The following is a 144,179-nucleotide window of genomic DNA, read 5'->3' as shown; positions in this document are numbered from 1 at the left end:
ATATGCGCGCTTCGAGCGCTTACCGGTACACGTACCGGTAAGCGCACCCGGCGCGCCACGGAAGTGCGCGTGCGGAAAGCTGATTGGCTCTCGGGTGTCTGTCAACATTTGAAACAGTCCGGAGAGACCACCATTTTGTGTCTCGGTAGAACCGAGACACAAGAGGTGAAAAATAAAAGGGGAAAACGTTGAAAGGGGGCAGGGTAGAGACCCCCTGACCCCCTAGGTTTTCCCAGGGGGGCCTAGAAGGACCACGAAGGGCAAAAATATATATATACATTTTTTTTTGAAAATTTCGCGGAGTAAGCTCAGGGTGCGCGTACATGGACGTTTACAGGTACGCGTACCCTGGGCGTACAACAGGGAAAAACTGTGAAAAAGGAGGTCTCAAAACGTGTTTTTCAACATGCAATTTTCCATAGGACATCTAGCCCTTCTCAGGGGGTCCCAGAAGAACCCCAAGGGCCAGAATAAACCCTGCGATTTTTCGAAAAAAAAAAATACATTTGCCCTGGGGGTGATTCTGGGACCCCCTGAGAAGGGCTAGGGGGTCGGGCGATCTCTACCCTGCCCCATTTTTGCATTTCCACTCTTGTTTTGGGCTCTCTTGTGCCTCAGTTCTCCTGAGAAACAAAATGGTGGCCAACACTTCTTGGTTTGGACAGTTGGGAATGTTGACAGAGGACTGCCAGCCAATCAGGAGTGCGCGCAGACCTTTCCGAGCATGGGCTGCATTGATTGGCTGTGAACACTCCAAACCAGGAAGTTTGGGCAGTCATCTTGTGCTCGGTAGACCGAGGCACAAAAGAAGCAGAAAAACAAATGTGTAGAATTCAAAAAGTGGGCAGGGTAGAAACACCCTCACCCGCTACGGCTGCTCAGGTGGTCCCACAAGGATATTAACATATTTAAACGTTATCCACTAATAGAATTAGCATTTAGAAAACCTTTGAAATTTATTTAAAAAAAACATAGGTTTCACGCCTGATATAGTTAGGAATTAGCATTTTAAAAACCTTGCAAATTCACTGACAAAACCATAGGTTTCAGGCCTTATATAGTTAGAAATTAGCATTTAAAAAACCTTGCAAATTCACTGAAAAAACCATAGGTTTCAAGCCTTATATAGTTAGGAATTAGCATATATAAAACATTTGAAATTCACTGAAAAAACCATAGGTTTCAGGCCTTATATAGTTAGGAATTAGCATTTAAAAAAAACATTGAAATTGCTCCTATATAGTTAGTTGTACTAACTATATTTCGCGCACCCGCAATCCACTGCTGATGATGTCACATAGTACATCATTCATGACATGGTCAGTGACATCACTGATGACATCTCAAATGACATCAATGATAACATCTCTGATGACATCATCCAGTGAATGTGGTTTGCGTCGATATTTAAATATGCATTATATATATAGCAATTTGCATTGAAGTATGAGTGGATATATAAAAATAAATATTTGGATGGAGGACTTTAACAAATTATAGTGTCTCACTAAATATAGTGGATAGTGACTAAACTGTGTGCCTCGCTCCGATAGGTTATTGTAGGCAGGAGTTTTACTTCGACCAGTGGGGCAAGTGAGGGGCCGCTCAGTTTTGAGTTAAGGTTTCTCAATTAAGTTGTAAGGGCTGTTCCCTTCTTTTTGATTGAGTCACTTTGGGCAGCCAAATGCCCCCTTTATCAATGATCACCCCTCAAAAAATCAATAGGGGAATGGATCACTTGTAACCACTATACCAGGGTTGGTTAGTTACTGATTCCTTCTTAAAAAACCGAGGGAAGAGCAAGCACAAGCAGAGAACATCCCATAGCTGCAGCAAGCCGGGACATACTTGCCGACCCCCGAAGATGCCATAACGAGTGTCTTTGAAGGTACTATTGACCTAATCCTTACAGTGGGCTAATATTAACCCAGCTGACAAGTGCAATACAAATTGGATTTGCACAGATATACTTTCTCTGGTCCTGAAGAAAGACCCCTAGACCCGGCTGGGCAAATGGGGCTGAAACATGTCGACCATATAAATGGACTTTTTAGTGTGTCAGACTTAGTAACACGGTCTAAAGGCACACACTCACCATTTTAATTTCTTTAAACTCCCACCCACCAATAAATATTTGCACTCAAGTGAGGATGTTTGAAGAATTTTAATTTCACTTTACCACAAACACTTTTTAACATTTTTGTCTCTGGACACTACTGCAAATACTAGTGGTTAGCCTCCGGGTGGAGATCAGCATACCTAATAAACCCTATGACTATGCTGTCATGCTATGTATAGGCGGAGAACCAAGATACACCGCCCTTTCCACTTCCAGCAACGTACGTGTATGAGGGTTTTTTAAGAAGGAACCACCAACTATCAAACCCTGGTATAGCGGTTACAAGTGATCCATTCCCCTATTGATTTTTTGCATTACATTTGGAAGTTGAATGGATCATTGTTTCCCTTCTCTCTCCCTCCCCTCTACATGATTTAAATCACTATCAATACTCGCCTGGATGGTGAAATCCGAGTTGTAATAAAAGAAAGATGTAGAAACAAAGATAAAATCAATAAATTCATCTCTCCACACTCCCTATAAGGTAGGGTTGATATCATTCCTGTCAGAGGGCAGCTTACACATGGCGGATATTAATTCAAGTTCATTCACAATGGCATTGAGAATGTCTCCCTGGTTGGTATGTTCAAGATGAATGTCTATCAAATGTGAGCAACCAATATCATTAAGGCCCTCAGACCTCGGATCCCCACAAAATTGTACATTAAAATCTCCAGCAATCATAATATTAATACAACGTGGATTAGGAGTACTCAATTTTTTTTTTAAAGCACACAACAGGGAGATATTAAAAACATTCGGGAGGAAAGATATGGCATTGTAAAAATTTAAAAGTAGCAATTTACAAGACAAGCCAGAAAGTAACGAATCCTGCAAGGAGGAATTGCTTGTGGGCAGCATAGCAAGACTACATTGGACAGCTAAGGAGACATAAACAACCAAGCCCCCTTTAGGTCGACCTGCCCTAGAGGGGATGACAGACACAAAAGAAGATTTGTATCCCTCTATAAATAAACAATTCTCGATAGCCCATGTTTGCTGAAGGCATATTACATCAAACCTTTTTATAAAGGATATGCATCCAGGGTCAGTAAACTTACTCACCAACTTAGCACTGTTCCATTAAATAAAGTTACATTCCTTGCAACCAAAAGAGCCGGACCTAGAAAACCAAAAGAGTTCTGTGTTGTAGGAATTATTGATTCCAATAAAACTGTGTCCGGTAGTCAGTCACAGTTCTCCAATGATCACAAAGGTGCAAAGCTATTAAAAAGAGGTATATTAGGTGCAACCTCCTGCCAGCTGACCTGAGCAGAGTCAGAAGACGCCTATGGTTCCTGTCACCAAACTGTAGTGCATTATTTTGGGGGTCTGTAAAAGTTTTCCAGGGGAATTAGGGCTCTAGGAATAGATTGGTTGGCAGCTGACCATACAGGACCGGCCCCAGAGTCAGAGAACCAAGAGGGGTGGCCCGGTCTCCTCCAGTCTTTGACTGGCATGGACTGGCCCGCCCTTATCCCAGGCTTCACCCCGCAATGCGGTGGATGGCAAGTTCTTTTCAGTGCACCACATGGGCGGCTGACCAACAGGCCACTCCTCCTCGTAAAGCAGTTGGATTCTGGACACCTAGTCCCCACCATCACTCTGCAGCACCAATCTCCAATGTCAGCCAAGCCTCCCATGCCGTGGTGGATGGCAAGTGTTTTCAGCACACAGCACAGGGGGGCTGAACAACAGGCCCCTGCTCCTCCAGAAGTGGTTGAATTCTGGGACACTGAGTCCCGACTGTCACTCTGCAGTTCCAATCTTCAATCGCAGCCAAGTGTCCCACCCATGCATGTCAAAAAAAATCTTGAGGTGTTGCTTTGAGTGATCCTGCAGAACTCGAAAGTGTTGAATGAGCATGTCTGTCTCCTAGGAGATTCTGAATTGAGGAGCAGCTTCTAGCCCAGTTACTGTAACATAAGTTCCCATCTAGCCTATCCAGAGTTAATTCCTAATGGTCACCTGGAAGCCTACTGGCGTCCTGCAAAGAGGTGTGAATGGCTCTAAAGAAAGGGAACAAAGGGCCTGGTTTGGCGGAGGTGTGATCTCCTCCTGGCATGAAGGCCTGGGAATGTGCCCATCTACTGCACAATCTTTAAAGGGGCATCCCCTTTCACAGGGACATGTAAACGCACCTATTCATGCCCTTGCCATTCTCCAAGAAGCCAGAGTGGCATCAATCCCAACTGGGGGAAAAACATGTTCCAGGACTGGTTTACAGAGTGAGTTCCTAATTTTCATAAGACATGCCTGAAGGGGTGCCCAGAGCTCTGACCAGCAGAAGGAAGATTCTGCTGCCATGTTGAATTTTGGAAGCAGGGCTCTGATGGATTGTTTAAATCCAAACCCCAGGAAATGATAACAAAGTGGGTAGGGTTACCCTTTTAAACATTTTCTCTATTGGCCACTGAGTTTCTTCTACCTATAGGCTAGTACCAGGCATAAACATGGCATTCCTGGGTACTTTCTGCAAAACACCTTTGGACCAGTGGAAGACAGAAGAAGGACTGCGTTAGACCTGTCAGCCTTAGGACGGTCTTCCCCTAAACTTTTTGCCTTTCCTCAACCATTTTGCCAAACATATTCCTGTTTGACTTAGGACTCTATGTACTTTACCACTGCTAACGAGTGCAAAGTAAATGTGCATACTTCCCTGAAACAAGGTTAAATTGGCTTACACACCACATTTAATTTACTTGTAAGTCCCTTGTAGAGTGGAATGCCATATACCCAGGGCCTGTAATTCAAATGCTACCAGTGGACCTGCAGCACTATTGTTCCACTCACCTAAGTAGCACCTTAAAACATGGCGCAGTCCTGCCACTGCATCCTGAATGCAGTTTTATACTTTCATGTTGACTTTGCATTAAAACCCACTTCCAAAGCCTTAAACTCCCCTTTTTTTACTTACAAGAAAACCCTACCTTAGGTCCTAGGTACCCCTTAGGGCAGTGTGCTGTTTGTATTAAAGGTTGGACATGTACCTTTAAGTGCTACATGTCCTGGTAGTGAAAACTCCTCAATTTGTTTTTCCCTACTGTGAGGGTTACCCCTTCCATGGGATAACATTGGAGATTCCTTATTACCTTTAATACGCTATAAATCTGATTGGAAGCAGGTAGCTATATCATGTTGGTGGCTTTTGTAACTGTAATGAAAAACCCTATTTAATGGTAAAGTCAGGTTTTATTACCATTTTAGAAAGTTGGCATTTTCTACCCTGAGCTTTTTTGTGCCTGGAACCTGTCTTGGGTCACATGACTGGGTGTAACTGACAGAATTTCACCAGGATAGTCACACAATGTAGGGCTTAGATGTGCCTTCATTGGCCATCTACTGGCAGCGTAAGGGGATAAAGCTGAGCAGCTCCACTTGCAACTGAATATGGAATGCTGCGCCCTTACACAAAGATTCTAATGCTTACACATTGTCCCTGCAGTGAGCTTGGAGCCAGCGCAGGGGAGTCATGAAATTCCATGCACTTCAAAGCCATTGTCAACAAGTTTTTCCCACCTTCAGAAGGAGTGTACTAGGGTATAAAAGGCGACCTCAGACACCAACTCAAGATTACACTTCTGGACCTATGGATACTCTGCCAGGAAGAAGGCCTGCTGTGCTGCTGAACGGATTGCCACACTACTGGACTGTTGACCTGCTGTTGCATTCCTAAACTGCTGTCTTTCTGCCCTGATGCCCTCATGCCTGGAGAAGAAGGACTAGACCTCAACCCAGGACCACCAGACTGACTCAAAAGAGTACTGGCCTCCTGATCAGATCCTCAGGGACACAAAAGAAATCCCTTCAACTTGGACCCACACCCAAACTCAGCCTGAGTGAGTCATGACGCTCCACGTGGTGCCCCTCCAGCCTTGGACCCTTGGAAGTGGTTCTGGAGATGGCCAGATAGCCAAAATCGAAAAGTGGTAACTAAGAAAATATTGGAGCGCAAAATGCTCTGAGAACCAGGGACCAACCTACTCACCTATCCGCTGAGTTGCATCGCTGGTCGGATTGACTTTGAAGTTTCTCCCTCTCTGTTTTTCTCCACAACAGCAAATGCTTTTCAACAATACTTCACCAAAGGGGTATCTGGCATTGAGGAACAGTCTTCAGATACAGCCCTCTGCCTTGTCCCGCTGGAGATTTTAAACTTCTAGGTTAATTAATGCCCTCATCTACTACTGACTGCTGCTAAGCTCCGGGACGCCTCTGTTTGAGGTAGCTGTTTGCGCTATATTAAGTAACTCTATTATTGTTATTTCAAGTCCAAGTAGAAATCCTCACTATGGCTTTGACCCAAGTCTATCTGACAATGACGCTCCCTCCTTGGACACCTCTTGCAGATTTGCCCCACTGAACTTTACCCTCTCAGAATATTTTTCTCAAACATTTTTTCAAGGCCGAAGATAAGGGCTGACCATGCCCAAACCACTTCTTGTATACCAAATGGGCTCCATCACGGTTGGACATATTTTTTTACTTTGACCCGCTCTCGCTTGGCTAGATTTTTGCATTTGGTGTTTAAATCTTTTAGGAACTAGTTTTTGCTAACAACTTAAAAAATTCATAACCCCAGTTCTACTGATTGGATTTTTCTCATTTTGTTTTTATGCAGTTTATTAAAATGTGATCTATTTTTATAAATTGATGTAGGAATTTTCTTGTCTTGTGATTTCATGTTATTACTGTTTGTGTGCTGCCTAAATTCTTGACTAAAAACAGAGAGGGGGCAAATCTTCATACCGGGAAAGGGATGCAAGTGCCCTTGAACATAGAACAAATGGACCAACTAACTGGATCCTGGGGGATCCGAGTGATCAGATCAAAGTGCCCTCACACACCTGGTGGGGTGTCATCCTTCATCATGGGTGCTAATCGTCAGGCCGGCACTGCAATGCCCGACGGACACCTCAAGGGGTCTCTTTAGCGGAGATCTTATTATCGCCGTATGATAAATGTATGTGAGGGGGTGAAAAGTGTTTTGAGAAAGTGGTTAAAAGAGTCTAAGGGAACCAGAAATTTTAAAAAGATGATCGTCACTTGACGCATTAAAAACAAAGGGGCTATCTAGGGTGATAATGAACTCTAACAGCTATGGTGCATGTAAAGTAAGGTTGACATGTTTCATGCCTTGGATGCCAGGAGGATAAATGGCATTTCATCAGGACCAAGCTAACACCTACTCTATGGAGTAAAAGAGCAGGGCTCAGAAAATTAATATAGGGTACCCACTCAAAAGTATTAATACTCCATCTGCTGTAGTGCAGAAAGAGGAGCTTCCACATTAAGCAAGAAATAAGAAGATAGGCCATCAGGGAATTGTTGCCAATCATGAACTCAAGGTTGACAGTGTGTCACATAATGCCCGAAGACCACTATTATGTTGCCCAACTGGTGCAGCTCCAAGCAGTGAGGACAATTGTTACCCCAATAAAGTCTGTTCTATTTTATTTTTACAAATCCAAAAAAAAAACCTTTGTGATTGATTAAGTTTCGGAAATATGAGTGTGTGTCCATCCACTGCTGTATTGTGAGTGACTGGATACCTCAAGTGCCTATAAAAGGATTAAGTACTGAACCTCAAAGTATAGTTGCCCGAGACCTAACCTCCTCTACCGACCTGTCTGTAATGAGTGAGATGGTCTAAATGCTTTTTATGAACGGAGGTAAGTGAGTCATAGGGCGCCAGGTGTGGTCAAATGGTATTTAACATGCCCTAGTGCAGCTGCAAACATTCAAGATGGTTGAGCAGGCTGATCCGGACTTCATCATACGAACATAGGCTAAATACTTTACAAATTGCCTCTAAGTGAAGCCTGACTCCTTGTTCTGCCAAGCTTCCCAGGGTTAAGCACAGAATAATTTAGTAACCTTCTGTGCTTCCCCCTGCAAGGGACTGTGGCTGTTGCTTGAACAGGGCTCACACCCCAGTCAACTAACAACCCAATTTCTCACAGACCGCACCTCCCTTTGAACCTGGTGAGAGAAACCCCAGGGGGTGGACATGCTCCTCACTTGTATCCAGGGCAAAAGAGTGGACTCCAATGGCTAATTGGCTAGCTTCCTTTTCAGCTCCGGGAACACAAAAGCTTCAAAAAGCCTAAATCTCTACTGAGCCCAGATGACCAGGTCCAACTGGATTATCCCTGGAACATGAATGTGGCTTCTGGGAGACTGAGTGGTAGAGCTGCAGCTGCTGAAGTCGAACTGCCAGTCGGACTCAAATTGCTGGTTTGCCCTGATGAAATGATCCTGAGTTCCAGACATGTTTCTAAGTACAAACATAGAGGCGTTCACTGGGACCGTTGCCGATGACTGATCTTCAGATTTTGCCTTCATAGAGGTTTCCCGCCTTCTACATCAGGAGCCTTGAGCTGCTCTAGGTGCTCGAACCGGTCAACTGGCACCTGTGTCTCCAGATTAAGGTTCTCTTGCATTGGAGGAGGTGCAGCCCAGTGGTTAAGCCGGCCACTTAAACCCCTGGGACCTGTGTTCAAATCACAGCCTTTATTGCCTACAAATTCGGTGAGTCTAAACAAATTCATTTATCTCTTCGTGTCTAAAAATTAAATATGTGGTGTGCAATTGTTAATATGCGGAATGTAATTTGATTACAAAAATTAGGCTCCCGAATTGGTATTCAAGATCTTGTCTCACCTTTCAAGAAATTCCCATAATATACCATACTGCGTTGCTTACCAGGTAGGTTCCCATTAAATATACAAATGCACTAACTGGCAGAGTACACAAAGACTTTAATTGGCAATTAATTGTTCTGATTGTTTTAACAAATGTTTTCCTTAGGAAGCTCTGAAGAAGAAGTGGACAGATAAACATTGCAAAACCACTAAAGGAAAGCATTTTGGACTCATGAAGCAGCTTAATTGCTTGTATGAGAAATTATCAGCAGCTGTTGCTGTCTGTATTTTTGATACCTGGTCTTTCACAGCACAGTGCTGCTGGACACATCTCCAATAATCAGTCTCAGATGAGTGATGTAATTTTATATTGATAATTGCATGGAATGGTTGTGATATCTCTGAACCTAATTATTGAGTATTTCCCCGGTCTGGGCATTATAGCTATTTTCCTAATATGCGGTGACCCCAAAACTTAAATAGGTGTGATACAAATCCGAAAAAGTTTGTTAAAGACCTATCTCTACATTGTAGTTATCTGTTGATAGTTTAACATAAAAAATACATATGCATAGTGCTAAGAAATCTACGCTTTACTATGAGAAATAATGAATATAAATCAAAGAGTACCATTCGAAAAAGATTATGCTTGGCCTTTTATGGCTGGAACATTTATTACTTTCGTAATCGGTATTTCACAAGGGAGCAAGGAGAAACAGAAAACAGCTCTACTAAGATTTCAAATGTATCCGCCTGAATGCCTACAAAAACATCATAATGTTTTGAGCAATGTTTACATCTAACGCACTCTGGTGACCTTCCTTGGCCTTGACAAACAGAATCGTTGGTTGTTTTTCTGTTCGTTTTGTTTAGGAAGCGCTCACCATGTCTAGCGCACTTACTAAGTTGTTTTCTTTGGACTTTAGGAAAATCATGGCGTCTCAGGGAGTGGTGAATGGTTAGAAAAATATTTGCTGCAGAAGTGTAGGTCACAGGCTATATTAGCTCGTCTATTATCAACTTGTTCTTGATTTTCTATGGCAAAACATAGCTCCTTGCTAGGGTAGTTGTATGGGTTTCCGTGTAAATGCGTGCTGGAGAAAACTATTGTACCACTGCAGAATAAAGGCAGTGGATTACTGAATATTCATCTAGATATACATCCACTATGGAATATCGTTCATGAAGGGAGATAGGAATAGAGTGCTGGAAGGAAGAGGGCCACACACACACACCACAAACAGCCCACACACACAGCCACACACACACACACACAACACACACACACTCATACTCTTACCTCCTTTGTTGAGACTACCCACAAACTATAACATGAAGAAAACACAGGACATCCCTAACTTCCAAAAGTACCAAAACAGCCAAGACATTGTGAATGGTGTGCTATCATATAACACATTTTATATTATAACTTAAAACACGCTTAACAGCATGGCAAAGTACAGCTACAGTTCCACATATCGCTTCTAGTGGTCTGATTACAAGTTAGCCAGGTTTAGGTGCAGGTATGTTGGGAGGTCAGAAATATAGGGGCATATTATCAAGGGATTTATCTCCGCTTTTTTGGCTTTAAAAGCCAAGAAAGCGGAGATAAAATGATCTCCCTATTACCTAGCGGTCGCTAACACCAGTTAGCGACAGCTAGTAGGAGATAGCGACCATCTTGGGCCCCGCTTTGCATGTCAGAGATATTTATCACTAATGACATGCAAAGTGGGCATGCCAAGATGTTAGCGACTGGAAACAGTCGCTAACATCGCTATCTCCTATTACCAACTTTTGGAGATATTTGCGCTAAGCGCGAATATCTCCAAAAGCTAACACCTGCCCTGAGCAGTTCTTAGCCATGTTATCCAATGGGAGGTGGATAACATGGCTAAGAGCATTAGCTCGGTAATGCATGAATATCGCTGACTTTACAGAGATATTCATGCATTTCAGCCAATTTTTAACGCTTAGGTGATAAACCTTGATAATAGCAAGGCTCCTAAGAGATAAAAATCGCCGCAACACGGCGATAAAATTATTGCCGCTATGCCAACATAGCGATAATTATCGCTAGTTGTTGGTAATATGCCCCATACTTTCTAGCTAGTATCTCCACGCTTAAACCAAGCTATTACGTGTTATGCTACTAGAAGAGGATAACATGTAGACCCTGTTTGTCGGGCCACAGTCTACGTGCAGATCACTATTCTTTGTGTGGAATAACAGGTCCTTTTCCACTTTCATGTACCCAGTGGCGGCCGTCATAAACAAAGGGTGGTGGGTTAGGTGGAGGGAGCGTGGGAGGGGTTGCTTGGAGGGGGTGTTAGAAATACTATGGGGGATATGTACAATGAAGTGGCAGAGCATGTAGGTAGCCTACTGGGCTTAACGACACGCTCCGCCACATTCACAAAAATGTGGTGCAGCCTTGCATTTCCCCCTGCAATGGCGCTAAGTTGAACAACTTAGCCCTAACGCAAGCACCTTTGCACAAGAGTGCAAGGGTGTCTGTGTGCAGGGGAGGATTGGTTATGTGTAGGAAGGTGTCCCTTCCTGCACATAAACAATCCTAAAATGCCATTTTGTAACTTTCATGTGTGTTGCTTCAAGCAGCACACATGAAAGTTACAAAATGGCTTTTTTTAAAAAGGTTTCTTTATGTACAGGAAGGAACACCTTCCTGTACATAAACAAACCATGGCATTTAGCTTTTTCCATGTGTGCTGCACATGGCTGCACACATGGAAAAAGCAAAACGAGGAGAAAAAAATGCATGTCTCCTCTTTTCGCTAACTTAAGACCAGGATTTTCCTGGTCTTAATTTTGGCGCTGCCTCCAATGCACGCCACCCTTGTACATAGGGGGCAGCGTCACATACAATCGATGTTGCTGTGGAATTCCCACTGTAACACCCACTGCATGCCCCTTTCACGCTAAACAAGGCGTGAAAGAGTGCCTTATGTACAAAGCAGCGTTAAGCCAAGTGGCTTAACGCTGCATTGTACTTAAGGCAAGACCCCTATTGCCGCGGGAACGTCACAAAGAGTGACGTTCTCATGGCAATGGGGGCGTGTACATATGCCCCTATATTAAAAAAACCCAGCTTTGCATTACTTAGCGCCAAGGGGGAGTTACATTGGTGGTACAAGGGCATTCTCATGCAATCACCATGCCTTTTAACGCTAAACCCTATCTATGAACAATTGTTGATAGGGTTTAGCGCCAAAGGATAACACCACTTCAAAGGAGACGCTAACAGGAGGAATGTTTTCATTTCTCCTTTCTTTTCTGACTTTGCATGCTTGCTGCACTGTACAGCATACATACCAATGGGAAAAGCTTTAAAACTTGTCTAGGCATGGTATTTTGTACAGGAAGGGCCGCTGCCAGGGTGACTGACTCCGGAATCTGGGGATCACGGCTCGATCCCCGGGGCCGGCGGCAGATTAGCCCAGCACCATGTGACTCTGGGCAATAGCTTGCTTAATCTTCCCGACGGCCCCCAGCGCCTAGAGACCCTAACGGGTGATGGTTCGCGCTTTACAAATGTGGATTATTATTATTATTATTATTATTACACACACCCTAGCGCTATGGCGCTAAGTTGCATGCATAGTGATAGGCAGCTGAAATTATCATGAGCGCTAGGGAGAGGGTAGGAGAAAGTCATATCTCTGAAGATATGTCGCTCTACTGTTCCCTCCCTGTCACTCAACGTAACATAGCCTCTCTGGGTGCTGTGGTGCAATGTCTGTGTCTATTCCCTGTAAGTTGGTGAATTCTACTCCCGGCTGACTGTTGTACTTACGGGGGCAAATTGCACTTCCTGGTCGAAAACCATGCTTTGTGAATTGGTCCAAAAGTTTACAGCTGTATTTAATATGAACTGCGCCCTGAAGAGATGTGATTAGTCAACTCCTAGAATAAAAGCGAGCGATATTAATTTCAGGGGTGTTCATAACTGACCCTAGGTTTATCGTTCTCTCTCCTTACAAGTATTTGAAGGTATTTTTGTAGAAAATCAGCCCTATACAGAATACAAAATACAAACCAGTCGTGGTGTCGCAATGAGAAAGCGAACATTAAATACCAGGACACAATGTATACACGGATGTGAATGGCCACAAGAAAGACATACTAAAATGTAAAAACACACTAGAAAATAGGGTTTGCACTTAACGCTCAGATTTTAGACCATATTTTCGATGCAAAATGTATGAATCTGTTCTTTAGTTCCCACATTTTATTTAAAGGGGCACGGGGTGTTTGTATAAATATTTACAGCATCTTTCATTGTATATAAGTTTATATCGTAACAAGGAAGACGAATTAAGTCCTGCCTCTCGTGGTCGGGGCTGCGTTCTCTCTCGAACACATGAACAGCGAGGATGCAACTGCAAAGCTTTCAAGCTAACTCAGACAGGCAGCTCTGCTATAAACAATATTGGTTAAAAAGCAGGAGACCAATTAGAGCGCAGTTTTCCCATATTTTCAAGCTTACAATTAATTTAAAACAAATCCAATTAAGCCTTGCAGACACCACGACTATCTCGCTGCTAATAGTGTCATTTTATAAATGTCTCTTTTATTCTCACAATTGCTGATGCATTTTTAATTTGTGAGTATGATGCCAGCTTCCTCATTTACCACTGCCACACCAGGGAAATGCAATTGTTGTCTGGAAACATATGATAAATATGTCTGTTTTTCCCGTGCCATCGCTATTGTTTTGGAAAACCCACTTTACAAAGTTTGAAATCTAAAAAAAATACATACATGCCTTTTGAGGGAGCTACATTTTATCAGACAAAAATGTGTTTGGTCATCCAAACAATGCACGCATTTTAAAAATGGAAAGCTCATGTTACATTAGAATATTGGAATGGTGGGAGCTCAATTTAAGACAATAAATTGGCTCAGTGCTAAGAATGGCTGGTATAGACCTTCTGCTCCAATATTCCAATGTTTGTCTTTCTGTTACCCCTTATTAATTTAGATCAGTCTACCCTCTCAGGAAGAAATGCTCTAATAGCCGTATAGCCCTTCTGTGGTGGGCTATAAAGGTTGTTAAATGCCTTCTTCCTATTTATATGCCCTCGCTTGCCAATCTGGTCTATTGTTGAGGTTCAGGGCCATTAACAACTTATAAAGTCCTCAGTAGTGGACAATTGGTCTTGAATCGTTTTCATAACACCGAATCCAAATGCCTATGCACAATTTTTTGAATTCTGGCTATAATAATTGTAATATTATAGATGTTATCATTATTTCTGTCAGGATAGAATGTAAGCAATAGTAGGGTCTAACAACCTTTGTCTAACAACGAGCATCTCTACGTACCTTCCTTACAGATATATCATGGTGTGAAATAATCCACAAAGAGAGTCACTCAAAAATGAGACTTCATTTCGATTGATAGATACAAGTTCAGCAATCAAGAGTCAACTCATATCCACATACTCAGCGTTTATCAACACCCCTCTCTGGCGCAAAATCGCAGCATTGCCCCACATGAACATGACTGAATAACCACCCAAATACATTTTACCCACATGCACAGGGCAAGTAGCTGAAAATAAAATTACAGGCAGCTAATTAAATATTTGAATTTACTAACAAAAAATATTTAATATTTAAAGGTCTAAATTAGCCTTTGAGAAAAACCAGCAGCCTCAAAGAGAGCTCATCCACTGTAGGTATATCTCGACAGACAGGTACCAAAGATCATTCTGTGTACTAGTCAGACCGATCACAGGACAAGCATACCACCAACAAATCTTTGCAAATAAAAGGTCAGTTATCACACATCAGGTAAACAAATTCTGCACAATCTGCATTGACATTCAAAGGAAGTCCAAAATGTCCTATCCCCGGTTACCAAGCCAAAGCCTTCCCAACCGACCGAGCACTAGCACCATGAATCTTGCCACCTTGCTCACATATATTTCTGATTCTAAGATGAAGAACTCCTTATTCTGTGTTTGCATCATACCCATTATACTAGCACTATGCTTAAAATATAAACACAACATATGGCACAACGAATTATTAAATTCAATTAGAAAATGTCCATCTCTAAACCCTTCCTACTTGAAACATCCTAAATAGGAAATTGGATGTAACAAACACCTTCTTGTTAAAGAAGTAACGTTTTAATATCACCATTCAAATGCTGTTCTCTTACCTCACCTGACCTATCCCTCTTCACTGTTGCACCAATCGACCTCTTTCCACCCCACTTCTGGCCTGCTTCTTTTAATGTTGATTGACTCTTGTACCTTCTTCCCTTTTTGCCTTCCACTAATTTTTCTTCTACTTAGTCCTTTATCTAAGATGGGTCTCATTTCTTGTCTTTCTTATAAAGAAATTCTTTCACTTCTATCATGATTTTACCTTGCAAGTTCAAGATACATTTTCTTGTAAATAATATTTAAAAAACAGGTTTCTAATGTTCCATGACCTCTATCTCCAACACTCTTCAAACATAAGACATGTTGACATCTATCTTGGTAAATCTTGTGGAAAAAAATAATGAATAATATAAAGTTAGTTCTATCCAACACACACTTCTAAAAGACACAAACTCAACACAAATCTACTCAAAGGAAATACATGTTCTACAGCCTTTCCAATGTACCACATCTTTCTTTCAATCCCCCCACAAATCCGAACACAAGACAAAAGTTTGCACCTCAACTTTAAGATATTCTTCGCAATTTCACTTCCTTGACCTGTGAGAGTCAAAGCATTGAAATTGTCATAAGGATTTTAAGACAAGCCTCCATTCTGAGCAGGCTAGGAGTCCCTTTTATGCCTGATCATCAGAATATTTACCTTTGACTTAGATACCACGTGTCTTTATCTTTCTTGTAATCTGTGGAGTGAATTCATCTAGACAATGACATCGATAAGACACCTAATGATATCTCTGGCTATGACCAGTATCTTGTTATCTATATTTCAAGGTCAGATAATGACAGCAACATAACAAATGGAGTCTGAATTGCCATAGTTCTACCACATTTGTTCATACTAATGTGTTTAAGACAAAAATATTGATGCACACAGGTTATGTCAGAACTTCCTCAGAAGTTCCAGATTCAAGATCAACAATATGAAATGGTCTTCAAGTGGCCATTGGGTTAGAAAGGTCCTTCATCCTAGATTATCACACAAGAAACTGCTGGAGATCCTGACAGAGACCACCAGTGCTGCACTGCTCCAGCATACATTCCTAAACTGAGAACTGATACCAAGACTAGTCCAAGAGGAGAAGAGAAGAGCTGCACCCAGCTGATATTTGTTTTCCTTTAGAAGGAGCACAATCTCCTGGTAGACTGGTCTGCAATATGACTTTTGCATTTGCCAGAAGAGATATTGCCAGCTTGTGGGAAGTGGTGTACCTTCAAAGCAGTGGAGGGCTGGACTGAACTGGTGCATGCAAGGCAAGAGCATAGTGTTTAGAGGCTAGGGCTGCCCATAGAAGTTCGAAAAGGTGTGAGGAGTCTGCAAAGAGTTTAAAGACAATGGGGTAAAACCAGGATAGGGATGGTTCACATCCATCGACTCCGTTCGATTTGGGCACATGGTTTTCATGTCAAAATGCTGTCATGATGTTGAGTTGGAGATGGCGCTGATAATAAAAAACAATACATATGTCTGCACAAAAACCTCTCCAGGCCTTTTGATAATCACAGCTTCTTGCTGCAAACAGTCACTATGTTGAATCTATCGACACACTAGATGCAAGTTAAGCTACTCCATGCTTTAATAGTATAGCGCATAGTAGAAGAGTGTTAGGTTGCCAAAAGACATAACAGCTGTTAGAACATTCATATTATTATCGTAGTTAGCAGTGCTGTCTTAATATTATACTGTGTGGTTATTTTACATGTTCTAAGCAACAGGACAACACTGTTGAAAGAAAAACATATTTAAAAATAAGATGTAATTTCTCTTAGTGGAGAACTTGTGTATGATATTGGGTTTGAACAACAATGCGTTCCTGACCCCTTTTTTAACGGACTGTTAGTAACCCAGAAAGCAGGGACACCACATCAACTATGTAATCAGTGGGGTGTGTGGGGCTACAAACATCTGTACTATCACATTCAAGCTAGGTGCACTGAACTAAGTTCAGGAATCCGTGGGTAGGAAAGTCAAACCCTTAGTTTATCCAACAATTTTGTCATATAACATAGTAGACCATACACTCCTACTCTGCCACTTATCAGTGGAAGGAGTATACAATGCTGCACTCCCTTAGTTTGCCTGCTTCCTATCTGATCATGCCTGTGACTCAAGCTAGGCCACTCTCTGTTTAACTCAGGCTGAAAGGTAGGAACATTAAGCAAGGATACAAACCTGATCGTATGTATCGACACTGCCATCTGACAATTAGAGACAATCCCCTAGCCTGCTTGTGAATAACATTCAAATCTATCTGTGGAGTCCACCTACCTGCGTCAATATTAGGGATAGATATAAGCTCTCACAAAATATATGACTCCAAAACTGACTACTTATCAAAACTCTAAACACAGCACAAATTTCTGACATAATCCTTTTTTACATCAAGGACAATTTGTAACTCAGACTTACAAATAATGGGGGTTGACCAGATCAGATGGGAATTGCACCAATGCCTCCATCATCTGGAATGTGTCCTTCCACTTATTCCTTCTTAAGATCAGATGGTAACATTCAGAACAGTCATATCTTTCCTACCTAACTAATGAAACAGCACTTTCATTTTACACAATAAAGCATTGTAGTTGCCTCAAACCCTGCAGATAGGCTTTTAGATCTAAAACTTTCTTGGAGCTCCAATTTTCCAAACAATCAGAATATTCCATTGCCTCTCTAGCAACAACTGTGTGATCTTCACCTTCTGCCCCTCACTCATAATTACATTCATGGAAAAGCCCTAAAATATTAAATTAAAATAGGCATCATACTTATGCAGATTCGTCCTTGATTCACCCAAGCAAAGACTTCTCCACATCCATTGAACAAGCTGCAGATGAAAAGCAGATGCACAATTAACATTTCAAGTGCTTGGCTGTGCTGAAATCCCCTAAGATAAGAACACTAATAAACCACTTCATAAAATCATAAAATACTCTTGACTTCTCATTGTTGGTACCTGTTGCTGCACTGAAAATCAAAGGCAATATAAGTATCCTTTGCTGATTGTTTATAAGATGCCATTGTTATTGGTGACAAATTTGTGGATCTTGTAATATTTCATACCTGATTTTTGTAGACACAGTATATAGCGCCTACTATAACACAGAAGTATTTGCTCAATTTGATTGTCAGGAACTTGCTTCTCGCCAGGCGGAGAAGGAAGATCAGCAGACTGTTTTGCTGCACTCCCACTGCCATGTTACCTGTTGAATAACAGCAGGAGTGAGGCAAGTCATTATATATCCCCTATGCAAGCAAGAGCATTCAAGTGAGCGTGTATGTGTGTACATACGTAGGTGTGTGCGCGTGTGCTTGTGTGTGTTTATGTGAGAGTGCATGTGTGTGTGAGCATGGCTCTATTTGACTGCATCTGTTGGTACATATGCATGTTTGACTTCTTATTTGAATTTGTCTTGTTTTGAGTGCATTTAGCGCCATGTATTTTCCTTAATGTGTTGGTGGGGGTCATGTGTAACCACCATGGGGAACAATCTAGTTCTGGTAGTGTTATCAAAGAGTGACTGAGTCAGGTAAATATTATCTGAGTGAGGACCATGGTGTTATGAACAGTCCCAACTTGGGAGTTTAGGTATTCTATAGTGAACATTATCACATTCAGCATTTCCTTTGGCCATCTGAATAACACAGTCCAGTGGCCATGGAGTCAGGGGATGTGTCTACAGTGTTACTGCTAACCTTTATTGGCTTTTCGTGCACACCCATGTGAATATATATTGATATAATAATAATATCAATGGTATAGGTTGGTAAACAAAATATTTTGAGGCTGCCCGTGGTATCTGACGATCAAACCAGCAACACAAATAATGTTCATTATACCCAGGCATCTCTTTTAAAAGGTGGACCTTCATATTGTATGTAAGTCCCCTTAATATCTGTGTGTTGCCCCAAGAAGGTAGTGGTTACCTCTGGTGCTAAGTAGCCACACTATGCTCCTTGAAAAAATGCTTGGTGCAGGGTGCAATTGTCTCATCAGTTCCAGACCATCTACCTGGCAGAAGAGGTAGGTATTCTAGCATTCCTGGTTCATTCTGAATTGTAATATAGGGCACATTGGTAGATATGAGGAGACACAGTATACAGGGACTTGATCTTCTCCCAAACCATCTTGAAAAGAACAGTTAGAGACATGTTTTGGAAACCGATCTGACTAATTGGTCTGAGTGATATGAGCACTGTATCTTTGACATGCTTAATGATATGCTACTCTGCATGTCCTTGCACTGATCAAACAGCTTCCTTTGTTGGTTAGTACCCACTTTACACCAGTTTTTCTGGCAAAATTTGAAGCTTTCTTCTTAAGCAGTGGAGGCGGTGGGCAGTACAGATTTGTGCTTGTGTGCACATTCATTTAATCCACAGGCACCAGATATTCAAAACACAGCAGCACATATGCTCCTCAATACTCTGCTGAGAACTCAGGTTTCCTGTCATCTTTACTCAGTGCACTAGTTGCCAGTGAGGAAATGTAGCCTTTTCAAAGCTCTAGTACTCACCTACAGGGCTCTACACTTAGTAGGTCTAAGATATCGTGCCTCTATACTTCTTTTCTATCTCCCTCCTAGGAAGTTTCACTGCACTAACAGGGTGTTAGCCAAGGTACCGAGGATACACTGTGCCGGAATAGGGCCATTACTTTCTTATATCTAGGTCGTGGCGCCTGGAACAAACTCTCCCTTTGAACTCCGTCTCGTTGAATCTGAGCACATTTTCAAAAAGGAGTTGAAGCATGGCTCTTTTCTTAAAGCTGAGCACTTTATCTGTGAGCATAGCACTGGGACACTCTTCAGAGTAGCTGTGCACTCTACAAATTCTGATTCACCATCATCATCTACATTCTAGTTTTGGTGGAAAGACCACTGTAGAAATCATTGTATAAGAAGGCAACTTAAAGGAAGAAAGAAAAAGAGTTATTCGTCATTGGATGTCGAGGAAATGATGAAGATGACATTGCTGGTTAAAAATCATTCCTTGATATATTGATTATTTTCAGAATAAAAATCACCTTGCTTTCACAGATGCCCAACATATTCGGGCTACACTTGATGGTGTCATTTTGGTTTCAATAGTGTATGTCCAGTCAAACATTAACATGCTTTTGTAAGGAGAGATCCCTTTCAATATGCAGGGAACCCCAACAGTTCTTCTGCACTCCTAGCATCAGGTGGACAGAAGTCACATCTATTATCAACTCATGGGTTATGATAGGCCTTTCTGGTGCAAAGTGAGAATTCATGATATCAGCTGGGCATTATTCTAGCTCAATGAGAACCCTTGATATCTGGTGACAATAATTGCTAGGTGGAAGCCACTGCTGGCATCAGATGGCCACGCTTGGCATATGCAGGTTCCCCCTGACATCTTTCTCAATCTTTTGCTTCTGTTTGACATCCCTTGTTTAAAATCAGATTATGTGGTGTAACAAGAGCATCTGTTACATTGTGTTGGCTATCCCTATAACCTGAAGGCCAGTACATTCATTGCATAGAGTTTTTTTTTAGCAGGTTGGTGCCACTGCTTATGGTAAGAAGCAAATTCGGGGGGGAGGGGGCATCCTTAGCACAGGTGTTGCATAGTTTCACATTACCGTTATTGTGCAAAACTTCCAAAGTGATGGTATTATGTCACGCTGTGCAATTACACCATCATTTGTGGCACAATTATAGCACAGGACGAACACAAACGACCAGAAACAGGCATCATTTACTCATTTACTAACATTGATTGCATTTTTCAATCTAATGTAAAGCGCTAACTGATAGATGTGCATTTTGCATAATTATATGAAAGCAAAATATATCAAATGTTTTACCCCCCTACTGTTCACTCCTTATAACTGGTGGCAACCTCAAGTAAGTGGTATGTGTCCTTGGCTTCTGTGGAATATTTCTGCAATCTGCCTGTGACACCTCATATCTAAAGGAGATGTGAGGCATCTGTCAGAAACCCCTGGCATCTTATGTCTCCTCTCACCTCCCGGTGAATGCTTCTGCCATTTTATACTCACACAAATTTCCAGTCATCATTCATGTTTTAACAGCGTAACAATTGATTATTCTATAGATGACATATTTACCGATGTAGACACGGAAACGTTAATGTACACCTTGTAAACATAGAGAAAAATGACACGGAAAAATATAGAAAAAGATAAGTAGTAAAAGATTTTAATGTTAACTAATAAACAAATCTGGGGAACTGGGTTGGAGTCTCTGAAATGACGCTCAACATCCAGTGATTCTGGGCAAATCACCTAATATCCCTGTGCCTAACAAAAATGAATGTGTCCTTGTGTAAAGTAACTGGTGCTCATATAAAGGGCTCTGATACCTGAAACCTTCAGGTCAAGTTTGAGCTATATAAAACTTTGGAAAAAAATAACTATATAAGGTGTAAATATAAGGTGTAATAACATGTTTCTTATAAAATAAATAATTATAATATCTTTAACCATATGGATGTTGAAATGTAGTGGTAATAGGCCATAGTTAAACCTAGTCACTTTCATGTTATAAATTATAAGAAACAAGGAAAAAGGCACTGAAACTAATATTTCATTCGCAGTAATATACATTCCTAATTAGAATCAAAGGCAATGAAATATGTCAAGCAATTCATATAAGAAATTGCCTGTGTATTATAACTTATAATACACAGGCAATTTCTTATATGAATTGCTTGACATATTTCATTGCCTTTGATTCTAATTAGGAATGTATATTACTGCGAATGAAATATTAGTTTCAGTGCCTTTTTCCTTGTTTCTTGCTAAACTGCATTATTTCATAGACTAAGACAATGGACATTCTTTTCACATTTTTCCGAATGTTGCTTTATATGATGTCCATATGCAACATTTAGTACAGCTGAGGACATTCTTCTAGTTTTCACTAAATAGTGAATTGGTAGGAATCTGTATTCTATACAGACCTCATTGTCTGCAGCGATGAAACATTTTCTTCGTCAGCTAACATGTTAGGATGGAAGGAGGAATTAATTCCCATGACATGCATGGGAAACCATGCTGAAGTATCAAAATGTTGTACCTTAAGACTAAAGGAACAATCACACGTGATCTGACCATTATGGTGTGATGACCGACCATATGGAGTGAGTCAACAAAAAGAAGGGGGGAACCGGGAGCTCGTTATGGTCCAGTGTCCGTGCTCCTCAAATGTTAGCTAGATCATAAGGGACACTGTTCCTGGTGTAGGATGCGGTATGTCACCCAACCAGAAAGAGGAGATAAAGTCTAGGATAGGGGAGAGGTAGACAAAAGGGGGTGAAAAAAGAGAGAGAGGCAGAGATTCATCCCCAATATCAAGGATCCAATCCCAAAGGTGAGGGCCAGGTCTTGCCTGTTAGTTGCCCTCACACACCCCAAAGGATGTCATGCTTCATCATCTGGCTTTTTTTGCTCCTCGTCGGGCCGGCGCTGCAATGTCCAACGGGCCCCTCAAGGGTCTCTTTTACAGAGATCTTTTAACGAGAAAAGCCGTTTGGTGAGTGTGGGTGTGTGGGGTGATCCAGAGAGAAGTGATGGTGAGGTGCGTGCCGAGGTGGATACAAAAACCTTAGGGTTTCCACTAGGGGGTTATTTATTTGTGTGGTACCCCTGGTAGGTTAAAAAAACCAAAGGGTTAGTGAGTCACAATAAGGCATAATGTGCCTGTGTAACTAAACACAAGGTCGGCATGTTTCACCCTGTGTATGTCCTAGTGATCTGTAGCGTTTCTTCAGGACCTAAAAAGGAAAGTGAAAGTGCATGTCAGAAAGAGGGTGGTTCTGTGGTGGTAACCCCGTTGCTGTGTGAGGTAGCTTGGGGTGAACACTAGGAAAGTATACCCAGAGGGATCCACAACTATCCCAACCAAAAGGTTGTAGTTTACTCACAGCTATGATGGGTGCCTCGTCCAGTGCACCTACCTTCGCCAGCGGTTTCCTGATTGTAAGGGTATGGGGGTCTCTGTATGTGCTAAAATAGGAGGCTAGGATCGGCGGCGGAAGCAGGAGACACCTCCTTTTAGTTGGGATAGGTGTGCTGCCTGCTGCACACCTCAAACCTCGACTATTACAACCCGGCATTTCCGGGGCCAGCGTGTATTTTAATATTGCCTGGATTGTCTTTTTACTCCTATCTTTAGCCTCTATGATATGGGCTTTACTAGCGACGTGTAGCCTTGGAATACTTCTCCTGTGTAGTAAGAGGGTAAGCAGCACCACGCCCCCATCTACGAGTGGGGCTTTTCTAACTTTTGACATGTTCTGTCTAGCGTCTAGCAAGTTTTCCACCTGGGCAGTAAGGGGTGTACACTGTAACAGGCGGTGCAGCCGCCATTCGGGCGTTGACTGCTACACACTGTGGCATCAACAGTGGCCAATCTGCTGTGGCTGGAGGCCCGCAAGGCGCCCTGCGCCCTTGACCACTCTGCGCCCCTTACCATGAGGGGGATTATGGCTAATTAGCAACATTCACAGGTGCACAGATGGGGGATCAGGGGTACTGCTGTCATTTCTTCACCACACCATAATATAACAGTTTGTGACCTGATCTCCTGGCCTCTGGGCTCTTGGTATGTGCTGTTTTCTGACTGCAACGCTGTTACCACTGCAACGCTGTATTAACTGTCTGGTCACGCTGTCAGGTCTGCTATCCAGTGATCTTATCAGTAGCATCACTGGGCCAACCTGATGTATGAGTTTCCCTTTTTCTTCCCTTTGTTTTATCCCTTTGTAGGTACCCCTTGGACATATCTCCTAACAGAGATTGTGGACCCCTCTAGGTATACCTTCCTAGGGTTCACCCCAAGCTACCTCACACTGCAACTGGGTTACCACCACGGAACCCCCCTCTTTCTGACGTGCACTTTCACTTTCCTTTTTAGGTTCTGAAGAAACGCTACAGATCACTAGGACATACATAGCGTGAAACATGTTGATCTTGTGATTAGTTACACTGGCACATTATGCCTTATTGTGACTCACTAACCCTTTAGTTTTTTTAACCTACCAGGGGTACCACGCATATATATAACCCACAAGTGGAAACCCCCAGGTAATTTTATCCACCTTCGCATGCACCTCACCATCACTTCTCTCTGGACCCCCCGCACACCCACACTCACCAAATGGCTTTTCTCTTTAAAAGATCTCCGTAAAAGAGACCCTTCGGGAGCCCATCGGCCATTGCGGTGCTGGCCGGATGAGGAGCAAAAAAAGCCCGATGATGAAGCATGACATCCTTCTGGGTGTGTGAGGGCAACTAAGAGGCAAGGCCTGGCCCTCCCCTTCAGAATTGGATCATTGATACTGGGGATGAACCTCTGCCTCTCTCTCTTTTTTCACCCCCTTTTCTCTACCTCTCCCCTACCCTAGACTTTATCTCCTCTTTCAGGTGGGGTGACATACCGCACCCTACACCAGGACCAGTGTCCCTTATGATCTAGCTGACCATATGAAGTGTCATAATGATTATAAAAAGAGAGACCCCAAAGAAGGGGCAGCAACATTTGGTTGCAAAATCTAGAAGCACATTTTTTTATGGTGACACATGCTTGATTCTCCCTAAGCCTGGATACCAATACTTTAAAGAATAATTCATTTGCTTTTGCATTAATTTGGGGATGTTGCTTCCTTGGGCAAATTGATTTCAATTCTTCTTTGCTGAACAAACCTGATTTTGGTGAGCAACCAGATTTGCCTGTCCCCTTTAGCTCGTGCTTATGGACTTGCCCCTACAGGACTTTAAACTTGATCCTTTGACCCTTTGCTTTAAATACTTTTGAATTCTGTTAGGGAAACAAACCCTCCTTCTGCCTTTGATGGTGGTCGGAACTTATAACTTCAATTTGATGTTAATCTTAAATCCATCATCTGTCTTTGATAGTGGGAGGAATGTGTAATTACTGTTTGCCGTGAGTATATTCTGTAAATAAACCACCCTCTGCCTTTTAATGGTGATAGGAATCCGTATCCATTTGTACCATCTTCTTCTGGATTACTACTTTTGGCTAAATGTGTGGTTTCATAATACATGTTGTAAGATTCTTGACTGAAATGCTTAAAATGATATTCATGTATTGATTGTGGATCATCAATACAATAACCAAACTATCCTAATTTGCTTCAGTATGTCATTTTGTTCTGATGTTCTTTATTTATAACTGTACAATTTAAGTATTAATTTTCGATGCATAATAGAGAGAGTCATAGATTATTTTCAGGGCGTTGGCTGCCTATTAGGTCATCTTTGGGTGGCCAATGTGGAACAGATTACCCTAATTCTCACCCCTCCTAACGACAGAAAAATATATATCAGAGGACCATCGCCTCTTTGGTAATGTGCGGTAATGAGGAATTCACTATTCGTAGAGCACCATGTATGGTTAGAGTAGTGTGTAAAACAAGAAAGCGCTTTTGCTGAAGTAGTGGCACCACTTGAAAAAAGTGTTAATCTCTGACATCTTTAGCCACATGTGGAAAATGGTCTCAATGCCTTAATACTGAAGGTTGTCATAGTCATCTGTTTGGTAGCCTTAACATTGTACACATACCCCTGGTATCTTGAAGCCACTTCAGAAATGTGGTGACTACTAAGCATGGGCGGATTTTGCGGATCCACGATTCACGGATTTGCGTATTCACGGATCGTGGATCCGCAAAATCTGCGGATTTTGCGGATCGGCGGATTTGGGGCGGGGCTTCCATGCCAGGACCATCGTGCCAGAATGAACCCTGCCCTTCATATTTATTCAAGAAGACGCCACCGTTTTGTGCCATACCTCTACTCAACTGGAGTACTTTCTACTGGATAATCAGTAAGTGCTACCTCGTTGGGTAAATGTATAGTGCTTTTACTACACTACAGCTACCTAAAGTGCCAGAGAGTTGTCTACAGCGACCAGGTGTGTGTTACTATGCAATCGCGCCGAAGGGCGCAGGGGTCCCTTGAGTGAGCTATCATAGTGGGTAAATGGCGGGAAGACGGTACACACCACGAGTGTGTGGGTGGGGCCAAACGGACGGGGCTTCCATGCGAGTGCACTTGCCTCTTGTGTGTATAAAAGGTCAGAGACCAATCACAGCAGCAGATGAAGATACAGAAGCTCCTGGCCACAGGAACAGCACGAGGATTGCGCTCGTGAAAGTGAAGGATGCAAAGGCCTCTATCCAGCATCACAGCTGATTTTCGATTGTATATTTGGGAAGAAGGCACATCTGCCCAGCCTTGACAACGCTCACGATTGTTTTTTGGGCCGATGAATGAGTCACTGAATTTAAGCTTCAACTAGGGCACATGATTAATTGATATCTGTAAGTGCTTGCGGTTGAGGTTTAATTTTTGTGCCAGGACCGTCGTGCCAGAATGAACCCTGCCCTTCATATTTATTCAAGAAGACGCCACCGTTTTGTGCCTGTTGTAACTATTTTACGATGGCGCCGGCAAGCTGCCAGCGCCATCCTAAAATAGTTACTAAATTAGCTTCAACAGGAAGCTCTAATAGATAAGATAAAGCAGGCGCTTGAGCCATCATAAATTAGTTACAACAGGCCAGCAAGGCTTGAACTTTTGCCCCCGGAATCCGCCGCTCGCGGATTTGCGAATTCGCGGTAAATTCGCGGGAGTTCGCGGATCGCGAATTTACCGAAAATTCGCAAAATCCGCGAGCGTAACGGATTTTGCGCTCATGCTTAGTGACTACATCTAACACTTGATGGGCATAGCTTTCCCTCACAACTCCTGACATCTAGTGGTTACCACAGGCATCTAGAAGCTACTTCGCAGTCTGGAGGTCTTTCTTTAATTGGGTATCCATCCTCAGAACAAATTGGATATTCCTAAGCCATGAAGATTGCTCCAGTCAAAAAGTGACAGCCTGTCGCACCTGAAGTCTTTTAGGTGCATGGTGGGCCTCTCAGGTTTCTGGTAGGTATGATGGTATAATGGTATGGAGGTAGTGTAGAGGCAAATAAATACATGACCTGCACTGTAATAAATACTCAAATATTGGGTATGTAAAAGTCATGCAGAATTATCCAGCACTGGACACCCACTTAGATTGCTATTTTCTTCAATATATTCCCAGTTAGTGAGGTGTAGTGCATCAGTAATCAATCGATTCCTTTTGAGACTGCCCTCGCTTGGATCATCTACTAGTGTGCCCTCCCTCCTTGGGTTGCCTTCTTTAATACACTTCACTCTCAAAGATCATTTTGAAAAACAATTGCAGTACATGCCCTTTTTTTTCTTTGGTGATCCAGTCTAGGACATGATGCAATCAAAATCAATGTATGCCCATTTGTATTTGAGGCAGGCTATAAATACAGTTATTTTAGATTAATTTAGATTGTCCTGTTTTATTGTGCCTGCCTGGCACACTCATGCTATTTTCAGCCTTGATGCTTTGAAAATTACTGATGCCCTGACGATGACCTCCTGATCTTTTTATGAAGTTTAAACCCTGTTGATACATGGAGTTATTTAGATGCTAATTTATTATATAGAATTTAGAAAATTATATCAGTAATTTGTCTCTTCATGTTTGCATTATCCAATTACCCTTTAATTATAAATACATTTTGTTCACCTCACTAAATATCACTATGTGATCGCTTGAGTACCGAATACATGGGCATTATAGGTTTATTTTTTTTCATATTATCTTTACAATTTTGAAAGCAGTTGATTGCAGAACCTGTTGGTTTACATGTTTCACATTTCTTTAATTTTGATAGCCAACAATAGTACTGTAAGTTACTGTTGAATACATATACTAAATGCCCAGGCTTCGGTTTGGTTGAATGGGCAGCTCCTGTTTTGGATACATCATATTTCTAAAAAAAAACATATGCACTTAGTCCATAACATGCAGTTTTAATTGGCAAATGCCATGATCACAAATATATACTTCTTCACAACAATCTCTTCCCTTGCAACAGGAAAAACTGACCACTGCTGCAAGGATTTTAACAATTCCATCACATGAAATTGGATGACTTTCTCATTGCTTCACTTCTCATGCCTTGTCCCTCCTCTCCTATGTCTATGGTTTACTTCCCTGGTATGCTTGTGACCTATGGCTATGCTGAATAAATAACATGGGGAGACCACTAAAGGTCAGACAGTTTAAGAACTACATAGATGAAATAGCAAGAGAAGAGTGAAATAGATAGAAAGGGGTAAAGAGAGAGGCAATGTAAAGACATGTAAGGGAGACAGAAAGAAGGGTACAGTGGGGCAGCGGGTAGAGAAATTGAGTTAGAGACATAGGTGAAGTATTAAAATGAAATAAAAAGTAGCAAGATCTAGAGACAGACATAATGAAGTGTGGGGAGAGGAGTAGGTTACACTGTGGGATGAGATGTAGAGAAATGTAAGGTCCACAGAAAGAGGTAGCAGAGAAAGGTGGATGTAGAAATTCATATAATTGTATAGAGGTGTGAGGTAGAAAGAAGGTAGTGAGAAAGAGAAAGGGGAAAGATGAGTAGTATGAAATAGGAAGACAGTTCAGGCAACGATAGTAGTAAGGGAAATGAGTGGTTAAAAGTGAGATGAGGTGTACAAGAGAAAGGAGATGAAGGAGAGGAGTGAGGTAGAGAAATACAGATGAAACGATGCTATGATAGAAAGAGAATTTGAGCTAGAGGGTGAGTAATGAAGTACATCCTACAGACAAATAGGAGATGGAGAGATGTACAAAGGGACAAAGCTAAGGTAGACAGGGTGATTTCAAATAGAGAAATCATTAGAGTGACAAATGGGAGAGAGAGTAAGAGAGAGGAGAGGTAACAATCAACAGGAACAAAAATGCAGAGATAGAGAGAGAGCAAGAAAAGTCTAGGATATTGATGGAGGAATGACAGAGAGAAAGAGGTAGAAAGATTGAGGAAGTTGGAGATGTGAGTTTGTGAACAAATATTGAGGTAACTTGAGAGGTTAGGTTGTCATTGAGAGGTGCCATAGAGTGGGATGCGATAGAGACAGAAGCGAGGCAGAAAAAAAGTGAGGGACAAAAAGTGGGAAGAAAGGTGAGGTGTAGCGTGAAGGAGGTTAGATAAGGAGATGAGGTTGTAAGAGACGTAAAGGACATGGATGAAAAATAGCAACGGAGATGGAAACAGCAGTGAGGTAGGGTGAGGCGTAGAAAATTGTAGAGATATAGAGTTAGGCATAAAGAGTGATAAAGAGGTGACCTTGTGAGAGACAGGAAGTGAGTAATGGGCTAGTGAGAGGTGCATTGAAGGAGATATGAAGTGAACATAGGTGAGGTTGAGAAAGTAAAGCGAGAGATATGGGATTGGTACAAAGAGATGCAGAGATATAGAGAATAAGAAAGTTCAAGAGAGAGCAGTGAGGTAGTAGATATGAGGTGCTCTAAGGATTTCGGCTCATCCTTTCAGTGATATCGCCATCGGACATTGCAACAAGGTAGAGATCGGTTCAAACCCTGTTCTATTACACCATGCTGGGGGCTTTTCACCAACATTACCAGTTTCTTATTAGATGATCCCGCAAAATACCGGTACCCTCTACAACCCTCATGGAGCTCAGTCCTTTAATGTGTATTTTTCCTTCTGCCAAAGCATCAAGCTAATCCTTTCTGACAGCTACCCAAACGTTTGTGAGACCTCAGTGTTTTAACACTGGGATAAACAACATTTTGGAGACCATAGAGACCTAGCTTTTGTCCAATGCCCGGTGGAGCTACTTGATAGCTATGAAGGAGATGGGCTGTGGACTACCCCTTCGGCCGTCACCTACCCAGCCGGACATTGGGCAGACTTCACTTCGTCTCTCTGTTATAATCTCCCTCCTACCCCTTTACTCCACCCACTTTCCCCTTTACGCTTCATTTATCCCTTCTCTTTGCTCTCTTATTGTTTTTCTCATTGACACCTAGCGGCTTGACTGATGCCAGGTGGAGCTACCTGTTAGCCATAGAGGAGATGCGCTGTGGACTTCCCCTCGGCCATCACCTACCCAGCCTGACATTGGGCAAAGTCTGCTTCGTCTCTTCATCCATCCTTTCTCCCTCCTACACCTTTACCCCACCCCCTACCCTTCTAAGCTTAATTTATTCTGTCTTCCCACGCTCTTGAAATGTTTTCTCGTAACCAAAGTAACTTGTGACTGATGTAATTTTGTAATTTTTGGATCCTTATGCAAAGCGCTCTGATACCTCCGGGTCTAGCCAGCACTATATAAAATTCAAATAAATAAATAAAATACATGAGACAGAAATATAGGTAAGTCAGTGGATGAGAGGTAAAGGGTGGTACACAGCAATGACAGAGATGGGTAGAAAGAGAGATAAAGTGAAGGGCAGCAATATGTAGTCATTAGTGAGTTAAAGCAATGAGGTTTAAGAGATAGATGTAGAGAGGTGGGTAAAATAGAGAAAGGAGAGGTACAGAGAGAGGCAAGGGTTATGTTATAAATATTTCTAAAGCGCAACGGTTACCCAAGGGTGTCCTGGCGCTAGAGACTTGTCCTTTGATAAATGCATGTTATGGATAAATTTTCCTTGTCAAAAAGCCAGGTTTTTAGTCCCTTCCTAAGTGCCAATGGGTCGGTGGCATTTCTCAGATGGAAGGGGAGGTCATTCCATGCTTTTGTCATGCAGGCAACAAAGCTTCTCCCGCCCACATATCTTTTTTTGTGGGTGATACTGACACCAATTTAGCTCCAAGCAAGCGAAGAGTTCTTTTGGGTGTGTACCATTGAGACTGTCATTTCAAATGGCCAGGTCCTGTTCCTTGAAGGTCTTTGTAAACGGTGCAAAGGGATTTAAAATGCACCCACTTCCTCACAGGGAACCAGCGCAATCTTTTGATTTTTTTAAGACATTGAAGAAAACGTAGGCGTGCCAGTAAGCAATCTGGCGACCGCATTTTGCAACATTTGGAGTTTGTTCATGAAATGATCTTGAATGTTTAAATAAAGACTATTGAGATAATCCAGCATTGACAGGACAAGTGCTGTAACCACTGTTCGCCGACTATCAGGTGGTAAAATCTGCAGTATTTTCTTGATCGGTCTGAGAATGTATGCAGTGTTCAAGGCCACTGCATTTACTTTGTCACCAAAGTTAAGTTTATCATCCTCTATTACTCCTAAGTTTTTAACTATTTTGGTGGGCATAGGATGAGTGCCCATAGAGTCCGGCCACCAGTTAGACAAAAATTAGGATAGTTTCCAAATAGGATGACCTCTGTTTAGCCTGAATTGAGCTTTAGGCAATTTCCCGAGATCCACATCCCAACTTCTTCCATACAATCTTAGAAGCTTTTGTCTGTTCCCACTTCCTGTCCTGGTAGCAGAGACACCACAATTTGAGTGTCATCTGCATATGAGGTGAGACCAAAACCAAAGGAGCTAATGAGGGGGGCTAAAGATAAGACATACACATTAAAAAGTGTAGGGCTTAGAGATAACCCCTGTGTGACTCCACAGTGCAGAACGAAAGATTTGGAATAGCATTCGTTCAGAGACACAATTTATAATCTGTCTGTTAAGAAGGATTTCAAAAGCTCTCATGCTTTAGCCTGGATCCCGCATGCCTTCATATGATCCATCAACAGGTCATGATGGACCATCTCAAAGGCAGCTGACAGAACCAGCAAGACTAGGGCAGCCTTGCCACCCAGATCCGCAGCCTCCCTAATCTCTTCTGTGGCTTTTATGAGAGCGGACTCTGTACTATTTCCTTCTCTGAAGCCATATTGGATAGGATCCAAGGGAAGGGTTTCGCATAGAAAGGCACTAAGTTGTAGATTAATTGTTTTCACAATAAGTTTAGCTGGGAGAGTAGGACGTGTAATTGGGTGAAAATGATTAGGGTCCTTAGGGTCCAAGCTGGGCTACTTGAGCAGTGGCAGTAGCGAGGCAACCTTCCAGAGGGATGTATGATGTTACAACGCATATTTTTACAACGCCTACCTTTACATCGCAAGTTTTACAACGCATACCATTACAACGCATAATGCTTTTGGGCGCTGGATAGTGAATAGTTTAATTTACTATTCCAACTCCAGTCCCCGTGGATAGTAGGGAAGGTGTTGGATAGTACATTAAACCTATTCCCTATCCTAGAGCGCCCCCAGCACTATGCGTTGTAATGGTTTGCGTTGTAAAAGTTGGGTTGTAATGGTAGTTCATTGTAAAAGTTTTGTTGTAAAGGCTGTATACCTTCCAGAGTTTAGGGAACTTCCCTGTTTCAAACTAAGCATTGTAGATAGATGTAAGTGAAAGAGCAACCGGGCTTGGGACCCTTTTGGCCATGGTGACTGGATGGGGATCATAAGGAGAGCTTGATTTTGCAGCCATGAGGAGGCTATGAGTGTCGCTCATAGCTAATGGCGTGAACTTGTCAAAGGTATGGGGAGAACCCTCAACTGACTTATGTTCTGCTGCACTTGGGCTGTTGAAAGTCGACAAGATGATCTCCACTTTATTCAGAAAGAACTTAGTGATATCTTCAAATAGTTTCTGGCTCGACTGAATTTTAGCTAGGTACGGAGAGTTCAGGCTAGATACCCTTCTAAAAAGTTCTTTGGCTGAGTTTTTTGCTAAGTTAAATCGGTTTGCAAAGAACTTTTGTTTTATAGTGAAAAGAAGCTGCTTGTAAATCCAGAGGTTATTTTTGTATAACTTTTTCTCTGTTTCTTTGTAGTCTTTCCTCCAGCTCCGCTCAAGGCACTTGCATATAAGTTTTTGGTTCCTGAGTTCCTCCGTGAACCATGGGGTGGAGGGTTGTGATCTTTTAGGAAAGCTAGTTTTTACTAAGACTAGTTTGTTGCAGGCTAACTTCACCCAGTTTATTTATGTGGGGGAGCCTCCTCCACTCCAGGTGGCATTTGGCCCACTGTTATGGTGAGGAGGTCTTCTAAAACTGTGCCCTCAACTTTGTTCCAGGCTCTGATTTCTATCTGCCTCTTAGGGCATTCTCTACCCGCGTAATGGTCTGTAAGTGCCAGCTCGAATTATACAGCGACATGGTTTGTCCAAATGAGAGGCAGCAGACCAGTGAACAGGAGCCAAGGGTGGTTAGAAAAAATACCACATGGTAGGGCCTATTACGTGCTACCTGAGGTCGGCGCTATTCATCATGTCAATGAGTGTTGCTGTATCTAGTTCAGTTAGTGCCTCCAGATAGTACTTGAAATCTCCCATAATTGTATAGGTATCAGTGCAGAGACCTTCTTCCAGCAAGTTAACAATAGACGCTATGAAGGGCCTCCTGGATCCCGGCGGTCTATACAATAGGATACCTTTAAAGGTGTGATGATGGGATAGACTAAGGTTAAAAGACAGCGCCTCACAGGCTAAGTTGGGGGCTGAGAGAAAGACTGCCTTGATTGAATTAAGGTACATAACTGCCAATCCCTCCCCCCTCTTTCCTGTTAGGCCTATTTAAAGTAAGGCACAGGAACCCTGGTGGGGTGGCTTTCACTAAGTCAGGACCTGATGCTTCATCAGTCCATGTTTCTGTGATGAATGCCATCTTTATGCCCCTTTCCTCAATTAGCGTTGCACACTCAGTACTGTGCTTAACCAATGATCTTGCTTTAAGCATTATGCAGTTGAGAACTTTGTTTTCATGTTCAGCTATAACTATCCTTTAGCCATTAATAGGCTTGATGGTCCGGTATAGCATATTGGGCAGTGTCATATTGCAATTGGGACAGGCTACTAAAAGAGGTGAGGGCCTTGAATTGAAAGTGAGACACATACCGCCAGCACCCTTGCCAGCCGCGTTTAGTCCTAACAAGGATGTTCTGGAATACTTTCGGATGGTGGACTTACTTGATATAAAAAGGGAAGGGGTGCTGGCACTGAGCGCGGGCCGAGCGCAGATGGGCTCAGATGGGCTTGCCTTTGGCGCACCAGCGGCGTACTCGGGGCAGCATTTCTAATTATAGATCTGGTTAATAGTCTAGTCCACTGACCGCAATTCCCCAAAAATTATGGCCCCGCCTAAATGAATGCAGTCCACCAGTGTGTGTTCACCTTCTAGAAGCGATTTTAGGCAACACAGAATAAATTAGCAGATATAAGCATAAAAACACGAGGTAAGATAAAAACAGTATTTAAAAAAAAATTAGCTTCCAAGTGCCATTAAAAATACAAGGTGTGCAAAATAGAGCAAAGTGCCTAAATGTCTCCCGGCTCAAGCTTCAGGAGAAGTGACACTATGCGCTCGTGGCAGCTTTTCTAATTAAAAAATTCAGGGAATAGCCTAGTATGCTGACTGCAATACCCCCAAAATCGCGGCCCCGCCTAAATGAATGCAGTCCCCCAGCGTGTGTTTGCCTTCTAGAAGCCATTTTAGGCAACCCAGAATTAATTAGCAGCGATAAGCATAAAAACACGAGGTAAGATAAATACCGTATTTTAAAAGAAATTAGCTTCCAAGTTCCATTAAGTATACGAGGTGTGCAAAATAGAGCAAAGTGCCTAAATGTCTCCAAGCTCAAGCCTCAGGAGAAGGGTGGATAGAAAGATACAAAATAGGCAGGGAGATAATGGTAACTTAACCATAGGTATGCAGAGACGCAGGGAGAGAAAGAGGGCTTAAAAGGTTAGGTGACAGAGAAGACAGAGCAAGAGAGGGGGTATACAGACAGGTAGAGAATGCTGAGGTAGGGATAAGTAAAGAAACTCAGAATCAGAGGTACAGGTAGGCAGAGAGAGGTATAGAAATGTAGATAGAAATGGAAGGCAAGAGTTAGAAAGAGAGAGTGAGTGAGAGAGAGAGGGCAAGGGTGCCCAACTCTTTTGATTGCAATGATCATTTAAACATAAGAAGCCATTAAACTTGGGGCCATGGACACCTCCCCCCATTGCTTAAATGCTTTATTTAACAATGTGGTGGGAAAATGACTTTTTGAATGTCAAAGAGGGCAGTCATGCCAAAATATTTGCTTTAAAGTGAAGGATGTATGCTTTTGGGACATCTTCATCTGGAAGTATCTATTTTACAGCTAATTCTTAACGCACACACAGTAACTTAATGAATACACCACGAAAAAACTCCACGCAGGTTTAGTAAAATAGAGAATATTTATCAGAGCAAAATAGGACTACAACAGCAAAATTCCAATAAGTAGAAGTCAAGACATGAGTTTTTAAAAAATAACCCAAAAATAATACATATTAGTCACTTGTGGTCAAAATGTTACTTGAGCTCGCGAGGGACCAGTGCAAATCCAAAGTTCAGACCGACCGCGAAGGAGGGCAGGCCGGCTACAGGACCCATACAGGACCCACTGAGAAAGTACCTTGGATGGAGCAAAGTGTTGACGCTGGGGCTCGATGCGTCTATCTTTTCCATGTAATCTGGTCACTGTGTTGTCAACGATTTTCACAGAAGTAAAGGTAATACGTCATTGTCGACCCATGTAGAGCGTCGTCATCAAGCCGCACACACTATGAAACCGCTGTCCTCTAGCAGCTGCTGCATCAAAGGGTGATGCAGCGTCATTTCTCATGCAGTCAATGCATGTCATATGTTTAGGAAAACAGCTACAGAACCCACTTCTGAGGCCATGGGCTAGGCTGGAGCGCATTAGGCAAAGGTAGGACTCACAAAAGGCAGAGTCCATTAGCACCAACATAAATGTAGGAAGTGTTTTGCCTTCCTGAGACTTCAAAAAACAGCAGGCAAGCTAGCAAGCCCTAGCCGATCCCTTGAAGGAAAGGCAGAGTCCTTCCAGCAGAGGCAGGGAACAACTGGCAGCAGGGCAACAAGCAGAAAAGCAATCCTTCAAGAAAAGCAGTCCAGTTCAGGTCATTAAGCAGCACAACAGTCCTTCTGATAGAGGTTCAGTTCAAGATCTGGAGTATATTGATTTTAGGGAGTCAGAGACCCAGTACTTATATATACCCCGAAGTTCCTTTAATGTAGAGTGTGACTTCAAAGGAACTATCTGAAGTGCCCAAGGATCCGTTTCAACCACGTTCTGTCTGCCAGGCTAACCCTGAGGGGTTAATCAGTGCTTTAAGTGTGGATAGGACATTACCTATTGAAGTGTTAGTGTCAGTCCCTCCCATTTCACCCTGCCCAGGATGACCCATCAGAATAAATATGAATGCAAATGAGGTACGCAGAATGCAGATGAACTTCTCCTTCATGTGTTCATGGTTGTCTAGAAGGAATGCATGAAGTGTAGCTGTCACCCAATCCAGATGTCTACTGGAGACAGGCTGTCAGGCACAAAGAGCAGTAAGTGCAGAGACATGTTCACTTATACAATGTGACGTTTCTAAAACAATAAGGTTAAATCCAACTTCACCAGTCAGGAGAATTTTTCATTACCCTTCCAAACATATCAAACAGCTTAAAAGTATATAAGGAATTCTCAATGCTGGCCTATGAGAGGGGTGGGACTCATAGTAATGAACAATTGAATAGGCTATTTGTCACTACCAGGACAAGTAAAATATAAAGATAAATGTCTGACCATTTACTTGCATAGACCCTGCCCTTAGGGTTTCTTAGGGCCTACCTTAGGGGTGACTAAAATGAAATAAAAGGGGAGTTTTAAACTTGACAAGAGGTTTTAAATGCCAAGTCGAAGTATCAGAAAATTGCACCCACAGGCACTGCAGTAGCAGGACTGAGGCAGGTCTGAAAGGCTACTACTGTTTGTGTCACAATCAGTGCTGCTGCGCACTAGTAGCATTTGAAGTACAGGCCCTGGGTATTTGGTATACCACTTTACAAGGGACTTACCAATACAACAAATATGCCAATCAGGCATACACCAATGTCATCATGTTTAAGGGAAACAGACATGCACTTTAGCACTCGTTAGCAGTGGTAAAGAGCTTAGAGTCCTAGGGCCAATCAAATGAATCAGCACAAATCAATAGCATTTGTATAGTGCAGCACTGTCACTCCTAAGGGGTAGCTGGCCACTGTATGTGCAATGTCTCTGTCGAAGAGCCAGGTCTTGAGTTTCTTCCTGAAGTCCGCCACGGATGGTGCTATTTGAAGATGGATGGATAGTTTGTCCGAGGTCTTGGCGACACTGTAGGAGAAGGAGTGGCCCCCACTGCAACTACGATGTATACTGAGGGTGCACTGCTAATGAGGATGAGTGCAGGTCTCTTGCTGGTTGGTGGAAGGTCAGTCATTGGTTGATGTAGGCCAGTCCTTGATCTGGCAAAACTTTGTAGGCGTGCATGAGGACCTTGAACTGGCATTACTTCTGAATGGGGAGCCAGTGGATGTTTTCTGAGGTGAGGATAATGTGGGTCCGTTTGGGGAGGTCCAGGATGAGTCTGGCTGAAGCATTATGTATGGTATGGTGTATTTTTGGGAGCTGGGTGGTGATGCCTGTGGAGCAAGCATTGCTGTGTGCAAAAATAGGAGGTTAAAGGCAAAAAGTTAGGAGAAAGATCACCCTAAGGATGCCAGCTCTAACACTCAGTACAGTAAAATTATTATTTACTTCAGCCTAAATGTTACTTTATGTTATGTTATGTTATGTTATGTTATACTACATTTCTAAAGCACTCAGCTACTCAGAGTATCCCGGCGCTGCGACACTTTCAGTGTAGGAACATGCTTGCTGGTTGTTTTTTATGTGTGTTAAACACTTAGGTCATGGTTTGAGGCATAGATTATTTGAGCAATGCAAATGTTGCCCTGTACAGCACAAGAAGCTCGATTTGTGTAGCAAAACTGGTCGTATATAATCATGAATGCCCACTAGTTCTGAAGCTAATCCTATTTAAAGCTCTGGTCATCCAGAGATTGCCATAAAATAGAGTAGATGTAGGTTATTTTTTAACTGCAATCGTAGCAAAAAAAAACAGAAGAAAGACAATGTTATTGTTATCCTTAATAGTTGGCATTGTTTGTACATGGTGTGCTATGAGTGTGTAATTTACTATCAGGGTACTCAGCAATTTCGGGTTCCCACCACATCCCTACGGCACTGGAGCAGAAGATAAAGGTTAGTAAATATCATATCATCCTATGGGTGGTCGAGCAATGCTCAAATCTTAGAATCCCTCATACTTCCTCTTTTATAAAATGCAGACCTCAAGAGCCTCTTAGATCCGCGAAGAGCTGGAAGTTGTGCGCCCTTCCCCCACCTCGCCAACCTATGGGAATGGTAGTTGTTACTACTCAAACCCTTAAATATGGGTAGAAATAACTTGGCAAGGGATCCTACAGAATGTTATCAAACGATAAAAGGACGGTACAGATCTTTTAGATATGAGTGCATGTAAAAAGAGAGCCTTTATTATTTTGAAGGTAGGCAGAACTCAATCGGTATATTGCACCTACTTAGCATTCAGTAGTATGCAGCAGCTGCCAGCACCATAGGTGCATTAGATGGTAGGTAATACTTTATTGTGCAAGAAAAAAAACCGAACAAATAAAAAACGTCTTTCTGTGCAGATTGCAGGAAAAAACAGACCAACCTTAAAAGTGTGACTACATTACTTCCTCGGACGAGGACTAACAAAAAAGCGGTAGAGTGATTCCTCTAAATTTTCGTGTAGATGCCAATAAAGGGCTATTTCTAAATGTAATATTTTGAGACTAGTAAAGTGAATATATCCAAAAAAGAAAAAGAGAATAGTGTATAGTTGAGTTCTTAAAAGTAATCACGAGGCAGAGATACACGAGTATTTTTACATCTAAAATCCACTTTTTTCAGAGACAGTTCACATATGGTGAAGCTCTCCCTGGGCTACTGCCATATGCAAGGACACAATATTTTATGACTTATTGTTTGCAAGATTTATGGAGATGATCTATGAACAGTGATTTGTCACACTCTCATATCTTGAGCAAACACAGAGGGCCGGCTCCTGCATAATGTGAGGGTGGAAGGCTTCTAGCTCCTGACAGTCAATATTTCGGCAGCAAAGAAAGAAGTATGACGCCTCATAAGTGCCCCCTTCCTTTTACCTGGAATATTTGAAAACAATAGAGGTAGTCTACAATTAGGAAAGTTATATAAATTATCATTGCTTATGTTTCATCGTTTATTTTTACCAGCTGACGCACATATAGTTGAAACGTAAAGAAGCCTGTTAATGTCAGCAATATGCTTGTCTAATACTGAACGGGTCGTAAAAGTGTGAGCTATTTCCATTACCCGTTAAATACCAATAAACCATGGTGCAGTGTTTACAAGGTGTGGTAAATACTTCCCATTTCAAGTTTTCCTCTGGAAAAATGAGGAATTAAATTTGTAAATGGTGTTTTCCACAATTAATTATTCGTGCACTGTAATTTCCACGTTTTACTCACTTAAATTTGGATGGGTTTGTCCTGTTCAAATTTACAATGGAAAACTCCAGGGCTACAGTGTTTGCTGCTAATCTCTGAATTCTGCTCCCTGCGCAAATAGGAGCTTGAGCAGGTATCAGAATGTACCCCTAATCCTGTAGTCATGGACAAAGAGTACATGACTGGACGAGTTCAACCACTGCTATTTAGAAGTGATCCTGAGTGAATAAATTCTCTTGCCCTGAGTGTGTTTCAAGTCTCATTTTTCGTCAATTGCTCACAAATGTGCAAAATTATCAATTGACAAAAATTAGAAACATTCAACATTTAGAAATCTTTACATAGACCAACAGCAGAGGCAGAGTTGGGCTTGTAATATTATCACAGTTCAGTAAAGCAGGGTAGGAGCCTGTACCACTATTCCTGAAAAGGTTGGTAAAGGACATCTTTTCACCCTATCTTTCAGGTGGGAGCTCTTGATCCACTTGATCCACTCCCTTTTTTGGGCAGGGCGTTCCAATAGCCTTATAGTGCATACACTTAGGATAATAATGGCTAGCAATGATTACCCTTAGTTAAGCACACTCACCTACTTCTTGGCCCCATAGCTGCTGCCAGGGTAACTACCAGCCATATTGTCATCACGAACAATCAATAATGCTCATCCACATAGGGTGGGAAAACGCAGAAAAATTAAATTCAGTATGGATTGCTATATCACATACCAATTTCATAACTGTTGAAGAAGTGTCATCTGCACACAGCGACTGTTTGAATTGTAATGGAACGATTACCAAGAGAATACTCATACCTATTTAAGACCAATACAAATTTTTGTATACACATGATTCATAAATACCTAATAAAGTTTGTTTAACATAATTAAATAAATAAATAATGCTCATGCATGATTTCAGTTAGATTGCTATCAAATTATTTTGCTGGGTAAATACTGTCACCTGCATTTTGTGTATGGTAAGGCATAGTTTGCAAACAGTCACAGAAAGGGACATCAATACATTAAACAAGTTGATATGGCATTCTCAATGCAATTATTTTATTAACTCATCTAGGGCTCTGTTTGACCTGGCATCTTTTGGTGTGGCTGGCTTCCCCTGCCTTTCTGCTTCTGGCCTCCTGTTTTTAACTGTGTGCTGAACTTAGTTTTTGCTGGTTTTAGGGCTCTGGGCACTATACCACTGCTGTGATCAGTGCTAAAGTGCATGTGCTCTGTGTCTAAAATGTGCTGGTGTTTGGCTTCTCCGTGATTGGCATATTTGATTTACTAATGAACACCCAGTAGATGCACTGTGTGTTCCCATGGCCTGTAAATAAAATGCTACTAGTGGATCTGCAAAACTGATTGTGCCACTCACATAAGTAGCACTTCAAATATGTCTCAGGCCTGCCACTGCAGAGCCTGTGTGCGCAGTTTTTAACTGCCATGCCAACCTGGCAAGTGCACCTACTTGCCAAGTCCAAACCTTCCCTTTTACTAAATGTAAGCTACCCCTAATGTAGGTCCTAGGTTGTCCCCTGGACAAGGTGCAGTGTATTTAAAAGGTGGGGCATGGTTTTAAGTTGTACATGCCCTGGTAGAGAAAAACTGCTAAACTTGTTGTTCACTACAGCAAGGCCTGTCTCTCCAATAGATTATCATTGGAGCTGCATTGTAACAGTTTACAAGGGAATCTTCCAATTGGGAATACATAGAAAATTGGAGTTTAGTGTCTCTGGCCTCAAAATTTAAAAACACGTCTTTTACTGAAGTTTTATTTTTTTTAAATTACAAGTTTGAAAATGCCACTTTTTAGAAAGTTGCCATTTTCTTACTTAACCATTCTGTGCCTCTGCCTGTCCCTGAAATAGATGTCTGGGTTGGATGACAGTTGGGCTTTGTGAATTCACTCTAGACATGCACACCCAAAGGGATCTGAGGTGTGACCGGCATATCCGGTTGGCTCATTACCAGGCTGAAGGGTCTTCCTGAGCAAGATTGGTGGTAGGAGCTGACACTTGCACCTGGATAGGGTTGTGCTTTTCCACGCACAAGGAGCTGTCTACCCCTCTGTAGTGTGTCTGGAGCCAAAGCCAGGAAGGGCAGAGTCTTGTACACTACAAAGACCTTTCTTTGAAGTCTCCAGAATACAAAGGCTAAAATGGGTATAAGTACTGGACCTCTGACACCAACTTCTCAGAGCAATTCTGGACTCTGGGCATTTCCACATCCGCAATTCACTTTGGGGCATTTTTAAGGGAGGCTTGTGTCACGTTATCACCACGCAATGTGGTACAAGCATGACACAAATCTCTATGTCAGATGTATGAAGCCACACAAAGCTCTCTCCGTGGCTCTGAGTGGCCTCATAAATCTGGAGTAGTGCAATGCAGCGCAAATGCCTACCATGGTTTTTGCGGTGGGTGTTCCTACGCAATTCCCATGGATTTTGATGCATTCCGAGATTTAGAAGGACTTGTAAACCTGGGAATGACCCAACATTTTATGCCTGACCAGAGAGGCGTAACAGGCAGACATATCTTTATTTCTCCTTGTTTATTCATTTTTCTTTGTGACATGCATTCTGCAGCACACATAAAAGAGGAAAAACCCTCCCAGGACTGTTTTTGTGCAATCATGCCAAGAACACAGGAACGTTTGCACCATGGTGCAAGGATGCCTTCTTTGACGCTTAACAGGAATGCGCCGCATTGGATAAGTACAGTGCATTTGTGCCCTTTCCCTGTGATGTCGGCAGCACAGCAAGAGGAATTGCTGCACTGACCTCTGCCACAAAAGTCATAAATATCTCCCAATTTTTCTTTCAAACAAGTAAGTGCCTTTATGCACCTCAGCTCTGATAATACTGTTCCATGGGTAGGCTTGATTGTGGAGGAAAAAACACTGCCACAAATGCACCCCAGCTTATTTATATAAACCATGGATGATCACTTATGTTGTCAGTGTGTGTGTAATCATCAAATGTGCCCAATCAGATGTGTCCACGGGGGTGAATGTCCACAAACGCTGTTTATCAAAGTGGTGCCAGATTTTCATGGAATAGGCGAGCGTACTCCATTAGTCACATCTACAAAATGGCTGCTAAAGTAGCACAGAATACAACGCACTTTCAAACTGGTGAAAGGGCCCTTTACTGTGTGTACATTTATAAAGTGTTGGGCTCTCATGCAATGCTTTATGGTAAAGATAGTAAACGGAAGGTGACAACCATAACTGTTGGTACAATCTTGACTGCAAATATTCCAAGCCAATACTATCCAAACTCCAGAGCTTTACTGCTTATCTTAAACAGAAAGCTTGGCAGTGCTCCGACCTATCAAATGTCTATTCACCCTCTCAGTTAACAGGTTGGTAGCAATGCCTAACGTTTTCTTTCAGTGTCAACCCGATTTATTCTACACTGCATCAGTGCACCACTGAATTTGGTTTGTGGCAATATTTAAAACTCCAGAACATGCCACTCTGGTACACCCATAAGGGAACAACTGATGCACTAGCATTTTAGCAAGGAATCAAAACGGATGTTACCTGCTGTATTTACTTTCATGTATATTAGGAATGTATGCGAAAGAGACACCCAGAGCTATCTACTGGAAGGATGGAGCAGGAACCGTCGTGGATAGGTGAAAGAGGAACGCAATTGTTTGTGAGAGACAAGGAACCCATTTTAGAAAACAAGTAAACGTGCTGTTAAGCACACAGTTTCGACTCGCCATGAAACAGAAACAAAGGACTGGCACTTGGTACCTAGCAGAGGGCAAAGGTATTCGGAGATGGGGTACAAAAAAACCTGTTTTCAAGAATCACAGACTAAAAGTCAAGGACTGCAAATACAGACAAAGCGGTTTGTTATTGAGGCTGCTAGCACAAGAAACCAAAAATAAAAATAGCAATGACATGAGAGACAACAACATAAACGTAGGACCAAGAATTGAACATGGTTCACAAGGAATCCAGGTTTGGGCAAGAGCACAGTGAAAAAGTAAGACGAAGACACTGCAAGAAAATACCGCAAGAAGGACATGTGGAATAAAACATACTAGTAGTCAACGGAATAAGACATCGGAAATGTGCAGCATAATAGAGAATCAATTATAAAATAAAAACTAAAGCTAAAAATGCAGCTAAAGAGTTTATTGATCAATAGTCTAACAAAGAAATGATTTGGAAAAAATTAATCATTGTTTTTCTTTCTAAAATCTCTGGACGTAGTGCAGCTTTTTTGGGGTCACTAATGTGAGAGTAAGTCCAATAAAAGTAATCGCTCCTATATGTTATGGTTGACAGTGTCCCAATAAACAATGATTTAAAAGATTATCACTGCATTTACTCAGAATATAGAGTATTTATTGGATTGCTAGCTATAGATTTAAAATGTCGAATTTAAAAGGAAATAGGGCCATATGTATTAAGCAAAATTGCATACGCAAACGCCGAAATTCGCAGAATTTCGGCGTTTGCGAATCCAATTTTGCCAAATGTTATGTATTAAGGCAAAATAACGAATCGCGAAATTTGCAATTCCTCATTTTGCGATTGCATTTAAGGAATCGCAAATTTGCGATTCCTTAAATGCAATGTAAGAAGCACCAAAAAAGTGCAATTTGGCCTTGAGGAATCGCAAATTACCACCAACTTCAAGTTGGTGGTAATTTGCAATTTCTTTGAAAAATGCACTTTTTTGCATTTTTCAAAAGTGCAATGTGAAAGCACATACCTGCCCTTAGGGCATGTATGTGTGCCACATGTGCACCCATGCTTATTTCAGGTGTGCATCAGGGTGTCCTGTTAACACCCCTGCACCCTTGAAATTATTCTCAATTTGCGATTCTCAAATTGCGAATCGCAAGGTGAGAATAACTTCCCATTCATTCCTATGGGCCTCTTGGCCCATAGAAATTAATGGGAAAGTATTCCTTAATTGCGATTCGCAATTGGCGAATCGCAATTAAGGAATATTAAGAAATCGCTAAAAAATTGCATTTTTTTACATACATCCCTATTTGCAATTCTCAAATAGCGATTTCTAAAAAATCGCTATTTGAGAATCGCAAATCAGGATGTTGATACATATGGCCCCAAATTCTTAATCTGCTGACCCCACCCCCGCTCTCATTTTCGTATCTTGCATTCATGCACAAAATTCAATCACACAAGACTGCCTTTTTTATTTAGTCCCCTTCCAAAAGTGCTCTGAAGTGTGCTGCAATTCGCCTACGTCACACTTAAAATAAATATGAATAACTGAAAAAAACACATCCAGGAGTTAGGCACTTGCGGCTGGGGAGAGACGCGAACTCGTGGTTCTTTGGATAATGCAGAGTGTGAAGGGTACTATGAGTATCAAGCTTTCAGTTAATGTATTTTCTCTTGTGGTTTACCGGCATTAGCAGATCATGACATAAATCCTTAAACCTTTTTCTCTTCTCTGTATAACATATTGTCCTTAACTGCTGCACTTAAATGAGAAAAAAGACTTGAACTGATAGGGGAAGATGCAAAAAGATCCAAGAGCTGCAGCCTCATTACCCTGGATTCAATTAAAGCGGCACCTCGAGCAAAAGCTAAATTAATCTCTGAATCAACTTCCTTTAGACCAAAGCAAAACATTGACATGAACGTTCCTCCATCAGAGAGAACAGCAATCTTTCTGAAAAGATAATCAGTAATTGAAACGTCAATACCATCACAGATTGTAAACCTTTGCCAGACTCAGTCCATAACAATCATCATACACGTATTGTCTTCTGCTGTGCTGTGTAAAAGTAGCCCCATTGCCAAGGTGGAAAACCTTATCCCAATTTATTAAAATGCCATTGTGAGTCGCTTAAGTATTTTATCTCACAATGACAACAATGTAATTCTTTTTAAATTACAAAGAAAAGGAAAAATGTAACGCTTTGGTTGGTTACTTTCTGGTAATCTTCATTACTCCGAGTCATATTCTTCCTTATGACACCACTAGGTTTACCTGCCAAGGGATGGTTTTATTAGTTCTTGGAAATTTCAGGAAATGCAAATGTGTCGGCCCATCCTACATTAGTCACATTGGATGAACTTTCTGTGGCAGCCATGATGAGGGGAGCATGTGTGTAAAGAATTGTAATTATATCGGTGAATACTGTGCATGAGACATAGGGGCATATTCCCAGGCCCCCATCTCCACCACAACGTCACTTTCAGTGACGTTGTTGTATCAATAGGAGCTCAGCACTATTCACAAGGCAGGGTTAAGCCATGTGTATAGGGTTCCCTTCATGCTGTTTTTAGAGTGAAAGGGGCGTGCAGTGGGTGTTGCGGTGGGCATTCCACCGCAACACACATTGAGTTTGACGCTACCTCCTATTCACCAGGGCAACATAAATAGGAGGTAGCGCCAAACTTAAGACCAGGAAAACTCTGGTCTTAAGGTGGCAAAACAAGGAGAAATGCTTTATTTCTCTTGGTTTACGCTTTTTTCCATGTGTGCTGTCTTGTGCAGCTCACATGGACAAAGCAAAATGTCGTGATTTGTTTATGTACAAGAAGGTGTCCCTTCCTGTACAAAAATAAACCTTTTTTTAAGTACTGTTTTGTTACTTACATGTGTGCTGCATGAAGCAGCACACATGTAAGTTACAAACTGGCATTTTAGGTTTGTTTATGTGCAGGAAGGGACACCTTCCTGTACATAAACAAAACTCCCTGCTTGCAGACACCCTTGCACTCTGGTGCAAGGGTGCCTGCATTGGCCCTAAGTTATGAAACTTAGCACCTTCGCAGGGGGGAAACGTTAGGCTGCACCATATCCTTGAGAATAGAGAGCAGCCTCACATTTCTGAAGTGGCGGAGAGAGGCATTAAGCCAAGAAGGCTAACACCTCTCTTCGCCACTTCCTTGAGAATATGAAAAGGGGGGGCCCTCGGCCCCCCCGCACGCATGGCGGCGCGGCGACCGTCGCCCCCACTGTCTCCTTGGTCGCCATTCGGCGGTGGGGGCGTGCCCTGGGGGGCGCGGCCCACCGCCGATTGGCTGGCGGCCTCCTTGACCCGGATCCTGGGAAGTGGGTCCGGGTCAGGGGGGGCGGGCTATAGGAGGGGCCACCTGGCCCCTCGGGAATAAAGAGATAGGGAGCGCCCAGGAGACCCTCTTGTCCCTGGACGCTCCCCCGCCGAAACGGTGTGCCCCGCGCTCGGGGCTTCTTTGTTTTAGTAAAATTTTCCCCCCTTTCTTTTTCAGGTTACTCGAAGGGCCCGGGATCAGGAGCTGCGCGCCAACCGGTAGTGTGCACGTCGACCGCACAAGGTGTAGCAAGCTGTTTTCGGGAGCTAGCCGTGTGGAGCCAGCCGCTTCTGTGTTTTTTCCTTTACAGGTCAGGTTTGGCGGGTCGACGCTGGGACAACGGAAGAGCATCGGAGCTCACCACGGACAGAGCCGGAACGACGATGGGTCGACGGAAACTCCAGCTCCGACGGTCTTTTGTTCTCCTGGTCCCGAGTCGTCAGCTGGGCAATCAATTCCACAGAGCCAAGGACGGGGATATCGGGACATGCGCACAGAGAGCGTCGGGACACGGTGAGGGGGCCCCCTTCATAGGGGCAGAGCAGTTGTGGGCAGTGGGTGGGGGTGCCTGTGGGGTGTGCAAGATCCTGAGTCGGATCGGAGGCGGAGTGGCCGTGCCACGTGTGCTTTTTTCTGCCCCAGGTACGGAGCTGAGACTGTGGCTTGGTGGATGCGGCGCCATCCTGTGTCTGCCACAAGACGGGCCATTGAATGTGGGGACAGGTTGTCAATGTGCGAGTGATGTTGCCCGGGAGGGGGGCAGTACAGAGGCAGATGGGTCTTTCTTCCGTTCTTCTAACAGGGGACGCTCGATAACTACATCACCGCTTCAAAGAACTGGTAGCACGTATCACTTTGGCTATGAATGCACTAGCTTGATGGCAGGCCTATTACTTTGTTGAGACTTGTTCACTGCAGCTCATGTCTGGCCTGGGAACGTGGAGCACGCGCTGCATTAGTTTCACCCAGGAAGTCTAGTCTTGGGACCCAATGTAATTTTTGGGGAGAAATCAAATGCTCACAACTGCCTCAAAGGTGTTTTATTATGTCGGCAACCATAGGATCCCCCTTTAAAACGCCCTGACCCTCAACATAGGAGAATGATTCGGAACGGGCAAGTTTCGCGGAAGGCGTATTCTTTATGCCTTCATGGCACATCCGCTCTCGTCTGGGCCGGGGTAGTTCTAAGGGCGGTAGCCGGGTTTCAGGGGTCATGGCAGGGGGCTGGGATGTAACGTTTACATCTCATTTAGCCTTACCGATCATGCCTTCACAGCAAAAGTCCTTGGGAGCTGTTTGTTACGTACAGGTTGCACGGTAAAGGCACGTGTGGTAAATATGCAGTTGTTTTTTATAACCGTGTTGTTAAGGCATTTTTGAAGTAATCGCATGCATGGTTCCGTCTTCAGTTTCGATATTTTGTCTTTTATATTGTTTGCTATCGCTATTCTAGTTTCAATATTCTGGCTGCACACCACTGCTTCGCCATTCCTTTCCTTTCACTAGGATGTGTGCCACAGTTTCACCGGTTTGCCTGCATTACGTTCCGGTAAACCTGTAGCTGCACGGTATTGTGTACACTAGCGTGCCCCAGTTTCACCAGCATATATCTAGTATCTCTCCTCGGATTCACCAGGCTATACGAACAAGGATGCCTTCGAAATCGTATGGGCACTATAACAGTCTGCCACATGGCGATGCTGTGTGTGTGATTTAGAGATGAGCAGAACCACAGCTGTTTATTAATTCAATACACATTAAACACTATTAATCCTGACACCCAAGCCATTCGTATAATTTTAGGTCCTGGAATAATCTGAATATTCAGATTTATAGGAATGTTAGGGTTGGTAGTTGCATAGGTGTGGTTAAAACTGCAGTGGCTTCCTGGCAAGGGCTCTGGCAGATATTTGTACAAATTAAGCACCGAATGCTGGAAATGTGTTTATGTCCAGTCCCTTCCTATGATCCTTAAAGGATGTTTTTAGTTCATCTTCTGTTGTACCCTGCACTTTATTTCACACTTTTATCCTGTGAAAGTATCATGTTGCTGTATATTGCCCTTCCTGGTTGGGAAAATAACTCTGCTTGTTGTCTATATCTATAAAGATATGCACCATAATTTAAACTTTTATCAATTTACAGGAATTGAACGTACGAATAGTGCAGGTTTGCCTGACGGTGTAATGTAAATATGGTGCCCGGGTGAAGCGCTCCAACACCTTCTGGTTGATTCTGCGCGATATAATGATGCCAAAATTAAGTAATTAAATTAGGAAATAGATAAAGTATCGTCTCTGAGGTGTGGGTGACCGAGTGGGACTTGTTCGACAGGTGTCCTCATAGCTGCCAAAGTTTGTTGAACTTGCAACTTGACTGTCATTACAGTTTGTTAAATTGGAGACAACTGGTGTTAGCATCTACAATCTGTGGCTGTGGATTTCTCTCATGGTAATTTAGGCATAACTAATAGTTTTCAAATTTGATACTGCGGAGGCTGAACTTATCCTGACTTAAGCTAAATAGCAGTATAGGGATGGATAAGGAGGGAGCTTGAGTTCAAAGTAGGGTCAGTGCCTTTCTTGAGTTGCTTCAGATATATAACAGTTTTATAACTCTATTTCCTACGTACATTCTTTATGTGGGTTCCCTTAGCTTCTCATTCCATGCACGATTGGGAGATGGAAACCAATGTTAGTGACAGTGGGAAGTGGGAAATGCCTAGAAGTAGTCGTTGTGAGCGACTTAGCATCAGGAAGGCATGAAAACATAAAAGGTGTTTTCACTCCATATCACCATGATCTGACTGTGTCCTGTATTTGGGGTGAAGCTTGACTAGCAACACGTAATGCTATTGGCGTTTGTTTTGAGTGGGGACTGGCTAAATTAGAAATCTTCATGCCATTTTTTCACAGCTTTTTAAGGGCAAATGCCCAGTAATCCAGGCAGGTGCAATTTTCTGAACCATAGCATATACCGGACTTTTGACTCTTCTCAACTCTGCCCACCTTTCGACATGTGTCAGGGGTTAGGGCTTATTATCCGACGGAGAGTGTAGAGCAGGCTGTCCCAGTTCCATGGTACTCAGTGGGGCACAGACACAGAGCCTGAAAGTAAATGTTAGTAGTAACATGGGATCAGGTCTCTCCAATAGATCACTGCACCGCAGGGGGGACTAAAGCTATTTAGTTATAATACGACATCTCCACACCAGTGACACGTCAGATTGCAGCACTGCTTCACTTAGGAGCCAGATGGGGATGGGAGAGTCCAAGCAATATTCCAGAATTCACGTCCAGGGATCTCAACAGACCTCTACAGCAGTAGTGCACAGTGGAGGACGAGGTACTGACAAGAATGGTCAATGCCAATAAAGATGCAATGGGTCACGATGCAAAGGTTAATCTACATCTGAGGTGCTGTTCATTATCCTAGGGGGGGACATTGCACCAGTCCAAACGACTCTTCATTGAGGATAGGTTAAAGCCAACTTTATTGGACAGCCATCCTAGTGGTAGCTGTATTGCGGGCAGCCTCCAGGCTAAGTCTTGAAGGAATGTAGAGCAGCTGGCTTTACCAGTCTAAATTGGCATGGATGAGTAAAGGAGAAGGGAACAGGTGGATAACAATATATGTATTTGTTTTAAACACATTCCTTTAGTTCCTTTACGAGGCTATAGTCAAGAAAATACAGTCGGTAAACTTATTCTAACACACAAGTAAATGGGCACAATATACATCGAGCTTATGTTGAGATTAGAGGCGAGTAATTACAGTCTGTAGGCCTATATAAATACGTGGAGCTATAGGGGTGTCCCAAGGCCAGATATCAATAAAGTGTAGGGGAACGACGAATGGCATAGAGACAGGGCATAAAGCCAGTAGAAAGACTACCGGGGGGGTCCTGATAATGCTACACACCCTTATGTCACACCGATAAGGTGCCCAAGAGCCTAGTGGCAACATCACATGGATCTGGGGAGGCGTCTGGCCATGTCCGGTTGGCGAGGATGATGTTTACCAGAAGCCAAAGTGGCGAGCGAACAGGGCCCTTGGGCCAGCTTACAGGGGGAGCTATGGCTTTCATTGGAGCCACAGGCTTATTCTTAGCCAGGGTTATGTTAATAGGCACCACACGGTAGCAAGAAGTTTAAATGCGCTACGGGTGTCACAAATTGAGGCTGCTGACCACTCGCAACGGAGAGTAAGGTGGGGAGTGCTCCTGGGGTTCATCTCAGCTCAAGCCTGGTATCGGAGGGCATTGAATACAGACGGGTGGGTCAGCTTTCGTTAAGAAGCCAGAAACATTACCTAAATATACAATAGTATGGCACGGCATTTCACAATGTGGATTGTCCTAAGGTAACAATAGACGGGCCATTACATTCACGGGGGACCACAGGTCGACGCTTTCATGTAGGTCATATTACCAGACACCCTTAGGTAGCCCTAATGTAAATGTCAGCAAGTGGCATAAAGCCTAGCATCTGAGTACGTGGAATGCAGGCATGTGTGGATCAACGTGGGGTGTGAAGTCAGGAACATTACCTAAATATACAGTACGATTCTATGGCATTCCACACCGTGTATGGTCCTGAAGTAACAGTGGTTGGGCTATCGCATTCGTTAAGGACCACAGGTCTAAGCTTACATGAAGGGCTTTCCACCAGGCACCCGTAGGCAGCCATAACGTGGATGTTCGCAAGTGGCACAAGCTGTCACTTTACTCAATACGAATGAGTAGTCATCTGGCGCTAAGGTTATCAAAAAACTTACTTAGCAAGTAAGTGATGCTAATGTAAGACTAGCGCGTGTACAGCAGTTATCGCCAGAAACACTAATGGTTTGTGTTTATCTTTTCCACTTATGTATGGCCGGGTCCATGGGGGACATCTGGAGTGCTCCACATCACAACAGCTGCAACAGGTGGACAGCTCAGGGGATGCTGGCGTCAGTCACGGCCGGGTCCAGGGCGGATATTGGAGGGGTGCTCCACACCGCAACATCAGCAGCGGGTGGACGTCAAAAGGGAAGCATACGTCGAGAAAGAGGACACCAAGGGCCCAAGTGTTGCTGGCAGGTGTAAGTGCTACCCATTCCCTAAGGTGGAAGTGGGAATTGTCACCCAGGTTTTCTTGATCTTTTCCTGGTTCCGGCAGTTTCTCCAACCTGTGACGCAGGGGAGGAACTCTTCACCTGAAGGGGAGGTGCTACAATGTGCCAGCGCAAGCAACAGGCTGGACGCGGGACAGGGAAGAGTTGGTTTGGGGGACTGTGCCTTGGTCAGTTCAGTAACTTCTTTCAGGGACTCTTAGCTCAGCAGCCCGACCCCCCGTCAATGGTGATACTTCACCTAGGGGGGACTGACTTGGCCAAAATTGGGAGGTTAATACTCATTGATGGGTTCATCTCCACTGTGGGTGGGTCTTCAGGACTTGCCCGGGTGGCACAGTAGTAGGTTCTCAACCTATCCCGTGGGGGCAGGGGCGAGGGGCGGACGCGGTCAGGGCGTTGAATCACTCGATAGAGAGGATCAACACACAGTGAAAAAATAAAAATTAGTTCAAGCCCCCCCTCGGATGCAGACGATCCACTATGGGTGTATTTGAGGTGCATAATTCTACCTGGTGAGGGGAGTCCATTTGTCGGAGAAGGGAAGGGTCCTGTGATCTGATAATATCAGGGCCTAGTTGAAAGGTTTTGATAGAGTGAGAACTTGCTAGGATAGGTCAAGGCAGGGGGAGGCCAGATCGTCGGTTAACAATGCTGGCCTGTGGCGGTAAGGTCATTATCGGTGAGCACATATTTGAGGTCTGAGGGAGCGGGCATCATCCTATGGAGGTTCCCGCCCAGGGGGAGGGGCCTGCGGGCCACTCCCACAACTCCAGGGGCAAGGTAATAGATGCTGCAAAGCAAAGGAGCGCGGGTAGGAGTAGTTCACGCTTTCCTTAGGCTGGTAGCCACCCCGCGCGCGTGGACTCATGACGCCACCGGCGCAGAGTAAGGGCCCTCCTTTAGTGGGTAAATGGAGTTCAGGGCGTAGACCGGGCAATTCCCGGGGTAACACTGCGCATGCGCACATCCAGAGGGGAGGCGCAGCTTGTAGGACCTGACACCGGTAGTGACCCTGCCATATGGCCAGAAATGTACAAGAATTCTAGATAAGGATGTTTAGTCTAAGTTAGGAACAACATGTATTAGAGTTTTGTTAAAGTCAGGCTCTCAAACTTGTTGCTAAGAAGTATGTACCTAAATGTCCTGCTGAATTTTTGTATACATTGTTGATTATGCAATTAAAACCTTTTTTAATTTCATACTTTAATAAATACGGCCGGGCGACTAGCGCCCGCCTTCCAAAAAGTAAAGACGTCTCGTGTCCACGTTCCTGGGTATTGGGTGCCGGATTGGGGGGGAGGCGGCAGCTAGTCGCTGACCATGTGAAAAGGGGGGGCCCTCGGCCCCCCCGCACGCATGGCGGCGCGGCGACCGTCGCCCCCACTGTCTCCTTGGTCGCCATTCGGCGGTGGGGGCGTGCCCTGGGGGGCGCGGCCCACCGCCGATTGGCTGGCGGCCTCCTTGACCCGGATCCTGGGAAGTGGGTCTGGGACAGGGGGGGCGGGCTATAGGAGGGGCCACCTGGCCCCTCGGGAATAAAGAGATAGGGAGCGCCCAGGAGACCCTCTTGTCCCTGGACGCTCCCCCGCCGAAACGGTGTGCCCCGCGCTCGGGGCTTCTTTGTTTTCCCACCCACCATCCCTTGGAACAAAAAGTTTTGTAGCAGTTCTTATGTCTGGTTGAATGGTAAGTTTTGAAGGTACGGTCCACGGGTCTCACAGGGTAATAGAGATGGAATTGTTGGTATATTTTGTTGATGCATTTGTCTAGGAATTTTTCCGCTTTTAGCAAGTCATGTGTGAAGTGAATTGTATGTGATGCTAAGTGTCTTTAGGCCTTTTTTCCCTTTGTAGCTATACGCGGGTCTCACAGGGTAATGGAGATGGAATTGTTGGTATATTTTGTTGATGCTTTTGTCTAGGAATTTTTTCCCTTTTAGCAAGTCATGTGTGAAGTGAATTGTATGTGATGCTAAGTGTCTTTAGGCCTTTTTTCCCTTTGTAGCTATACGTTGATACTGTTATTTAGTAGCCAGTGTAGCTGTCCTTTAGAATTTTTCCCATAGGTCGTCGTATTTATTAGGTATGGGGCATGCGGTAAGGTCATTATCGGTGAGCACATATTTGAGGTCTGAGGGGGCGGGCATCATCCTATGGAGGTTCCCGCCCAGGGGGAGGGGCCTGCGGGCCACTCCCACAACTCCAGGGGCAAGGTAATAGATGCTGCAAAGCAAAGGAGCGCGGGTAGGAGTAGTTCACGCTTTCCTTAGGCTGGTAGCCACCCCGCGCGCGTGGACTCATGACGCCACCGGCGCAGAGTAAGGGCCCTCCTTTAGTGGGTAAATGGAGTTCAGGGCGTAGACCGGGCAATTCCCGGGGTAACACTGCGCATGCGCACATCCAGAGGGGAGGCGCAGCTTGTAGGACCTGACACCGGTAGTGACCCTGCCATATGGCCAGAAATGTACAAAAATTCTAGATAAGGATGTTTAGTCTAAGTTAGGAACAACATGTATTAGAGTTTTGTTAAAGTCAGGCTCTCAAACTTGTTGCTAAGAAGTATGTACCTAAATGTCCTGCTGAATTTTTGTATACATTGTTGATTATGCAATTAAAACCTTTTTTAATTTCATACTTTAATAAATACGGCCGGGCGACTAGCGCCCGCCTTCCAAAAAGTAAAGACGTCTCGTGTCCACGTTCCTGGGTATTGGGTGCCGGATTGGGGGGAGGCGGCAGCTAGTCGCTGACCATGTGGCCTATGGAGTGCTCAGTATGTTAGTACTGGGACGAGGAAGACGGACCAGGTAGGCATTGAATCCTTTATATGCTTAAATTTGGAAATGTGTTAACCAGTGCTTAATTTGTGCCGGTGCTTTACGGTGCTTAGCACCGGCACTTATTTACCAGGGCCGGGTCTACACTGCCACTGGCCACTCATATGAACATCAGGACGGAACTCAATGAACCTCATATCATACATGCGATTGTAAAATAATTGCCTCACTCACTGCAGTGTTATTCAAATTCTGCTACAGTCGCCCGAGTCTCCTTGTGAAAAGTGTTGCTGTGCGGAGAAAGCTGATAATAAATCTTTGTCCCTGCAGATTTGCTATCAGTTTCGTGTTCTGCGTAACTTTTTTTAAATTAAACTTTACGTCCGGCACACACGCACCGCACGCCGCATGCGTCATCGCCAGTAGAGCAGGACGTTGAGCCGGGCACTCTCCCTCGAACTCGAAGCAGCACCAGCAGCAGGCCCCTTCTTAAAGGCAGTGTCATCAGTAAACCAGTAAGTATCAAACCAGTGCTGCTTTTTTTTTTAGCGTGGTGACGGTCACCGTGGGGCAGTAAAACAGACTTGGCATGGACAGAGTCTGAGGCCCCAGCACTCATGCCACCTGCGCCGGGCGGGGCACTGTGTGCAGGAGCACAAGTCGACCTAGAGGCTGGAAGGGCAGCAGGGTCTTCGCCTTTAACCCCTTTCTGTCTGTGCTTTACTTGTACTTGTCTCAATTTAAATGAAATGCTGTTTTTCCGTGCATTTAATCTCTTTCGGAATCTGGCTATTTCCAAGCCTCGTGGCTCAGGTTGTTTGTCCATTTAGTGGCGATTCCTGTTGTGGGGTACGGACCAGTTGGGCCACTGCATCTGTTTGCTGCATGGCCTCTTTAGTTAGTTTGTAAATCATGTTTGGCTGTATCATGCGTTAGTTTAACTTCAACTTAATTTCCATTGCCATCCTAACATTGCTAGCCGTGCTTGTGCCCATTCAGCTTCAGGGATGTTTTCTCGAAACTGGGGCTCTTTCGACGTTTTTCTGATGAATGTCCCGAGGTCCTGGAGCCCCCACTCTGTGCAGAGTTAGCAGTTTGTGGTGACCTTCATATACTTTGATATCTGCGGTGCTGTAGACCCTGGAGGCGCACAAGAGTTTTTGATGTGCACTTTGCGTAGCAAGGGATGAATGAAGTCAGTAACTGGCTTCCAAGTTCCAACCCCAGTGAGTAAATGCCCCATAAGCATAGCAAGTGACTTGAGAGAAAAGTGCATCTAATGTTACACATATTGTTCATATACAGTACCCCCCTCAGCCAATCAATTCCTAATTTATAAACGTATATTAATTTATTTTTATATTCCTTACATATGTCTCAAGCTAGTGGCCTTCGTGGGATCGAATGAAAGGGGCGGTTTGTGTTTATACATATATAAATATGTACAGAATAGATCATCTCAAGGAGATTTTATGTTAAGTAGTTGATGTATCATGAATCTAACTGCAAGATGTAGTGTCGCTTTGTAGTAAACATTTTTATGTGTGCAGAAGCGTTCCAAACGCATGGTGCTGGAGGAGGTCTGGTTAAAATCTGACTACAAAGAGATAAGGTTCTACATTACACATATTTTTTACATAAGTATATATATATAGAGATAGATAGATAGAGAGATAATGTAAACTATGCATATTACATTTAGTCACATTATCTAGTTCCTCAGTCTACAACCCCACTTTGGAGGGCCTGCTCTCTGCCCAGTTGAGACTATTATTGGTAGTGTCCACCACAACTCACAGAAATTTTCAACTCAAAAGTTAGGTGTCAGACACACTTGCACAACAATACAGTAGCATGAGCACAGAAACTAAAAACACTTAGAGTTTGTTAGAAAGTCACACAAAATACACCCCGCATAAACAGCGCATGAGAAAAAAAAACACAACCATTTATCAAAAATAAACTGTATACATACTAAGTATAGGAACACAACAACATGCAGGTAAGCGGAAGGTTCCAAAACTTGGGTCGTGCCTGTCATTGGGAAAGCACCAATTTTCAGACAACAGTCTCATTGTTATGGGCAAGCAATAAAAAACTGGCATGCACATTCTAAGAAAACCCTAAGGCATTGGTGATAAATGCTCTATCCAAAACCAATGTTGTGTAATATGATATAAAACCCTAAAACTGATTTCTGCATTAGGGAATCATTCACAGTAAGCATGGGCGTAAAATCCGTTACGCTCGCGGATTTTTCGTATTTTCGGGGAATCCGCAATCCGCGAACTCTCGCGGATGCGGCGAGAATACGCAAATCCGCGCGAAGCGGATTTTTTGTTTGTGTTCGCACTGCTCGCGCTGCTCGCGGTCCGCGGCGCGGGCAGGAACAATCTCGCACTAGCGAAAGTACAAAAATTACTTAGTAAAGGAAGTGGCCCAGTCTCCAACTTCCTGTTCCTGTCCAGCAAGCTCCTCCCATAGGGGTGGGGTGAAGGAAGTGCCCCAGTCTCCAACTTCCTGTTCCTGTCCAGCAAGCTCCTCCATTTCCTGGCCACTTTTCGATCATTCTTGACTGGGAAGGATTACTTTTTGTGGTTGCTGCTGGATATTTGGATTTGAGGCTTTTTGGATTACTTTTGGATTCGAATTTTGATTTCACAAAGAAGTAAGTTGATGTTGTTTGTTTGTGGTGATTTTTGTGTGTGTTGTTTTTTTTCCGACTTTTTTGGGGGGAAAATCTGCAAGTTCGCGAGCTGAGGATGTTTTTGCTTGTGTTCGCACTGCTCGTGTCCCGCGCAGCAACAATCTCGCACTCGCGAAATTGTAAAAATTACAATTCTGCTGCACATGAATTGAAAACCACCAGGCTTATTTATGGGTGTATGGATGATACAACTGTTTTGTTGAAATTATTTTTGTTAACATGATTCTGGCCAGGGCATGGATGACATTGGATTGTGCTGATTTTTGTGTGTTTTAGGACTTTTTGGGGTGGTGTTGGGGGCTTGCTATGGGGGTGGGGGCCATTTTATTGTCTGGTCCCGTGTGGGTGGGGGTCTAGGGGCCATTTGTAAGTTGTGTGCTTTGTGCCATAGGCCTGCACCCACTGTGCTCTGATGTCATCCATTATGCCCAGGGGGGCCCAGAATCGGTCTGTTCGCGGATTTTGCGGGTTTTTGCCACGTTCGCGCCGTGAAGCAACAATCTCGCACTCGCGAAATTGTAAAAACTGCAATTTTGCACCGGAAAACCACCAGCAGGCAGCATAAGCCTTCTGAAAATGATGGATGGCATTGGATTGTGGTGATTTGATTTGTGTTGTGTGTTTTCACTTTTTGGAGTAGGGGTTGGGTGTTGGCTATGTTGGTGGTGGCCATTTTGAGGCATGGTCCTGGCCATGTGGATGGGGGGGTCAAGCGGCCATTTTGAAGGCAGGCAGTGAGCTTTGAGACATAGGCCTGCACCCATTGTGCCTTGCTTTCACCCATTGTGCCCAGGCGGAGTCAGGGGTACATGAAAGCACAACCCTCTGTGTGTGTGCTCTCTTGGATCAATGTTAAATTCCTGTTTCCCAAAAATTTAGCAAATCCTAATTTTGAAAATTCCATATTGTGTGGTGTGCACGTGTGTATTCATAAATGCCTACTTGCTAACTGTTTATTCAAGCGCTACATATGCAACATTTATATTTACTGATGTTCCTCTGTCTTCGTTTGCGTTTAGGTGCACAAAACTACGCATCATCGTTGAGCATCAGTGCCAGGAAGAAGTGCTGCTGCGGCCTGTTGTTCCGACATCTGAAGAAGATGGCTCCAAAAAGAGGTGCCCGTAGGTCCTCTTCCAAGAAAGATGTCTCTACTAAGGAGAAGAAGAAGCAAGTGGCACCACTTACCAAGGCGACTGGTTGCTCAACCAAGACATTTTTTGGGCAACAACAACAAAAAAAACAAAGGCCCACCATGAGTGCTGCACAGGTAGCCTGTTTAGTTGTTGAATCACCAACGACCAGTGATGTTGGATCATCGCAAGAAAGTAGCAGCACGCCATCAACACAGGTTTTAACTCATCTCACAAGTACTATTCAACAACCAAAGCCGCAACAACAACTGCATGGGCTACTAGTACAAGCAGAAGTACATGCGCAAGGAGCTGTCCAAGAAGGAGCTGTCCGAGAAGGAGCTGTCCGAGAAGGAGCTGTCCGAGAAGGAGCTGTCCGAGAAGGAGCTGTCCGAGAAGGAGCTGTCCGAGAAGGAGAAGGCCGAGAAGGAGAAGGCCGAGAAGGAGAGGTCCATGGAGACTTGCAAGTAGAGGTCAGTGAAGATGGCCATGGAGCGGTGCAAGTGCCCACAATGGTTGTTCTTCCAGAAGTAGGGGCACAGGAGGAAATTGACTTTGGAGCCGGGGTATCATGTCAGGAAGACGAAGCCACTCCTCCTGATGATTCATTTTCTCCCAGCTCCCCAGCAAGGAAAAGATCAAGGAGGGTGTGTAGAAGTTCCTCTTCAAGCCCCGCTCCATCAGATGATGATGTGGATCTAGATTGGCAACCATCTCTGACGTCTGAGAGGGAGGCACACCATGAGCTGCGAAAGGTATCACATGGTAAAAGGAAGGGCCCCGGAAAGCTCATACTTATGGATCCGAACGTCGGACTTGATGAAGTGGTGCATTCTGATGTTGTTGAAGAGGATGACAGCAATGACCTAGTCATCACACATGTCAGTCCAGCCACACCGGCCATGCAGCAGACAGACATTTACACCCTATCCCGACGTCATGCTGAGCGTGACCCTGGCGACGTGCCACTGGTAGCACCACCAACGCAGTCAAGTAGTACCACAAGTTCAACAAAACCTACAGCTCCCATATTTTCTCCCCAGAGGGGGACTCCATCCAGCTCGACTCCCTCAAGTAAGGTTGCTGCAATAATTGCACAACCCAGTAGATGTCTGCAAGGCTCATCCACCACTGCTTCATCTGGCATTGGCAGCAGTATCACCTCGTGCGGCAAAACCAGAAGTTTCCAGTCCCCAGTTTGGAACTTTTTTAGTGTCCATGAAAAATATGATAACATAGCCGTTTGTTGCATTTGTAAGACTAGCGTTAGCCGTGGTAAGACTGGTACCAACTATGGAACCGGAGGCCAGATAGGTCATCTTGAAAGAAAGCACGCTGTTGAATGTTTTCCGCACCTAGCAAACGTCAAGGGAAAGCGATCCCAAAGGGCAAGTGGCCAAAATATACCCATAGTAGGTGTTTCATCTGAAGATGATGGGGAGGTAGAAGAAGCGTCAGACATGTGTCCGGTTGCACCCAGTACCCCTTGCAGCACCACACCCTCCGTAACACATAGCAGGCACACTGAGAGTCTGGGAGACACACCAATGCGGAAAATGTCAACACTGATCATAAGTGGGTCCAAGAAGGCATCAGCATCATCCCGTAAATTTGTCCAGCGCACCATTTCAGCCATGTTCTCCTCAGATGCGCAATTTCAACGCAACCACCCAACTGTACGCCTCTATAACACTAAGCTGGCAAAAATGCTAGCGGTGGACCTTCTCCCTTTTTCGTTTGTCGAAGGTGTGGGTTTCCTTGAACTCGTGGCAACATTGGCCCCTAAATGGAAGGTTCCTAGCCGGTACTATTTTGCCAGGGTTGCTGTTCCAGCACTACACAAAGAGGTGCTTGAGTTGGTGGGGGCAGCTTTGCAGAAGAGTGCTGTTCACACTATACACCTGACAACAGACATGTGGACCAGTTGCCAAGCCCTTGATTACATGTGCATCACTGCACACTGGGTCTCTTTTTCAGGGGTTATTAAACAGATAAATGCAGGTGGTGACTTGGTCGAGATTTTTAAGGGTGCTCGTAAACATGCAACATTAGCCATGTTTGGCATGGAGAAAAGTCATACTGCAGTCAACATTTTGGCTGACTTTAACAAAAAGGTCTTGAAATGGCTGCGCCCAAGACATTGCAAGGTTGGTTATGTTTCTACAGATAATGGCAGGAATGTAGTTAAGGCCATGGAGGACGGTTTCTATTTCAGAGTGCCGTGTTTGGCGCACTGTATCAACCTTGTTGTGCAAAATTTTTTGAAAAAAGAACTTGCAGTCGACAAAACACTGACCATCTGCAGAAGAATATGCACACATTTCAACCATTCTTTTAAGGCCCGGAAGGAGCTGAGGCGCAAGCAAAATGAACGTAGAATGCCAGTGAAAGCACTTATCCAGGAGGTGGCAACACGTTGGAACTCAACCTTCTACATGCTTGAGCGTCTGCATGAGCTGTTTCCAGTAGTCAATGAGTATTTCTACAACCTGGGTGGTGATACGACAGGAATGATGCTAGCGGTGGAGCAATGGCAGCTAGTTAAAAGCCTGACAGACATGCTTCGGCCTTTGAGGTCTTCACGCGTGACGTGAGCAGGGAGGACTGTTCTTTGAGCAAAGCTATCCCACTGTTGCTGAAGCTCGAGCACCAAGTCAAGGTGGTGTCTTCACAATTAAAGGACGTTGGAAAGAACGAAGCACATGAGTTGGCGCAGAGATTATTACAACGCCTAGTTAGCAATGAACGGCTTGGAAATATCAAGAAACAACAGCACTACATTTGTGCTACTATTCTGGATCCACGTTACAAAAAGCCATTGTTTGGCAAAGTAATAATTCCTTTTGAAACATCGGATGTTACAGAGTACAAAGGTTGGCTAGCTCAGTCAGCCATTCGTTTTGAAATAGAGCGGAAGGAAACTGTAGGAGAAGACAGTACTACTAGTGAATCAGCAGGCGATCAGGCGTCCCAAAAAAGCACTTCACCTGTGGCAGAAGTGAGTGACTTTCCCTCTGAGCCGTTAAGCACACCAGCAACCGTATCATCTGCACCAGGCGCATGCGATATGTCTGAAGCGAGTTGGCTAACTCAGCTAGGGTTTCCTGGTCCTAGAAAGGACACAGAAGTGCAAAGTACAGGAATCCGGGAGGACATTCTTTCAATGGTGCAGGCCTATCGGGATGACTCAACAGAGGTCAATATTACAGAGGACCCATTGGCGTATTGGCATGGGAAAAGAAAAATATGGCGAGAGCTCACCAACCTGGCTATCAATTACTTGTCTTGCCCACTCGCAAGCGTGTCTTCAGAACGTGTTTTTAGTTCTGCTGGTGGCATTGTGACTTCCAAAAGGTCCCGCCTCTTGCCCGCAAATGTGGAGCGGCTCACCTTGATAAAGATGAACCAGCACTTCATACCACCAGATTACAGAGTACGAGAATGCACGCAGGAAGAAGAGGACACCGCCCTACCCGAGGAAAGTTCTCCTCAGTTACCAGAAGTAACCCCGACTGATGATTTAGCAGAGTATGAGGACGAGTTCTGCTTCCCTGACAGCGAGTTCTGAAAATGACTCAATCATTCATTCATTAATTGTAAATAGTCCTCCTTATTCACTTTTATTCCTGTGTGTCTGTCTTTCTTTAGCAAGTGCTTCATCACATTCCCAACAAAACTGTAATCAAATCAACCAATAAAACAACAAGCCCATCAACAGAACTGTCTTGATTTTGATGCCGCAGCATTCCTCAGGTTCACAACAGTTAGTTGACACAAACTCAGTCCTGGTCGTCTATCCTGAGTCCTCCTCCTCCAGACTCACCCTATCCATTACCCATAATGCTGATGCCTGGATTCTGCACAATGAAGAAACTTACTTAACGTTGACGAGTCCCCCACTGTGAATTCCAGGTGGAGCCAGCCCTCAAACACAAATTACAGGTAAGATAAGCGTTTGGATGGGAGGTAGTATAATGGAGTATTTGGAGAGGCAAGAGAGTGACAGTGGTACTAGCAGCAAAGTCCTAGGGCTCATGAATTAACAAACTCTGTGACAGGCATTTACTTAGGAAAACATTTGGCCTATTGCACGTGAACGTGTAGGCGTTATATTGCTCGCTTGCCTGTCTCAGGGGTGCTGTCTCTGGGGCTTCTAGGTTTTAGGGTTGTGTCAGCACCGCTACCACATTTCTAATGTTGATTGCTTTTGATTTGCAGAAAATCCACGCCGGGAAACTCCAGTTGTGGCCCTGCTGCAGAACGCGTTAGGACTCTGTGAATTCCAGGTGGAGCCAGCCCTCAAACACAAATTACAGGTAAGATAAGCGTTTGGATGGGAGGTAGTATAATGGAGTATTTGGAGAGGCGAGAGAGTGACAGTGGTACTAGCAGCAAAGTCCTAGGGCTCTTGAATTAACAAACTCTGTGACAGGCATTTACTTAGGAAAACATTTGGCCTATTGCACGTGAACGTGTAGGCGTTATATTGCTCGCTTGCCTGTCTCAGGGGTGCTGTCTCTGGGGCTTCTAGGTTTTAGGGTTGTGTCAGCACCGCTACCACATTTCTAATGTTGATTGCTTTTGATTTGCAGAAAATCCACGCCGGGAAACTCCAGTTGTGGCCCTGCTGCAGAACGCGTTAGGACTCTGTGAATTCCAGGTGGAGCCAGCCCTCAAACACAAATTACAGGTAAGATAAGCGTTTGGATGGGAGGTAGTATAATGGAGTATTTGGAGAGGCGAGAGAGTGACAGTGGTACTAGCAGCAAAGTCCTAGGGCTCTTGAATTAACAAACTCTGTGACAGGCATTTACTTAGGAAAACATTTGGCCTATTGCACGTGAACCAACACGATGACAGTGTTCAGTTAAATGAAATTACTGCAAAACCACCACCCACCCAGCTCAAAAGTAGTAAAAAAACAGGTATGCTCAGATAAAGTTTGAAAAAGTATATTTATATCCCTAACAAAATAATCTCCCGCAAGACCCTCCCTAACCCCAACAAATAAATAGTCCTCAAAAGTCCCCAAAAAACCCAACTCCCAATTCCCACCCCCCAAAAGTCTCAAAAACAGGGGCAAGGGACACTCTATGGATGCAAGCTGTTAAGTTTGGCCTCCAGGGCATCATGCTTTAGGGCCAGGGCATCATATTTTTCTTGGAGGATGGCTTGATCTAGGCGGAGGCCCTCCACCACATTCTGATATTTGGTCCATTTCTGGACCTCCGCCTCTAGGTCGGACACTCTGCGGAGTGCACGGCGCAAGCGACCTTTAACAGTGCTGCGAGGTGCAGCTTTTGCTGCTCGGCGGTGGCGTCTTCCGGCACGGCTCCGGTTTGCTGGAGCACTGTGCTTACCGGTAGAACGTGGGGTAACAGAGGAGGATGTAGATGTTGTTAGGTTTGATGCACTGGAGTGCGTGTCGTCCCCCTCTAGTTCCACCAGTCGCCGATATTCAGCAACAGTTGCTTCCAGCCTCCGTTGCCGGGCCAGTACAGCCAGCATACTCCTCGTTGGTTTGGAGGTTTTAGTATTGCCAACTACATGAAGAAAGAAAGACATAATCTGTAACCAATGCTCTTTAAGAATATGATTAACACAAAATGATTCAGCAGGAAGTTGTGTCACAGTACAACTAGCAACTAGCCAGGGCAGTACAAAACTATTCAGGCCAGTATCATGGGCGTCCGCAGGGAGGGGCGCTTGAATCACCATTTCCCTTCCCACAACTCACTTGTATCCTTGGTTTGGTGCTCTTTCATATGAAAGAGATCTGGCAGAAGTGAGTGATTTTTCCTCTGAGCCGTTAACCACACCAGCAACCGTATCATCTGCACCAGGCCCAGGCGATATGTCTGTTTCCCTCCCTCTCTCTCTCTCTCTCTCTCTCTCTGTCTCACTCTTTCTGTCTCCCTTTGTCTCCCTCTACCTCGCTGTCTCTCTCTCTCTGTCTCCCTCCCTCACCCTCCCTCTGGCTCCCTCCCTCTCTCTCTCTCTCCTTCTGTCTTCCTCTCTCTCTGTCTCTGCCTCCATCTGTCTGTCGGTCCCAGCCTGCTGTAATTACCATATTGTAATTTGTCACTGGGCCACCACTGAATACACATCATATCCTATCTAAGAGTCAGATAGTACCTCCATGATCCAGCTTACCTGTACTCGCCACCGCCACCGTCTCCTTCCTCACAGTCTGTACTTCTTGCTCTTGATCCGACTCCTCTAGCGCCGCCTCCTCCCCAGATTGACCCTCGGACTCCGAGTCACTGATGACCACCACATCTGAGCTGGCCCCGCCACCAGATGTTCCACCTACAAAGTAGATTTAAGAATGTTAGATTACACCACTCCACTAGTATTTGGTCTATGAATGAAAAAATGTGAAAACAACAGAAAAATTAATTGACTGTCTACTCTAGTCTAAAGTAAAAATGTCCCTCCTTCCAGGGAAAGCTGTTGTCTTGCTTCATTTTTTTTGTCACAATTGTTGAATGCTTGCTTAATTTTAACACACACTATTTTTCTCTGAACAGACAGAAACTGGACTTCTAAGGACAAGAGGAACATCAACTTCAAACCAGGTGAAAGCTCGGCTCGACCACAAGAAATGTGTACCAATCCAGTACTCATCAACTCAGCACCAAGCACTTTTCCATTTCCAACTAACTTTATTTTCATATATGTGTTTACTTAAACTTTTAATAAAGCTTTTAAACTTGAATTGACTCTGTGGTTTTTAGTCCTCCAGAGAGTCCAGACTAGAGTGACTGAGCGAAAAGTTTTGCAATTTTTGCAAGGAGGAGTCTGTGCTGCTGACACTACCAGGTTTATTTATACAGTGTGCCAAACACGCCACTCTGAAATATTATTACTCTGGTCTTTGCTGTCCATAGTTCGGTTTGTGGAGAATTGTCCCTGCAACAGTTGGATTATTGATTTTGCTCCTATCTAAACCCTATTTCGAAACAATTAAATTAGGAATGCTTGGACAACAATAGGTCCTCTATATTTAAATGAAAACTTACTGGGGCCAGCAAAGGAGCACTCGCCGCCCTGGCCTGCATCCTCCTCCTTTGGAGCCACTGCTGCATCAGATTTTTCGGTCCGCTTGCCCCTGGGCGGACCTGACGTACAACATGAAAGAAATAACAGAAAACATTGATGATTGCTGCTTGCCGATGTCCTTGTCAACCAAATCAAACATTTAGAAAGAACAAGAACCTACTATTTCATCCAAAAAGAGGGCTACAAAGGAAGGACTGCACCTGAGCCTCTACTCTAGGGGCAGATTTACAAGCCCCTTGCAGCTCTTTTGCTCCATTCTTGCGTCAATTTTGTGACGCAGCGCCACAAGAGAGGCGCCATGGTGTGGCGTATATTAACAACGTGACGCATATGGGAGATGCATCCCATTCTAAAACCCTGCGCCATTAGGGAGCATTCCATCGCAAGGGAGGACGTTCCTGCACAGGAACGCATGCTAAAAGTGGCTATGGGGAATATATAAAATTTCAATCAGTCATTTAGGACAATGATGCGTCACTGAAACCCTGCGCCTGCATGAAGCAGACTTACGGCTTGACGCAGCATTGCTGGAGCTGCGCCATCGTTGCAACGCAACTCCATCAAAGAGCCGCCTTTACGGCACCGATGCGTAACGCTTCTGTGACGTTTTGGGACCATGGTGTGCCGCATTGTAAATACGGCGCACCATGGGTGGTGCTCCCGTGCCACACACTTTGCAGGGATGCGCAGGTAATTGCTAATCTGACACTTACGGGCATACTTACGAGTTCTGAGCTGGACACCTCCAGATGTGCACCAGAACAAATACGTAACGCAAAACTAACCTTGCGTCACGGCAGATGCGCCGCTATTACAATGCGGCAAACCCTGGCGCAAGGGTAGGCAGATGCGTGACGCATCTCGTGACGAAATAGGGGCGCATCTCTAGAGTCGCGTCGCGGGCGCAATGCAACTATAGCAGTGCTCAGGGCTGCCCAATACTCTACATACCGCATCAGTCCTTACGCCTGCTTCAAGCAAGCAGGCATAAAGAATTGACATAGCAGCGTCGCGAAAGTGCCTGCGTTAAATCTTGTAGATTTCACGCAGGCACTTTTGCGAGGCACACATCTGCCTGACCGGCACCCCCCACCCCCCACTCCCCCCCTGCGTGGGAACGCACCCATTGAGGCGCAGGCCCAGGCATTCACGTGGCGCATCTCCTTAGATGCATCACGTTGTACATGACTCGCAGGTATGCGCCACGTTTACGTCGCTGTGCGTCAGGTAAGGCAGTGTAAACGTGGAACAAGGGGCTTGTAAATCTGCCCCTTTGTGTCTAGCATTACGCAGTTCTGTAAAATACACTCATACTCAGCCCAATTAAATGAACACAAAATAGATAACAAATAAGCAGTGGCACCGGCACAGAGAAGGAGAACAGTGCACCTGAAATGCACAGAAGATTTTGAAATATTAATGAAAAAATTGCTACTACTACTCACCAAGACCGGGGACCTCCACTCCCAGCACGTCTAGCAGGTCACGCTCTCGGTCAAGGATGTCGGTCCAGCGGTGGGTGACCTGATTGTAGGTGCGCTGGACCCCCGTGATCTTAAAAAGGGCCCGGCACACCTGCCCCCACCGCTTCCGTCGCTCCTGGCTGTTGGTGTAACCAGCAGCAATCCTGCCGCCTGCCGCGATGGTCCTGGGGAGACGGCGCTGCACGTAAAAAACAAGTGCGCCCACCTCCTCAGGGCTGAAAATCTCCCGGGGCACCACCATTTCCGCCCTCAATCGACCACACGGGAGCCGGGCACGGGCTGCGGTGCCCGTCTTGGGCAGCTTCACAGCTGTCTTTACCATGTTCTGGGCAGGTGTGAGCAGTAAAGAAGAGACAAAATGAAAAAGAATAAGAGTAGGGAAGAAGGAAAGTAAAAGTTTAAAAAAGTAGTTCAAAAGTAAACAAAAGTATCTTAAAACACAAAAATATAGATCTAGAAAAATACAGGGATAGAAAATAAGTTAAATAGATCAAAAAAATATTAAAACAAGCAAAGGATGGCAGAGATATAGAGAGGATAGAAACACCATACCCAGACACATAGGAATGAATGAAAAACAAGATGGCGGCCCGATCACGTGCGCGTAAGTAAGTTCGCACACGATTTCTCTCGCGAACTCGTGCGAACTTGTATTCGCAAGGCGCGAGTAGCGCGAGATTACACTTAGCGGGCGGAAACGGAAATACGTCACGCAAACAAAATGGCGGCGCCCATACTCAACCTTGAGGTAACTCGCACGAGTTCGCGGCCTCCACGGGCCAGTTCGCACTACGACGCGCCCCGCGAATAGGGCGAAATTACCGAAAAACGAGTTTTGCAAAAGCAAAACGAACGAGCAGGTGCAAAAGTTCGAGCTCATCATTTGTAACCATTTACCTGTAGTGCTTCCTGAAGGGGCCCTCCAGAATCCGGTTGCCTACTTGCAACTATTGTGTGACCCTGCTCTGACAGTCACAGAATAGTTACAAGTATGCCATTGCATCCTGTTAAAAAAAATTATTTACATTGCATTTGCTACAAAAAGGAAAGGGAGCAGACAAGCAGGTGCCAGCCTTCATTAATGTCAGTTGGGGCAGGGCAGGTGTTGTTGTTTGCAAAACTTAAAGCACTTAGCAGGTGTTTGTTCACTCAGTGGTCAATCAGAGGGTGTTGTGATGACACTGAGGGTGGCATGGGTGTGCCAGCCAGAGGGTGGCATGGGTGAACCAGAGTGCCAGTGTTGACAGAGGATGGCAGTGCTTTGCTTTGCCCCAATAATGTACACTGGTGAACTAGAGGGTGATGTGATGACACAGAGGGTGACATGGGTGAGCCAGAGGGTGGCATGGGTGACCAAAGAGAGTGCCAGTGGTGACAGAGGGTGGCAGTGATGAAGAAAGCTTAGCAAACAGGCTGGGCACGTAGAAACAACAAGTTCGCTAAACTGGCGACCCGACAAGTAAGTTCGCAATTTGCGAAATAGTACAAAACCCTCGCGAACTTGCAGAAACCCGTGCGAACACACACACCCCCCCAAAAATCCGCTAATCCGCGAGAATTCGCGGATTTCGTGTATTTTCGCAATCCGCGAATCCGCAAATCCGCAAATTCGCGGATTGCGAATCCGCAAAATCCGCCCATGTCATTAAATCAGCAAAGGTGTCGAACATGAGCCGGCAAAACATGATATTTATTAGTTCTCTCAATAGCTTGTATCTGGAGAACAGAAAAAACTGGCATGGTATCATAGAATATATCACCTTTGTGCTACAACCCTTGTCTTTTTTTGTCAGTCTAATATGATGTTATGAAGCCAATCTAAGATATACAGGATTATTCTAGCTGGTTTAATGCTTAGATAGTTCCACTCAAACTAATCAGGAGTTACCTAAAACTTCAGGAAAGAACACTTGTTTAAAGAAACTTTCTTTGTGCACTAAAGCACCCTGATAAAAGATTTCAGGTCAATTATATGCTTTGCCATAAGAATGCCAAATGGGATCCTCTTTGAAAAATTGTAGGTGCCAATGCCCATCTCAGGAGGCCACGGCAGCCTGCACCACCCATTGCCCCTGTCAGCTCTGCCAATGATAGTACCAACACAAATACTTACCATCTTACTCCTACAAGTGTGACAATTCAGACAATTGCTGGCCATCCAAAGCAATAAGGATGGCGTGGGCAGCAGGGATTCATTTTTAATGTATATTGACATATTAAACACTGTCGCCGTGCTTTTCTCAAAATTAGACAGACCGCTCTGCCATGTCGTAGACTGTCATTAGTGTCTGTGTTGAGTGAATTAAGTGCGATTGCTGAGCATTGGAAACCACTGCCTCAAATTTAGCACTGGTTTCATGTAGTTTGTAGAAAGCATCACCTGATTACCGTCATGCCTGATGCAGTTAAGTTTAGAGTATAAATGAAAAATGGGGCTTTGTGGCTCAGGGGCAGAAATCATCATGTATGTCATAGCTGCGCATTCAAAGCTCATGCCATAGTGCGTAAACAGGTAATCAGCTATTAGCACTTGCCCCTTCTTTGCTTGTGACCATTAATACTGAAGCTTGCATAGGAGATCAGTGAGCACTGCTATGATTGTAGAGAAACAGGTAAGGGCACACACTAGCATTCATACTGTAGCAAGTGTGGAACATCATTGATGTGGCAAATTTTGGGCCACACTCAACTCACTCGACATGAGAGGATAACAAATAAGCATGAATATCTAATCCAGGCAGCATTTGGGACATGCCCTCCTATTAAGCCCATGTAAGGACGCAGAAGAGCAATAGAAGGGCAACTGAAAACAAGCCCTTGTCTCTCGCTCTCTCTTTTGCTCTCTTTTTTTGCAAACACACATTGCCAGCAGTGCCTCAAGTTTATATGAGACATGTCAATTCAACAAAGACAAATTTATGGTTAGATGTCCCTACTTGCAATGCAAGTCATGGGGTTGCATTCCAAAGCATAGATAAGAAGATGTGTGGCACCTCTAACAGCTCTCATTAGAAAGTGTCCACAAGCACATTTAAGTACTACAGTGTCAGCCACGTGCAACTCTGGCCCAGTTATAGCCCAATTTAAGCAACTACTTACACTGGCAGGAATGCAGAGCACCAGTGCAGCAAGCAGTTATTTCTTTAACAGCAACTGACTGCTGCTAACTTGCTTCCCTCTTGTCAGAGGAATGAAAGGATTCTATTAAAGTCAGATAAAATTTTGACATGGAAATGATGAGTGCCAGCATTACCATTGTTGCAAAAGGCTATCTTTAGCCAACCCACACACTCACAAAGATGGTGTCTTGATTTTGTTGCGGTGAAAGGGAACTGGTGGACTAATGTGTGGGGATGGAGTAGATGTCTGGGCGCTGTCTCATCTTCAGCGGCATGGAACCTTTACATTGCCAGAGGTTGAACTATGGAGTTCCATTTAAATCAATTCATCAATTTGTACGCAATCAACACTCTTACAACCTACATCCACTCACCCACCACGATTATGTTGCTTTGTAGATAGTTTGTATTAGAGAGAATTCAGGGAAGAAGTCCTCTACCACTATTTGCACTATCTAGCCAAAAGAGGGAGACACTGCACTCTCTTGTCAGCAAAGTACAGTGTTTTGCTATAGTACTCCACACGGATGTTGACATATTCTACATATGTTAATGTCAAATTTGTTCTCTCTGCCTTTAGCATAGAGTGTGTTTCTGTGTGTGTATCTGGGACAGGGAGGTTGGAGGATGGCTAATGCTCAGTATGGAATGGTTCAGGTTTTTGTGTGTTTGTATGTGAAGGGCACATATTTTGATTCTCTGTAAGTCTCAGTTGCTCTGGTTCATTTTCATTTCTGTCCTTGGTATTTGCTTCTGAGTATGTGCAACACCTTTGTATTTTGCACTCTGCGTGCCTCCTGTACTATCCACAATGTAATATATCTGTGTATGCACATTTGCATGCATATGTACAGTTGTCCTTTTGTTTGTCTTTGTTTGCATGTCTGCTTTATTCAGCAACTCAACAAACATCACAGACCAAGATGTTTTATGTAAAGTACTTATTAAATAAATTGTGTCTGGTGTCCTTTCATTGTGATCCTTGCATGGGTTGTTCTTATTCTTAGGTGTGAAGTTAGGATTTTTCAAAATCCTCTGACTTTATTGATATGTAAAAGTTGAATCTTTGAACTCATGACACACAATTAAACTCTCTTAAAAATGGCATAACCCAGTATTGTCCTTTCCCCAAATTGGCATATAGAGCACTGGAATATTTCACATGTCCCTATTCAATGCATTAGTCATTTGAGTTATTTTATTCCAAAATTGAGCTTTAAATGGACTTTTGATATACTCTTTTTCAACACTTTTACAGGGTAAGGGAACCTCCTATCAAAACCTTATTTGGAGGAAAGCTCCCTTGCTGAAATACAGATCGGGCACTACATCTAACTTTCGACAGTACTAGTTGAGGATGTTGGTGGAGCCAGTGGAGCCAGTGGAGGAAGGGGGTGGAGCTAGTGGAGGAAGTGGGTGGAGCTGAGGAAAGTGGGTGTGGCCTCCCAAAAACATTTGAGCACCTGGACTTCATATTTTACAAATTAAGCACTGGTGTTAACCACATCGCCGCAGCGCTAAGGGGGTGAGTGGGCCGCGCGGCGGGCCCATACTGGTGACGTAACCGCTCCGTCACCAACCGCGGTTGAGCTGTGCTCATGACGGAGCAGTTCTATCATGGCCCGCCCGCTTAATAGAACGCGGCACGCAGGCGCGTCGGGCGGGCCATGACAGAACCGCTCCATCATCAGCACAGCGCCACCGCGGCTGATGACGGAGCGGTTCCGTCATCAGCACGGAAAGAGTTAATGCTTCCTGACTGTTCATGTGCTTGTAAATCTGTTTCATTCAGTGAGCATTCAGACAGTGAAACAGTGCCCTCGATAAAAAGCTTTGTGAATGACAGCTTTAGGCATTAGGAGGAGCAGGCAGCAGATCCACAGACTATTGCATGTTCCCCCAAATCCTGTTCACATAGTGTCACTTTTTTGGCATTGTAATTATCATCCCTTGAAGAGACAAGGGCTGGAACATCAGCACTTTGCGAATGCAGAGATGGAGGTCTGTTGTTAGTTGCAGACGACCATGAGTAAATTAGTAATTAGTTGCAAAGATTCACAGAATACCCCTTGGCCTTGAGGCCCTCAAGGGTGAGTAGTTTTCTTTACAAACCCTTGATTGATGGATTTATTGATTGATTGAGGTGATTGAGAATGAATCCTGCCTAATGAATACAGGTCATGAAATTCTTGCACATTGATATCTGCAAGGCATTATTCCTGAATCTGTGTAATAAACGGTGTATTATTCTGCCACACAAAGTGAGTCTTCACCCAATCATTTAAAAGATAGACTGGGTTTATCAGAGGGGCTAAGAATCAAAGCAGAGATGTAATAGTAGGAGTACCAGTGTTCCATGTCTTGAATCCCTGACCATTATTACTATGGGAATAAACTTGGAGGATTACTCTTGGGACAGTTAATTTAGGATTCCTATTTGTAATTGTTTTTGAATCAACATCAGATTATTAATTGTATTAATCCAATGGTTATTTTGTATGGTTTCTCTCTCTTTGGCAGACATTCCCTGTACTCCCTTTATATTTTCCATGACTTCTTTTTTATAAGAAAATTCTTACACTTAATCCAGTTTTACTTACCTATCCAAGTGTTTCTTTAAATCAATTTGTTGTTCCTTCTGATGTCCTGTCTTTCGTTTTAGGGTTTTGAGCTTTTTAATTAAGCTAGTAAAAAGCAGCTGCTGCACAAAGATACTTTTTAAAACTTTCTGTGTAATGATTAAAGCAGCCTGCTGGTTTAAAGCGGAACAGGAGATGGATGAATGTATTTTATTGAAGACCCAATCTCATGGATTTTTCTCACCCTAATTACTAGATTGAGTAGGTACCCGAGCCATTGTCAGATCATCCATGGTGTGTGTTGCCTGTTGGTGAATTCACTAGACAAACAAAAGCCAATCAAGATATCTAAGCTCATTTTCACTGGTAAAAAACTGGAATATTACTAGAAGTTGTTTTAAAGATTACAATAAATCAAATATTTTAATTTACAGGACCACAATAGACAATAAACCTTTATTCAACTACCTGCACATCATTAAATCAATGAATGATTATGGCTGGAGTTTACCTAAAATGCAGTAAACTGTTTTGAAAGATAATTCCTAGCTTCTTATGAACTTCTTTAGCTCACAGTGTTGTCATCTTGGTCATACCACTACATCACTACTACTTTCATTACACTTTTAACTCCTCCAAAAACAAAGAATATAATTCACACCACTCCAATGTGATACTTTTAGGCCCTCAAAAATGAATAGTTGTGTCCCACTGAGTGACAAATGGCTCTGCTTTGTGTGCCAAATAAAAGATGTGCACACCCCTTTTAAAGTGAGGTATGGAATTCCACTTGTCAGATTTTACAATGGCAGTACAAAGCTTTTATATATATAGCTAGAGTTGAGCGTGTGTCTTTGTGATATGTCATCTGCATAGCATAATTTGAACCACAAAATGCTTCAGAGATTACTCATAGAATGGTTAGATTTGTCAGGACACCCTCTGGGTTGAATTGAATCCTTGTTCTCCAGTCCCAGCTATCATGTTCAGATTGGATCTGCAGAGTAAACTACTTGCAAGGAATCCCAAGACATATCTCAAAGGTTCATTCATCCCTTTGCTGCCTACTGTTAAACATGAGTCCCTTAGTATGGTTCCAAGAAAAGTATCAGGCAATCTTCCAAGTTTATGCCGAAAACATCCAAATCTATTGTCAAGCAGACATCAACCCACCATCAGCTCTTACCTTGACAGTGTCCGCAATTAGAGAAAAGCGAGTTTCCTCTGCATGAACCTAGACCAGACTGACATGAATTCCATGACCTGCTTTATTCAAAGTAAGAGTCATGGAGATGCTCTTTGAATCTGAGTCCTTAAGCAACAGGGGCAGTGCCACTGGTGCCATTTTTGCACCACTTTACTAAAACTTTGTGGATGGGAGAAGGCTTTTACTTGCTTGCATGACAGTCCATGGATTCTTTATTAAACCACAGAGCTCCTGCTCATTCTATCGATCACTACTGTGGCAAAAGGCAGCAACATGCATTTGTTCTTTCTCAGATAAGTCATCCCACTTCTTCGAACAGAGGCAGCAAAAGTCCACAAGTGATATTTTTGTTGAAAGACACTTGTATCCCCAATTTATGTGTTTTTTTATTGGTTAAAACCCTTACCAGTTGCCATTTTATTGGTAAAATGAAAACAAAATATACAAAATGTTAAAAAAAAGAAATTGTTCTGAAAAATTAGATAAAAAACAAAAGTTCTCATTAGAACCACCTTACGTGGTTAAAAATGATAAACTGTATGAGTCTGTATGTATAAGAAAGAGTATGAGTGAGGAGTGAGTTCCTGGTTTAGTGGGTGAGTGCGTGCTTCAGTGCGTGAGTGAGTAAGTGGTTGGGTAAGTGGCTGTATGGGTGAGGCAGCGAGTGGGTGTGTCAGTGGCTCTATGGGTACATCAGTGGGTGTGTCAGTGTGTGTATGAGTGAGTGTTAGAAATGGGGGTCTCTAGTTGGCAATGATTTGCACCTTGTGCAAGTAGGGATACTTCCTTTTAGTCAGAATAAGGGAGTTACACTCCTAAAATAACCCCTGTTCACCTCCTTGGTAGCTTGGCACGAGAAGTTAGGTTTAACTTAGAGGCAGTGTGTAAAGCATTTGCACATAACCAACAGTAACACAGTGTAAGCACTATAAAAGAACAATACACCAGTTTAGAAAAATATCCAATATATTTATATGTTTAAAACAAGACCAAAAATTATAAAAATCCACAATACAGTACTTAGAAATCTTCAGTAATCAAAATAAACTTTGAAATAAAGTTCCTTGAAGTCAATAGCTCCGTCTGGGGCTATCACGGAGTAGTGAATAACAAATTCCAAACAGTTCTGGCTGACCGCGGCGTCGCGGGCCAGTTATGGTATTGGGAAGACCCGCAAAACAGTCCCTTCAGAAATGGAGGGTGTCGGTGACCTCTCGTTGAGCTCTGAAAGCACGGTGTCAGTTCCGGAGGTTGGTGCAGGAATCATTGGGCCCTTTAAGTCACACATGTTGCAGATCGAACTCCTCCCACTTACAGTCAGGAGCGCTGGCGTAGGCAGGCGTCGGGTGCTGTGGTGTGAAGTGCAGCGGTGCTGGCAGGTCACGGTACAAGCAGCAGCTTTGTAGTTGCTGAATCACTGTTTCGACTGACAAACTCGAGTCGATGGCGCTGGGGATGGTGCACAGTGTAACTTACGAGCGGTGCCCTCGAACCACGATGCAAGCAGCAGTTTTGATGTCGGCGTGAAGTGGTGTCGGTGATACCAGTGAGATGATGTGAAGCGAGGCGGTGCGAGGCGGTTGTGGTGCAAGCAGCAGCTCGGTGGCAGCATCCACAGGCATTGTTGGTGAGACCAGGGTTGCGGTGCAGCATTGCAGTGATGCCCTCTGCGAACCCTTCAGGACACGGAGTCGGAAGCAGCAACGTAGACGGCGTCTGGTTGGTTTTCCTTCTGTTGCAGGGCAAAATACACAGTCCCCAGTGCTGAGAGCAGAAGAACTCAAAGTCTTTGTTGTTCCTGAGACTTCTTGAACAGGGGGAAAGTTCTTCCTCAAGCCCTTGGAGAAGCTCACAAAAAGAGATTGCAGAAAGTTCAAGTCCAGCCTTTTCACTGCCCACGACAGAAGCAGTCACTGCAGGCCAACACAGCAACGTGGTTGTTCCTCCTCACAGCTTCTCCAGCTCTCCCTACTTGGCAGTCTTCTTTTTCCAAAAGAGTTCTAAAGTTCTGGGGTCTGGGCCTCAATATTTATACCACCAAATGATTTGTTCTCTGAAGGCAGAGAGTGTCTGTACCCAGCCAAAACCAGTTCTGTCCTTACTGGTGCAGCTTTCTGGCAGGGGTGGAGATGGCATTGTGCAATGCAGACCAGGCCCATTCAGGTGCAAGAAAATCTTCTCCCAATACTCTAAACGCAACCCAGTTCTATTCAGCCCAGCCCTGAACCATCAGACCTCTGAAGCCGCTGCCACTCTCCAGCCCCTGTCCTCCAAAAGCTAGACATGCAATACACAAACCTATCAGAGGCACACTGGATGGTTAGGCAAAAAAATACCTACTTTGTACAAATTGTATTTTCAAACACAGAATGTAAAAATAACCCTTTTTTAGAGATGTATTTTAGCATTCTGAGTTCAGGTATACTAAATCTTGTTTTCCTACCTTGTTCCCAGGGCCAGTTATGTTTATAAGATGTTATAAACAAACTTCCCATTCTGTCCCATGGGAACAGACAGCCTTGCAATGGTGAAAACGAAATACACTGTAATTCACCACCAGGGCATGTCACACACAGCAGTACATGTCCTACCTCTAACATACACAGCACCATACCCAGAGGGGTACCTTGGGCCTACCTTAGGGGTAACTGACATGTAGAAAAAGGGAAGGTTGGGGCCTGGAAAGTGGGTGCACTTGCCAGGTCGACATGGCAGTTACAAACTGCACACAGACACTGCGGTGGCAGGTCTGAGTTACCTTTTCAGGGCTACTTCTGTGGGTGGCACAACCAGTGCTGCAAACCCACCAGTAACATTTGACTTACCAGCCCTGGCACTCTCAGTGCACTTTACTTGGGCCTCACCAGTAAATCAAATATGCCAATCATGGAAATACCAATCCATAACATAATTTACAACAGGAACACTTACACGTTAACACTGAACAGAAGGGAGAAAGTGCACAGAGGCACTAAACAAGCAAAAACAGAGTCAAAACCGGGAGGTCAGAAAGCAAAAAGACAGGGGAAATACGCCAAAAGATGCCAAGTCTAACAGTGAGTAAATTCATGTCTTAGTAGCTGTATGAGTGAATAAGTGGATGTGTGAATAGAGGATGGGTGAGTGAAAGGGAGCGTGAGTGGGTGAATCAGAGGCTGTATGGGTGAGTAACTGTATATGTTACTAGTTGTGTGCATGAGTAAGTGAGTGTGTGAGTTGTAGGTGTGAGTAGGTGTATGATAGAGTTAGTAGTTGTGTGAATGGATGTAAATAGTTAATGAGAGGCTGTATGAATGGCTGTATGGGTGAGTTGGTGGATGCATAAGTGTCTGTATGAGATGGTGGCTCTATGGGTGTGTGACTGGGTGTGTAAGTGCCTGCATTTGTGCATGAATAGGTGTGTAAGTGGCTATATTGGTGAGTGAGAGGATGGGTGAGTTACTGAGTGTGTGGGTGGGTATATGTGTGCATGAATGGGTGCATGAGTAGCTTTATGGGTGAGTAAGTAGGTTTGTGAGTGGCTGTGAATGTTTAATGAGAGGGTACATGAGTTAGTGTGAGGTTGAGTGAGTGTGTGCATGAGTATCTGTAGATAGATAGATAAATATCTTTATTCGATTTTATCATAAAAATCCTAAAAGCACATCAATATGCAATACATTTAAAAGAGAAGAAGAGAAAACAGTCCTTTCATCAAATTCTTAGAGGTAAATAATACTGTTGGACGCATAGTACCTAACACGTATTTCTTATTCACAGTTGGCAGTGACATCCCCTAGTTGCTATTTCCTTTTGGGATGCATCCAGGGACCTTGTGGTAACATTTCATTGACAACCGTATATATGTTAGTATTTAATAAAATGCCTAGTGCTAATACCATTAAGCATGGGCGGATTTTGCGAATTGGCAATCCGCGAAATTGCGTATTTACGGATTCGCAATCCGCAAAATCCGCGAACTCTCCCGAATTTTGCGGATTCCTTTTTTTTTGTGTTCGCAAGTGTTTCTGCCATTTCGCAAGGGTTTTTTACCAGTTCGCAAACGCGAACTTACTTGTCGGGTAGCAACGGTCGCGACCATGTTGTTTCTACATCTGGTTCATCACAGCACCCTCTGTTTCACCACTGCCACCCTCTGTTTCACCACTGCCACCCTCTGGCTCACCCATGCCACCCTCTGGCTCACCCATGCCACCCTCTAGTTCATCACTGTAGATTATGGGGGGAAAGCACACCTGCCCTGCCTCAACTGACATGAATGAATTAGGGGCTGATTAATGTGTCACCGAATTTGAACTTCCAGGCTGGCACCTGCTTCCTTACCTGTAATTGCTTTCTGTTGCAGTGTAATTTTTTTAACAGGACCTTTGTTGTATACTTGTAGCTATTCTCTGAGCCTGCTGTGAGGGTCTGAGCAGGGTCATAGAATAGTTGCAAGTAGGCAACTGAACTCTGAAGGGACCCCTCAGGAAGCACTACAGGGAATGGTTACTAATGATAAGATTGAACTTTTGCACCTGCTGAGTGCTTTCAGTTTTGCAAAAATCCAAATATCCAGCAGCATCCACAAAAACTAATCCTTCCAGGCACTACAGGGAATGGTTACTAATGATAAGATTGAACTTTTGCACCTGCTGAGTGCTCTCAGTTTTGCAAAAATCCAAATATCCAGCAGCATCCACAAAAAGTAATCCTTCCAGGTCAAGATCCAAATCAAAGTGACCAGCACATGAAGAAAGCACTGGGAGGAGTCTACTGGACAGGAACAGGAAGTTGGAGACTGTGGGGCACTTCCTTCCTCCCCCCCCCCCCCCCCAAATGGACTCCTTGCAAAAAAAAAGTGCAGGCAAATGTCAACCTGAGGAGTTATTCTGATAAAAATCATAATTTTCAAGATTTATGCTACCTACTGGTGGATTTCTTGTGCGAAATTGCAAATTTTGCAATCTCGCAATTGCGAGATTGTCGCTGCCCGCCGCATCTACGTGTTCGCAAGTGTTTACTCCCGCGAAATTGTATAGTATTCTAGTTGGCAAGTGCGAGCAAGCAAAAAATCCGCTTCGCACAGATTTACGAATTTTCGGCAAGTTCGCGAGAGTTCGCGGATTGCGAATTTGCTGAAAATCCGCAAAATCCGCGAGCAGAACGGATTTTACGCCCATGCTTAAATACCATTAAAGCATCTGCGACAAAATTATGCTAAAATTACAAAATGTACAGTAAAATCATTTGTTAGACCTATCGTCACAAGAATAAGAATTTAATTTGCTAAAATAACAATACTACCTATTGAACCCTCACATGCTAAAATCATGTTGTTACTTTGTATCGCATTCTCAATAATTTGGTAGCCATATCATAAGCAAGTATACTTTGGCTACACTAGAGTGTCTAGCGTATTCTAGTCAGCATAATGATAAAAACATTACGTGCCACGGTTCCCATTAATTGTAATCCCTTCAAGGTTACATATTCATGCACTTAGTTTATCTTCCCTGCTCAGTGTGCACTTGCAAACCTGGGCAAGTTTTTTTAATGTCCAAAATGTTCAGTGTCCTACTTTGTATTATCCACGCATAAAGCAAATATCTAGACAATCAATAAACAAAATATTCTATGCTATCACATTTCAGGATTCCACCAATTTCCATTCACCGGTTAGCTGCCAGAATCCGACAAATTGGAATTAACTGGGTTCTTCTTGTCTGTTTGTACATAGAACAGAAAAATAAGAAGTGTACTTGTGTTTCGAGTGTGGTCTCACACCCCGGGCAATTGGGCGATGTATCAATACCTACCATTCCAGTTACTAACAAAAGTGTTGATTGGAAGAATACCATACCTGGATTTTAGGGGTGAACATCCTTTACGATGCAACTATTACCCTGCACTACCATTACAACGCGGGGATTACAACGAAAGTCGTTACAAAGACTTTCGCTGGAGGGCGCTGTTGGATAGGGAATAGATTAATTTTCTATCCAAAACCTTCCCTACTATCCACGGGGACTGGAGTTCGAATAGAAAATTAAACTATTCAACTATCCAGCGCCGCCCAACGCAAGTCGTTGTAATGACTTGCGTTGTAATGGCATGCGGGGTAAAAGCATGCGTTGTACTGACATACAACCGATTTTAGGTATAGTGATTTTGCGAATGGTGGTTCTATTTGATTCAAGAATTGTTTTTGCTGCATTTTATCTTTAATATTGAGGAACCTACATGTCAATTCCCCTGCACTTCTCCTATTTAGCCAGCTGTTCTCCACATAGCTCCAATATCTCTTTTTAGGGGATTTACAGACCTTTTTTTATTATTGCCGGGGTTTAACCATAGATTACTCATGCCGAGTTTGACCAACCATAACTTAATATAGTTATACCACTGGACACCCCCTCTAGTGTCCAATGATAGTATGTCTTGGAGTGATTCTTTTATTTTATTTTATTTATTTTTTATTTATAACATTTCTATAGCGCACAAATACCTTCCGGTGTCTCGGCGCTGGAGTTCACAGATTGCAGGGGGTTCCTATTTAAAGTTTACTGATTAAAAAACCAGGTTTTAAGGTACTTTCGGAATATTAACAGAGATGGACTAAATTTAATCTGGGGAGGGAGCAAGTTCCACAATTTCGAAGCAGCAACCACAAAGCGTTTGTCTCCCCATGTTGCTTTCTTTGTACGTGGAATTTGGAGTTGTTGAGCTGCAGATGAACGTAAGGATCGACTAGGTTTGTAAACACTAATGGATTTTAAAAAAAAATCTGGTCCAGTGTGGTTCAATGCCTTATAAATAATACACAGGGCCTTGAACTTTGTACGACTTCTAACCACCAACCAATGTAGTTGACGAATAATGGGAGAGATGGATGAATATTTAGGTGTGCCTGTTAGGATCCTTGCGGCAGCATTTTGAACAAGCTGTAGTTTGTTCAGAACTTGCTCCTGCGCATTCAACAATAGACCGTTGCAGTAGTCCACCTTAGATAATACCAAAGTGGACATTAGGGTTTTTCCTGCATTTGAGGGAAGAAATGGGAGTAGTTTCTTTACCATTCTCAGGGTAAAGAAGGACGCTGAAACCACTGCGTTAGCATGGCTAACAAAAGCTAGCTTGTTGTCGAAGAGAACTCCCAGATCTCTAACTTTGGATACTGGTAAAGGGGGGGTTCCTAGTTCCGAAGGCCACCAGACTGGGGACCAAGACGGGGTCAACTCACCAAATACCATAACCTCCGTCTTGTCAGAATTTAGTTTTAAACAATTCTGATCCATCCAGGTGCTGATGGCTCTCATGCCCTCCTGGAAGTTAGCGGCCACTGGTGCTCCATTTTTGTGGATCGCCAGGACCAGCTGGGTGTCATCGGCATATGAGGTTAATCCAATGCCAAATGACTTGATCACCCTCGCCAAGTCCGACACATAGATGTTAAAAAGTGTCGGACTTAGCGAGGAGCCCTGAGGAACTCCACAAGGCAGGGTGAAATCAGGAGAGTAATAACTCCCCGTTTTCACAGACTACTCTCTGTCAGCTAAAAAGGATGCCAGGAGTAACCTGGCTTTGCCCTGAATGCCAATTGCAGCGACACGGTCGATCAAGATAGTATGATCGACCGTGTCGAAAGCTGCAGACAAATCCAAGAGTATTAAGACCGCTGCACCACCCTGGTCCATAATAATCCTGATCTCCTCTGCTGCCTTTATCAGAGCAGTCTCAGTCCCGTGGCCCTTCCTGAACCCAAACTGGGTATCATCCAGCAGCTCATTCTGGTCAATATAATTCGACAGTTGTAGGTTTTATTGGCAATGGTGAGTCATTCACCCATATGCGCATCCACAAAGTTAAGATCCGGAGGGCAATTGCATTAGCAAACCTCTTCATGCCCAAATCTAAGTACATTGGTGTCAGCGGTGCATTTCGTGGAAGCTCCATTACTACTCCAATAAAGTTTTTAATTTTTTTTAATGGCGTCTACATTGACGTGTCCCTATAACTGCACACCATAAAGTGCTGCCCCTATTCCCTTTGCATGACATACTTCGATCATTGGGGTCAAAGGTCTATAAGTTGACTTCCTTAGTTTTTTAACTAGAGCAGTTCCTGAAGCGAGAATTGCCTTTTTAGTAATTGTGATGACCATGATAGTGTGATAGTAAGCCTCACCCGCAAGTAATCAAATTGTTTCACCTCTTCTAGTGTAGTTGAACCCAGTTGTATGCTTCAATTAAAAGACTTATGATGATTAAAAAACATGAATTTGTTTTTAGGATATTAACTTCTAATATTCCTCACTGATTCCTCCCAAACGGATCCACTAAGTTTATAAGCCCCATCGGGGACCTGGAAATGAGCAGGGTGTCATCTGCAAAAAGTAGCGCAGGCACTTCTTGCCCTGCAAGCTTAGAGGGATCAACCCTACAATCTGTTAGTTGTTCGATCAGGACATTTCTGTAGAGCGTGAAGAGGGTTGGCGGGAGAATGCACCCTTGCCTCACACCAAGACTCACCCTGATCCGGTTCGTTAACCAAACCTCATTCCCCCATCTAATTTGGGCATAAATGTTTGTGTGAGGTCTGATTATTTATTTTATTTTATTTATTTATTTTTTATTTTCGGAGTTTTATATAGCGCTTACAAGACCCGGGGGTATCAGAGCGCTTTACAGCATACATAAAAGTGAAAACATAAGCAATAAAGTACAATGAGACTCAACGAGGATATTGGGGACCGAGAGGAACGAGGTCATTGTCCGGATGCATAGAGATGGCAGTTGAGGAGAAATTCTTTTAGTTGTCTCTTGAAGATTATGAAAGAGGGGTTTGTCCTGATGTGAGTATGGAGAGAGTTCCAGATTTTTGGGGCATTCCCAGAGAAAGAGCGGCAGAGGGCTTTTTGTTTATTTCTTATTGGGGGGATTAAGAGGAGTGAGTTGGAGCTTCTTAGGCTTCTTGTTTGACCAGCTGTTGTGAGTTTAGCAGGGAGGTAATCCGGTTTGCCTGTGCAAGGCTTTATGTGTGAGGCAGGCCATTTTGAAGGCACTGCGTGCTTCGATGGGTAGCCATTTTAGGGGCTGTACAGTAGGGGTGATGCGGTCAAATTTCCTGGTCCCTGAGACCATTCTTGTTGCTGTGTTTAAGGTGGCTTTCAAGGGGGCTGTGTGTGTTCTTGCTGTGGCATTACCATAGTCAAGTCTGGATAGGACTAGAGATTGGGTTGGAGTTTTTAGGTCATTACGGGATATGAAAGGTTTGATTTTGTTGAGGAGTTTTAGGTTGTAGAGGGTGTCTTTTACTGTGGATTTGATGTGGGAACCCATGTTGAGGCTTGGGTCTAGAGAGATCCCTAGTAATTTGACTGAGTTTGCTGGTGTGAGTTTGCAGTTTAGAGAGGTAAGGTTGTTTAGCCATTCTTGAATCTAAGTGGGTTGCTCGTGATTTGAGAAGACAAGGATTTCAGTTTTTTCTTGGTTGAATTTGAGGTAGTTGAGAGTTAGCCAATGATCTACTTTTGAAAGAGTGGAGTTTAGGCGGAGGATGTCATTGATGGAAGAGACTTCGAGGTACAGCTGGGTGTCGTCAGCATAGAGATGGTGGTCGATGCTTGCTGGTTTTAGAATGGCAGTGAGTGCTTCCATGTAAATGCTGAAGAGTGTGGGGTAGAGGACTGAGCCTTGAGGAACACCTTGAGTTGAGGGGGAGGTGTCGGACATTGAGTTTTTGATTTTTATGAGTTGTGAGCGGTAATGTAGAAATGAGGAGAACCAATTTAGGACATTGCCATCAGCTCAGACGCGTTTTTGTAGGGCAAGAGTAGGTTGTGGTCACCATGTCAAAAGCAGCTGATAGGTTAAGGAGGACAAGTAGGCAGCATTTGTTGGAGTCAAGTGAGTTATGAATGTCGTCTGTAATGCTGATTGATGTGGGTCGAGTAGGTTATTAGATTTCAGGTGTTGGTTCGGTTGGGAGAGAACACATTTCTCCAGGATTTTGGCTAGGAAAGGGAGGTTGGTGATGGGCCTAAAATTTTTGAGGTCATTTGGGTCGGCCTCAAGTTTTTTTAGAAGGGGGGTGACTTGGCCTAGTTTGAGGCAGTCGGGGATCAGTCCATTGTTTAGAGAGCTGTTGATAATCTTTGTCCACAGTGGGGTTAGGGTGAAGTTGAGGTTCTTGACTAGGGAGGCGGGTAAAGGGTCAGCTAAATGGTTGGAGGGTTTGGAGTTAGCAATAACATTAGAAATGTCCTCTTCGGAGAGAGGGTTGAAGTCGTTCCACCGCTTGGGAGGGGATGGGGCAAAGGTGAGGGGTGACTTTGGGGGTCGATGGAGGAGCGGTCTCGGCTTCCGTGAGCGAGTAGTGGGATGAGGATGTTAGAGGTTTCATTAGAGGTGCGGATTTACTGTGTTGGGATTGAGGGTGGTGGTCTAGGGAGAGCTCAATATTGAAGATTTTGTCATCAAAGAATTCAGCCAGGTTGTTACAATGCAGTTTGGAGGCAGGTGGGTTAGCTTTGGTGGGCTTGGAGGTCTGTCTCTGGATGATGTTGAAAAGTTCTTTGGGGTGCTTTTTGTCTTTGCCTAGTGCGTTTCGGAGGAAGGAGGCTTTCTCCTTGATTATGTGTTTTTTGTAGTTACTGCATTCTTTCCACAGTTGGGAGAGGTTGATTGTGGATGGGTTCCCTCTCCAGAGTCTCTCAGGGGCTCTAACTTTTCTTCGTTCGGAGTTAAGGTCGTTATGGAACCAGGCTCTAGAGGGGATGTCTCTAACTCTTTTAAGTTTATGGGGGGCTAGTTGGTCAAGGGCAGTTGTCATTGTTTTGTTGTACAGAGTGGTGAGCTTGACCGTGTTGAGGTTGTCCGAACAGGTTAGGAGCAGTGTTGTTATGGTGTCTTGAAGGGCAGGGATGGGGATGTCTTTGACATTTCTGGACCACTGGTGGGTGATTTGAGACTTGATTGGAGGAGCAACTGTTGGTTGATGCTGAAAAGGAATATGTGGTGGTCTGACCAGTCAATTGGGAGAATGTTATTTATGGTTGTAGTCTCGTTTCTGACTATGATAGCATCTAGGGTAGAGCCCTTGTTGTGGTTTTGACCCTTGCAGTGTTGGGTGAGCTCATTTGTGAGAAGGAGCTCATTTAGGGACTGTATAACAGTGTCATTTTCATTGTTCCAAGGGAGGTTAAAGTCACCCAGGATGATGTCGGAGTTTGCTAGGGAACACTGAGTTAGTAGGTCCGAGATTTGGTCACTGAACGCCGGAGAATTTCCTGGAGGGTGGTAGATGAGATGGCATTTTGTTGTTTTGTTGTTTAGGCATGTTATGATGGTGTTATGGTATTTGAAGGTTGAGAAGGAGTGAGTTTTGAGTTCAGCTATGTTGATGTTGTTCTAGTGGATAATGGCAATGCCGCCACCACGTTGGTCAATTCTGTCTTTTTTAATGATGGAGAAGCCAGGGGGGACTAGGAGGTCTAGGAGCGGGTAAGATGGTTCATTGAGCCAGGTTTTGGTGAGGAACGCAATGTCTGTGTTGTTACTCAGTAAGGCATCAGTCAGCTCTATAGGGTGCTTGGCTGAGGATCTGAAATGTATAAGCATGCAGTTTACCATGTCGTTGTTTGAGTGGGCTTGGGAGGAGGGGGCTTTGGGGATGGTTGTGCATTGGGAGGGACGTTTAGTGGGCCTAGGATGGGGGTTGTCTCTACCTATACCGGTGATTACTTGGATGTGAGAAGGGGGGGTTAGGGTTTCTCTGGGGTCATAGGTTTTAGCGAGTGTCAATGCCTCTCTCGGAGACATATCAGGGGTCGTTCTTTTTGGTCTGATGGATTGCGAGTTGTGAGGGGAGGAGTGCCAGCTGGGCGTCTTGAGATTAGGCTGTTGAGGTGGCTCACTGGTGTTTGAGAGGGAGGGGAGTATTGGATGTTTGGAGGGGGAGGAGGGTGCAGTGGTGTTGGGAAGGATTTTGTTGATGGCATGGGTGAGGGTGATAGTATTGAATTGGCTGTGAAGTAGGGACAGGTCTTCAGTTATGGTTGAGAGGTGAGTCAGGGAGAGAGGTAAGAGGGAGTTGAGATGTTTTTCTATGCGTGTGAGGTGCTCGTTTATTACCTCCATTGTCTCCGGGGTATGGGGAGGAGTGGGTTTGGAGGTGTAACTGACTGGGGCTGTTAGTTGCAACAGGGCTTTGAGTGTTGTTGTGGTGAGGGGGAGGGAGGGTTAAGTGGTGGGTTAGGTTGGGGGTGTAGGTTGGGGTGGTTAGGTGAAGTGGAAAGGCGTGTGTCTTCCGATAGGTGGTAGTGGGGGGCATTGTGTAGGGTATTTCTTGAGAGAGCAGGTCTGGTTTTGTCCGATGGTCGGGGGTAGGTTGGGTGGGGCAGGGGGCTGGTTTTTGGGGTGGGAGGTGTGGTTGGGGGGTGGGGGATAGAGGGCAATCTTACCTGGGAGGGGGGTGAGTCTATGGAGTTAAGTAGTTGGGGGCTAGGGGTAGGCCATCTTGCCTGGCAAGGGGGTGAGTCTACAGAGTTAGGGAGTGGGGGGCTAGGGGTAGGATTGGAGTCTGGTCTTTCTTGGGTCAGGATGGAGTTTCGCAGCTTGGGAAAGGTGAATTCAAATTAGTGTAGGTTGAAGTTGTTGGCTTGGACCATGATTTTGCCATTTCCGTAAATGGTTATGGTGGCATTAATTGGGAAAGGAGGAGACTTGGAGATAATTAGTCTTTGGCCGAGGGGGATGTTTGTGGCTTTGGTAACTCGCAGGTGGTTAGTTAGGTTATTTCTCCATTTGGCTTGGAGGGTGGTGTAGAAGATAAGGTCAGTTTTAGTCTTGCCTTCGGAGGAGTTGTGGTAGAGGTCGGCAAGAGGTTTATTGGAATCCCAAGTTTGGTAAGAGCAGCCCATAGTTTTCCCCATGGGACTAAATCCAAAGCGGCACGAAGATCTACGAATACCACATATAATGTGCCTTTTCTGAATTTCATATATTTCCACAAGATCTGAAGGAAGCAAAGCAGCTGATCTAAAGTGCTTGTCTTCCCTCTGAGTCCTGCCTTTAGGGGTGATAGTAAATTCCCCTCCCTTGTTCAGCAAATGGCAACAGAATATTTTCTTGGCAATATCGATAAGGCTGATGAGCCTGTAATTTGCCGAGTCACTTTTGTCTCCCTTTTCGTAAATAGGGACGATGTCAGCGCTCAGTCAAGTATCTGGTATTTCTGCCCGTTTTAGTATAGAGTTAAATATGCAGTTTAGAATCGCAATCCATTGTTGGGGATCAGAAAGGTAGAGATCCCCTGGAATTAGTTCTAGGCCGGGTGCTTTCCCCCACTGCATGGTTGTAATTGCCTCCAAAGTTATGTCTGTGGTGAAAGAAAGATGGTCAGTATCTGCTACCAGTTTGAAAGGCTCTCTGTTTACTACACCACTATCCATAGGTCCTGCATACAGAGAAGTGAGCTTCCCATGTCTGTGGGAGGATATAAAAACTTTCCCCCACAACGAGGCGTCTTTTCCCTTTCGAGATCAAGTTGCAGAATTCTTTACTGTTTTTAATTTGTGCCACAGCTAATAGATCTTGCTATTGACCTATGTGCCAGTTCCTGTGTGCCTCGTGTTGTACATTTTTATAGGCCTTCCTTTTTCTGGCCAGACTTAATTGCTCCCATCAATACTTGACATGCACATTTGCAATTTTCATCAAACCACTGGTTTGTTTTGTTCCTGTCCATTTTCTTCCCGCTGTAATTTTGATAGAACAATATATTGATGTTATTTATTAAAGTTTTAAATGTATCCACCCTGACTTGCTTCTCCAATCAATTAGTGCCTAAGGTCATCAGAAAATCGTTGACTATGATATAAATGTGTGCCAGGATCTGAACACTGCTCTCTATTTGTGGCCATTTAACACTCTTTTTATTGTTGCTGGTGACAATACGATTAAATGGTTTAGATTCCAAGGGGGGTTGGTGAGGACCAAGTACTTCTATTAATTCCAAGGAAAGAGCGTTGTGATTGCTATTGTGTCTCTCTATTACCCACATGCCGAATAAACTTAACCAAAGTTGTACATTGATCAAAAAGTAATCTATTCTGGTTTTACAGTTCACCCTCTTATATGTATGGTGTAAGCTATGGTCAGAAGTAGAACAACCATTCACAGCCCTCAACCCCAGTTTGTAAGTATTTGAAGCTACTTGAAGAGTTACTTTCACATTCTTAGCTGGCTTCCCATTACTCAAGAGCATAATACCTAATTATGCATCCTCTTCATCAGTAATGTTTTTGGTAACCAAAAACATTACTGATCGAAGGTTATATTAAGATCCCCCGTTATGACTATGAGGTGGAATGCCCTTTCCTTTGCAAGGATTTTATCTAAGTGTGCAATTATTGGTGAATCATGTTGAGAGGCAAACCTATTGTAAATATTCACCAATAGAATTGACCTATTGGTGCAGGTGTCTTTAATAATCATGTCCAGTAAGTTAGGACTGGCTAGGTCTAGTTTTTCAATGTGAATCCCCATTTTGATTTTGGTCCAAATTATTAATTTGCCTACTGGGCGGCCCATTTTGGCCAGGATAGCTTCTATGCTGTGGTTAGAGAATCCTACTCTGTGTATTTTATTGACTGCCCATGTCTCCTGAGAGAGGAGGATGTCATGGCTGTCTATTAGCCTTCCCCAGTCTTCACAAGCAATCTTAGACCTAAGGTCTGAAAGACTCCAAGACAACAGTCTCAGTTTCCTGTTGGGCTCATTGATTGGTTGATGTTCCCGCGCCTCATTCGATGTCAGGTGGGTGGGATTGTATAATCATTTGATTTTGGGACTGTCCCCTCTCAACACTAGACGAACTGACCCCTAATGGCTCTTTTAAAATAAGATAATGGTTACCTTTCTGTGTAGAGGTTAGTGTAGCGCTATGGGGAAACAATCCCTGTGCCTGTCAAGTAGACCTAATTGCAGAGACTGCCAGAGTATTGGGTCAGTCGGTGGTATTGATAATGTTTTACGTAGGTCCTTCCTGTTTTTGATCAGTGTGTAAGACTTTGCTGAGGGGTGAAAGCTTAAATTGAATCTGCGATTTATTAGGGGGCAGTTTACGTTGCTCCTAGTTAACTAACTCCTTTACTATGTCACTAGCAGCCAGGTCCTGTTTAATATGATCTGAGTCTTTGCTTGTGGAACAGCGCTTGGCATTTAGTATGTCAAATATTATGATGGATCGACAATGCCTCACTTGCCTTATCCAGTGGATAATGTTGTTAACCAGGTCATCCCTCGATTCTCCTAGACCATTTGTCAATTTGGGTACATTTATCATGAACACTCTAGTTCTAGCCTCTTTGGAGAATCTGCGGTTCTTACCCAGGCGTCCACCCCACTGGGCCCACCTTTTTCTTCGTTATACCCTGATTTTCCATGTAGGGGTTTAAAACTATATTCCCTTGGCAAAGCATTTGCATGTGGAGTTGCTCTTGCACCATTTTATTCTTCCAATAGTCCTTCTAATGGTCCCTCCTTACCCCTCCAAAACCATAAGCTCCATTTGGGTGCCATCCCCCTTTATTAAAATTGTGGCGCGTTTTGGTCTGTTCAAGTGTATTCCCTTGAATTTAACACAAGGGCAGTGAGGCTTGATGGCATGGCTAAGAATTGTAGTTATTTGCTGTAATGTGCTGGTGATTTGGGACTCAGAAGTACTTAGAGTGGTTCATACTCCTGCTTTCCTCACCCCTTATCTCCCCACCTTTACTTTGGCAGTGCATTTGCATATATCCAGCCCCCCACCCTGCCCCGCTATTGTGCTAAAATGTGTGCTATTGAGCTGATCTATAAGGGCCCCACCAGTTCCCCTAAATGAAAGTACTTCTCTTGTTAGTTCCTTGACATCAGTCTTAAGTTCGCTCAGTTCAATGTGGAGAGCATTGTGGTTTTCAACTGTCAGGGCATTCACTCTTCCATGCTTGATCGCAACAGCAATAAGATCTGCTTGAGTACCTGTGGTGATTTTGTTATAAACATCAGGGGCGATTACATCTTCAGTGCCAAGAGGATCAAATCAGTTAGAACATTCTATATTCAGGGCTGCCACACCCTCCACCATGGTGTTGGAACTAACACAAACTGAGGGTGGGTCCACTGGGCTAGGCTCCGATTGGTTTTGGCTGCTTGTATTATGAGAATACACTTGGCATATTACTGTGCCCTTAGTTATTACTTCAGTGTGTGGGGACTTTTTGCTAGATTTGCTTTTTGTGAAAATATCTGCCATTTTGAGGCCCACTTGGGATTGCGTATTCTGACCACTTAGCAAGCTCTCTACTTCCTCAATCAGAGTATCAATGTCATCTGCCACATAATTTGCAGCGGCGCACGCTGTTGGTTTCTTTACTTGCTTAGTAACTCCATTTGGGCTACCTTTTGCCTTCTGTTTCCCCATCTTATCATGCTTTTCCGTTTTTGGCTAAATTTTGCTCCCTGTGGATGTGATGCTATGAGAACAATAAAAACATAAGTACCTGGATAGTGCTGAATACTCGTTTCCCTCACTCAGTCTTATGGCCCAAAGCCAAGAGTGGTGGCCCAGCAGCCTCTGGGCTCCGACGGGCGTGGATGGGCCTGCCCTTGGCCCAGGCTTCGCAGTTTGATTTCTCTGATGAAACTGTGCTAAACTTTACAATCTCTTGTGTAAGGTTATTAGTACTGATGCTTGTGTCCTGTTCCTCCACACCTCCAGTAATTTTCCCTACAATCCTGTTCGGGACCAAAGAAATAAAACTAACCATCTTCACAAACTTTTTCTACCTCTGCTACTCTACCATTCAATAGAGCTCTATTAATTTCTTCTAAACATAAAGCAGGACTTTTCACATAGTAAGGCCTCCTAACTAAAGATTTCATTTTATAGTGATGAACAGCTAACATTCTGAAGTGATGAAATGAGCTGGTACACACTTTCATTGATAGACATGCCAATGAATGTCCCTGTAAAGTACTATACTTCCTTATTTTGCATGGATCTAATCCTTGCAAAAATCTAATTTTCTGTTTTAGACTTTTTCATAGAAACATTAATAGAAAACGTATCAATATATCAATTGATTTCTGCCGAACACTACACAAACTGCTACAGTCCATTTGTATATAGGTGCCTCTCTACGCATTCCTTGTACCTCTTTGGCTATTCCTTTCTACACATTCCTAGGACCCATTTTCTCTTTTGGAATGGGATTACCATCCTTCACCTCATAACATCGACCAGTTGTTTCAACTGCATGCACTATTGTTTCCTCTTGGAAGTAGCTTTCTTCATTAAAGAAAGGCTCTGTACTGGATGTATGCTTCCATTCGCCATGAAAAGTTAACAGAAGTTACTTCTATTCACAAGTCTCTTTTTTGTCTTCTTCTCTTCATAGACAACACTGTTTTATCCAATGTTCTCATCCTACTCAGAATCAAAATAAATAGCTTCTCTTCTGGGCAAATGAATTATCATCTACAGCCTCAACATGGTCTTTTGTTTGACTGCTTCTCTTCTCCTTTTGTACTGCCTAAATGTTCGCATGAGAATCTGAATTACCCTACTACAAAACGCTCTGACTCTTACTTACTTAAATTACCCTTGTCTTCTTGTTTAACTATCTGCTTTGTTATACGATGTGTTACTCTTGATAACACTTACTTTTTCTCCTTTCTTTGCTGATTTGAAACCTCCCTTTTTATTAACTTGGTTTTGCTCACTTTGCAGTTTACTACATACTATTTTAAGAAATGTCCTAGTATTCTTATTAGCAGCTTTTTTCACTTTAACAACATTGTCCACATTTTTTTCCATTTTCCTTCTCTGATGTAAGGAGATAGTATCCTTTCATCTGTTTCTTTCTTGTGTCTGTTTTTTCGGCATTACATCTCTGTTTTTAAGTACAAGTAGATGTCTGGAAAGAAAAAGCAAATAAAAATACCAGTACCAGTATTTGTAAAGCGCACAGCTACCTCCGAAGTGGTATATCGGCGATGGGGGCCGTGAGGAAGATTAAGCGAACTATTGCCCAAAGCCACATAGTGCTGGGCTAACCTGCCACCGGCGCCGGGGATCGAACCGTGAACCCTATAGTCCAGAGTAAGGCACCCTACCCTGGCTGATGCGCCACACCTCTTCCTCGAATCAATATATTTAACTTTTCATTATAAACTACTAAATCACACATTTTAAAAACTTAATTACCCACGTAAACAATTATGCTACTAATTCATAGCCACTCATTGGGCCCTATTTACAAGATTTTGCCATAGGGCAGTACCGCAGGGCTTCCTGCTGCTTTTCGCTATGACAAAAGAAAAGGGCAGGAATGCTTCATATCTATTAGATACAGTGCATTCCTGTCCTTTCCTTCTCTGCTGGCGCACAATGGGCTGCCATGCACCAACACAGACACCTTTGTGTCATGTTGCAAGGGTGCCTGCATTGCAGGGATAAATATTTTTGTGCAGGAAGGGAAACCTTCCTGCATAAAAACAAACTCAAGAGGGTCTTTCCTCTTTCCATTTGTGCTAAAGAATGCAGCACACATAGAAAAAATAAAAACGAGGAGAAATAAAGGTATTTCTCCTCGTTGCGCCGCCCTTATGCCTCCCCTGTGTGTAGGTTTTTGGTGCTGCTTCAGAGTTACAATTCCTAGTAAATCTGGAGCAGTGTCAAAAAGCGATGGGTGTTGCTGGGAATGCCCAAAGCAACACCCATTGCCGCCCATTTGAAGCTGAAAACAGCGTTAAATGAAAGGATATTTACAAGGTTGCATTAAGCCACACAAACTGGCTTAGTGCTGCCTGGTAAATATGGAGCAGACCACTGCGCCACTGGAACGTCACAAAAAGTGATGCTCTGTTGGCACAGCCTCATTGGAAATGAGGCCCTAAGTCTGTTACTTTTCTTGTATAAATCATTGTGTGCCTGGGTGGGTCAGCATATGTGTAAGTGTGTGCCTGGGTGCCCCAGAGTACATGTGTAAGTGTGTGCCTGGGTGTCTTAGTGTATGGATCAGTATCATTGTGTGCCTGGGAGTATCACGGTATGCATCAATGTGTGCTTGGGTGTGTAAGCATATGTGTTACTGTGTGCCTGGGTGCGTTAGTGTATGCATAAGTGTGTGCTGGGTAGTGTTGCTGCATGCATCAGTGCCTGTCTGGGTGTGTCAGTGTATGCATACATTTGTACCTGGGTGTGTTAATGTATGCATGAGTATGCGCTTGGGTGTGTTAGTGTATGGATCAGTGTTTGACTGGTTGTGTTAGTTTATGCATAATTGTGTAGTTAGGTGTGCTAGTGTATGCATGTGTGTATTCCTGGGTGTGTCAGTGTTTTTATCACTGTCTGCTTGTGTGTGTTAGTGTATATGTCAGTGTGTGCCTGGGTGTGCTACTATATGCATAAGAGTGTTTCTGGGTGTACCTACATATGCATCACTCTCTGCCTGGGTGTGTTGGTGTATGGATCAGTGTGTGCCTGTGTGTCTTAATGTATGGATCAGTGTGTGGCTGGGTGTATTATTGTGTGCAACTGTGTGCGCCTGGTTGTGTCAGTGTATGTATTAGTGTATGTGTGGCTATGTCACTATGTGCATCAGAGTGTGTCTGAGTGTGGGAGTGTTTCCATGTGGGTGCTTTGGTGTGCTAGTGTATGCAGGAATGTCTGCCTGGGTGTGCCAGTGTATGCATACGTGTCTTCCTGGATGTCTTACTGTATGTATCAGTGTGTGCTCAGGTGTATTAGTGTACACATTAGTGTGTGCTTCCGTGTGTTAGTATATACAACAGTGTGTGACTGGGTGTGCTCCTGTATACATTAGAGTGTGCCTGGATGTGCCAGTGTATGCATCTGTATATGTCAACATGTGGCCTACCCTAGGGGTCATTTATATGTAGACGAAAAGGGAGTTCAATGCTTGGCAAGGGTTATTAAATGCCTACTCAACATGGCAGTAAAACTGCAAACACAGGCTCTGCAGTAGCAGACTTAACACATGTTTAAAGGGATACTTGTCTGGATGGGTGACTAGTAGTGTCAGTACTTGAGCACATATCTGAATAGGTGTATCAGTCCCTCTGTGTGTATCACTGGATGTGTAAGTAACTATGTTGCTATATAACAAATTGTCTTAGTAAGTGTATAGGTGTCAATATGTATCTGTAAGTGGCTGTGAGGATTGCTTACTGGCTGTATTAGTGAGTCTAGGGGACTGTAACTGAGTGTGCAACAATAAGTGTGTGACTGAATGTCTTAGTGCCTCTGTCTGACTGTGAGGGTGTGCTTTATGCTTGTAGGAAAGTGCCCTTTTTGCATAGTCACACTACACTCTTTGCTCTAGATGCTGGCGTTTTAGAATTGGAAGTGCATTGGGACCTGCTAACCAGGCCCCAGTGCCAGTAGTCCTTTCCTCAAAAGGATATGTGAATTGGTACACCCAATTAGCAAGATGCCTTAACCCCCCTTATGTTTTCCGAGTATATTGTACCAATGCTACCCAGGTCAAGGGTGCTAAAGGGATCTCCAGGGCTGCAGCACTATTTGTGCCACCTTGAGTAACCAGGGTAAAAGTAAAGTCTGCAGGGCTGCTACTGCAGCCTGCATGAGCAGCATCACTGCTCGAGTTTGACCCTACATACACTATGCTTGACAGAGTTCCCTCGCTGCCTCGATACATGTAAGTCACCCCTAAGGTAGGTCTCCTACAGCCCAGGAGGCAGGGTGCAGTTATTACTAGTGAGAGCATATATGAACAGACATATATACCTCTACAGTAACCTTGCCATTCAAGGTTACTGTAAGTGAAATGAAGTCCATAGGTGTTAGACCTGGCATCTTTGGCGTGGTTTCCCCCTATCTTTTTGCCTCTACCTCCAGTATTTTTGATGCTGTGCTGGATTTCGTTTTTGCTGGTTTAGATGCTTTGGACACTCTGCCACTGCTGATCAGTGCCAGAGTGTAAGTGCTCCCTATGTAAAGTGTTATGCTGATTGGATATACATGTTTGGCATATTTGTATCACCATGAAGTCCCTAGTAAAGTGCACTGGGTGTGCTAGGGCTGGTGATGACAAATGCTACTAGTGGACCTGCAGCACTGATTGTGCCACCCACAGGAGTAGCTCTAAAATGGTGTCTCAGGCCTGCCACTGCAGTGCCCATGTGCAGTTTAGAAACTGCCATGTCCTCCTGGTCAGTGTCCCCACTGACCAGGCTTAACCCTTCCCTTTTTGTGCACATCAGTCACCCCTATGGAAGGCCCAAGATACCCCCCTGGGCAGGGTGCAGTGTATGTAAAAGGTAGAGCATGTACTAGTGCAGGTGACATGCTCTGATAGTGAATGGCAGCCATTTTCGTTTTTCACTATTGTTAGGCTATCTTTCTTCATAGATTAACATGGGGGATGCTGGCTACAGTGGCTTCCAGCATTTCTTCCCATAGGAACAAGATAGGACATAAGTATCTAGTATCCCTGAACTCAGAATTTAATAACACATCTTTTAGGAAAGATTGTTTTTAAATCCTGTGTTTGAGAACAGCACTTTTAGAAATTTCCTGTTCTCTTGTCTGACCTTTCTGTGTGCCCTAGCCTGTTTGTGGATTGACTGTCTGGTTTGAGAGTGACAGGGGCTGGGGATGCCCCAAGAGGCTGGCTGAGTCAGCCCTAGGCTGAATGACTGCATTTGCAACTGGAGTGGTGGGAGGAGTTAGCACCTGGGCCTGAATAGGGTTGTGCCTGCCTTCCACAATGCTGGCTCCACCTCCTGCTGGGCGGCTGACGAACCGGCCCCTCAATCTGAAAGGAAAGGAGAAGCCAGGAAAACAAAGTACTCAGGAGACACCCAGAACTGGTTCAGACCGGGCTCAGGGCCCACTTGCACAAAGAGAACAAAGACTTTTAGGGGTATAAGTACAGGACCCCTGACAACAGAAAATGAGATCATCCTGGAATCAAGAAGGAACCTCTGCCAAGGAGAAAGCTGAAACTGAAGAAGGAAGACTGTCCTCCTGTTGCTCTGCTGGACTGACCTGCTGTTGCTTTGCTGCCAAGGAGAGGGGAATGACTTTGCTGTGTTGCTGTGTCCCCTGTCTTGAAGGAATCTCCAAGGGCCTGAGAAGAGCTGGCTCCCTGTTCTGAAGTCCCAGGAACAAAAGGACTTCACTCCAAGCTTCCCTGAACTCTGCTGAGAGAGTTCTGTCCATCCTAGAGTGATTGATCCAGTTGTGGGGCCTCTGGAAGTTGTACCTGTGCTGGGAAGCTTGAAACTAAGCTTGAGAGACTTTTGCATTTGAAAAGTGTTGCATCTCTCGCTTGCGGAGCGCATCCCCGACAGTGCGAGAAGATTCCCGCCGCTACGAAGGTCAAGATCGTCGCAGCGCCCGTTGCCGCTGCCAGAGCCGTCGCATCCTTCGTTTGCGGGACACACCAGACTGGTGCGGGAAAGTCAAACATCGCTGCGAGTGTCGTCGCAGAGCCTGTCGTCGCTGGGTGAGATCGCCGCACCGCTTGCTTGCGGACCGCATCACGTCGCTGCGAGCATCGTCGCAGAGCCATCGCATCGAGGAGCTGCGAGAGAGAGGATCACCGCTGGATCGCGCATCGTCGCCCCGGAGATCGTCGCACCCCCTATGAGATCGTCGCATCGTGCCTTTGCGAGAACAAACCTCCTACGGAACCTCTGCACCCGAATCCATACAAGTGGCCTTCCTCCCCATACAGACCGGATTCGTCGCAACACGCCCGCTGTTGCAGCGGGGCTGTCGCAAACGCCTTCCCAGGGTATCAGGAGCAATGCATCACTTGTTTTCCACCGCACCAGCTTCTGCTTTTGGAACTTTGTTGCAACTAAAAGGAACTGTGAGTAAACGTGACGCAACTGTGAACTTTTCACGCATCTGTAGAGAATTCTATTGCAACCCAGAGAATTCTATCGCAAACCTTAAGAACTCTTTTGAAAGCATATTCTTGAACTGTGTATATTGGATTTTTGTCGTTTTGGTCTTTTGTAGTTTAGATTAAAATACCTTTATTTTTCTAAACTGTTGTGGAGTCAGTTTGTGGTGTTTTCACTGTGCTACTGTGAGTGTTGGTACAAATACTTTACACATTGCCTCTGGTTAGCCTAGACTGCTCGTGCCAAGCTACCTAGAGGGTGACCAGGGGTTATCTCAGAGGGTTTCTTCCTTACCCTGACTAGAAGAAAGGGTCCCTATTTGGACAGTGGTACCTACCCCTGCCAACTAGAGACCCCCAGTTCTAACATTGTTGGTCAGCGGTGCGGATTGAGCTTGTATTTGTACTAGACCCACAGTAATTGGTGTACATCACTAGTGAGTGCAGACCACTACACCACAACATACTACTGGTTTTTGATTTTTGATTCTATTTTTGAGTAACTCTTCAAAGCATCATGCGAAAGGAAAGGCACTCAGTGAGGGGGCAGAAGGAGAATTGGAGTTTGTTATTGGAGATTTGTATTCATACAAAGTTAAGCAACTTAGGAAATTCTGCCTTGCGTTTGAGTGCCCCATAAAGAGCGCCTACAGAAAGGAGGAGCTGCAGAGAATCTTGAAGGCCCATTGGGAGGCACAAGAAGGAAATGATGATGTGAATGTAGGGAATAGTTTTCAAGTCACAGATCTTCCAGTGGGCAGATTAGGCTCAGGAGCTGGCAGCAACCATTCCAGCAGGGGCCTCACCCCAGAAGAGTTACAAGAAAATCAGAGAGTAAGAGAATATGACTTGGAAGTCTTGAAAATGAAAATGAAGCAATTAGAAATGGAGAAAGAAAGGGCAGCGGAAGACAAGAAAAATGCCCGTGCCCTGGAGGAAAAGAAATTGCTTTTGGCTCATAAGTTGAGCATGAGAGAACTGGATCTTAAAGCCAAGGAGGTGGATGCCAGTTCAAATGGTGGCAGCGCGCAGCCAGTGCATGGGGGTAAAGTATATATTCCCCAAAGACCTGGTACAGAATTACCATAGAAGTGAGGATATTTATGCCTGGTTCACTTCGTATGAAATTGCATTGAAGATGAATGGTGTGCCTGATCAGCATTGGGATTCAGAAAAGGGGGTGGTGATGAACAGAGTGTCTGAATTAAGCAGACCACTCTTACCCAGTCCAAAGATCAGGGCTTGATCCATCACCGTTATTTAGCTCACTGCCTCATCCCAGCTCAGAACCTGGCTATATGCAAATTAGTCTGTCCCTGGCCCAGTGCATCATGGGAACAGGGCAGACCAAACTACCAAGCCAATTCTTCACCAGAAAGGAGACAAGCTTCCGGGGACCGGTTTCTGCCATTTCAGGCGTCGTCGGCCCGGCTTGCTTGAATCCTGATGGAGCAGTGAGCAAGGGACTCATGTCTGAGTATACCCTTCCACGCTTATGGTGGACAAAATGATTCAGAAAAGGGGGTGGTGATGAACAGAGTGTCTGAATTAAGCAGACCACTCTTACCCAGTCCAAAGATCCGGGCTTGATCCATCACCGTTATTTAGCTCACTGCCCCATCCCAGCTCAGAACCTGGCTATATGCAAATTAGTCTGTCCCTGGCCCAGTGCATCATGGGAACAGGGCAGACCAAACTACCAAGCCAATTCTTCACCAGAAAGGAGACAAGCTTCCGGGGACCGGTTTCTGCCATTTCAGGCGTCGTCGGCCCGGCTTGCTTGAATCCTGATGGAGCAGTGAGCAAGGGACTCATGTCTGAGTATACCCTTCCACGCTTATGGTGGACAAAATGATTCAGAAAAGGGGGTGGTGATGAACAGAGTGTCTGAATTAAGCAGACCACTCTTACCCAGTCCAAAGATCAGGGCTTGGTAGTTTGGTTTGCCCTGTTCCCATCATGCACTGGGACAGGAACAGACTAATTTGCATATAGCCAGGTTCTGAGCTGGGATGGTGCAGTGAGCTAAAAAACAGTGTTGGATCTAGCCCTGATCTCTTGACTGGGTGAGAGTATTCTGCTTAATTCAGAAACTCTGTCCATCACCACCCCTCGTTGTTAAATATTTTGTCCACCCTAAGCGTGGAAGGGTATACTCAGATGTGAGTCCCTTGCTCATTGCACCATCAGGATTCAAGCAAGCCGGGCCAACGACGGCTGAAATGCCAGAAACCGGTCCCCGGAAGCTTGTTTCCTTCCCAGTGTAAGAATTGGCTTGGTAGTTTGGTTTGCCCTGTTCCCATCATGCACTGGGACAGGAACAGACTAATTTGCATATAGCCAGGTTCTGAGCTGGGATGGTGCAGTGAGCTATAAAACGGTGTTGGATCTAGCCCTGATCTCTTGACTGGGTGAGAGTATTCTGCTTAATTCAGAAACTCTGTCCATCACCACCCCTCGTTGTTAAATGATCAGCATTGGGGGCGGGCCTGTGGAAACATTTTGAGGCTTCTGGGAGGAGTGCTCTAGAGCCCTTAGAGATGGCAGGTGCCATGACCTACCCCAATATGAAGGAGGCTTTATGTCTCAGGTATGGCCTTAGAGAGTCTGAGACTTGGATGGAATTTGTGAATCAGTACTCACGTGCACTGAAAGGTTGGATGAAGGCAGTAAAGTAACTGATTTTAAGGGGTTGTTGCATTTAATCAGTTGGGAGCACTTGAGTAGTCTTTGTGTTCCAGAGCTGCGCCTTCTGTGGTGCAGTTGTCGTGTACTTACATCCTTAGCTTGTCTGTGTTGGCACGCCTGGTAAAGTCAACTCCTGCAGTCCCGTTCAGTATCAAGAATAGCCAGGTACACCTCTGCACCCGAGAAGCCTGAGCTAGGTACAGCTGTTCCACTTGGTGATTCGTGTTCCAGGAGGCCCTCCAAGCTTTACCCATGCATTCCATTCAGCTCAAAATACAGCCAAGTCACCGCTGTACCCGGACTCCTTGGGCAAGGTAAAATTGTTCTGAATGTTGAAGCTTGGTCAGTGGATCCACAAGATCTTAACTCTAAGTGGGTTCTGCGGAACTCAACCTGCAAGTGACCGAGTGATTTTCCCATTGACCCTCATTGACAACGTTTGATAAAGTACAAAGTATTGATTTTATTATCACTGTAAATTCTATAACTCCAGTTAAATATACTATACATCATTCTGGTGTTTTAATTTATTTAAATATAAGCTCTTTTTTGATAAATTGTTATTGGAATTCTTTTGAGTCGTGTCAATTACTTATTGTCAATGTTGGTACTGTAAAATGCTTTGACCATGTTGCTCTAAGTACTCTGCTCTTTGCCACTCTACTAGGATGAGAGAAGGATGATATGTGTCAATCTGAGGTCCACTTTGGGTATCATGTCAATATTGCATGGTACCACATAATATTACTACCTTGCTACAATTCTGTTTTAAATATGTATGTGAGTTACATTATGGGTGGGACACTGGATGTTTAACTGGGAAAATGGGACAGGAAGTGCACATCTGACTCACTGAAACTTCAAAGTACATGGCTTATGTTTTAAGCACATAGAACCCTGCGTTATGGACTGCATGTCCCCTACATTAGGGGTAACGTATATGTAGCACAATGGAAGTTTAACGCTTGGAAAGGAGTTTTAAATTCCAACTCTCCTAGCAGTAAAACTGCACACACAGGCTTTGCAGTTGCAGGCTTGACACATGTTTAAATGACTACTTGTCTGCCTGGATGATTAGCAGTATCAGTACTTCATCTAAATACATGTATCAGTGCCCCCCTGGGTGTATCACTGGATGTGTAAGTGACTATGTCACTATATGACTAGCTGTTCTAGTACCTCTGTGGGTTTCTGTATGTGTATGTACTGGCTGCATGGATTGCATACTGGCCGTATTGGTGAGTGTTTGTGTATATAACTGTGTGTTGAATTGGCCCTGTTACTGCTGACTACATAAGTATTGTATGGGTGTGTGACTGAATGTGTAAGTGTCTCTGTCTAACTGGGTGTGTGAGTAGCTCTATGTTTTTGTTGATATATATGAGAGTAACAATGGGTGGAAAACTGAATATTCAGCAGTACAGATAGTCCTAGAACTGTGCATGTCACTCACTGAAACGTCTAAGTACATATCTTACCTTTCGAACACATAGCACCCTGCCCTATGGCCTACATAACCCTACCTTAAGAATTACTTATATGTAGTTGAAGGGAAGTTTAAACCTGGCAAGGAGTGTTAAATACCAAATCGAACTGTCAGTAAAGCTGCTGACACTGTCTCTGCAATAACAGTCCCAACACACGTTTAAAGGACTATTAGTTTGGATGGATGACTAAGAGTATCCATACTTCAGTACCAATCGAAATAAGTTATCAAGCCCCCTTCTGGGTGTGTCACTTGATTGGTAAGTAACTACAACGCTATATGACTAACTGGCACAACACATGTTTAAAGGATTTCTATCACACCTACTCTCAGACACAGAAATATACACACACTTACTCATACACCAACAGCGACACTCACTTACCCATTCATAAACTCACAAAAACACTCACACACCCACTCACAAATCCCCACATACACTCTCAGTACTTTGGACTATACCATACACACTTTTATCAACCTCATGTACACACATATCTATCAATCACATTTGTTTAAACTACAATCTAATTCACATACCTATTAATTGAGTTGGTTAGTCAGTAATTTCGTTTTGGTGTTATCATTTACGCTGTACTCTCACAGAAAATGTGAAAACTAAATATCAGAATGGTACACCGCTCATATAAAGCAGCCAATAATGACAACCTTTTCAACTTTGTTCGCAGTAAAGCCATGGTAGTTAGCAAATCAAAACATCTGTTTCATATTTTACTTTTGTTATTTTACTACTCAATGGTCAGTGTTTTTTTGACCCTTTCTTCAATTGTTAAGAAGACCAATCGGCAGTGTTTTTGGGCGTGTTTGCGAATTTGTTACAACCCTCAGCGCGGACCTCCATATAACTTTGTGACGAGTTCGCAATTATCTACAGGAGTTTGAAAAAAAATTGAGCATTCTACCGTTAATCATTAAAAACTACAATACACTTTATAATATAGTTCTGACTAGAAAATAAACCCTGCTTAAGCAGTAATAACTATAAACCACTCTAATGTTGACTAATACACTACATTCTGTTTAATAACCTTCCCCCCACAGTCGTTTAGCTGAGTTTCCATAGCAACCCCTTTGGAATACTCTCTTTGCAACCTGTAGTTCAAAAGTTCACCACACATTGTAGAAGGAGCATACTAACTTCAAAATGAAATGCAGCAAGTGTGGCTGACTGTTTGAATTAAAAGAATATCTAACATTGCATTGCATTGTTTTTATTTTTACCAGAGCCAATCACAGATCTACTTACTCTTCCTTAAAAATCACTTCCTAATTTTAGCTACCTGCATATTTACACCATCTAAGCAAATATGTCCTTTTTTTAAACCAGATCCTGTCCTTCATTTTAATTGCCTTTTATTTTTAAAACTTCCCCATTCAGCAGCAACCTTCTTCTGTGTGCTGCTCCTCCTTGCCTTCACAAAGAGTGTGGATTGTGAGTCATAGCTTTGTGTTTTGGGCTAGAGGGTGTTCTAGAAAGAGTGCCATTGACAGGTACTTGGGTTTGTCTAATAAGGACATTTCTTGGGTTGACAAGAGAGAGATAAAGTGAAATCAATGTTTGTCTTTGGTTGAAAGCATTATGGATTGCCAACATCCAGCCAAACACAGCATTCTGGTTGGTGCGTGAATTTGTGACTCGTCGCAAAGTAATTGAAAAGGCATTGTGCATCTAGATATACACATTTATATTTCCTTTAGTATCTCACAAACTACTGAATGGATTTACTACAAATAACAAAAAGTGTTCTTTTGAACCAAGAACTACCATTCTGCCAAATTTGGAGTAATTCCATCCAGGGGTTCGGACTATAGTCATGTTCAAAATCTTCACAGGAATCAACATGGGTAATAGCAAATTTTTTACCTCCCTTTTTCTCTGCCCCCGCTTGACTTATCACCCTGAACTAGAACCAGCAGGACACTATCAATAAAAAAATCATGAAGATACATCAAACAGCACGAAAGATATAGGCAAGTCAAAAGACGCTTTTCCTATTTATTTATTTATTTATTTATTTTGTGCAATTTTTAAAGCGCGCAAATACCCATACGGGTGTCTCGGCGCTATCGTTACAGAACTCACTTCTTAAGATGAGGTGGGGAATTAGGCAGAGAACAACCATGTTTTAAGGCTCTTTCTGAACTTGAGCAGCGTAGGGGCCGTTTTGATGTGGAATGGTAATGTATTCCACAGTTTAGCAGTAGCGATGGTAAAACATCTATCTCCCCAGCTGGCCTTTCTTGTCCGTGGGACTTTCAACAAGTAGGCTGAGGACGATCGTAAGGTCCTAAGTTGTTCCACTGGGCAGAGGGCTTTTTTTAGGAACTGTGGTCCGGAGTTGTTAAGAGTTTTGTAGGCTATACACAGAGCCTTAAATTTGATTCGGCTCCTAATAGGGAGCCAATGTAACTCTTTGATGTAAGGGGACGTGGAGGTGAATTTGGGGATGGATAGTAGGGTTCTAGCCGCGGCATTTTGCACCATCTGGAGTTTATTGAGTACCCTTTCCTGAGCGTTCAGAAGAAGGGAATTACAATAATCGGTCCTTGAGAACACTAAGGTGCTGATAAGTGTTTTGCCCGCGGACTGAGGTAAGTAAGGGAGTAGTTTTTTTATTTTTTTCAGGGTGTAGAAGGCAGATGATACCACAGCATTGGCGTGATGGAGGAAAGTCAACTTATTGTCGAATGTGACTCCTAAATTGCGGACCTTGACTACCGGTAGGGGGGGGGGACCCAACTGAGATGGCCACCACTGTGGGGACCATGCCGGATGCAAGTTCCCGAATGTCATCACCTCCGTTTTATCGGAGTTTAGTTTGAGACAGTTTGATGACATCCAGGAGCTTATCGCCTTCATTCCCTCTTGGAAGTTGGCTGCAACAGCTGTTCCATTATTGTGCACAAATTGAAATCCCCTCAAACTTCGAGAAGCCTTTGTAGAACATTGGAATGTTGCTCTGCGGGCCTTTACCGGCCCGTAGAAGCAGGGAGCACTCCATTGTCTGCAATGGAGCTCCCAACATTCCAATGTTCTATTGATAATTACAGTAATTAACTCACATAATACATAACTCATGAAGTGTTCTATAGCATCATTGATAACATTACTGCAACATGTGAAATGACTGATGAAAATCTGTGCGTGGTTCGTGTGAGAGTTATAGCTACTTTAGAGCAAGAGCATTCAAAAACTGCTGGCAGAAAAAAACACAAATCATAGTTTCCCCTAGGGTATAGTGACATGTGCAGTTATATAAAATAACTGGAAGAAAGCAAATAGGAAGAAGAATTAAATAACAAAGAACATGGTTGTAGCTACCATTGGTGCAGTAGATGCAGAGTTTAGACAAAAGTCAAAGGGGTCGTTTTCCATGCTTCCACCAGGGCCCATGACATATTTGCTTAGTTACGGACAAAGAGCCACTCATATAAATATGTTTTCACAGGGCTTTAATTGGGCCAGGACACTCCAGATCTCAGACCAAGTAGTAGTTTATGGATATTAGGTTATATATAGGATATTAGGTTATATAAATATATAAACACACACACACGCACGCACACACACACACACACACACACGTATATATATGTATATTATATATATATATATATGTATATATATATATATATATCAGTGATCAAGGCTCAGGCGAGCCAAAATGTTATGAAGGCAACATCAATAAATATACTCTAATTCTACCGAAATTTGGTCAGTGCTTGGTTCCTGATCGTGGCTGGTGGTGGAGTTGCAGCGCGAGGGAAGTGAAGGTTTTGCATATATATATATATATATATATATATATATATATATATATATATATATATATATATATATATATATATATATATATATATATATATATATATATATATATATATATATATATATATATATATATACCTAGTATGGAACTGGCTGGGAAGCCAGTTGGAGTCATGGGGGCCTTAAGGCTACCTCAGTGGCCCCCGGGAAACCATAGATTTTGGGTGCCCAGGATAGGCACCCACCAAAAATTGAATTGGCTGGGACCACTAGTCTCTGGGCTCTCCTGAGCCCCCAACAAAAATGGTGATTTGGTGCCCCAAGAGGACAATGGAGCACCCACTTATAACATTTTTAGGCTTCAATTGACAACCATGATGGATGCTGGCTGGGGTACTGGCTAGAGCCAAGGGGGTCCTAGGGCTTCCTCATGGCCAACAAGGATAAACAAAAGTGTGGGTGTCCTGTGTGGCCATCGAGATACCCAAAATGTAATATTGAAGAAAATTAGAATGATAAACGAGTGGCTCAGCTGCTCATTTACTATTCATTGCACCAGCAAGAAGTGCTTCATAATACCCTGATGGTGTCCCTAGAAGGAGCAGTATGCTACCAAACATTTGTTTTTAATAATGTGTTGTCTGCTGGGAGTGCAGGATTCCTCCCAATAACATTAAAAAACACAGTAAGTCTCGTAGGTCATTAAATGCTTGACCCCAGGACACAATAACATTTTTGTTTTAAAGCACTCGGAGCTGGAGCTGTATGCTCTTCAGTTGGAGTACAGAGATCTCTAGTGGTTCGTTTTATCGTTGCATTTTGTGGACTAAAAATTGTTTTTAAAATATTTTGTTTTTAAAGGGCTGTGTTGAATCTATTTGGCTACAATCACAATGTGTGTATTAGAGAAATATACATTTGAATACGGTTATTAGTGACTTTTTACCAAAACCAATAGGCTTATTGTATATATATTACTGTGTTGATCTCTTGTTAACACCAATAGACCCTGCCACTATTATCGGATGTATGACGTTACAACGCATACTTTTACAACGCCTACCTTTACATCGTAAGTTTTACAACGCATACCATTACAACGCATAGTGCTTTGGGGCGCTGGATAGTGAATAGTTTAATTTACTATTCCAACACCAGTCCCCGTGGATAGTAGGGAAGGTTATTGGATAGTAAATTAACCTATTCCCTATCCTAGAGCGCCCCCTAGAGCAATGCGTTGTGATAGTTTGCGTTGTAAAAGTTGTGTTGTAATGGTAGTTCGTTGTAAAAGTTTCGTTGTAAAGGTTGTATACCCTATTATCTAGTTTTTGGGCCTTTGACAAAGCCAGTAGGTCTACTTTAGTTACAAAGACACCCTTTATATTGTTACATATTAAAGTCAGCCATTCCAATCTCATGCTGCGCATGGCCAAAGGTTGTGCACGACAGGGGGGGTTTGGTTCCAGCAGCGGGTAGAGCGTAGGGCCAGCAGAAGTGGCCAGGTCCTGTGTGGGGTTGGCTGACCATGAGGGGTTTTGTGCTATGCCTGGCCACATGCAAGGTCCTGATTCTGACCCATCGGCCAGGCATGGCTTGGGGTTTGTGTTACATATCTCAATAAAAAATGTGTTTATGTTAAATAAAACCCTAGTCAGTTACTGAAAAAAGGTTACAGTTATCCTATAATTAGGTATTGCAATATAATTATATTAAATCTTATTTTGCATTAAAAAAACTTTACAAAGTAGCTTAAATACTAAAGGTTAAAGAATGCTATAGTTAAATGAAAATGTCAGTTAAAACTTGGGGCACAATTCACAAAGGTACGTATTTGTTTTAAAGTTACGAGTGCAGAGACTCAGAACTCACAGCATTCGTGGCAGAATGTCTGCACTCAGGGCGGAATCTCTGCACAGCACTCTTTCTTTGTTAATCGGGCCATTACAGCTTAAATGATCAAAACCATTGCAGTTGACCACTTATGGTTATCTCAAGTAACTAATCATTATTCTCTAAATTAACTACAACTCAAGCCCTCACCTTATACTATAGCCTTATAGCCCACCGTAGCGGGCTATACCGGCTATTAAAGGCCTGCTGAATCATTAAAGGCCCGAGCCGAAGGCGAGGGACTTTAACGAAACAGCAGGACTTTAATAGCCGTATAGCCCTGCTACGAAGGGCTATAAGGCTATTAGAACATTCTGCCACTAGAGGGCAGAATGTTCTAACAAATTAAACAAATTGAAATCCCCTCAAACTTCGAGAAGCCTTTGTAGAACATTGGAATGTTGCTCTGCGGGCCTTTACCGGCCCGTAGAAGCAGGGAGCACTCCATTGTCTGCAATGGAGCTCCCAACATTCCAATGTTCTATTGATAATTACAGTAATTAACTCACATAATACATAACTCATGAAGTGTTCTATAGCATCATTGATAACATTACTGCAACATGTGAAATGACTGATGAAAATCTGTGCGTGGTTCGTGTGAGAGTTATAGCTACTTTAGAGCAAGAGCATTCAAAAACTGCTGGCAGAAAAAAACACAAATCATAGTTTCCCCTAGGGTATAGTGACATGTGCAGTTATATAAAATAACTGGAAGAAAGCAAATAGGAAGAAGAATTAAATAACAAAGAACATGGTTGTAGCTACCATTGGTGCAGTAGATGCAGAGTTTAGACAAAAGTCAAAGGGGTCGTTTTCCATGCTTCCACCAGGGCCCATGACATATTTGCTTAGTTACGGACAAAGAGCCACTCATATAAATATGTTTTCACAGGGCTTTAATTGGGCCAGGACACTCCAGATCTCAGACCAAGTAGTAGTTTAGTACAGATATTAAAACGGACCCCTATCAGGCCCTACCTTCATGTCCTTAACTTTAGTGAGAAAACACTGCTTATTTCTGAACTATTAACATATTCAGGTAATTCATTCTAGTAATTTAGTTCCCGTTTATATTTCAAATTTTTTACTGAATCTTTCATTCCATTAGTGTGTTAGCTATACCCAGGAGACATACCCAACAAAGCAGGCTGGTTTTTAGTGTATTTGCTCACTATAGGTTTCAACACTTATGCACTTGGTGCTGTACAGGAAATAGGGTAGCCACCACATCCTAGATGTTATCAGGAAGTCCTGAGAACAATGTATACAGGTTTCCTGAGCACCTTCAACTCAATAATGTCCAGTAATACAATTTATACACAATACCTTGTCGCTATTCCTTTATTTATTTTTTAGTCTGTTTCATACATTTCTTCACATATATAAATATGTTCACAGATGTCGTCTTCATATATGGAAACATTAATAGATGTAGCCAACACTTATTTCATCAAGCCTCACTCAATGTATTATTGACTCTGGGGGCAGATATAAGAAGCTTTTTTCTGCTCGCAAATAGCCAGATTTACAGGAAAAGCTTTTTCTGATGTACCAAACCCTATTTGTGTTAACCAATTACAAAATGAAAAACAGGGTTTGTGACTCGGTATTCGGAAGGGGCATGTTCCGGGCATTCCTTCATAATACCGAATCGCAGCAGTATGTAAGAATGTTTTGTGAATGAAATGCAGTGGCAAAACATTTGCATTTTACCCCCAACTTCAAGTTGGTGGTAACCCTTCCCATGGACCACTGCCTGCTCTAAAAAATGAAAAGAAAATGTTTCATTTAACATTAAACCTGTTTTTCTTGAAGAAAAATGGGCTGCCTTAAAAAAAAAAAATTATTGCTTTATTTAAATGTAATCAAGGACATAGTGGTCTGCTGACCAGAGCAGGACCTAATCCGTGTGGTTTAAGTGATTCTGAATAGGTCGCCATTTGCGACCTCCCCCATTAATATTCATGAGGTAGGTCAATTTGTGACTCACTGGGAATCGCTAAATGAAACTCATGGAATTTCTTAAATTATGAATGGAGATTACCTAATTGCGATTCGCAGAAAATCGCAATTAGGTAATCTCTAACTCCAATATTGATATATGTGTATCTCTCCTCTTCATACAAACACGGCTGTGAGAGCTGTCGGTATTTAGAGGTGTGGGTGTACTCTCCCTTACACTTGATGGAATGCATTTGGTTTATTTATTTAAATTTTAACCACTATTTGGATAGCTGGAAATACTTGTAGATATTTCTAAATCTTCATTCGTATTAATTTGGGAGAGATACTAAGGGGCTTATTATGATGTTGGGCGGACATCATCGGCATGGGAACTGCCTGACCATTGGTTGGCCGGTCTGCATACCTAATTTCAATCGCACCGCACATGGTGCTGTCGCAAACTCCCATTTCCCTATGCGAGATTGTGCTGGGGGGGGTAAACCATAGAGAAATGGGAGTTTATGTGAATCTCTGCACCGTGTGGCAGGCACGCACATTGCAGGGATTCACAGGGAGGCACCGTAGGTGCCCCCTCCGCTCCAAAACCGAGCCGCATGGAGGAAGGGCCCCCAATGTCACTTTCTGACACGCGGAAAGCCTTACATGGAAAACCTGTTGAAATCCGACATTGGAATCCATACGGCGGAAACCCCATCTATATGGATTGCGTACTAGTCTCTGACTGGCCGACGGGCTCCTTAAGACCATCAGATTCCAGTCAGAACGACTCACCAGTTTCACTTACAACCACCTGCATTGTAATGCAACGGTAAAATCTGTTACCGCGATGAGGCCCGGAAAGACCTGAGTTGAGAGGCTTTCTGAGTCTGATCGTAATCGGACCCTAAGTCATTAATACATTGAGTGAGGCCCTGAGGAAGTCGGTGGCAAATTGCCACTTTGATGCAACATGTGTTGGCTACATCTATGAATTTTTCCATGTTTGAAGGCTACATCTGAGAACATATATATATATATATGCGAAAACATTTTGGAACAGAATAAAAGTAAAAACAAAAGGAATAACAACAGTATATTGTGGATTGATTGTATTACTGATCATTATTGACTTGAAGGTGCTGAGGAAAACTGAATACATGGTTTTTGGTGTATGTCAGTTGCTGTGTTATTATATCTGGATGCAATAACAGAGAACTCAGCGGAACCAAATTACCGCTTGCTTGCCACCCTATTGGAATCCAAGGAATTTACTTTACATTTCTAGCCACACATATAACTACATAGGCCATGCCGCAGCGTGTAGGTCTCTGGGGGTGAAACTCGGCAAGGGCGATAGCGGAGCCCTCTCCTCCTGATTCAATCTGCCCACAGGACTTGGGAGGCAATTACAAACGGGAGCATCGTGACCAGGGGCTTGTCGTAGTCGCGCCGGAACACCTAGGCGGACTCCAAGTCCCAGGATCCTTTACCTGGCAGCGCCTGGACCGGGAACAAGCCATGACCGCATCCCTCAGCTGCACAAATTGACCTCGCCGCTCCCGATAGCGATAGCGGAGCCCTTTCCTCCTGATTCAATCTGCCCACAGGACTTGGGAGGCAATTACAAACGGGAGCATCGTGACCAGGGGCTTGTCGTAGTCGCGCCGGAACACCTAGGCGGACTCCAAGTCCCAGGATCCTTTACCTGGCAGCGCCTGGACCAGGAACAAGCCACGACCGCATCCCTCAGCTGCACAAATTGACCTCGCCGCTCCCGCTCCGCGGGAGCCGCAGCGTGGAGGTCTCTGGGGATGAAACTCGGCAAGGGCGATAGCGGAGCCCTTTCCTCCTGATCCAATCTGCCAACAGGACTTGGGAGGCAATTACAAATGGGAGCATCGTGACCTGGGGCTTGTCGTAGTCACGCCGGAACACCTAGGCGGACTCCAAGTCCCAGGATCCTTTACCTGGCAGCGCCTGGACCGGGAACAAGCCACGCCCGCATTCCTCAGCTGCACAAATTGACCTCACCGCGCAGCGTGGAGGTCTCTAGGGGTGAAACTCAGCAAGGGCGATAGCGGAGCCCTTTCCTCCTGATTCAATCTGACCACAGGACTTGGGAGGCAATTACAAACGGGAGCATTGTGACCAGGGGCTTGTCGTAGTCACGCCGGAACACCTAGGCGGACTCCAAGTCCCAGGATCCTTTACCTGGCAGCGCCTGGACCGGGAACAAGCCACGCCCGCATTCCTCAGCTGCACAAATTGACCTCACCGCGCAGCGTGGGGGTCTCTAGGGGTGAAACTCAGCAAGGGCGATAGCGGAGCCCTTTCCTCCTGATTCAATCTGCCCACAGGACTTGGGAGGCAATTACAAACGGGAGCATCGTGACCAGGGGCTTGTCATAGTCGTGTCGGAACACCTAGGCGGACTCCAAGTCCCAGGATCCTTTACCTGGCAGCGCCTGGACTGGGAACAAGCCACGCCCACACCCCCACCCTACATAACTGAATCATATCTCCCGCGGCGCGGGAGCACGCGGGAGCTTCCCAGGAGAAGCCCGGGACAAGGGTGGGGCCGTCTGTGACCGTCTGGGGTCGAAGATGGACGGGACGGGCCAACCCCCTGTGATTTTCATCTCAATAAGGGTAAGCGTAAACTGCAAACTTCCATCACTGGGGGGACAGGGAAAGCAAAAATCCCACGTAAAGCCACAACATCGGCCAATATTATGACCTATCTCACCACTGCCGTGGGTAAACTTAACCAAGAGATTGCAGAAAAGGAACGTGAACTGGGTCTAGATTCTATAGTACCGGACATTCAAGTATCCCCATTGCTTAATAGACAGACTATCCCCTTGGAGCCCACAATCCTTATTAACACAGCAAATTATATTTTGCTTCAAGCGCATGCTAGTACATCTGGTCAAGAGGGCCAAGAGGTCTGCCATCCAGCTACCCATCAAACTTCTCATGCCCTATTGCAGGAACCTCGCAAAACATTAAGTGACTTTGAATTTTCCATAAAGGAAATGGTGGAGAAAGTGCTTACGGATAAGCTAGAAGCTGTGCTTATACAGATCTCCAGTGACATTATAGAGACTTTAAAGGAATGTGTAGCAGAAAAACTGGGGAAATGTGACAGGTTTAATACATTTTTGTCAACTAAAATGAATGAACATCCCCCACTTTTAATACCCACAATACCTCGGTCTTCTATCCATCGAGCTCAACAGGTTCAATCTCCGATGGAGATAGGGAAAGACGTGCCTCTAGGTCCTACCCAACCACCTGTATCATTATCCGTTTCTAAGGCTTGTGTAAGTAAGGGTAATGTCAAATGTATAAAAACTCCGGTGCAGGGTATATGCAAAACTAGTACTCCCCCGGATAAGGCTATTTCACATGTTGAGTTAAATCCTCCTGGGGCTAGGAGGCAGCGTGCCAGGCCACCGGTTAATCTTCCCCCGGAGGCTACACCTTTTGTTGCTGTTTTAGTGAATGTTCCCGGATTGAAACCGGGAGAGGTGGAGTCCCAGGGGTCACTTATAGATAACATCAAGATTTGGTGTGACGAAAACTGCTCAGGCCCAAGTAATATATCTGATGGTATTCAGATGGGGAGACGGGATGACTGGGTGGGGTTTACAGACAAAAAATTGGCTGGGGATTGCCTGATTGTTAATTTTAATAGACCCCATGAGGCAACACGTTTATTCTGGGATGCTACAGAGGTAAAGAAAGGTAGGATCAGAGCGGTACCCCTAGGTTTCTTCCATCCACGGCCGGATCCACACAAGATGCACTTGGGTGGGGCTGGTCATCATGTTACCCTTAGTCGTACCTCCAGCCCAAGTTCCTGGGCCACTCAAACATCAGGCTTCCTACCAAAAACCACTGATAACTGCCGAAAAGAACTCAGGGCTGGGCTGGAGTTAACAAACAGGTTCTCAGCCCTATCACATTTGGACGAAAATGATTGACTGACCTGCCCTGGTGGTACTTAAAATTTGTCACAATGTACCTCACTTATTAAAGAGGGAAGTGGTAAAACAGTAAAAATTATGAGCTGGAATATTGCAGGCCTTCGTTCAAAAAGGGGTGACATAAGATGGCTTGAACTCCTAAAGGATTGTGATGTCGTGGCTCTACAGGAGACATGGGATAGGGACTGCGATTTCTGGCTAGATGGGTACACATCATATTTTTTAGCTGCCGAAGCATCAAGCTCAGGTCGAGACAGAGGGGGCTGATGTTTTTAATATCTGTTAAAGTGGGGGGTTCTGTGAAGATCCTAAATACTACATCTGAGAATTACTTAGTTTTGGAAGTTACCATGCCCAATAATTATACATTTGTTTACATTAACTTCTACAATGCCATGCAAGGAACCCTTTACAATGAAAACATTAACTCACTGGCAAAGTTTTTAATTAATTACAAGGAGGGTCAAACTACTTTTGTATATTTTACCCTGCTGGGGGATTTTAATATACATTTATGTCAACTAAATTGCCATTATAGAGATTATGATAACATAGATAATCTGCCCTATTCACATTTTGAACATTCTGTAAAGGGGGCCGCCCTGGAAGAACTACTTTCAGAGATTAACTTATCTGAACCAGAGTTCTTCGACATTAATGAGAGGGTGGCAACATACAGTGCAAGGGACAGCAATACTATCATAGATTATATATTCATTTCTCCTGGCATGTTACATAATGTTATTTTTTATAATGCTGTACAAACTACATTTAGTGATCACAACCCAGTGGTGTTGGAACTGGACAATAATAATTTGTTTTTATCTAAAAAAGCTGCAAACACAGAAACCATGTTAGATCTAATTGTCCTGGACCAGGGGAGACGGGTAAAATGGAGTAAAATCATCCCAGAGGACTTTTTTCACTCACTTAATTTAAAGGTGGGGAAGGAACTCAACACCTGTAGGGAACCACTGAAGTTTGGTGGGAACATTATTTCCTCATTCGAATTAATCTGTCGACAAGTGGCTGAGGATTTAAAGAGTAAGTCGAAACATAAGGTGCAAAAGGCGCAGGGGTGGTTTGATAACGAATGCTCTAAAACCCATAGAGATCTACTCATAGCACTAAAAAAGACACCTCGAGATAGACAGGAAGTCGCCAGGCTAAGAAAAAAGTATAATACAACTGTTCTGAGGCGAAAGAACGAAATTAAAAAACAAGCATGGGACCAACTTTAGGAGAAGACCACTTTGAGGGACAGCGCCAAATTCTGGTCAATAGTTAATACCCCCTTATTTAATGGCAAAGAAAATGCACCATTAGAGGTAAATATCCCTGAACGGGATTGGTTAGACTACTTTGAAAAAATGTATGGCAGTAACCTTGAATTAGGCTCTTTTGATCCAGTGCTGGATGAGTCTCGGGAGACTCCGCTTAGATTCTCTATCAAGGAGGTACAGAAGGCCATTGAGGACACGGCAGGCCATAAGGCCCCAGGTCCAGATGGGGTACCGGCTGACATGTTTAAATCAAATTCTAGCGTGTGGTCAGTAGTCCTCACTAATGTTTTTAATATAGCCTGTACAGATAAAGCCAGAGTTCCAACATCTTGGTCACAGTCTATTATAATCCCCATATTTAAGAAGGGCCAAAGGGGGGATCCAAGATGTTACAGGCCCATATCATTGCTAGATTCATCTTTTAAAATACTAGGTAAGGTTATCCTAGCAAAGATCTCATCTTGGGCCATAAATAATGATATTCTGTGTAATGCGCAGTATGGTTTTAGATCAGGGAGAGGCACCGAGGATCAATGCCTAAATCTACACCTTATTCTGAGCAAATATACAGTTGCGTCCAAGGGGTCTATTTATTTGGCATTTATGGACTTGTCCACAGCTTTTGACCTAGTTAATAGGTCAAAGCTGTGGACAATGCTCTTGGAGCTGGGTCTGGATCGGGCCTTGGTGAATTTTCTGGCAGAACTCCACAGAGACTTGGGAGCGTCCATACGTATGACTCAAGAGGGAAAGTGCACTGCATTCTTTAAATCTGGCAGGGGGGTGCGCCAAGGGTGCATCTTGGCCCCAATGCTTTTTTCTCTATATATTAATTCACTGGGAAACACTTTGGCAGCGGCATCTGTCGACGTGCCGCGTATGGGTGGTTCTTTGATGCCTGTTTTATTATACGCTGATGACACGGTGTTGTTGTCAAGAACCCCGATAGGTTTACAACATCTGCTCAATTCATTCGGGGCTTTCATGCAAGATCTGGATCTAGTGATAAATATAGAGAAATCGCATGTAATGTCTGTGTGGAAATGCAAGAATAGTATAAAAACCCTCTCCTGTAATAGTTCAGCAATCTCGAGAGTTAAAGTTTTTACCTACCTAGGTGTGGTGTTCGATGATAAAGGCTCCTGGGCACCACAAATCACCAACAAGGTAGCGGCCGTGAGAAGATCGTCGGCTGCTATTTTGGGTTTTGCAAAGCAACTGGGTGGGATACCAGCTGAGGCTTTATTGACCATCTATAGAGCCAAAACCTTAGCCATTGCAAGGTATGGGGCCTCGATATGGGGCTATAAAGACTCTGCCCTGATACAGAGAGAGGAAAATAGATTCTTGCGATCCCTAATGGGTCTCCCCCAATCTACACCAGCGTTTGCAGTGCACATGGAACTGGGGATGGGGTATATTGGAGATACCCTGTCTATGGCCCCACTTTTGTCATGGATCAGAACCTGGCTAAATCCCAATCTATCTCTAAATCATAAAATCATTAGGGACTGTATGGGGCGGGACCAAGTGGTGGAGATACGGTGGTTGGCATTTATTAAATCTACAGCAGGTTATCTGGGCCGACCTGAACTGTACACTAACCCTGAATACCTGACAAGAGAATATATTAAATGGGTAAAAACACACTTTATAAAAAAACGAGAAGCGGAAAGGGAAGCTTGTGAAATTATGAAGCCAACTGTAAGGTCATATTATATGTTGATCACGTCAATGTCTATACAATCATATTTGATGATTGTTACTAAACCATTCCATCGGTGGCTTCTTACAAAATTCCGTTTTAATCAGGTGCATTTTCTGTTGGGTACTAATGATAAGTGGTGTAAGCCTCATGAGAATGCACCATGCAAATGTGACGATTTCTCTGACCAGGATTTACTGCATTTTGTGTTTTTTTGCCCCTTTTTTAAGACTGGCAGGGAAAAATGTATTAAGCCAATACTAAGGGACAAAGGGTTTAAGCAGATAAAACCTGCCTTGCTGTATCTGCAACTTATGGAGTCTCCACTAGTCATGTTCGGGGTAGCCAACTTTTTGACTGCCTCTATTCGTTCCAGACAGAATAGACTTCGGTCGATCTCAGCTTTACATTATGTAAATGTTGATCAGTGCTAGATGTCATGAATGATTAGTTTGTATCAAAAGAATTCCTGAAATTATCATTTAATGGGATTTTGTAAAGTTTGCAAAAATTTTCGTCAATTAAGCTATTAGTCTCTTCCGACTGCCACTGAACATTGTGTACATATTGAATTTTTATTTTTTTTAACTTCTAAACTGCTTGTTAATTAATTACTGTTTTTGATATCCCAATGTATTTGTATAGCATACTTTTATGATTTGAAAATAATCGAATAAAGTGATTTTGACTCTGACTCATAGGCCATGCCCCTTTTACAGACATCTCCCCAGTTTTGTCATCCCACTTAAAGCCCTGTGTTTTCATTAAAATACAGAGGTGGGTAATGGTGAAGAAAATGTCTGGAGATTCACAACTGTTAAAAAACTAGAGCTAAAAAAAGAATCAACCACAAAATTGTTCACTAAAAACAAGATTTTAAATAAAGATGGAATACATCAATGTTAAAGACCTTAAGGATTTCTCTTTGTAGTATTTCTCATGGACAACCTGTTTACTGTCAAATCTCTGTACTCATGCTGTAGCGAAACAAAATTTAAAGTATCTCCATATATAGTATAAGGAATACCGTGCCACACTTACAGAGCCAGACAACTCCGATCCTCCCAAATTGCCCTTGCCTTGGTCCCCAGGATCCACAAGACCAGTACCGTAGGAAGGTTGTTTACCTGCCTCGCCGCCAAGACCTGGAATACCCTGCCCCTCCACATCAGGCAATCCACGTTGCTGACCCAATTCAGGAAGGAACTCAATACATGGCTCTTCGAAAAAACTTCCACCCAGTCCGACCACCAGCTCCCTCCCCCACGCCTTGAGACCCTCATTGTGTGAGTAGTTGCACAATACAAGACCCTGGTTGATTGATTGATTGATTGATTGACAGAGCAACCAGAAGCACTTTGCCTAATATTTTCCCCATGCAATTAAATGCAACCCACATACACGTGTTTGAAAATGTGGTGTGTTGTTGTTTACATTAAATAAATGAGGCTTGAGCTTGTAATCAAAAGGCTGTGCAGTTGCAACAAAAATGAAATCAACTAATTGTCTTCTCTTATCGCAATACTGCACTTACTCAAGCAGAGGCATTTTTTTAACTAAAAAACGGTGTGCTGAGAAATACGTTTACTAAACAACTGAAGGCAGATAGCAATCAAAGTAGTTTAGAAATCATGGGCCATATGCAAAAAAGCATTTTGCTGTCGAAAATGGCCCGATTCGCAGAATCAAGCATAAATTATTTTGAGCAAAACACAAGTTGTGAATCTGTAACATGTTACGAAGTCACAATTTGTGTTTAGGCATTCGATATTTGGAAGGGTGTGTTTAGGGCATGACTTCTAAATACCGGATTACAGTGCTATGCATGAATGTTTTGCTTCCAAATTATGGTTGCAAAACATAAATTTTTTACCAAGACATCAAGGGTGGTGGTACCGATTTGCAAATGGGAAGGGGTCCCCCAGGGCCCCTTTCCATTTGTGAATATTGAAACAAATATTTTTTAAGAGAAAGCAGTGGTCCTAGGCACCACTGCCTACTCTTAAAAAATGAAACTCAAACATTTATTTTATTTTTGAAACACTTCCCAGTTTTCTTTAGAGAAAATGGGCTGCATTTAAAAAAAATTGCTTTCTTAAAAAAACAATCACAAACATAGTATTCTGCTGACCCTAGTGATGGCTGCAATTCCTAATGGGTCAACAATTGTGATCTATTTCATTAATATTAATGAGGTAGGTCTATTTGTGACCCCCCCCCCCCTTTGGAATGGCTGTCTGAAGTTTGAAAGGTTTCTCATATTAGGAATTGCAATTTCCTAATTGCGATTCAATAAAAATTGCAATTCCTATTTCTTCCATATATGTCCTCAAAATCAGTAGTTAGCCAATCCAATACAGACATTTACTGCTGTGTTCCAACTCATCCTAATTTCAAACGCTTACCATTTTGAGTCCAGGCTGATAAATCTTCAGTTGCCTTCAGCCATGTTTGCCCGAACATGTCCCGAACAGGTCACAGTCTATTATAATCCCCATATTTAAGAAGGGCCAAAGGGGGGATCCAAGATGTTACAGGCCCATATCATTGCTAGATTCATCTTTTAAAATACTAGGTAAGGTTATCCTAGCAAAGATCTCATCTTGGGCCATAAATAATGATATTCTGTGTAATGCGCAGTATGGTTTTAGATCAGGGAGAGGCACCGAGGATCAATGCCTAAATCTACACCTTATTCTGAGCAAATATACAGTTGCGTCCAAGGGGTCTTTTTATTTGGCATTTATGGACTTGTCCACAGCTTTTGACCTAGTTAATAGGTCAAAGCTGTGGACAATGCTCTTGGAGCTGGGTCTGGATCGGGCCTTGGTGAATTTTCTGGCAGAACTCCACAGAGACTTGGGAGCGTCCATACGTATGACTCAAGAGGGAAAGTGCACTGCATTCTTTAAATCTGGCAGGGGGGTGCGCCAAGGGTGCATCTTGGCCCCAATGCTTTTTTCTCTATATATTAATTCACTGGGAAACACTTTGGCAGCAGCATCTGTCGACGTGCCGCGTATGGGTGGTTCTTTGATGCCTGTTTTATTATACGCTGATGACACAGTGTTGTTGTCAAGAACCCCGATAGGTTTACAACATCTGCTCAATTCATTCGGGGCTTTCATGCAAGATCTGGATCTAGTGATAAATATAGAGAAATCGCATGTAATGTCTGTGTGGAAATGCAAGAATAGTATAAAAACCCTCTCCTGTAATAGTTCAGCAATCTCGAGAGTTAAAGTTTTTACCTACCTAGGTGTGGTGTTCGATGATAAAGGCTCCTGGGCACCACAAATCACCAACAAGGTAGCGGCCGTGAGAAGATCGTCGGCTGCTATTTTGGGTTTTGCAAAGCAACTGGGTGGGATACCAGCTGAGGCTTTATTGACCATCTATAGAGCCAAAACCTTAGCCATTGCAAGGTATGGGGCCTCGATATGGGGCTATAAAGACTCTGCCCTGATACAGAGAGAGGAAAATAGATTCTTGCGATCCCTAATGGGTCTCCCCCAATCTACACCAGCGTTTGCAGTGCACATGGAACTGGGGATGGGGTATATTGGAGATACCCTGTCTATGGCCCCACTTTTGTCATGGATCAGAACCTGGCTAAATCCCAATCTATCTCTAAATCATAAAATCATTAGGGACTGTATGGGGCGGGACCAAGTGGTGGAGATACGGTGGTTGGCATTTATTAAATCTACAGCAGGTTATCTGGGCTGACCTGAACTGTACACTAACCCTGAATACCTGACAAGAGAAGATATTAAATGGGTAAAAACACACTTTATAAAAAAATGAGAATCGGAAAGGGAAGCTTGTGAAATTATGAAGCCAACTGTAAGGTCATATTATATGTTGATCACGTCAATGTCTATACAATCATATTTGATGATTGTTACTAAACCATTCCATCGGTGGCTTCTTACAAAATTCCGTTTTAATCAGGTGCATTTTCTGTTGGGTACTAATGATAAGTGGTGTAAGCCTCATGAGAATGCACCATGCAAATGTGACGATTTCTCTGACCAGGATTTACTGCATTTTGTGTTTTTTTGCCCCTTTTTTAAGACTGGCAGGGAAAAATGTATTAAGCCAATACTAAGGGACAAAGGGTTTAAGCAGATAAAACCTGCCTTGCTGTATCTGCAACTTATGGAGTCTCCACTAGTCATGTTCGGGGTAGCCAACTTTTTGACTGCCTCTATTCGTTCCAGACAGAATAGACTTCGGTCGATCTCAGCTTTACATTATGTAAATGTTGATCAGTGCTAGATGTCATGAATGATTAGTTTGTATCAAAAGAATTCCTGAAATTATCATTTAATGGGATTTTGTAAAGTTTGCAAAAATTTTCGTCAATTAAGCTATTAGTCTCTTCCGACTGCCACTGAACATTGTGTACATATTGAATTTTTATTTTTTTTAACTTCTAAACTGCTTGTTAATTAATTACTGTTTTTGATATCCCAATGTATTTGTATAGCATACTTTTATGATTTGAAAATAATCGAATAAAGTGATTTTGACTCTGACTCATAGGCCATGCCCCTTTTACAGACATCTCCCCAGTTTTGTCATCCCACTTAAAGCCCTGTGTTTTCATTAAAATACAGAGGTGGGTAATGGTGAAGAAAATGTCTGGAGATTCACAACTGTTAAAAAACTAGAGCTAAAAAAAGAATCAACCACAAAATTGTTCACTAAAAACAAGATTTTAAATAAAGATGGAATACATCAATGTTAAAGACCTTAAGGATTTCTCTTTGTAGTGTTTCTCATGGACAACCTGTTTACTGTCAAATCTCTGTACTCATGCTGTAGCGAAACAAAATTTAAAGTATCTCCATATATAGTATAAGGAATACCGTGCCACACTTACAGAGCCAGACAACTCCGATCCTCCCAAATTGCCCTTGCCTTGGTCCCCAGGATCCACAAGACCAGTACCGTAGGAAGGTTGTTTACCTGCCTCGCCGCCAAGACCTGGAATACCCTGCCCCTCCACATCAGGCAATCCACGTTGCTGACCCAATTCAGGAAGGAACTCAATACATGGCTCTTCGAAAAAACTTCCACCCAGTCCGACCACCAGCTCCCTCCCCCACGCCTTGAGACCCTCATTGTGTGAGTAGTTGCACAATACAAGACCCTGGTTGATTGATTGATTGATTGATTGACAGAGCAACCAGAAGCACTTTGCCTAATATTTTCCCCATGCAATTAAATGCAACCCACATACACGTGTTTGAAAATGTGGTGTGTTGTTGTTTACATTAAATAAATGAGGCTTGAGCTTGTAATCAAAAGGCTGTGCAGTTGCAACAAAAATGAAATCAACTAATTGTCTTCTCTTATCGCAATACTGCACTTACTCAAGCAGAGGCATTTTTTTAACTAAAAAACGGTGTGCTGAGAAATACGTTTACTAAACAACTGAAGGCAGATAGCAATCAAAGTAGTTTAGAAATCATGGGCCATATGCAAAAAAGCATTTTGCTGTCGAAAATGGCCCGATTCGCAGAATCAAGCATAAATTATTTTGAGCAAAACACAAGTTGTGAATCTGTAACATGTTACGAAGTCACAATTTGTGTTTAGGCATTCGATATTTGGAAGGGTGTGTTTAGGGCATGACTTCTAAATACCGGATTACAGTGCTATGCATGAATGTTTTGCTTCCAAATTATGGTTGCAAAACATAAATTTTTTACCAAGACATCAAGGGTGGTGGTACCGATTTGCAAATGGGAAGGGGTCCCCCAGGGCCCCTTTCCATTTGTGAATATTGAAACAAATATTTTTTAAGAGAAAGCAGTGGTCCTAGGCACCACTGCCTACTCTTAAAAAATGAAACTCAAACATTTATTTTATTTTTGAAACACTTCCCAGTTTTCTTTAGAGAAAATGGGCTGCATTTAAAAAAAATTGCTTTCTTAAAAAAACAATCACAAACATAGTATTCTGCTGACCCTAGTGATGGCTGCAATTCCTAATGGGTCAACAATTGTGATCTATTTCATTAATATTAATGAGGTAGGTCTATTTGTGACCCCCCCCCCCCTTTGGAATGGCTGTCTGAAGTTTGAAAGGTTTCTCATATTAGGAATTGCAATTTCCTAATTGCGATTCAATAAAAATTGCAATTCCTATTTCTTCCATATATGTCCTCAAAATCAGTAGTTAGCCAATCCAATACAGACATTTACTGCTGTGTTCCAACTCATCCTAATTTCAAACGCTTACCATTTTGAGTCCAGGCTGATAAATCTTCAGTTGCCTTCAGCCATGTTTGCCCGAACATGTCCCGAACAGGTCACAGTCTATTATAATCCCCATATTTAAGAAGGGCCAAAGGGGGGATCCAAGATGTTACAGGCCCATATCATTGCTAGATTCATCTTTTAAAATACTAGGTAAGGTTATCCTAGCAAAGATCTCATCTTGGGCCATAAATAATGATATTCTGTGTAATGCGCAGTATGGTTTTAGATCAGGGAGAGGCACCGAGGATCAATGCCTAAATCTACACCTTATTCTGAGCAAATATACAGTTGCGTCCAAGGGGTCTATTTATTTGGCATTTATGGACTTGTCCACAGCTTTTGACCTAGTTAATAGGTCAAAGCTGTGGACAATGCTCTTGGAGCTGGGTCTGGATCGGGCCTTGGTGAATTTTCTGGCAGAACTCCACAGAGACTTGGGAGCGTCCATACGTATGACTCAAGAGGGAAAGTGCACTGCATTCTTTAAATCTGGCAGGGGGGTGCGCCAAGGGTGCATCTTGGCCCCAATGCTTTTTTCTCTATATATTAATTCACTGGGAAACACTTTGGCAGCGGCATCTGTCGACGTGCCGCGTATGGGTGGTTCTTTGATGCCTGTTTTATTATACGCTGATGACACAGTGTTGTTGTCAAGAACCCCGATAGGTTTACAACATCTGCTCAATTCATTCGGGGCTTTCATGCAAGATCTGGATCTAGTGATAAATATAGAGAAATCGCATGTAATGTCTGTGTGGAAATGCAAGAATAGTATAAAAACCCTCTCCTGTAATAGTTCAGCAATCTCGAGAGTTAAAGTTTTTACCTACCTAGGTGTGGTGTTCGATGATAAAGGCTCCTGGGCACCACAAATCACCAACAAGGTAGCGGCCGTGAGAAGATCGTCGGCTGCTATTTTGGGTTTTGCAAAGCAACTGGGTGGGATACCAGCTGAGGCTTTATTGACCATCTATAGAGCCAAAACCTTAGCCATTGCAAGGTATGGGGCCTCGATATGGGGCTATAAAGACTCTGCCCTGATACAGAGAGAGGAAAATAGATTCTTGCGATCCCTAATGGGTCTCCCCCAATCTACACCAGCGTTTGCAGTGCACATGGAACTGGGGATGGGGTATATTGGAGATACCCTGTCTATGGCCCCACTTTTGTCATGGATCAGAACCTGGCTAAATCCCAATCTATCTCTAAATCATAAAATCATTAGGGACTGTATGGGGCGGGACCAAGTGGTGGAGATACGGTGGTTGGCATTTATTAAATCTACAGCAGGTTATCTGGGCTGACCTGAACTGTACACTAACCCTGAATACCTGACAAGAGAAGATATTAAATGGGTAAAAACACACTTTATAAAAAAATGAGAATCGGAAAGGGAAGCTTGTGAAATTATGAAGCCAACTGTAAGGTCATATTATATCTTGATCACGTCAATGTCTATACAATCATATTTGATGATTGTTACTAAACCATTCCATCGGTGGCTTCTTACAAAATTCCGTTTTAATCAGGTGCATTTTCTGTTGGGTACTAATGATAAGTGGTGTAAGCCTCATGAGAATGCACCATGCAAATGTGACGATTTCTCTGACCAGGATTTACTGCATTTTGTGTTTTTTTGCCTCTTTTTTAAGACTGGCAGGGAAAAATGTATTAAGCCAATACTAAGGGACAAAGGGTTTAAGCAGATAAAACCTGCCTTGCTGTATCTGCAACTTATGGAGTCTCCACTAGTCATGTTCGGGGTAGCCAACTTTTTGACTGCCTCTATTCGTTCCAGACAGAATAGACTTCGGTCGATCTCAGCTTTACATTATGTAAATGTTGATCAGTGCTAGATGTCATGAATGATTAGTTTGTATCAAAAGAATTCCTGAAATTATCATTTAATGGGATTTTGTAAAGTTTGCAAAAATTTTCGTCAATTAAGCTATTAGTCTCTTCCGACTGCCACTGAACATTGTGTACATATTGAATTTTTATTTTTTTTAACTTCTAAACTGCTTGTTAATTAATTACTGTTTTTGATATCCCAATGTATTTGTATAGCATACTTTTATGATTTTAAAATAATCGAATAAAGTGATTTTGACTCTGACTCATAGGCCATGCCCCTTTTACAGACATCTCCCCAGTTTTGTCATCCCACTTAAAGCCCTGTGTTTTCATTAAAATACAGAGGTGGGTAATGGTGAAGAAAATGTCTGGAGATTCACAACTGTTAAAAAACTAGAGCTAAAAAAAGAATCAACCACAAAATTGTTCACTAAAAACAAGATTTTAAATAAAGATGGAATACATCAATGTTAAAGACCTTAAGGATTTCTCTTTGTAGTATTTCTCATGGACAACCTGTTTACTGTCAAATCTCTGTACTCATGCTGTAGCGAAACAAAATTTAAAGTATCTCCATATATAGTATAAGGAATACCGTGCCACACTTACAGAGCCAGACAACTCCGATCCTCCCAAATTGCCCTTGCCTTGGTCCCCAGGATCCACAAGACCAGTACCGTAGGAAGGTTGTTTACCTGCCTCGCCGCCAAGACCTGGAATACCCTGCCCCTCCACATCAGGCAATCCACGTTGCTGACCCAATTCAGGAAGGAACTCAATACATGGCTCTTCGAAAAAACTTCCACCCAGTCCGACCACCAGCTCCCTCCCCCACGCCTTGAGACCCTCATTGTGTGAGTAGTTGCACAATACAAGACCCTGGTTGATTGATTGATTGATTGACAGAGCAACCAGAAGCACTTTGCCTAATATTTTCCCCATGCAATTAAATGCAACCCACATACACGTGTTTGAAAATGTGGTGTGTTGTTGTTTACATTAAATAAATGAGGCTTGAGCTTGTAATCAAAAGGCTGTGCAGTTGCAACAAAAATGAAATCAACTAATTGTCTTCTCTTATCGCAATACTGCACTTACTCAAGCAGAGGCATTTTTTTAACTAAAAAACGGTGTGCTGAGAAATACGTTTACTAAACAACTGAAGGCAGATAGCAATCAAAGTAGTTTAGAAATCATGGGCCATATGCAAAAAAGCATTTTGCTGTCGAAAATGGCCCGATTCGCAGAATCAAGCATAAATTATTTTGAGCAAAACACAAGTTGTGAATCTGTAACATGTTACGAAGTCACAATTTGTGTTTAGGCATTCGATATTTGGAAGGGTGTGTTTAGGGCATGACTTCTAAATACCGGATTACAGTGCTATGCATGAATGTTTTGCTTCCAAATTATGGTTGCAAAACATAAATTTTTTACCAAGACATCAAGGGTGGTGGTACCGATTTGCTTTTCAGCTAAGATTAAGCTAAGATCTCTGTAATGGTCAAACCCAAGGTACCAAACATGAGATCATGGTATTTGATACAATGCAGATTATCTTTGCAGATTGCATTTGCTTATATTTGCCAATTTTTTTAATTGTGCTGTTTACGTTTGTATCTATCTATCTATCTATCTATCTATCTATCTATCTATCTATCTATCTATCTATCTATCTATCTATCTATCTATCTATCTATCTATTTATATCTACATATATATATATTCACTGAAAAAACCATAGGTTATAGACCATATATAGTTAGGAATTAGCATTTAAAAAACCTTATTTTACTCACACAAAACCATTGAAATTCCATATATAGTTAGTTGCACTAACTATATATTGCGCACCCGCAATCCACTGCTGATCATGTCACATATTACATCATTCATGACATGGTCAGTGACATCACTGATGACATCACTGATGATATCTCTTTTGACATCAATGGTCACATCAATGATGATATCATTAATGTGACAATACAATGCATCTCCTCACACTTTAATATAACCTCTGTTACACCCAGTGTTAAATACAGAGTATAATTTTTGAAACCATTGACACACCAATACTAGTTACTACATACGTACTCACTGATTCCTACGTCTACACACACATTCACTCATTCACCCATACAATCATTCATACATACAATCACTCATCTTTACAACACTATCATATGCACTCATACACCTATACAGACACTCAGACTCTGTCACTCATCCATGGAGTTACTCACACACCTAGTCAGTCCTGTAAAGAATCAATCACACTTCCATTTTCTTGTCTATACAGTTAAACATAGAGCACCTTACATTTTCAAACATATACTAACACATACTTACTTTCTTATACAATCATTGATACAAGTACACATTGATCTGCACAGAGTCACACACCTCCCAGCCAGCCACACACACACTCAGTCTCCCATACAAATACTTGGACAATCAATCAATAACCCATATAGTTAATCATATAGCTACTGATCAACACATGCAGCAGTTTACAGAACAACAGACATAATGATGCACAAATTAAGACAGTTTAGTCACTAACCCATGCACTCAGTGAGACACATTTAATCACTCACTCATACATTCAGTCATGCACCTACTAAATCCTTCGTCCAGACACTTATACATCTACTCATTCTTCAATATGTAAAACATATTTAAACTTTACAGAAACACACAGTCACTGGATGATGTCATCAGTGATCTCATCAGTGATGTTATTTGAGATGTCATCAGTGATGTCATCAGTGATGTCACTGACCATGTCATGAATGATGTAATATGTGACATGATCAGCAGTGGATTGCGGGTGCGCGATATATAGTTAGTGCAACTAACTATATATGGAATTTCAATGGTTTTGTGTGAGTAAAATAAGGTTTTTTAAATGCTAATTCCTAACTATATATGGTCTATAACCTATGGTTTTTTCAGTGAATTTTCAAGGTTTTGTAAATGCTAATTCCTAACTATATATGGTCTATAACCTATGGTTTTTTCAGTGAATTTCAATGGTTTTTTAATAGCAAATATCATAAGCTGTCGAATGTCAAGTACGTGGTAAGTGAAAACATTTTCGTGTTTATGCACACTGATCTGCTTTGAATGGTGCCCCCCCCCCCCTCATTTCTATTAGGAGTACTCTCTCTTTGCACATAGTGAAGGGTAGTTAACGCAGGCCTTTGCCCCCGTTGTAATACGTCGTGCCTGCTTCTCTCTCCATTTGATTGATTGTTATCCAAGTATTTACTGTTTTAGAATTGGTTCTCTTTGGTTCATTCTCTATTTACAAACAAACACAGAGTCGCAATACTCTGTTTAGTCTTCGCAGATAACGAAAAATCGTGTAAAAAAAAAAGAAAAGGAATCGAGCAAAATCAGTAGGCCACTAATGGGATCTCTTTTTGACCTCGCTAAAATAGAAACATTAAGAACAACCCCTCATGACAAATACAAAACTAGTGAGATGAACTGAACTCCACACAATGATGGCTGCAAAACAGCTTGGCTCCGCCACCCACCCCGCCCAAAATAACGATAAAGAGCGGCTGCCATGATTGGTTGCGGAATGGCCACGACGGAGCTACGAAATGGTGCTGCTCTCATGCTAACCCCAGCTTCAGTCTGAATATCCAGAAACACTGTAGACTACCAATTCGATCAGTTCCGGTAGCGCCCCAATGTAACCTGGTAGAGAAGAACTAGCCCTCCCCTCTTTGACTGATGGTTTTTGTTGCCTGTCCCTTCTGTTGTCATTTAACAGAACTATTTAGCCTGCTGAAAGGGGTTGTGTTCCAACCGCTGGTTGGTGGAGACATTTTGACTATATTCTGGACCTGCGTTGTCGCGTAATGCGTCATATGACGCGCCGCGTTAGCGCATCCGGAAGTCATCCGGGGCGCGCAGCGCGTAACGTAAGCATAACAAGTCATGTGACTTGTTAATATGACTTTTCATTGGTTCATTTTACTTTTCTTATTCTAATGATGAAAGGCTTGGTCATATGACCTAAAAATTACGCTTTTTATTACTTCCGAACATTATTTTTTCTTAAATATATGTTATAATGTTCCAGGCTAATGTACTTTCCCGGAAAATTTACAACTGTCCTGCAAGTAAAATATATTCTTTTTTCGAGAAAAAGAGCGTTTCTTCGTCCCATGACGGAGCCGTTGAGCAAAAGAGGGTCGACCTGCTGTCTTAGTCGCCGATACGCCTGAATATGAGATTCTTATCGATCACTTTATGTTGCAGGAGTAGAAAACACAACAGCCCTTGACCATTTATCTTTACTGCGTTCCTTCGAATTATACCTTTTACCCTTCATGTAATTGGTCTGCTTTATTTCACTTGCCTTTTACTGATTCTAAAACAGTGACTATTATTAAAAACTTTACCAATGTATATACTACTACCATGTTTTCTTTTAAAAACCTTTATTGTGAAAATTTCATTATACAAATACGAGCCTATAACCACGTGGGCCGGCCACGGAGCAAACTGTAATCGTATATGATGAGTAGACATTTACACTGTAGAGGAACGTAACGGGCGGGCCATTAGGTTGCAAGAACTAAGGTGTCTAACAGTTACGGAATCGGTGGACGTACATTTTATAATTAAAATACGACAGGGCCAGTTACAATAAAATTATCTAGATATACATTTGCGGGCAAGTACCATCGGTGACGTTAATTCGAACTTTCAATAGTACAGTAATCAATAACACATCAGAACTTAATATCAATAGGGATGTCGAAATATTCAATCAATTCTCGTCCCCGCCCGCCATGTGCTTCAAAACTGCATACGTATCGCGTGATTTCAAGGTTCTGCAACCAGTACACAACAAGGAGTTACGAGTCCCATTTATTCCGGCGCCATTTTGGGCGAGGACGGGCAGGTCCAGGATATAGTCAAAATGTCTCTACCAACCATCGACTATGATGATGTTCATATGCTGTATTTATTAGAGTAACACTCATCTGTCCACATGAAATTAATTTGCCACAATCTAAACATGTCATTTTAATCTTTCCAAAGTTCTTCTAAATATTTGGGACCGTTTCCCTTGCCTCTGATGCTGTCAGTGCCACTTCTTTGATGAATGTACTAGCAGGTCAAGGGTTCTCCTCCAAATCTCTCTTTTATGCAGCACTATAATTAATTGGTGCCACCTCTCCATATGACGATGCATGGTATAGTTACCATAACTATATTTTTTTTCGGTTCCTCTGGAGAGTTCATCGTGGCAGATGAAGCGTGTAACGTACCGGGCATTTACCTTTTTTTGCATGTACAGGAAAGGAAAAAAAAAATCGAGTGTCCGAGTTCTAAGGTGTCCCAGGGCCATTTTAGTGGACCAGGCCCAAATCCAAAGAACAGGCCGCCATTTTGAGAGTCCTGTTGCAGCCGCCTGTCGCTGCAGCATCAAGAGCAGCCGAAACTCAGCTGAATGGCAACTGAAACGGTAAAGGGGCGCCCCACTACAGCAGACGAGCCTCCACCTAGGAAGGCCCGTTCACGCCGCCTCCCCCCCCCCTTCGGGCACCCCACGCCGTTATTCGGAGCAGTATTGTAGGATGGCCACACCAGTGCGGCAACTTGCTAGACATCACCTCGGTGGTAACCGAATCTCAACGCCTTGTGGTGTCTTCTATTCAGAAAACATTGTTATGCTGCCTTCGACCTATTCGCCGCAAGTGCGCACACAACTCAACTGCATAGCTTCCTAGACACCACCTCGGTGCCATCCGGATCTTGGAATCTCAGCGCCTTTTGGTGTCTTCTCTTCAGAAAATATTGTTGCGCTGCCTTTGGCCCCATTCGCACATCGGTCCGCTACTGACGCCATCTCACAGGCTAATGGGGCGCCCCACGCCGACTTTCAGCATTGTAGGATGACCACACCAGTACAGCAACTTGCTAGACATCACCTCGGTGCCATCCGGATCTCGGCGCCCCACTGCAGATGAAGTGCCTCTCAACTATGAAACCACCACGGTGACATCCGGATCTTGGCGCGTTGTGCTGCCTTCGGCCTATTCGCACATCGGTCCGCTACTGACGCCATCTCACAGGCTAATGGGGCGCCCCACGCCGACTTTCAGCATTGTAGGATGACCACACCAGTACAGCAACTTGCTAGACATCACCTCGGTGCCATCCGGATCTTGGCATCTCAACGCCTAGTGGTATCTTCCATACAGAAAATATTGTTGCGCTGCCTTTGACCCCATTCGCACATCGGTCCGCAACTTAGACATCACCTCGGTGCCATCCGGATCTTGGCATCTCAGCGCCTTGTGGTGTCAGTCAGAAAATATTGTTGCGCTTTTGGCCCCATTCGCACATCAGTCCGCTACTGACACCATTTCACAGGCCAACAGGGCGCTCCACGCCGACTTTTACCATTGTAGGATGGCCACACCAGTGCCACAACTTGCTAGACACCACCTCGGTGCCATCCGGATCTTGGCATCTCAGCGCCTTGTGGTGTCTTCTATTCCGAAAATATTGTTGCGCTGCCTTTGGCCCCATTCGCACATCGGTCCGCTACTGCCGCCATCTCACAGGCCAACGGGGCGCCCCACGCCGACTTTCAACATTGTAGGATGGCCACACCAGTGCGGCAACTTACTAGACACCACCTCGGTGCCATCCGGATCTTGGCGCGTTGTGCTGCCTTCGGCCTATTCGCACATCGGTCCGCTACTGACGCAAACTCACAGGCCAACGGGGCGCCCCACGCCGACTTTCAGCATTGTAGGATGGCCACACCAGTGCTGCAACTTGCTGGACACCACCTCGGTGCCATCCGGATCTTGGCGCGTTGTATTGCCTTCGGCCTATTCGCACATCGGTCCGCTACTGACGCCGCCTCACGTGCCAACGTATTTTCTCCGCATTTTATACCCTATGCCGCATAACAGGTCATGTGACTTGTTTATAAAACTTTTCATTGGTTCATTTTACTTTTGGTTTCCTAATGATGGAAGGCTTGATCATATGACCTAAAAACAACACTTTTCATTGGATGAAAACTTTTTTTTTTTCCCAAACGATGAAAGCCCCACCTTGTTTCTGGATGTTTCAGACTGAAGCTGGCTTCAGCATGAGAGCACCACCATCTCGTAGCTCCGTCGTGGTCATTCCGCGAGCAATCATGGCAACCGCTCCCCACCAGAAGCCTACAGGAGTCGGGGGCCCCCAAAACTTTTGATAAATCCTCAAGGCGGAGGGGACGATTTCGAGAATGGGGTCCAAGACCTAGCAGACAAGCGTCCGATTTCCAAGGTGTCCCAGGGCCATTTCAGTGGACCAGGCCCAAAAAGGAAACAGCCTGCCGCCATTTTGAGAGTCCTGTGACAGCCGCCTATCGCTGCACCGCAAGAGTGGGCGCAACTCAGCTGAATTGCGGCTTTTGACACACTGGACCAAAAACGGACGGAATGGCAACTGAAACGGTAAAGGGGCGCCCCACTACAACAGATGACACTCCACCTGGAGAGGCCCGTTCACGCCGCCTCCCCCGGGGCGCCCCACGCCGTTATTCGGAGCAGCATTGTAGGATACCAAAACCAGTGCGGCAACTTACTGGACATCACCTTGGTGCCATCGTTCTGCTGCCTTGGAACTATTCGCACAACAGTTTGCTACTGATGACCCACCCCCCGCGACGCCCCACGCCAGAAATCTGGACGTTGTGCTGCGTTGGGACTATTCGCACAGCCGACCGCTACTTCGTTGTTTTTCCCTAAAAATGTTTATATGTTATTACTGTTTTTGTTTTCTTGTATATATTTATAAGTTATTAAAGTTTTATAATCTTACTACTTTGTTGGAGTGCTATATATTTTTAATGTGACACATAATTGTAAAAACTTTGATGTACAAAGAGTCATCCCTGGAATCTTCCGCTTCAGGCTCGGTCCCCTCCCCAATCACAATACAGGATGGTTTTCAGATAATAGGAACGCGTCTGCTGTGACGGATCTCATCGAGTGTGGGCCTTGATCTACTATAACTCCTTTGAAGAGGGGTGATTCTTTACAGCTGGGGCCATAAACTACATCTGCAGGGCTAGCTGATACCCTAGGACCGGCCTGGACAATCGGACACAGAGGAAAAGGAGTGTCAGAGGGTGCGGTAGTGAATAGGGCGAAAGGGAGGTGTCGGGCGGGCACAGGGTGTGATTCTCAGGGAAGAGCAGCGCAGATGGGGGGTGGTTTATTACCCATGCATAAGACAGAGAGCGGGGGTGACCACTGCCTGGGGGAGATGCTTGCGAGGGTGGGGAGTCATGCTAAGGATCGACAGCGTGCACAGAGTGGGTCTGGTCAAGGCATCTAAAATGACTGCCGTGCACGACAAAAGTGTGGCATTTGAAAAAAGGCAAGATGGCGCAGACAATGTTTTTCAACACTTCCTGATTTCCTTCGAATCGAACGTTAACAGACGTTGGGGCATATTACCAAAGTTAAGCGATATTTATCCCTAACGATGCTTAGCAACGATTTTTTTACCGCTAAGCATCGTCAGAAATTATCACAGATAAACCTTGCTATTATCAAGGTTTATCGCAAATACGATAAAAAACTACCGCAATGCATTAATATCGCTGAAAACTCAGCGATATTCATGCATTACCGAGCTAATGCTCTTAGCCATGTTATCCACCTCCCATTGGATAACATGCCTTAGAACTGCTCAGGGCAGGTGCTAGCTTTTGGAGATATTCGCGCTTATCGCGAATATTTCCAAAAGTTGATAATAGGACATAGCGATGTTAGCGACTGTTTCCAGTCGCTAACATCTTGGCATGCCCACTTTGCATGTCATTAGTGATAAATATCACTCACATGCAAAGTGGGGCCCAAGATGGTCGCTATCTCCTACTAGCCGTCGCTAACTGGTGTTAGCAACAGCTAGGTAATACAGATATAATTTTATCTCCGCGAAGCGGAGCGCTGTTACAGATATATATCTTTTTTTGAACGTTAATTTCTCAAAAGCCACTGGAGCACATATATTGAGACCTAGCAAAGGCACATCGGACTACCAGTCCCTACAATTTTGCCAAGTTTCGTGCAAATCCATTCAGCCGTTCGATTATTATTATTTATTTTTTTTTGCCTCGCGGGGCCCTTTTAAAACCTCCACATCAAACCTAAGAGGTCAAGGAGGATCTACTATGCCCCCTTATGGTCATTTGCCCCTTCGCTTTGGCCTCCTCTTGTCTCTCGATCCTACCGAGAGACAAGATGGCGGCCGCTACGGACTGTTTGGAATGTTTACAGACGCCGGAGAACCAATCAGCTTCGCAAACCTCCGTTACGCGAAGCGGAGCGCTGTTACAGATATATATCTTTTTTTGAACGTTAATTTCTCAAAATCCACTGGAGCACATATATTGAGACCTAGCAAAGGCACATCGGGCTACCAGTCCCTAATATTTTACCAAGTTTCGTGCAAATCCATTCAGCCGTTCGATTATTATTATTATTATTATTTTTTGCCCCGCGGGGCCCTTTTAAAACCTCCACATCAAACCTAGGGGGTCAGCGAGGATCTACTATGCCCCCTTATGGTCATTTGCCCCTTCGCTTTGGCCTCCTCTTGTTTCTCGATCCTACCGAGAGACAAGATGGCGGCCGCTACGGACTGTTTGGAATGTTTACAGACGCCGGAGAACCAATCAGCTTCGCTTCACAAAGCTCCGTTGCGCGAAAAGTACGCGAACTGGAGCGCTGCCCGGTCCGCTGTTACAGATATATATCTTTTTTTGAACGTTAATTTCTCAAAATCCACTGAAGCACATATATTGAGACCTACAAAAGGCACATCGGGCTACCAGTCCCTACAATTTTGCCAAGTTTCGTGCAAATCCATTCAGCCGTTCGGGCTAAAAGTGAGGCCAACCGCCCTATGGAAAACTCAATGTTAAAAACACGTTTTGGGACCCCCCTTTTTTCTCGGCCCCCCTTTGACGAACCCCCCCCAAATTTTCAAGGGCTGCTCAGAAACAAAATGTGGCATTTTCCTGAAAATTTCAGCCAATTCCGTCCACAAACGCCAAAGTTATTAGACATAGAATTTTCAAAAATCCCATAGAGAAAAAATCCTAACTATATATACCTACTGGCGACCGCCAGTAGGTAATATATATATATATATATATATATATATAGAATTTAATCTCATCACATCGCTATAAGGGATCATGAAAACATTGTTTATAAATTTATGTAACCAATGCAATTTGAATTTGAGGAGTGCATTGAACTCTTCTATGTTCGTTGTTGATTATGTCATGACTCATGGTAACCAGGGTGACGAACAGCCAGTCACACCACAGCGATTTCGAATGTGTTGGAATGTATTTAATTGACAGCGTCACTTTTGGCAGATGAAGTGAGCAAGGCGGAGGCTTCCGCCGAAACGAGTCTTTTTGCAGCATGATGGAATAAATCATCTTTCTTGAGTTGAAATTCACGGTGTCAGTGCCTTCCTTGATCGGAGTGTATGCGGACTGGTAAACAATATATATATATATATATATATATATATATATATATATATATTCACTGAAAAAACCATAGGTTATAGACCATATATAGTTAGGAATTAGCATTTAAAAAACCTTTTTTTACTCACACAAAACCATTGAAATTCCATATATAGTTAGTTGTACTAACTATATATCGCGCACCCGCAATCCACTGCTGATCATGTCACATATTACATCATTCATGACATGGTCAGTGACATCACTGATGACATCACTGATGACATCTCAAATGACACCACTGATGACATCACTGATGACATCTCAAATGACATCACTGATGACAACATCCAGTGACTGTATGTTTCTGTAAAGTTAAAATATGTCTTACATATTGAAGAATGAGTGGATGTATAAGTGTCTGGATGAAGGATTTATTAGGTGCATGTATGACTGTATGAGTGAGTGAATAAATGTGTGTCACTGAGTGCATGAGTTAGTGACTAAACTGTCTTAATTTGTGCATCATTATGTCTGTTGTTCTGTAAACTGCTGCATGTGTTGATCAGTAGCTATATGAGTAAGTATATGGGTTATTGATTGGTTGCCCAAGTATTTGTATGGGAGACTGAGTGTGTGTGTGTGTGGGTGGCTGGGAGGTGTATGACTCTGTGCATAGATGTGTTAGCAGTTAATTCAATAGATGTATGGGTTCAAAAGTGCATGTGGAAACACCTGTATGGGCGGTTGACTGAGTGCATTGGTGAGTGAATGGATATCTCAGTGCTACATGTCAAAGTAAGTACATATGTAAAACACAGTACATGTGACAGTTGACATATATAAATAACTGTGCATAAGAGCCAGTGAATGTGTGAGTGGCTGTATGGATCATTGTGTACTTGTATCAGGCATTGTAAAAGAGAGTAAATATGTGTTAGTATATGTTTGAATACGTAAGGTGTGTATAACTGTATAGTTGAGGAAATGGAGGTGTGATTGATTCTTTGCATGGCTGACTAAGTGTCTGAGTAACTCCATGGATGAGTGACAGTCTGTGAGTGTCTGTTTACACTGAGTGTATCTAAGGTTATATTAGAGTCTGAAGAGGTTCATCGTATTATCACATGAATGATGTCATCAGTGATGTGATCAGTAATGTCAAATGAGATGTCATCAGTGATGTCATCAGTGATGTCATTTGAGATGTCATCAGTGATGTCATCAGTGATGTCATTTGAGATGTCATCAGTGATGTCATCAGTGATGTCATTTGAGATGTCATCAGTGATGTCATCAGTGATGTCACTGACCATGTCATGAATGATGTAATATGTGACATGATCAGCAGTGGATTGCGGGTGCGCGATATATAGTTAGTACAACTAACTATATATGGAATTTCAATGGTTTTGTGTGAGTAAAAAAAGGTTTTTTAAATGCTAATTCCTAACTATATATGGTCTATAACCTATGGTTTTTTCAGTGAATTTCAATGGTTTTTTAATAGCAAATAACAAAAGCTTTAAAATGTATTTTTCTTTAAATCAAAAAATATATTTTACATGTTTTTAATACTTTTTTTTTTTAATTATATTTTTTGTTTCGCTCCCGGTACGCGAACTGGTTAGCTTCCCGTTAGCGCAATTTGGTGCCGCGACCCTGTCCGCGAACCGGTAAACGTTCCGTTTCCGCAACTGCTGCGTTAGAAAACAACATCGTGACGCGTCGCGTCAGCGTGACGTATCGCGTTGTCGCGTAATACGTCATATGATGCGCCAAGGTAGCGTACCCGGAAGCGAACTGGTACGCGAACCGAGGCGCGAAACGCTGCTTCCTGGAAGCGATCCGGGACGCGGCCCAAAGCGCGTAACGTAAACACAACAAGTCATGTGACTCAGTAATAATACTTATTATTGGTTCATTTCACTTTTGGTTTCCTAATGATGTAAGACTAGGTCATGTGACCTAAAAGTAACACTTTTCATTGGTTTAGAACTATTGTTTTTCCCAAATGATGAAAACCCCTCCTTCTTTCCTCACTCTGAATTTCATCTTTGTGAGAGAAAGACCCTTTGTGATTAGTGAGCAATGGCTTCATTAGTAGCTTCAGCTGGTGCTTCCCCACCACCTCCACCACATCCAAAGAAGAGAGGACCACCTGCTGAAGTTATTATTCAGCAAGAGGAGGAAGAAGAGGAAGAAGAGGAAGAGCAACAAGAGAGGCAATTTTTGCGTGAGGAGCCCAGGAGGTCTCATGTGAAAGTAAATTATATTTGGCAATTTTTTACTTATCCCCAGGGCCAAAAAAAAGTCAATGCACGGTACGTAACTTGCCTTATATGTAAAGAAAGCCTGTCCAGAGGCACCGAGAAGAAGTACAGTTACGGCAATTACACGATGCATCGCCATATGAGTAGGTGGCATCCTAACAACTACAGTGCTGCGCAGTTACGTGACCAGAAAGATAATCCTCCTTCTATGGCCAGAAGATCAGTTGTGCAGGAAGTGACGGGACCAGAGGCGAGGGAGTTGGTCCCAAATATACAGATGAGATTCGGGGAAGTGAAACAAGTGTGCGTGCATTGCAATGAGTTCATTTGCTACAGAGAAAGTAGCATCACTCTGATCAACAGAGCTATCGACAATCATGTTTGTCCGAAACGCCGCAGACAATAAATTCTTTTTTTTTTGTTGCTCCTGTTGAGCCCTTTACAATGAATCGTTTTCGTTTCCCCCCCAAAAAAACCAAAAAATATATAAAACTGTTCAGAAAATACAAAAAAAGTAAAAAAATGTTCAGAAAAATAATAAAAAAAATATAAAACAACAAAAACAATAAAAAAAAGTTCTTTTCAGAACTACCTCCCTGTTATAAAAAAAATTGGTAGAATATTTGGAACTCTGCCAACCTCTATTTCTTTTGGTTCGCTTCCCCGTTCGCTCTCCGGTACGCGAACCGGGAGCGAACCAAAAAAAAAAAAAAAAAAAAAAGAAGAGTAATTATAAGGGAAGGAAACAGACAGTTATGTTAAAAGAAAGACAGCTATAGGGAGTAAAGTAGAGATACTGTTGTGAAAAACAAAATAGATAAGGAAGTGAGAAAAAAAAAGAGAGTAGAAGAATAACAAACAAGAGTTTCTTAGAGAATGTGAATGAATAATCAAATTAAGATTAAAACATCGGAATAACAGAGAGAAAAAACACAATGCAGAAAAGAAGAAGTAACAGAAAAGGAATGATTGAAACAGCAAAGAAATGTAAATAACATAGGGGCATATTATCAACATAGGCGATAAAAATTTTGCTGCTTTTATCAGCAGAAATCTGACACTAAAGACGCTTTTGCGGCAGTTTTCTGCCAATAATTACTGCTTTTATCGGCAGAAAACTGCCGCTAAAGCCGCTTTTCCGGAAGAAAACTGCTGCTAAAGCCACTTTTGCGGCAGTTTTCTGCCGATAAAAACACTGATAAATTTATTGCCTGTGTTGATAATATGCCCCTTACTGTGCTTGAACTACAGAGAGAAAGCATAATGAACAAGTAGTGAAAGAGTGATCAGTCAGAAACAGTGAGAGTAATAGAGACAGAGTGAGTGAACAAGAGTGACGAAGTATGAGAAGAGAGGGACTGACAAAAATAGTGGAAGGAGTAGAGTAAGTAAGTAATAGAGAAAGGATTGAGGGAAGTAGCAAAGGCAGGAAAGTGAGGGTTAAAGAAATGAAGTAGTGAAACTAATAGAAGTTAAATGTGATAGAAATGTAACGAAAAGAGTACAAAACATTTACCTTATAATTGTCGTTAACTTAGTCACTTGTAATTTTTATACTTTCAATCTGTGAAAGAGAGAACAAACATTTGAAAAATATTAAAACATGTATTTAAAAATTAGAAAAGACAAGGGAAAAGATTGAAGGACAAACAGTTTTTCAACAACTTTGACACTTATAGAAGCTTCTGCTTCTCCAGGCCCCCTACACAGTCCTAAAGATATACATTTTAAACTAACAGTATCTTGATGCAGATGAAGTGAGGCCTATCTTGGAACATGGTGCATCTTTTGCACTGCTGTTGTCTCACAAAAGTGACGCAATGGCAGCGCAAAAGAGGTGCACAATCATCATAAAACTGTTCCTAACATTTTAAATGATTGTTTTAGGATGGCAATAAGGTGTGTCCTATCCAGACGTTTGTTTCAGGTGAGGCCTACTCAGGGTTCCAAATGAAATTTCGAGTTGTTGAAGAGTACAGAGGAGATAATACATGTGAAGGTCTACCAATGAAGTAAGTCATGTCCACTTCACTCTTGAACAAAGGCCGGACCTCTTTTGTGTCTGTGGACAGACCTAAACTTAATCTGCACAATGTCATTCGTAAACTTAGGAAACACAGGTGATGTAATTGAAAAATGTGGAGTTTCTTTTCCTCATTTCACAATCACATCACCTGTGTTTCCTTTGCTTAGGTATCTCATAGTGCAGATGGAGTCTAGCATATGAAAGAGTACACAGAAGTTGAGCAGTGTATACAACAATTTTGACATTTACAGAAGACTCAGCTTCTTATCTTGTTGGAGATGAAGTGAGGCCTGTCTTGCAACATGGTTCATCTTTTGCATCACTGCTGCATCGTTTCATGTGGCACGGGTTTTTTACAGCATGACACATCTGCCTAGATGCATCAATTTGTAATTTTGTCGCCTCATAGCAAATCTTTTCCACCGCCAATGCGTCACAAAAGTGACGCACAGTGGCGCAAAAGAGGCATACACCTATCATAAATCTGTCCCTAGCATTTTAAATGATTAATTCAGGATGACGATAAGGTGTGGCCTCTCCAGAGGTTTGTTTAAGGTGAGGCCTACTCAGGGTTGCAGATCAAATTTACGCTTGTTGAAGAATACAAAGGAGATAATACATGTGAAAGCCTACCAATGAAGTAAGTCATGTCCACTTCACTCTTGAACAAAGGCCAGACCTCTTCTGTGTCCGTGGACAGACCTAAACTTCATCTGCACAATGTCATTCGTAAACTTAGGAAACACAGGTGATGTAAATGAAAAACGTGCAATTTCTTTTGCTCATTTCACAATCACATCACTTGTGTTTACTTTGCTTAGGTATCTCATTGTGCAGATGTAGTCCAGCATATGAAACAGTACCCAGAAGTGCAGCACTGCATGCAACAACTTTGACACTTACAAAAGCTTCAGCTTCTGCATGCCCCCTACACAGTGCTAATTATATACATTTTAAACTGATGGTATCTTGCTGGAGATGGACAAAAACCTATCTTGCAACATGGTGCATCTTTTACACAAAAGTGACCCACAGCGGCGCAAAAGAGGCGCACGGCCATCATAAATCTGACCCTAACATTTTAAATGATTGTTTCAAGATGCCGATAAGGTGTAACCTATCCACAGATTTGTTTCAGGTAAGTCCTACTCAGGGTTGCAGATGAAATTTAGGTTTGTTGAAGAATACAGAGGAGATAATACATGTGCAGGCCTACCAACGAAGTGAGTCATGTCCACTGCACTCTTGAACAAATGTCAGACCTCCTCTGTCTCCTGGAACAGGCCTAAACCTCATCTACACAATGTGATGTGTAATGTTAGGAAACACAGGTAATATATTCGAAAAACGTGCAATTTTTTTTGCTCATTCCACAATCATATCACCTGTGTTTCCTTTGCTTAGGTATCTCATTGTGGAAATGTAGTCTATCATATGAAAGACTACGTAGAATGTGAGCACTGTATGCAACAACTTTGACACTTACAGAAGCCTCTCCTTCTCCATGCCTCCTACACAGTTCTAAATGTACATCATAAATACAAACAGTACAGAATTAATTATACATGTTAAATGGTTTATTTTTGCTGTTCTCAGAATGTATCAAATTTCACTAAAAACAGTGACTTGAAGGTATTCATCATATAACAGCGGGGAAAAAAAAACACAATCAAAATGATTGTGTTTAAAAAACCCATACAACATAACAAATCAGAATTCAGAACTCCTTAAAATTAACTTACTTTCCATGACGTCGAAGGATGTCCTATGAACAGCTTACACTCTGTTGTGCTGTTATTTCTTTCAGCCCGCCACTTTCTGAAAGAAAACCTCCATCGTTTTGAAAAATATGTTACATACAATAAATGACTTCTCGCTCTCTACCACACGTTTCCACAAGGCCAAATCATGTAAGAGCCATTTATAACTCTTGGAATTCTTGTAAGCCAATCCCGTCATTTTGTATTTCCGCAACTTTCAGAATTAAAATGTTGAAGATCATTTTCACAATCCTGGACTAGTAATATCTTACCCTTCTTGCTCACTCATGTTCTACATTTCCTATGACACTGATACTGCTTACTATGAAGCAGACTTACACTACCTCTATGACTACTACAATTATTTAATTCTCTACATCACTTTTAATCACAAAGCAATATAAAACAGTAGACAGCATTGCAGACTTACATTCCCTCTACTCCATGTTTTGATTGGCTGCTTCAATTAGCTTATAAAAAGAAACAGTTTTTCTGAACTCATTCAAAGTGCAGTTATTTTTCCATGACGTCAAGTGTTATGGTAAGAAGTTATGTCTCTGTACTACACTTATCCTCAAGGCCAAATCGTGTAGGAGCCATTAGAACCTCTTGAAATTCCTCAGAGCACTTCCCGAGATTCTTTCCCTAAAATTTTGGTTTTAAAAACACCAGGTAAGAATTTTTAAGGTCATACGGCAATTTATTTTTGAAAATTAAAACAGAATCGTTGCAGAATGACCAGCCATTTCTACACTTTAAATAAGCTGTGTAATGTCCTGATGTTATTGAAGGACCGTCATGATATATAATTGCTGCAGTTACAAAAGTCCTTCCTGATATTGACAACTGTGAAGCCACAATATTTTTAATTAAAGTTGTCAATTTTGTTCCATCAGGCCTACATCGTTGGAACATTAAAATGACATACTGGCCATATGTTCGTATAAATAATGTTGACATCATTTCAGATTTACATTGGCTACATTCCATGTTGTGATCAGCTGCTTTTACTAGCTTATTAAAGGAGACTGATTTACTGTCTGGCAAAGTTAAATATATAAATCTTTCTGAGTCTACACTAGTAGTACTTGATACCCTACAGTTCTCGCAGTCATGCTGCCATTGATAAGAAAGCCCAAACAGGTGATCTACATCTACACCTTCAGCATGCAATACATCAAGCATATACATTAAAAACTCCTGACAATCTTGCTGAATATTTTGAGAGAATTGTGTTTGACCTGAACATCTCTCTAACAGATTTCGAATTTCAGACACACTTTCTATTTTTGTTCTATCAGTGCTACATTTCTCTAACACAGAATTTAACAAACTGCAAAATCTTTGGTCAGAATTGACCACAATCTCTTCTTTTACATTTTCTAGAGAAAACAAAACATTAACCACTACATTAGCATAGCAGTTGACACCAGAACTGTTTTCAAATTGAAAACCAACAACATCTTCAACAGAATCCTTTTTGTTTCTGCTTATAATTTCAGGTTCATCGACTTTTCGTCTTTTTGCTACAACCTCCCTAGTATTGGTCACATTTCTTCGTTTCCGGCCTACCACACGTTTCTCAAACAAAGGATATTGAGGCAAATGTGGCGCATACTCTCTTCTTAACCTATTGTATTCCTTAACACAATCTAGATCCGCACAAATGTTTGTGACATCACACTCAATCAAGTACAATCCCGATAAAGTTCTAACTCGTGACAATGCCACATATGCCATACCCTCCTTGAACACAGAACTGCCAATATTCACCAATGCACTGTCTACACTTAAACCTTGCGATTTATGGATTGTCACCGCATATACCAAGCAAACAGGAAACTGCTTACGGCGAACATATAAGTCTTTTACAAGCAAAAATCTAGCAGAACAACGACCAATTAGCTGTACTTCCTCAATGCCATCAAATTTAATTTTTAAAAATTCAATTCCATCCCTAATTCTGTATTTCACAAAATCAACAACATTACCCATTGATCCATTTACCAGACCTCTTTCAACATGTAAATTCCTTCTTAAAATTATACGGCAGTTTAAGCACACATTCAGACTCTTTTCAAAACCTGCAGTTTTAGTTATAGTCTTCTCTAATGAATCCAATTTTGATTTCAAATTCTCAGACAAAATAATTGTTGATCCCATATTCTCTACTCTGTCAATAGCTTCCAGTTTCACAATCTCTTGGTTTTCTAAATGCAACATTTTGTTGTTGAAGATGGCACATTCTGCAAGAGTTGGCATCAAACATATTCCAGATTTCTTCTCAGTAATTTTCTGAAAAATATTCTCAGGCACAACATCTTGTTCTGGATATAAATTTGACAGTAATCGTGCATGTAAAGCTTCTTTCCCATGCTCGGTCACTTTTCCAATTCTAACATCTTGTAGAATATTCTTGTAAACTTCATCCTTCGCCTGACGCATATTTTCATGCAGTTCAGCATAATTGAAGTTTAACCATATATTGACGTTGCCAATGCTCCCTAGGCACTTCCTGGTATCTTCATGCGTGAGCATTTTGAACACAGGTTGTCCTTTCACTGGTGTCAACTGCAGAAGATCTCCGAAAACAATGATGTGTTTGCCACCAAATAACACATCATACTCTGTTTTGAGAACTTCTTGCATTCTCAAATGCACATAGGCAAGCATGACATTGGAAACCATGCTTACTTCGTCAATGATAAGAAGTTTCATTTTCCTCAAGACTCTTGAAACTTCACAACAAGCATCTCCAGATAGCTTGTGATATTGTAATTTGTTGTCATGCTCCACTGGCAGCATCAGTAAACGATGTAAAGTAATCCCTTTAATGTTATGTGCTGCCAGCCCAGTTGGAGCGGTAACAACACAAGACAGCGGTGATTCAGTCCTTTTCTGCAGATAAGATGCAATTGCTTTAATCAGAAAACTTTTTCCAGTTCCCGCTTCTCCACTCACGTACAATCGGACAGGCTTCAACGACGTACATGAGCACTCTTTCTTCTCATGACTTAATCCATGATCAATTTGCTTGGTAACTTCGTCATATATTTTCCTCTGCTCAACGTTGAGTTGTCTTTCCAAGTCTTCTAAGTTAACCACATCCTCCTGAGCATGTGCCATGGCTCTTTCCACTTCATTCATGGCAGTGGCAGCTTCATTTTTGATAACAGGTCCTCCTAGTGGATCCTGACTCAATGAAACAGAACTCTGACTGTCCAGAGAACTGTCTCTGGCAATCTCGGCTGCAATCGTTGCTTCCTGCTCGATTTCCGCATTCAACATTTCTACATATTTGGGAAAAGCAGGACATTCTATGGTCTCCTTGGCGGCAGTGAAAGACTCTTCGTAACAGAGGAAATCTCCAAGCAGTTCCTCTTCTGCACGCCAAGGCTTGAAAAGTTGCAAAAGTGCTAAATAGAAAAACTCCTTTTTTTCAGGAGATTCGCCACTCAATTTTCGATGGTTTACCAAGTGGCATTTTCTTTGCTTGACCAGACATCCCTCACTTCCAATTACAGCATACACTCCTTTCTCAGTATCTTCTTTGATGTTCCTCTTGAATATGTAATTTTGTAGAACCTCATACAGACAAACATTCTCGAGGTGACTGCTTCGATTTGGATAATATGTATCCAACATGTTGGTCTTCAAAATGTCGGTACTGTTTGGCTCCTTTTCCGCCAAATACTCAATTTCCCGCACAGGTTTCAGAACTCGATTACGCGTTGCAGCAAGACCAAGACTCGCCCAAACGATACTCCTAGATTTGGCATAGAGACTTGCTGAAGACAACCGGTCAGAACATTCGTAAGCTCCGATTTCTCGATGCGACAACATCTTCAGACTGAAACTGTACAACTTCTTACTGAGGCTCTTTTCATGGGAAATGTCCTCCCACATATCCTTCAATTCTGTCTTTTCTTTTTTGGTGATGTAAGATGTCACATACCGAGCCACAGCCATACAGTTATCAGCCACAAACTGTATATCCATGTTAGCATTCCACATGGACAAAATCACTGGGTTGTAGTCGTTGATGTACTTGGACTCTTCGTTCCTCTTCAAATTGTATGTGTTTTTAGGTGATTTCTTCATCACAATATGTCGCAGCGAAGACATCAAACTGTTTACTCTTCCTTTAGAAATCACCGGTCGTGGAAAGCCGAAACGACATTTGGTGTAGAACTTGTCCTTGTTTCGGAATTTACGACGACAGTACTTTCCACAACGATGGCTTTGGAAACGTAGAACTTTTTCTCTTAGGCTTTTCTTCTCCTTTG

General features: G+C 43.2%; 1 long non-coding RNA gene across 1 annotated transcript; it reads left to right on the top strand.

The window, feature by feature from the left end:
• The first annotated feature begins 62,610 nt into the window (after positions 1-62,610).
• Positions 62,611-64,742, top strand: LOC144799351 (uncharacterized). Its single transcript, XR_013603795.1, has 2 exons — positions 62,611-62,714; positions 64,555-64,742. It is a non-coding gene; the product is annotated as an uncharacterized LOC144799351 (long non-coding RNA).
• Positions 64,743-144,179: the final 79,437 nt, after the last annotated feature.

This window comes from Lissotriton helveticus, chromosome 12, assembly GCF_964261635.1.
Source record: "Lissotriton helveticus chromosome 12, aLisHel1.1, whole genome shotgun sequence".
Lineage (NCBI taxonomy): Eukaryota > Metazoa > Chordata > Amphibia > Caudata > Salamandridae > Lissotriton > Lissotriton helveticus.
Note: the sequence above shows the minus strand (reverse complement) of the source record. Positions and strands in the feature narration are given on the sequence as shown.